Source organism: Crassostrea angulata, chromosome 7 (assembly GCF_025612915.1).
Source record: "Crassostrea angulata isolate pt1a10 chromosome 7, ASM2561291v2, whole genome shotgun sequence".
In the NCBI taxonomy this organism is placed as follows: domain Eukaryota; kingdom Metazoa; phylum Mollusca; class Bivalvia; order Ostreida; family Ostreidae; genus Magallana; species Magallana angulata.
Window position 1 is genome coordinate 18,647,674 of NC_069117.1, and position 121,896 is coordinate 18,769,569.

At 33.4% G+C, this 121,896-nt stretch overlaps 6 protein-coding genes, 1 long non-coding RNA gene and 1 other non-coding gene across 14 annotated transcripts; 5 read left to right on the forward strand and 3 right to left on the reverse strand.

The window, feature by feature from the left end:
* The first annotated feature begins 9,845 nt into the window (after nucleotides 1-9,845).
* Nucleotides 9,846-14,475, forward strand: LOC128156980 (uncharacterized). The gene is made up of 4 exons (XR_008239777.1): nucleotides 9,846-10,007; nucleotides 10,113-10,198; nucleotides 10,521-10,622; nucleotides 13,373-14,475. It is a non-coding gene; the product is annotated as an uncharacterized LOC128156980 (long non-coding RNA).
* Nucleotides 14,476-20,143: 5,668 nt separating this feature from the next.
* Nucleotides 20,144-20,216, reverse strand: Trnar-ucu (transfer RNA arginine (anticodon UCU)). The gene has a single exon. It is a non-coding gene; the product is annotated as a tRNA-Arg (tRNA).
* A 21,262-nt stretch (nucleotides 20,217-41,478) lies between these two features.
* Nucleotides 41,479-60,411, forward strand: LOC128157407 (choline transporter-like protein 2). The gene is made up of 23 exons (XM_052819928.1): nucleotides 41,479-41,769; nucleotides 46,049-46,097; nucleotides 50,870-50,943; nucleotides 51,265-51,346; nucleotides 51,959-52,046; nucleotides 52,285-52,416; nucleotides 52,684-52,747; nucleotides 53,062-53,206; nucleotides 53,374-53,457; nucleotides 53,920-54,032; nucleotides 54,351-54,482; nucleotides 54,585-54,684; nucleotides 55,164-55,256; nucleotides 55,420-55,522; nucleotides 55,636-55,685; nucleotides 55,863-56,039; nucleotides 56,190-56,318; nucleotides 56,449-56,518; nucleotides 56,642-56,715; nucleotides 56,812-56,882; nucleotides 57,065-57,156; nucleotides 57,360-57,444; nucleotides 57,896-60,411. Exons 1-23 carry the CDS (start codon nucleotides 41,703-41,705, stop codon nucleotides 58,021-58,023), a joined length of 2,202 nt encoding a protein of 733 aa, XP_052675888.1. The 5' UTR covers nucleotides 41,479-41,702; the 3' UTR covers nucleotides 58,024-60,411.
* Nucleotides 60,412-62,693: 2,282 nt separating this feature from the next.
* LOC128157405 (choline transporter-like protein 2) lies at nucleotides 62,694-91,473 on the forward strand. Of its 6 annotated transcripts, XM_052819923.1 has the most exons (24): nucleotides 75,740-75,757; nucleotides 79,640-79,781; nucleotides 81,440-81,488; nucleotides 81,612-81,685; nucleotides 82,279-82,357; nucleotides 82,448-82,535; nucleotides 83,677-83,787; nucleotides 83,901-83,961; nucleotides 84,239-84,383; nucleotides 84,479-84,562; nucleotides 84,675-84,787; nucleotides 85,128-85,244; nucleotides 85,861-85,960; nucleotides 86,123-86,215; nucleotides 86,679-86,814; nucleotides 87,393-87,445; nucleotides 87,790-87,966; nucleotides 88,154-88,282; nucleotides 88,402-88,471; nucleotides 88,637-88,710; nucleotides 88,986-89,056; nucleotides 89,380-89,468; nucleotides 89,611-89,695; nucleotides 90,020-91,473. In XM_052819923.1, exons 1-24 carry the CDS (start codon nucleotides 75,755-75,757, stop codon nucleotides 90,136-90,138), a joined length of 2,262 nt encoding a protein of 753 aa, XP_052675883.1. In that variant the 5' UTR covers nucleotides 75,740-75,754; the 3' UTR covers nucleotides 90,139-91,473. The 6 variants fall into 6 exon arrangements, with proteins under 6 accessions (XP_052675885.1, XP_052675887.1, XP_052675884.1 ...); XM_052819925.1 differs by lacking the exons at nucleotides 75,740-75,757; nucleotides 79,640-79,781 and adding an exon at nucleotides 62,694-62,850; XM_052819927.1 differs by lacking the exons at nucleotides 75,740-75,757; nucleotides 79,640-79,781 and adding an exon at nucleotides 63,144-63,594.
* Nucleotides 91,474-91,891: 418 nt separating this feature from the next.
* On the reverse strand, nucleotides 91,892-104,295 carry LOC128192022 (histone-lysine N-methyltransferase SMYD3-like). The gene is made up of 13 exons (XM_052864419.1): nucleotides 104,131-104,295; nucleotides 103,479-103,542; nucleotides 100,593-100,703; nucleotides 100,388-100,457; nucleotides 99,947-100,077; nucleotides 99,535-99,602; nucleotides 99,201-99,309; nucleotides 98,880-98,990; nucleotides 94,643-94,712; nucleotides 94,010-94,144; nucleotides 93,612-93,786; nucleotides 93,241-93,349; nucleotides 91,892-92,586 (listed from the first exon to the last, which is right to left on the reverse strand). The coding sequence occupies exons 1-13, from the start codon at nucleotides 104,226-104,228 to the stop codon at nucleotides 92,470-92,472; spliced, it is 1,368 nt and encodes a 455-aa protein (XP_052720379.1). The 5' UTR covers nucleotides 104,229-104,295; the 3' UTR covers nucleotides 91,892-92,469.
* LOC128192021 (E3 ubiquitin-protein ligase TRIM71-like) lies at nucleotides 94,730-98,644 on the forward strand. The gene has a single exon (XM_052864418.1). The coding sequence runs from the start codon at nucleotides 96,456-96,458 to the stop codon at nucleotides 98,544-98,546; it is 2,091 nt and encodes a 696-aa protein (XP_052720378.1). The 5' UTR covers nucleotides 94,730-96,455; the 3' UTR covers nucleotides 98,547-98,644.
* Nucleotides 104,296-105,003: 708 nt separating the features above from the next.
* Nucleotides 105,004-114,131, reverse strand: LOC128192020 (spermatogenesis-associated protein 20-like). Of its 2 annotated transcripts, none has more exons than XM_052864417.1 (14): nucleotides 113,872-114,131; nucleotides 112,556-112,663; nucleotides 111,669-111,888; nucleotides 111,103-111,249; nucleotides 110,725-110,926; nucleotides 110,423-110,559; nucleotides 110,100-110,204; nucleotides 109,814-109,888; nucleotides 109,483-109,686; nucleotides 108,927-109,119; nucleotides 108,556-108,721; nucleotides 107,536-107,744; nucleotides 106,586-106,785; nucleotides 105,004-105,428 (listed from the first exon to the last, which is right to left on the reverse strand). In XM_052864417.1, exons 1-14 carry the CDS (start codon nucleotides 113,991-113,993, stop codon nucleotides 105,171-105,173), a joined length of 2,346 nt encoding a protein of 781 aa, XP_052720377.1. In that variant the 5' UTR covers nucleotides 113,994-114,131; the 3' UTR covers nucleotides 105,004-105,170. The 2 variants fall into 2 exon arrangements, with proteins under 2 accessions (XP_052720377.1, XP_052720376.1); XM_052864416.1 differs by having other exon boundaries at nucleotides 112,556-112,666.
* Nucleotides 114,132-114,158: 27 nt separating this feature from the next.
* LOC128192026 (caspase-7-like) lies at nucleotides 114,159-121,487 on the forward strand. Its single transcript, XM_052864423.1, has 5 exons — nucleotides 114,159-114,311; nucleotides 116,877-117,076; nucleotides 119,298-119,509; nucleotides 119,825-119,942; nucleotides 120,307-121,487. Exons 1-5 carry the CDS (start codon nucleotides 114,298-114,300, stop codon nucleotides 120,525-120,527), a joined length of 765 nt encoding a protein of 254 aa, XP_052720383.1. The 5' UTR covers nucleotides 114,159-114,297; the 3' UTR covers nucleotides 120,528-121,487.
* The last annotated feature ends 409 nt before the right edge of the window (nucleotides 121,488-121,896 follow it).

Here is a 121,896-nt window from a genome sequence, read left to right on the forward strand (position 1 = left end):
ATAGGTTATACCAAATAGCTGGGTTTTTTTGGCAGGGATATAATTTTGGCCCATTTTTTTTTTTGTAAAATAACCACAATTAAAATAACTATATTTAAGTACATGTACTTTTTTTTTTTTTAGATTTTTATTGACAAATTTGTAGTTTTTGGAGATTAATTTTTCATATATATTTAAAGTCCGTGGGCATAACAAGTATTTCGTGTAGAAACAGTTTGTGTTAAAAACGTATATTTCATTGGCGAATTTAAAGTTTTGTGGGTTTGACCTTTTCAGATTAATATTGAACAGATTTTGAACCCTCTGACTAACATTGTAAATTTTGTATTTCACAAAGTATTTTCCCAGACCGTATGAAAATAGCATAAGTAGTCCCCCTTGACAATAACGAAAAGTAGCTTGAAAGGGGAAATTATATACCTATTAGATCTAGTATCTTACTATCTTTATCAACAAAATTTGAAAGGGTAATTCACAGTCAACTATCAGATTTTTTCAACTACCATTTTAATTATATGTTATCGGCGTTTTGACCAGGTTATGGTTGTCCGAGCGTACTGCTTAATGTTGTCGTAGGTTGAAAGTTAGCTCTTGATCATAAAAAATATATGGCAGCCATTATGATGGACCTTTTAAAAGTCGTTGACTGTATTCCGCATGATATTATTGTAGCAAAATTAAATGCAAATGTTTTACAAATACAGCTACAAGCTTGATAACAAGCTATTTAAGCAACAGAAAACAGTGTATGAAACAGGGAAATGTTTGATTGTAGTGATTTTTTTAGAATTGTACAAAGGTGTTCTACAAGGCTCTATACTTGGTCATGTCATTTTTAACTAAATTAAACCTGTTTAGGAAATTAAGCCACAAGCGCAACAGTTACAACCATCTCCATACCAACTACTTATGTTAAGTTTGAATTGATTAAAAGTAGTAATATGGAAAAAAGGATTTAAAAGCTTTTTCTGACGCAGCGAGTCCTTCTTATATCACCGGGTATTGTTCAAGTACGATCTAAAAATAGATTCACGGTGTTTACAAACTTACATTAAAAAGCTGAATACCATCAAAATTCAAATTTAATTCAGGATGTCAGAATGATTGTGATAATTACTTCTTAAAGCATCCTGGTGGCATGTTTGTAGTTATGATTTTAGTTGTGTGATATTCATATTGTATATTTTATGCTGTATTTTGTAGTCGGAAAATAGCTCATCAGAGCTATAATGTTTATTGTTGTATAACCCGACTTTAAATAAATATTTAAGAAAGGAACTCAATGTCTACCCAAGTTATACTCGTATAACCTGGGTTGGGGCAATTTACGCTTTATAATCCGCGAAGCTGTACTGTACTCATTTTTCTATTTCTACAGTAAGGTGGGAATCTCTGGCAATTGAATACTTTACTAATTTGTTTGAAATTAACAAAATATGCCAAGATGTTATTTACCAATTATAGCATGACTTAAAGCATGAGTTCCCCTGCCAAAATATACTTTTTTTTCGGAATGATCATTTTGTAGGATGGCAAAAAGTCAACTTTTAATGTACTTGAATTAATTTTTCAGTGTTGTAAGCATGGACTATCCCACAAATGGTACATAGGACCCCCCCCCCCCCCCCCCAAAAAAAAAAAAAAAAAAAAAACCAAGGAAAGCTAATAAGAGTGTTGACTCTCTAATGTTAGACATATTTATATATCATGTCCACATATACTTGGCAACTGTCCTTAGAATAGGCTTAAAGACTAAGAAAAAGAATACATTGTATATCCTAACTACTAAAGACTTTCTTCGTTGTGCAAACTTCACATTTTTTTCCACCGGATTACTAAAGTCTTTCTTTATTGTGTCAACTTCACAATTTCATCTTTCTGACAACTAATAAAATATAGTAGTTTTTTTCGTGCTTAATATGTTTGTAAAGTACGGTATTTCAAAACATATATGCGTTCTGAAACCCTTGGCTATAGTCAGTAGAGTACGTTGAATCATAAATAACTTTAATGTAACAAAAAAACGATAGTGGATCTCTCATCTTCCCAAGTCCGGAGCGGATCAGAAACTCTTGACTTGGGAAGATGTGGATTGCTTTGTGTTAAATTTACTTTTCATTATTAGATCTGTTTGCAAGCTCTATCTTAAATGTAACAAAACGACTTTCAGTCGATATTCAACCGAGACTTTGTTTTTTTCTGTCGAACAACAAACTGTTGTTTTTTAATAACCTTTCTTATTTTTCACAAGAAATCCGAAATCAGACATATGTTTTTCCCAACAGAAATACGACTAAATTAAAAATACACACGTCTTAATAAATATCATTTGTTCTTTAAGTTAAGGTCGAACATCGAACTGCAGGCAATTTTATAATCTCCAGAATTAAACTGGGTTCATCGCAGGTCAGAACTGAAATAAGGTTATGTAAAATTAATGTAAAGTGTTCGAACAATTACGTCATGTACCTGTCAGACATCCTCCCACTGTGCACAAATAACTACCTCCTAGAATGTCCTCAAAAGCACACTTAAGAGACATGTCGAAATAGGTTATACGTACCATATAGCTGGGGTTTTTTTTTTGGCAGGGATATAATTTTCCCCCATTTTTTTTTTTTTGGTAAAATAACCACAATTAAAATCACGATTATATTTAAGTACATGTACTTTCTTTTTTAGATTTTTATTGACAAATTTGTAGTTTTTGGAGATTAATTTTCATATATTTTTAAAGTCCGTGGGCATAACAAGTATTTCGCGTAGAAACAGTTTGTGTTAAAAACGTGTATTTCATTGGCGAATTTAAAGTTTTGTGAGTTTGACCTTTTCAGATTAATATTGAACAGATTTTGACCCCTGTGACTAACATTGTAAATTTTGTATTTCACAAAGTATTTTCCCAGACCGTATGAAAATAGCATAAGTTGTCCCTGTTGACAATAAAGAAAAGTAGCTCGAAAAGGGAAATTATAGACCTATTAGTATCTTACTATCTTTATCAAAAAATTTTGAGAGGGTAATTCACAGTCAACTATCAGATTTTTTCAACTACCATTTTAATTATATGTTATTAGCGTTTTGACCAGGTTATGGTTGTCCGAGCGTACTGCTTAATATTGTCGTAGGTTGAAAGTTAGCTCTTGATAATAAAAAAATATATGGCAGCCATTATGATGGACCTTTTAAAAGTGGTTAATTTAAGAAGTATTTTATTCAAGTATATAGATACATTGAAATGGATTGAACAGCAGGCATAATGCCTATTTATGTTCTCTCCTGTAGTCAAGGTATAATATGAGTAATTATTATACATAATTTTATATAAGATATATATACATATATATTGCAACTGAATTTAGTATAATAGATTAATATTATAAATAGCATTGGAAGGAGGTACAATGCAAAAAAATTAAACAAAACAAATAGCTTATGATAGGAAAATGAAAATAAAAAAAAAAATTAAAAAAAATAGAAAAATAATGGCTAATTGTTAAAAGTCGATAACTGTATTCCGCATGATGTTATTGTAGCAAAATTAAATGCAAATGTTTTACAAATACAGCTACAAGCTTGATAACAAGCTATTTAAGCAACAGAAAACAGTGTATGAAACTGGGAAATGTTTGTTTGTAGTGATTTTTTAGAATTATACAAAGGTGTTCTACAAGGCTCTATACTTGGTCATGTCATTTTTTTTAACAAAATTAAATCTGTTTAGGAAATTAAGCCACAAGCGCAACAGTTACAATAGTCTCCATACCAACTACTTATGTTTAGTTTGAATTGATTAAAAGTAGTAATATGGAAAAAAGGATTTAAAAAGCTTTTTTCTGACGCAGCGAGTCCTTCTTATATCACCGGGTATTGTTCAAGTACGATCTAAAAATAGATTCACGGTGTTTACATACTTACAATAATAAGCTGAATATCATCAAAATTCAAATTTAATTCAGTATGTCAGAATGATTGTGGTAATTACTTCTTAATTGTAGTTGTATGATATTCATATTGTATATTTTATGTTGTATTGTGTATTCGGAAAATAGCTCCTCAAAGCTATAATGTTTATTGTTGTATAACCCGACTTTAAATAAATATTATCTTATCTTAACAAATATAATTCAATTCATTTTTTAAACAAACAGACCAAATGTTCTTATTGTAACATAGTTTTTTATTGGTTTTGTTTTGTTGGGTTGTTTTTTTTTTTTTTGGGGGGGGGGGGGGGCAGTTATTTCATAGAACTTGTTGTGTTATGGACAAAACAGTGGTACCTAGCTATAAACTGAATATGTAATTTACATAATCAATAACGTGCGTTGTATTGAACTGTACTCATTTTTCTATTTCTACAGTAAGGTGGGAATCTCTGGCAATTGAATACTTTACTAACTAATTTGTTTGAAATTAACAAAATATGCCAAGATGTTATTTTCCAATTATAGCATGAATTATAGCGTGAGTTCCCCTGCCAAATATACTTTTTTTTTCGGAATGATCATTTTGTAGGATGGCAAAAAGTCAACTTTTAATGTACTTGAATTAATTTTTCAGTGTTGTAAGCATGGACTATCCCACAAATGGTACAAAGGACCCCCCCCCCCCCCAAAAAAAAAACAACCAAGGAAAGCTAATAAGAGTGTTGACTCTCTAATGTTAGACATATTTATATATCATGTCCACATATACTTGGCAACTGTCCTTAGAATAGGCTTAATGATTAAGAAAAAGAATACATTGTATATCCTAACTACTAAAGACTTTCTTCGTTGTGCAAACTTCACATTTTTTTCCACCGGATTACTAAAGTCTTTCTTTATTGTGTCAACTTCACAATTTCATCTTTCTGACAACTAATAAAAATATAGTAGCTTTTTTATTCGTGCCAACGTCGGTTGTAAAGTACGGTATGTCAAAACATACATGCGTTCTGAAACCATTGGTTATAGCCAGTAGAATACGTTAAATCATAAATAACTTAAATGTAACAAACGGAAGTGAATCTCTCATCTTCCCAAGTCAAGAATTTCTCATCCGGGGCGGATCAGAAACTCTTGACTAGGGAAGATGTGGATCGCTTTGTATTAAATTTACTTTTCATAATTAGATCTGTTTGCAAGGTTTATTTTAAATGTAAAAAAAACCCGACTTTCAGTCGATATTCAACAGAGACTTCGTGGGTTTTTTTGTCGAACAACAAACTGTAGTGTTTTAATAACCTTACTTATTTTGTCTACCAAAGCTTCGAACATCGAACTGAAGGCAATTTTATAATCTCCAGAATTAAACTGGGTTCATCGCAGGTCAGAACTGAGATAAGGTTATGTAAAATTAATGTAGAGTTTTCGAACAATGACGTCATGTACCTGTCAGACATCCTCCCACTGTACATAAATACATACCTCCTAGAATGTCCTCAAAAGCACACTTAAGAGACATATTGAAATAGGTTATACCATATAGCTGGGTTTTTTTGGTAGGGATAAACTTTGGCCCTTTTTTTTGGTAAAATAACCACAATTAAAATCACTATATTTAAGTACTTTTTTTTTAGATTTTTATTGACAAATTTGTAGTTTTTGGAGATTAATATCTTTAAAGTCCGCAGGCATAATAAGTATTTCGCGTAAAAAAGAGTTTGTGTTAAAAACGTGTATTTCATTGGCAAATTTAAAATTTTGTGGGTTTGACCTTTTCAGATTAATATTGGTGACCTAATCAGGTAAATAACAATTAATAGCTTTGAGTTGAAGTACCGACATTTTATGCAAAGATATAACGACTTTGTGATGTTCGCGATTTCGTCATCTTGCTAAAGGAGACCCAACGTATGGCAATATTTTCGTTCTGTCTGTCTCTATTTCAGTCTGATGTTTTTTCTTTACATGCTCAATGTCCGCAGTTTTGAGCATGTTCTAAACCTGGAATAGAAATTATTAGACTAAGTTATTTTTATAAAGTACAGTTTAATAGCATTTGCATTTTTCCTGGTATCCATCAGATTTCTGTTTGCTTTGAGTCCGTTTTCTTCTTTTAACCATTCCATGTAGTGTTGTGATATAAGTTTTAAGTGTTTCCATCACCCAAATTTGTTGAAGACACTTTCATGCCAACAAAAACATTGGTATAAAGTTTTATCAATGTTATTCCAAAATTACATAAAATGTTGAGGGTTCCAACCACGCACAAAAAATTACAAAATGCGTTCCGTAACCATTTGTTTTCAAAGTCGGGTGCGACTCGAGCAAAGCTTAAGCTGTTTCAAAAAAGATCATTGTTTAGTATAAGATTAAGCAAGATACATATATGATTCATATGTTTTTATTACATGCCTACAAGTCTTCAAGTGTAAAATCTCTCTATGCATAAATGTTCGCTGATTTATACATGTATTTTGCCCCCCCCCCCCCCAATCGAAGAAGACAGGCCACATTGTATTGCTGCTGTCCGTCTGTCGGTCGCTCCACCAATAGTTTTTTCTTTGCAGAGGCAAATATATATATATATATATATATATATATATATATATATATATTTATATATCTATTGTAACGTAGCAGTACCGGGTGTATTTATAATTGGATTAAATAACGACTAAATAACCCAACCATTCGCAGAATAAGATATAAGTCCTTTGTAAAGTTAAACGAACAATTTTATTAACGATTTCAACAAATGACAATTTATATTGATGAATAAATATGCAGCTTACACTCATCGTACACACATGAATAAATAATGAATAATGATAATAAAAAAATTAATGGAGTCGCTGAATACACTCAAAAAATTCCATAAAACAGACTACGAATTTTGAATAAAAATCCCAACCCGAAAAATACATTATTTTAATCAATGACGCATATTAATAGGGGACAAGTCATAGTTATATATAACTTGAGACTTGTTAAACCTAACAACAAGTTGTGCTGTATGAAATTTACAGGCTTGACTTGTTTAAGAAAAATGCAAAGGGACCGTAAATTTCAGGTATAATTTTAGTACGAATATTACTCTTTAAATTTCAATGAAAAATTTACGTTTAAAAAGCGTTAAAAAAAATCCAAATAATAAATGAGACCTTTCGTTGAATCTCTCAACTATCGGACTCAAAATGAGAGAAAGAGTACAAACTTGTAGCATAGCTACGCTGCTTGTATGAACTAAAAATTAAAATAAAATTGAAGAGAAAATTTAAATAAATATAAAATACAATTAGGGCTATCTAGAGAGAAAAGAACTATAAAGTCTATAGACTAAAGTTCATTCAATATACCGTAAAGGACTATATTTTGTCCTATAAACGGTTAATTCCTATCAAAATAATAAATAAAATATTTTTAAGACTTCAAATAAAAGATAGTGTAAAATAAAATAAAATAAATAAATAAAAAAAAATCGGAAAAAACCCTACGTGACCTACCAGGCCAAAAAGTTGCAGGCGACTCCAGTGAAATCTCAGCGTCTCCGTTTATATATTAACCAATCACAGAAAACAATAGATAATACATGAAAATATCGAATATTAACAGATTGATCAGTAATATAATATTATTGGTTTACATGTAAAATCCTACAATTTCATTGGTTAATTCACACGATCACGCATATTACTTATGACAATAATTATCAATTATTCTAAGACATACAAAAACAATGGAAAACATATGTTTTGAATAACAAACACATACATATAGATATACACTCATAAAATCGATGTAATTAACATTTTTCATTAATTAAAGGTTGCGAGAAATAGTACATATTCATAAATGCGCGCCGCGGAACTTTAACTAAATTTATCGACTATACCGTTTTCATCTTCAACCGGAAATGAACATGCGGGAAGGAAAACAATGTGCTCTTCACATATACAGTGATATACACTCAAAAATAGTGCAATCAATTAATAAGACAACCATGAAAAGAAAATAGGTATGTTCACAAAATGAATTATCACAATGATGCTTGATGACAGTACATGTATGTTATGATACACGTTTATGCATTCAACTCGAATTTTCTCTGCACATTCAACAAAGTATATACTCACATGTATATTACTATACATGTGTACACTCTCATTTAATACAAGTGCACAATACATATTTAACAATCTTCTCTATATTCTGCGAATAGTTTAGTCACAACAATACAAACATTCAACACAAAAATATAATGCAAAGAAAAGGGGGGGGGGGGGTACTCATATACTACACTGCCCCCTCTTTAAATGTTCATGTCCCCATGAACAATATCAATCTAAAAACACAGAAAACATAGACAAGAACATCATATGCATACCATCTTAAACAGTTTTACACCCACACAAAAATATTACACTTAAACTTAAGGTAAAAATATATCATACACACAACTTTCATTCAACTAAATATAAAACCCCATTAATAAAAAAAAATGTAACATCTCACATGTACCATGACAACTTCACAAAATAATAAACAAGACAAGGACAATAAAATGGTGATGCTTGTACTGATTTACATCAAATAAAATGCTCAAAAATTCTGTACCAACAGCAACAAAAGCCATACCCATGGTAACAAAAATACATAACCATGCTAACAAAGGAAATTTCATGTCTCTAGAGAGGTTCTGTATTATGCCAAAGAAAAACTATATACAATAAGCAAAGAACCTTCGGTGATCAATCGTCATTGATAACACCTAAAATTGCGGAGCCAATCGTCACTGTACTACCGACTTAAGTATACCTAATTTTTAAGGACAAAATAGTAAACCTATCATTCGCTACTGAACATCTATATAGCTGAAATATTCTTCTTAATTCAAAATGATTAGACAAATATAAACGAATCAATTAAAATCAATTACTATAGATGTGTCATATTCATAGGTATCTTCTTCAAACATTTCTATCTACTATGAAAGTGATAGACATAATACTATAATATCACTGTACAGGAAAATCTAGCTCACAATGTCAGCTGTAATGTCATACAAGAATAATAAGATACATCTAGTTCTCATTTTAGGAACAACAGAAACTGGCAAGATAATTGGTAATGGCACAAGAACATGATACAATATATATACATAAGTATAAACAATGATATACTGTGCTATCAACAGTCCATCTTTCACTATCAGTGGACAATTTATGGTATATACATACATATTAAAATCCAACCCCCATCCCCAACTACAACCTATACTTTTCCCTTAAATTTCTATATACATACTAAGTACTTTTCTTAACAACTGACTTCATCTTCTTTGGAGGGGGTGATGGGGACCTTGACCGGGACCGGCTTCTTTCTCTCGTGAATAATGTCCTAGATCTTTTCCATCTGTCATCTCTTTGGATATCCCTATTCCTGGGGGGCATTGGTCGGTGGGGTCGTACGACAACTCGTGGGCGGTAGAAATGATTAGTTGGCCTTCGTGGGGATCTCCTCTGGTTTCTGCTGATAACTGGGGTTGGAGGCCTGTCGGGCAAAGGAGTTAACCCGCGCTGTGGACCGCTGTTGTAGAAATACCCTGTAAGTGTCTTGTTGAGCTCTTGAATGGCCTTGGTCTGCTCTTGCAGGGCACGCACCTGTCTCTCTCCCTGTTTCCTGATTTCCTCTTTAATCTGTTCGAATACTGTTGTGGGTGTGTCTTCCTTCTCTGGCTTATCTATTTCTACACTTTCTCCAACTCCTAGAAGATCTGGTAGGATATCCTCAAAGGGTGGTACATCACCAAGAGGTTCCAGTGTCACAATGCCGGTACTCTCTGTTGACTCAATGTTCAGAGTATTGGGAAGACTGGCAGCCACTTCTAATAAATTCTGGAGGCTCTTTTCGTCATTCTTCTTCTGTTGGTTCATCCAGTGTGCTAATGATGAAGGTTGATCCCAACGTTTAAGGTGGTCATCCTTCCATACAAATGGATCAGCGGCTCTGACAATATCTACAGGCAGATCTGTGTTCTTGTGCGGTCCATACCATTTCCCATGGTTTTCAACATCTTTCAAGGTAAGAGAAACATAGTCACATTTACTACATGAAAATGGGACCTGGTGTCTGCTAACATGTGTTTTTAAATAATGTTTTATGGCATATTTCTTGATTTGTTTATAGTCACAAATGCTGCACTGGAAAACCCTTCCTTTCTTCTCTGCCTTGGAAATATCCATGGTTTTCTGTAAATTTTACAGATAGTAAAGGTAAGTATAAATATACTTATATACATAAATATCATAAATCCAGCCCCAATGTTCTTATACACCCATAGTTGTAGTCTGTTTTATGTAACAATATGTCATTGTACATATATAGTATATAATTCATAGAATGTTATACATCATGTACATAATATTTTGTCTGTAAAATTAAAGTTTAAGTAAACTTTTGAAATTTCTTCAAAGCAGTTTTCATCCACGCCAATTCGTTTCCTTGATATGGCTTAATTTTGTCATGGTGAACTATTCTTTGTGTTCCCCTTTCATCTATTTGAACTCTGTATAATATATCATTCAACTTTTGTAGGACGAGGAATGGTCCATGGTATTTCAACAGTAGTTTCCTGCTTTCCATGTCAAGTTGGGGCTGCTCATGTAACATCAAAACAAGATCTCCTGGACTATACAGGTTTAAGGACATTTTTGTATCATACCTATCTTTCTGTACTTTTGCTGCCGTTTGTAGTTTTTTTCTGACAATTATATGGGCTTCATACAAATTATCACGTAAATTGTTGATATACTCTCCGTAAGAAGAGTTATCATCGTCTTCATTTGGACAAAATAAAATCTCCAGAGGTAGTTTTAATTCTCTACCTAACATTATAAAATTTGGGGAAAAATTTGTAGACTCCTGCGGCGTACATCTATAGGCCATAGCTAAGCATCCCAAATTGAGGTCCCAATCGGTCTGTTTCCCTTTGATATAGGATTTAATCATGCTTACTAGTGTTCTGTTAAACCTTTCTACCATCCCATTGGCTTTGGGATTCCTAGGGGTTGTTCTTGTCTTTTTAATTTCTAAAAGTTGACAAAGTTCTTTAAATATTTGACTCTCAAAATTTCTGCCTTGGTCGCTATGTAAACTCAAGGGACATCCGAAACGAGCAATAAACTCATTTAAAATTTTGTCTGCACAGGTAATGGCAGTTTGGTCAGGTACTGCTAAAATTTCAACCCATTTGGTGAAGTAGTCCATAACTACTAGAATGTATTTATTTCCTCGAGGTGTTCTTGGTAATGGTCCCAAAATATCTGTGGCTACTCTATCTAATGGGGCACCCACTCTCATATCTCCCAACGGTGCCTTGGGTGGCTTAACAGGAGGCTTATTCATTTGACAAATTTGGCATTTAGAGACCCATATTTTAATATCTTGTCTCATTTCAAACCAATAGAATTTTCTGCGTACTTTTGCAGTGGTTTTCTTATAACCAAGGTGACCAGAAATGACAGAATCGTGCATTTGGTGTAAAACATCATCTTTTAAAACTCTTGGTAAAAGTATCTGTAGACTCTCAAAAGAACCATCTTTAGATAAGTTTCTCTTTTTTAATATACCATCTTCTAGTACAATAGAATCCCATATACAAAGATAATGCCTAGTAGCAGGACTTAAAGTCTGTATTTGATGAAAATCAGGTTTCTTCTGTTCTCTTTTAGCTTCATGAAGAATTTTCAGATCCGGGTCATCTTTTTGTATCTGTTCCATATTGACGGGTATATAAATATCATTCCAAGTAGTTGCTTCTGCTTTTAGTTGATTTCTGGTGACTGCACGTATTTCTACGGTATTTTTGTTTTCTGGCCATCGTTTTCTCTCTGGAGTTTCTTCCATACGCTTAGTACATTTTTTACATGGTCCACACTTTAATGGTTCTAGGTTATCAAAATTGGAACATTGACAATCTTTAGGATTAGGACATCGAGATAATGCATCCGCATTTCCGTGCTTATTTCCTGGGCGGTATTCTATAGAAAAGTCATAGGACGAGAGTATTTCAATCCACCTTGCAATTCTGCCCTTGGGTTCCTTTATTTTAAATAACCAAACTAATGCCTGATGATCAGTTCGAATTTTAAATCTTCTTCCTAAAAGGTATTGTCGGAAATACTCTACAAAATATCGTACTGCCAGTAACTCTTTATCTGTGACACAGTAATTTATTTCAGCTTTGTTTAATGCTCTGCTAGCATAAGCTATTACTTTTTCTTGACCATCCTGCACTTGGCTTAAAACAGCGCCAATACTATAGTTGCTGGCGTCAGTATCTAGTACAAATTCCCCTTCCATTATAGGAAAGCTCATAATTTCTGGTCCTGTTAGTAGCTCTTTAATTTTTTGAAATGCATCTTGACAATCTGTAGTCCAATTAAAGGTGATGTCTTTCTTTGTCAAATTTACTAAAGGCCTTACAATACTGGCAAAATCTTTTATGAATTTTCTGTAGTATGAAGCCATGCCGATAATCTGTCTCACTTCGGTTGGAGTTTTAGGAATAGGCCAATCTATGATCTTCGCAATGTTGTCAGGGTTTGGTGTAATACCATTTTTGTTAATAACATGTCCCAGGAAAGAGACTTCCTTTTGAAATAATTGACATTTGTTAGGTTTCAGCTTTAGGCCAGCTTTTCTAATTCTTTCCAGTACCTCCTTAACTCTGTTCAAATGTTCTTGAAAATTGGACCCAAATACAATGATATCATCAAGATAAATTAGGCAGGTCTGCCATTGTAGGCTATTTAAAATCATTTGAAGGGTACGTTGAAAAGTTTGTGCACTCCCCTTCATTCCCATGGGCATAGTAAGGAATTCCCACAATCCATATTTTGTAATAAAAGCAGTTTTTGGTATATCAGACTCTCGGACAGGAACTTGGTGGTAACCAGATGTAAGGTCAAATGTAGAAAATATTGTTGCACCAGATACTGCATCTAAACAGTCTTGTATTCTTGGTAGAGGAAAAGCATCATTTATTGTCACATCATTGACTCTTCTGTAGTCTACACATGGTCGGATTTTACCATTTTTCTTGAGTACCAAGTTAAGTGGGGATGCCCAAGGAGAATTAGATTTTCTAATTATTCCTTGTTTTTCCATATCATTGATAGTCTGTAATTCTGCTTCAGCATATGCAATGGGGACTCGTCTTGGAGGAAGTTTTATAGGTTTTGCCTCACCAGTATCTATGATATGCTCACTCACATGAGTTAAACCAAGATCTAGATCATTCTTTGAAAATGCATCTTGATATTCTAATAGCAAGTCAAGAAGCAATTTCTGAGAAGTCTGGTCAAAATTGTTGTCCTTTAATGAATTCTCATACATTTGCACTAAATGTTCAGGTATTTTAATGTTTTCTGTACTCTCTTTTTCAGCAGAACATCTGACTGATATGGGAGGTGTGTCATTCTGACAATCATCATCAAAAACAGTTTCATAAAGAAATTCATCAGCTATTCCAAGGACAGCGTCTTGTCTAATTCGTTTCTCGTCGCAAGTTGGGTTAAGTATTCGTATAGGTATTGATGTACTCTTGGCTGTATCCACTAAAGTACTTGCCATCAATAACTCATATCTTGAACTGAAATTTTCATTCGGTTCTATAATAAACTCTGTAGGTTCAGAGATGACATCCTCTCTCTCAACAAAGGCCTGTATGATTTTTTCACTATAAGGCGGAATAGTATAGTCATCTGCAGCAGTAACTCTTCTACATTTATTATTGGACTCTATTTGAATGCAGGGTATATCTACCCCTTGTAATTTCAAAATTCCTTGACTAAGGATGATATCTGCAGCGACACCTTGTTTATTTTGTAAGACATCCACACCCAAAAGACATTCGTCATCTATATTAGCTACAATAATGTTCTGGCGTATAACAAGATCTCCAAAGGTCAGAGTAAATTCTGCTTCGCCGAAGGAATTCAAATTCATACCGCAAGCATTTATAACACCAGTAGTATGTTCAAGTTCAGGTCTATTCTTCATTTGTTTGTAGATTTTATTAGACATAATACTTCTTGAAGCTCCAGTATCGATTGTAAAAACAACAGAGACATCATCTATTTTGCCTTTGACATAAATTCCAGGACATGTTTCAAAATTTCTTTTAACATCATAAGTATATGTATCTTTACAAATGTCATTTCTTTTCTTTTCAGGTAGGTCTTCTTTTGGAGCTTGTCCTTGGATCGTCTCTTGACCTACAGTTACGATCCCCTGAAGTTTAAATTTCCAGGTTGCTGAGATACCGTTCCAGGCTGAATGTTTGGCTGAGATCTGGACATGTGGGAAGGATTTCTGTAGTACTGTTGAATTTTGGTTGGGCAGTCACGCGCAAAATGTCCAACATTCTTACAGTTGTAACAAATAGTGTTCTGGCTTGGAGTTGACTTGGGCCTCTGTTGAAAACCAGTTGAGGAACATCTACTCATTTCAGCAATCATCTTCTCTAGATTTTGTATTTGTTCTTTCATTTTTAACATGTCATCTTGGAATGTTGACAATGCTGAATCTTGTACATGATAGTCGGATTCTGTGTTATTCTGAGTTTTTTTTGGCTGTAGTTCCTGACTGCCTGATTTTCTTTTCATTTCTGGTTTTGTCTGCTTATCTGTCACTGCTCTAACTGTTCGTTTTTCGGCTCTAGCATTACTTCTTTTGTTGAGATCGCAGAAATTAACAACTTGAAATACAGCGTCATCGATATTGTCTGGTTCCTTTATATATTCAACTTGAAATTGGATTTTCTCATCATTCAGGCCATCGAAAAATTTTCTGAGTAGATCCTCTCTTCTGGTATTTTCATCTCGACTAGGGTATGCTTTTGCATACATCTTCTTCAGGTCTGCTGCATATACTTCAACAGGTTCGTTAGGTTTCTGTCTCCTATTACTAAACTTTGCTTCGAGTGACTTTTTGGTTTCCACTACTCTGTATCTGTTGTCCATCTCTTGAATAACCTTTTTATAGTCGGATCTAATTTCCTTTGGTAGTTGCTCGAAGACAAATTCTCCTGCTCCGCCTTGCATTCTGGGTAACAGTTCATCTAATTTATCATTATCTGTCCAGTTCCCTCTCTCAGCTACTTCTTCAAATCTTCCTTTCCATACAATCCATTTTTCTTTGTCTTGACCCGTAAAGGGAGGCAATTTTTGAGTGAATTTTCTTTGACGTTTATTTTGCGTTACAATTGAAGTAGATATACTTTCTTCATCAGAAGAAGATGAGGTGCTGGTACAGCTAGAGTCATCAGTTAGTGTGAAATCTGTCTCTGCGTGTCTTGCGTGTTTTCGATTTTTCCTTCGCTTTGCTCGTCTACTGCCCTTTTGTCTAAACTGGGTTTTTGGCTGGATGACATCAGTCTGACGTTTTGTAGGATTTCCTGATTTTAGAGACATGTTTGATTGAATTGAGCTCAATACTTTCTTCATATCAGCTAAGACTGTACTTAAGTTTTCATTTGCTAGATGTGGACCTGGATTTGGGAATAAGGGATGTGGTTTTGCTGACTGAATTCTGACATTTCCAGTTCTCCTCATGTCATCATTCTCTGAGCTATCAGTGGAATCATGGATTGGAAGTGAATATTGTTGTTGGGGATTATCTCCCCTACCCAATACGAACATCTGTCCGTTACACCTGTTAGGTGTTTCAACTTGCTCATTTATAGTAAATGATCTTGTATTTTCTGTGTTTTGAGTGTTCATTGGACATGAACTAGACATCAATTCAGATGTTAAATTTGTACATGAAGTACGCATGGTGATTGGAACAGTTAAGTTACTATTCATGACACCTCTGGGTCCCAAAGGATTAATGTCAGATCCAGTTTTTAAACTGATTTCTGAGCCAATTTCCCCTACACTATGTCTATCGTTCTTCTGTGTATCTTTCACACCGTCTGATAAAACATCTGTTTCTACAACAACCAGACCCTTTCTCCCTTTCTTTCCCATTTTATTCAGTAAGAGTACTACTACCTATGAAAATGCACACATCAAAAATTATTGCCAATAAAAATAATCAATTGTCGATAAAAAAATAACCAATCACAAAAATAATCACCCAGCAAAAAGTTCGTATCACAGGATACCCCTAAAAAAATGAGGGTATCCCGCCGTGGATGCCAAAAATGTAACGTAGCAGTACCGGGTGTATTTATAATTGGATTAAATAACGACTAAATAACCCAACCATTCGCAGAATAAGATATAAGTCCTTTGTAAAGTTAAACGAACAATTTTATTAACGATTTCAACAAATGACAATTTATATTGATGAATAAATATGCAGCTTACACTCATCGTACACACATGAATAAATAATGAATAATGATAATAAAAAAATTAATGGAGTCGCTGAATACACTCAAAAAATTCCATAAAACAGACTACGAATTTTGAATAAAAATCCCAACCCGAAAAATACATTATTTTAATCAATGACGCATATTAATAGGGGACAAGTCATAGTTATATATAACTTGAGACTTGTTAAACCTAACAACAAGTTGTGCTGTATGAAATTTACAGGCTTGACTTGTTTAAGAAAAATGCAAAGGGACCGTAAATTTCAGGTATAATTTTAGTACGAATATTACTCTTTAAATTTCAATGAAAAATTTACGTTTAAAAAGCGTTAAAAAAAAATCCAAATAATAAATGAGACCTTTCGTTGAATCTCTCAACTATCGGACTCAAAATGAGAGAAAGAGTACAAACTTGTAGCATAGCTACGCTGCTTGTATGAACTAAAAATTAAAATAAAATTGAAGAGAAAATTTAAATAAATATAAAATACAATTAGGGCTATCTAGAGAGAAAAGAACTATAAAGTCTATAGACTAAAGTTCATTCAATATACCGTAAAGGACTATATTTTGTCCTATAAACGGTTAATTCCTATCAAAATAATAAATAAAATATTTTTAAGACTTCAAATAAAAGATAGTGTAAAATAAAATAAAATAAATAAATAAAAAAAAATCGGAAAAAACCCTACGTGACCTACCAGGCCAAAAAGTTGCAGGCGACTCCAGTGAAATCTCAGCGTCTCCGTTTATATATTAACCAATCACAGAAAACAATAGATAATACATGAAAATATCGAATATTAACAGATTGATCAGTAATATAATATTATTGGTTTACATGTAAAATCCTACAATTTCATTGGTTAATTCACACGATCACGCATATTACTTATGACAATAATTATCAATTATTCTAAGACATACAAAAACAATGGAAAACATATGTTTTGAATAAACCCATTTGGTGAAGTAGTCCATAACTACTAGAATGTATTTATTTCCTCGAGGTGTTCTTGGTAATGGTCCCAAAATATCTGTGGCTACTCTATCTAATGGGGCACCCACTCTCATATCTCCCAACGGTGCCTTGGGTGGCTTAACAGGAGGCTTATTCATTTGACAAATTTGGCATTTAGAGACCCATATTTTAATATCTTGTCTCATTTCAAACCAATAGAATTTTCTGCGTACTTTTGCAGTGGTTTTCTTATAACCAAGGTGACCAGAAATGACAGAATCGTGCATTTGGTGTAAAACATCATCTTTTAAAACTCTTGGTAAAAGTATCTGTAGACTCTCAAAAGAACCATCTTTAGATAAGTTTCTCTTTTTTAATATACCATCTTCTAGTACAATAGAATCCCATATACAAAGATAATGCCTAGTAGCAGGACTTAAAGTCTGTATTTGATGAAAATCAGGTTTCTTCTGTTCTCTTTTAGCTTCATGAAGAATTTTCAGATCCGGGTCATCTTTTTGTATCTGTTCCATATTGACGGGTATATAAATATCATTCCAAGTAGTTGCTTCTGCTTTTAGTTGATTTCTGGTGACTGCACGTATTTCTACGGTATTTTTGTTTTCTGGCCATCGTTTTCTCTCTGGAGTTTCTTCCATACGCTTAGTACATTTTTTACATGGTCCACACTTTAATGGTTCTAGGTTATCAAAATTGGAACATTGACAATCTTTAGGATTAGGACATCGAGATAATGCATCCGCATTTCCGTGCTTATTTCCTGGGCGGTATTCTATAGAAAAGTCATAGGACGAGAGTATTTCAATCCACCTTGCAATTCTGCCCTTGGGTTCCTTTATTTTAAATAACCAAACTAATGCCTGATGATCAGTTCGAATTTTAAATCTTCTTCCTAAAAGGTATTGTCGGAAATACTCTACAAAATATCGTACTGCCAGTAACTCTTTATCTGTGACACAGTAATTTATTTCAGCTTTGTTTAATGCTCTGCTAGCATAAGCTATTACTTTTTCTTGACCATCCTGCACTTGGCTTAAAACAGCGCCAATACTATAGTTGCTGGCGTCAGTATCTAGTACAAATTCCCCTTCCATTATAGGAAAGCTCATAATTTCTGGTCCTGTTAGTAGCTCTTTAATTTTTTGAAATGCATCTTGACAATCTGTAGTCCAATTAAAGGTGATGTCTTTCTTTGTCAAATTTACTAAAGGCCTTACAATACTGGCAAAATCTTTTATGAATTTTCTGTAGTATGAAGCCATGCCGATAATCTGTCTCACTTCGGTTGGAGTTTTAGGAATAGGCCAATCTATGATCTTCGCAATGTTGTCAGGGTTTGGTGTAATACCATTTTTGTTAATAACATGTCCCAGGAAAGAGACTTCCTTTTGAAATAATTGACATTTGTTAGGTTTCAGCTTTAGGCCAGCTTTTCTAATTCTTTCCAGTACCTCCTTAACTCTGTTCAAATGTTCTTGAAAATTGGACCCAAATACAATGATATCATCAAGATAAATTAGGCAGGTCTGCCATTGTAGGCTATTTAAAATCATTTGAAGGGTACGTTGAAAAGTTTGTGCACTCCCCTTCATTCCCATGGGCATAGTAAGGAATTCCCACAATCCATATTTTGTAATAAAAGCAGTTTTTGGTATATCAGACTCTCGGACAGGAACTTGGTGGTAACCAGATGTAAGGTCAAATGTAGAAAATATTGTTGCACCAGATACTGCATCTAAACAGTCTTGTATTCTTGGTAGAGGAAAAGCATCATTTATTGTCACATCATTGACTCTTCTGTAGTCTACACATGGTCGGATTTTACCATTTTTCTTGAGTACCAAGTTAAGTGGGGATGCCCAAGGAGAATTAGATTTTCTAATTATTCCTTGTTTTTCCATATCATTGATAGTCTGTAATTCTGCTTCAGCATATGCAATGGGGACTCGTCTTGGAGGAAGTTTTATAGGTTTTGCCTCACCAGTATCTATGATATGCTCACTCACATGAGTTAAACCAAGATCTAGATCATTCTTTGAAAATGCATCTTGATATTCTAATAGCAAGTCAAGAAGCAATTTCTGAGAAGTCTGGTCAAAATTGTTGTCCTTTAATGAATATTGAATGAACTTTAGTCTATAGACTTTATAGTTCTTTTCTCTCTAGATAGCCCTAATTGTATTTTATATTTATTTAAATTTTCTCTTCAATTTTATTTTAATTTTTAGTTCATACAAGCAGCGTAGCTATGCTACAAGTTTGTACTCTTTCTCTCATTTTGAGTCCGATAGTTGAGAGATTCAACGAAAGGTCTCATTTATTATTTGGATTTTTTTTAACGCTTTTTAAACGTAAATTTTTCATTGAAATTTAAAGAGTAATATTCGTACTAAAATTATACCTGAAATTTACGGTCCCTTTGCATTTTTCTTAAACAAGTCAAGCCTGTAAATTTCATACAGCACAACTTGTTGTTAGGTTTAACAAGTCTCAAGTTATATATAACTATGACTTGTCCCCTATTAATATGCGGCATTGATTAAAATAATGTATTTTTCGGGTTGGGATTTTTATTCAAAATTCGTAGTCTGTTTTATGGAATTTTTTGAGTGTATTCAGCGACTCCATAATTTTTTTATTATCATTATTCATTATTTATTCATGTGTGTACGATGAGTGTAAGCTGCATATTTATTCATCAATATAAATTGTCATTTGTTGAAATCGTTAATAAAATTGTTCGTTTAACTTTACAAAGGACTTATATCTTATTCTGCGAATGGTTGGGTTATTTAGTCGTTATTTAATCCAATTATAAATACACCCGGTACTGCTACGTTACATTTTTGGCATCCACGGCGGGATACGAACCCGCGACCTCTGGATTAGAAATCCAGAGCGCTATCCGCTGCGCTACGCGGACATTCTCCAACTCCTAGAAGATCTGGTAGGATATCCTCAAAGGGTGGTACATCACCAAGAGGTTCCAGTGTCACAATGCCGGTACTCTCTGTTGACTCAATGTTCAGAGTATTGGGAAGACTGGCAGCCACTTCTAATAAATTCTGGAGGCTCTTTTCGTCATTCTTCTTCTGTTGGTTCATCCAGTGTGCTAATGATGAAGGTTGATCCCAACGTTTAAGGTGGTCATCCTTCCATACAAATGGATCAGCGGCTCTGACAATATCTACAGGCAGATCTGTGTTCTTGTGCGGTCCATACCATTTCCCATGGTTTTCAACATCTTTCAAGGTAAGAGAAACATAGTCACATTTACTACATGAAAATGGGACCTGGTGTCTGCTAACATGTGTTTTTAAATAATGTTTTATGGCATATTTCTTGATTTGTTTATAGTCACAAATGCTGCACTGGAAAACCCTTCCTTTCTTCTCTGCCTTGGAAATATCCATGGTTTTCTGTAAATTTTACAGATAGTAAAGGTAAGTATAAATATACTTATATACATAAATATCATAAATCCAGCCCCAATGTTCTTATACACCCATAGTTGTAGTCTGTTTTATGTAACAATATGTCATTGTACATATATAGTATATAATTCATAGAATGTTATACATCATGTACATAATATTTTGTCTGTAAAATTAAAGTTTAAGTAAACTTTTGAAATTTCTTCAAAGCAGTTTTCATCCACGCCAATTCGTTTCCTTGATATGGCTTAATTTTGTCATGGTGAACTATTCTTTGTGTTCCCTTTTCATCTATTTGAACTCTGTATAATATATCATTCAACTTTTGTAGGATGAGGAATGGTCCATGGTATTTCAACAGTAGTTTCCTGCTTTCCATGTCAAGTTGGGGCTGCTCATGTAACATCAAAACAAGATCTCCTGGACTATACAGGTTTAAGGACATTTTTGTATCATATCTATCTTTCTGTACTTTTGCTGCCGTTTGTAGTTTTCTTCTGACAATTATATGGGCTTCATACAAATTATCACGTAAATTGTTGATATACTCTCCGTAAGAAGAGTTATCATCGTCTTCATTTGGACAAAATAAAATCTCCAGAGGTAGTTTTAATTCTCTACCTAACATTATAAAATTTGGGGAAAAATTTGTAGACTCCTGCGGCGTACATCTATAGGCCATAGCTAAGCATCCCAAATTGAGGTCCCAATCGGTCTGTTTCCCTTTGATATAGGATTTAATCATGCTTACTAGTGTTCTGTTAAACCTTTCTACCATCCCATTGGCTTTGGGATTCCTAGGGGTTGTTCTTGTCTTTTTAATTTCTAAAAGTTGACAAAGTTCTTTAAATATTTGACTCTCAAAATTTCTGCCTTGGTCGCTATGTAAACTCAAGGGACATCCGAAACGAGCAATAAACTCATTTAAAATTTTGTCTGCACAGGTAATGGCAGTTTGGTCAGGTACTGCTAAAATTTCAACCCATTTGGTGAAGTAGTCCATAACTACTAGAATGTATTTATTTCCTCGAGGTGTTCTTGGTAATGGTCCCAAAATATCTGTGGCTACTCTATCTAATGGGGCACCCACTCTCATATCTCCCAACGGTGCCTTGGGTGGCTTAACAGGAGGCTTATTCATTTGACAAATTTGGCATTTAGAGACCCATATTTTAATATCTTGTCTCATTTCAAACCAATAGAATTTTCTGCGTACTTTTGCAGTGGTTTTCTTATAACCAAGGTGACCAGAAATGACAGAATCGTGCATTTGGTGTAAAACATCATCTTTTAAAACTCTTGGTAAAAGTATCTGTAGACTCTCAAAAGAACCATCTTTAGATAAGTTTCTCTTTTTTAATATACCATCTTCTAGTACAATAGAATCCCATATACAAAGATAATGTCTCGTAGCAGGACTTAAAGTCTGTATTTGTTGAAAATCAGGTTTCTTCTGTTCTCTTTTAGCTTCATGAAGAATTTTCAGATCCGGGTCATCTTTTTGTATCTGTTCCATATTGACGGGTATATAAATATCATTCCAAGTAGTTGCTTCTGCTTTTAGTTGATTTCTGGTGACTGCACGTATTTCTACGGTATTTTTGTTTTCTGGCCATCGTTTTCTCTCTGGAGTTTCTTCCATACGCTTAGTACATTTTTTACATGGTCCACACTTTAATGGTTCTAGGTTATCAAAATTGGAACATTGACAATCTTTAGGATTAGGACATCGAGATAATGCATCCGCATTTCCGTGCTTATTTCCTGGGCGGTATTCTATAGAAAAGTCATAGGACGAGAGTATTTCAATCCACCTTGCAATTCTGCCCTTGGGTTCCTTTATTTTAAATAACCAAACTAATGCCTGATGATCAGTTCGAATTTTAAATCTTCTTCCTAAAAGGTATTGTCGGAAATACTCTACAAAATATCGTACTGCCAGTAACTCTTTATCTGTGACACAGTAATTTATTTCAGCTTTGTTTAATGCTCTGCTAGCATAAGCTATTACTTTTTCTTGACCATCCTGCACTTGGCTTAAAACAGCGCCAATACTATAGTTGCTGGCGTCAGTATCTAGTACAAATTCCCCTTCCATTATAGGAAAGCTCATAATTTCTGGTCCTGTTAGTAGCTCTTTAATTTTTTGAAATGCATCTTGACAATCTGTAGTCCAATTAAAGGTGATGTCTTTCTTTGTCAAATTTACTAAAGGCCTTACAATACTGGCAAAATCTTTTATGAATTTTCTGTAGTATGAAGCCATGCCGATAATCTGTCTCACTTCGGTTGGAGTTTTAGGAATAGGCCAATCTATGATCTTCGCAATGTTGTCAGGGTTTGGTGTAATACCATTTTTGTTAATAACATGTCCCAGGAAAGAGACTTCCTTTTGAAATAATTGACATTTGTTAGGTTTCAGCTTTAGGCCAGCTTTTCTAATTCTTTCCAGTACCTCCTTAACTCTGTTCAAATGTTCTTGAAAATTGGACCCAAATACAATGATATCATCAAGATAAATTAGGCAGGTCTGCCATTGTAGGCTATTTAAAATCATTTGAAGGGTACGTTGAAAAGTTTGTGCACTCCCCTTCATTCCCATGGGCATAGTAAGGAATTCCCACAATCCATATTTTGTAATAAAAGCAGTTTTTGGTATATCAGACTCTCGGACAGGAACTTGGTGGTAACCAGATGTAAGGTCAAATGTAGAAAATATTGTTGCACCAGATACTGCATCTAAACAGTCTTGTATTCTTGGTAGAGGAAAAGCATCATTTATTGTCACATCATTGACTCTTCTGTAGTCTACACATGGTCGGATTTTACCATTTTTCTTGAGTACCAAGTTAAGTGGGGATGCCCAAGGAGAATTAGATTTTCTAATTATTCCTTGTTTTTCCATATCATTGATAGTCTGTAATTCTGCTTCAGCATATGCAATGGGGACTCGTCTTGGAGGAAGTTTTATAGGTTTTGCCTCACCAGTATCTATGATATGCTCACTCACATGAGTTAAACCAAGATCTAGATCATTCTTTGAAAATGCATCTTGATATTCTAATAGCAAGTCAAGAAGCAATTTCTGAGAAGTCTGGTCAAAATTGTTGTCCTTTAATGAATTCTCATACATTTGCACTAAATGTTCAGGTATTTTAATGTTTTCTGTACTCTCTTTTTCAGCAGAACATCTGACTGATATGGGAGGTGTGTCATTCTGACAATCATCATCAAAAACAGTTTCATAAAGAAATTCATCAGCTATTCCAAGGACAGCGTCTTGTCTAATTCGTTTCTCGTCGCAAGTTGGGTTAAGTATTCGTATAGGTATTGATGTACTCTTGGCTGTATCCACTAAAGTACTTGCCATCAATAACTCATATCTTGAACTGAAATTTTCATTCGGTTCTATAATAAACTCTGTAGGTTCAGAGATGACATCCTCTCTCTCAACAAAGGCCTGTATGATTTTTTCACTATAAGGCGGAATAGTATAGTCATCTGCAGCAGTAACTCTTCTACATTTATTATTGGACTCTATTTGAATGCAGGGTATATCTACCCCTTGTAATTTCAAAATTCCTTGACTAAGGATGATATCTGCAGCGACACCTTGTTTATTTTGTAAGACATCCACACCCAAAAGACATTCGTCATCTATATTAGCTACAATAATGTTCTGGCGTATAACAAGATCTCCAAAGGTCAGAGTAAATTCTGCTTCGCCGAAGGAATTCAAATTCATACCGCAAGCATTTATAACACCAGTAGTATGTTCAAGTTCAGGTCTATTCTTCATTTGTTTGTAGATTTTATTAGACATAATACTTCTTGAAGCTCCAGTATCGATTGTAAAAACAACAGAGACATCATCTATTTTGCCTTTGACATAAATTCCAGGACATGTTTCAAAATTTCTTTTAACATCATAAGTATATGTATCTTTACAAATGTCATTTCTTTTCTTTTCAGGTAGGTCTTCTTTTGGAGCTTGTCCTTGGATCGTCTCTTGACCTACAGTTACGATCCCCTGAAGTTTAAATTTCCAGGTTGCTGAGATACCGTTCCAGGCTGAATGTTTGGCTGAGATCTGGACATGTGGGAAGGATTTCTGTAGTACTGTTGAATTTTGGTTGGGCAGTCACGCGCAAAATGTCCAACATTCTTACAGTTGTAACAAATAGTGTTCTGGCTTGGAGTTGACTTGGGCCTCTGTTGAAAACCAGTTGAGGAACATCTACTCATTTCAGCAATCATCTTCTCTAGATTTTGTATTTGTTCTTTCATTTTTAACATGTCATCTTGGAATGTTGACAATGCTGAATCTTGTACATGATAGTCGGATTCTGTGTTATTCTGAGTTTTTTTTGGCTGTAGTTCCTGACTGCCTGATTTTCTTTTCATTTCTGGTTTTGTCTGCTTATCTGTCACTGCTCTAACTGTTCGTTTTTCGGCTCTAGCATTACTTCTTTTGTTGAGATCGCAGAAATTAACAACTTGAAATACAGCGTCATCGATATTGTCTGGTTCCTTTATATATTCAACTTGAAATTGGATTTTCTCATCATTCAGGCCATCGAAAAATTTTCTGAGTAGATCCTCTCTTCTGGTATTTTCATCTCGACTAGGGTATGCTTTTGCATACATCTTCTTCAGGTCTGCTGCATATACTTCAACAGGTTCGTTAGGTTTCTGTCTCCTATTACTAAACTTTGTTTCGAGTGACTTTTTGGTTTCCACTACTCTGTATCTGTTGTCCATCTCTTGAATAACCTTTTTATAGTCGGATCTAATTTCCTTTGGTAGTTGCTCGAAGACAAATTCTCCTGCTCCGCCTTGCATTCTGGGTAACAGTTCATCTAATTTATCATTATCTGTCCAGTTCCCTCTCTCAGCTACTTCTTCAAATCTTCCTTTCCATACAATCCATTTTTCTTTGTCTTGACCCGTAAAGGGAGGCAATTTTTGAGTGAATTTTCTTTGACGTTTATTTTGCGTTACAATTGAAGTAGATATACTTTCTTCATCAGAAGAAGATGAGGTGCTGGTACAGCTAGAGTCATCAGTTAGTGTGAAATCTGTCTCTGCGTGTCTTGCGTGTTTTCGATTTTTCCTTCGCTTTGCTCGTCTACTGCCCTTTTGTCTAAACTGGGTTTTTGGCTGGATGACATCAGTCTGACGTTTTGTAGGATTTCCTGATTTTAGAGACATGTTTGATTGAATTGAGCTCAATACTTTCTTCATATCAGCTAAGACTGTACTTAAGTTTTCATTTGCTAGATGTGGACCTGGATTTGGGAATAAGGGATGTGGTTTTGCTGACTGAATTCTGACATTTCCAGTTCTCCTCATGTCATCATTCTCTGAGCTATCAGTGGAATCATGGATTGGAAGTGAATATTGTTGTTGGGGATTATCTCCCCTACCCAATACGAACATCTGTCCGTTACACCTGTTAGGTGTTTCAACTTGCTCATTTATAGTAAATGATCTTGTATTTTCTGTGTTTTGAGTGTTCATTGGACATGAACTAGACATCAATTCAGATGTTAAATTTGTACATGAAGTACGCATGGTGATTGGAACAGTTAAGTTACTATTCATGACACCTCTGGGTCCCAAAGGATTAATGTCAGATCCAGTTTTTAAACTGATTTCTGAGCCAATTTCCCCTACACTATGTCTATCGTTCTTCTGTGTATCTTTCACACCGTCTGATAAAACATCTGTTTCTACAACAACCAGACCCTTTCTCCCTTTCTTTCCCATTTTATTCAGTAAGAGTACTACTACCTATGAAAATGCACACATCAAAAATTATTGCCAATAAAAATAATCAATTGTCGATAAAAAAATAACCAATCACAAAAATAATCACCCAGCAAAAAGTTCGTATCACAGGATACCCCTAAAAAAATGAGGGTATCCCGCCGTGGATGCCAAAAATGTAACGTAGCAGTACCGGGTGTATTTATAATTGGATTAAATAACGACTAAATAACCCAACCATTCGCAGAATAAGATATAAGTCCTTTGTAAAGTTAAACGAACAATTTTATTAACGATTTCAACAAATGACAATTTATATTGATGAATAAATATGCAGCTTACACTCATCGTACACACATGAATAAATAATGAATAATGATAATAAAAAAATTAATGGAGTCGCTGAATACACTCAAAAAATTCCATAAAACAGGCTACGAATTTTGAATAAAAATCCCAACCCGAAAAATACATTATTTTAATCAATGACGCATATTAATAGGGGACAAGTCATAGTTATATATAACTTGAGACTTGTTAAACCTAACAACAAGTTGTGCTGTATGAAATTTACAGGCTTGACTTGTTTAAGAAAAATGCAAAGGGACCGTAAATTTCAGGTATAATTTTAGTACGAATATTACTCTTTAAATTTCAATGAAAAATTTACGTTTAAAAAGCGTTAAAAAAATCCAAATAATAAATGAGACCTTTCGTTGAATCTCTCAACTATCGGACTCAAAATGAGAGAAAGAGTACAAACTTGTAGCATAGCTACGCTGCTTGTATGAACTAAAAATTAAAATAAAATTGAAGAGAAAATTTAAATAAATATAAAATACAATTAGGCCTATCTAGAGAGAAAAGAACTATAAAGTCTATAGACTAAAGTTCTTTCAATATACCGTAAAGGACTATATTTTGTCCTATAAACGGTTAATTCCTATCAAAATAATAAATAAAATATTTTAAGACTTCAAATAAAAGATAGTGTAAAATAAAATAAAATTAATAAATAAAAAAATCGGAAAAAAGCCCTACGTGACCTACCAGGCCAAAAAGTTGCAGGCGACTCCGCTGAAATCTCAGCGTCTCCGTTTATATATTAACCAATCACAGAAAACAATAGATAATACATGAAAATATCGAATATTAACAGATTGATCAGTAATATAATATTATTGGTTTACATGTAAAATCCTACAATTTCATTGGTTAATTCACACGATCACGCATATTACTTATGACAATAATTATCAATTATTCTAAGACATACAAAAACAATGGAAAACATATGTTTTGAATAACAAACACATACATATAGATATACACTCATAAAATCGATGTAATTAACATTTTTCATTAATTAAAGGTTGCGAGAAATAGTACATATTCATAAATGCGCGCCGCGGAACTTTAACTAAATTTATCGACTATACCGTTTTCATCTTCAACCGGAAATGAACATGCGGGAAGGAAAACAATGTGCTCTTCACATATACAGTGATATACACTCAAAAATAGTGCAATCAATTAATAAGACAACCATGAAAAGAAAATAGGTATGTTCACAAAATGAATTATCACAATGATGCTTGATGACAGTACATGTATGTTATGATACACGTTTATGCATTCAACTCGAATTTTCTCTGCACATTCAACAAAGTATATACTCACATGTATATTACTATACATGTGTACACTCTCATTTAATACAAGTGCACAATACATATTTAACAATCTTCTCTATATTCTGCGAATAGTTTAGTCACAACAATACAAACATTCAACACAAAAATATAATGCAAAGAAAAGGGGGGGGGGTACTCATATACTACACTGCCCCCTCTTTAAATGTTCATGTCCCCATGAACAATATCAATCTAAAAACACAGAAAACATAGACAAGAACATCATATGCATACCATCTTAAACAGTTTTACACCCACACAAAAATATTACACTTAAACTTAAGGTAAAAATATATCATACACACAACTTTCATTCAACTAAATATAAAACCCCATTAATAAAAAAAAATGTAACATCTCACATGTACCATGACAACTTCACAAAATAATAAACAAGACAAGGACAATAAAATGGTGATGCTTGTACTGATTTACATCAAATAAAATGCTCAAAAATTCTGTACCAACAGCAACAAAAGCCATACCCATGGTAACAAAAATACATAACCATGCTAACAAAGGAAATTTCATGTCTCTAGAGAGGTTCTGTATTATGCCAAAGAAAAACTATATACAATAAGCAAAGAACCTTCGGTGATCAATCGTCATTGATAACACCTAAAATTGCGGAGCCAATCGTCACTGTACTACCGACTTAAGTATACCTAATTTTTAAGGACAAAATAGTAAACCTATCATTCGCTACTGAACATCTATATAGCTGAAATATTCTTCTTAATTCAAAATGATTAGACAAATATAAACGAATCAATTAAAATCAATTACTATAGATGTGTCATATTCATAGGTATCTTCTTCAAACATTTCTATCTACTATCTACTATGGATACGAACATTTAAAGAGGGGGCAGTGTAGTATATGAGTACCCCCCCCCTTTTTCTTTGCATTATATTATTGTGTTGAATGTTTGTATTGTTGTGACTAAACTATTCGCAGAATATAGAGAAGATTGTTAAATATGTATTGTGCACTTGTATTAAATGAGAGTGTACACATGTATAGTAATATACATGTGAGAATATACTTTGTTGAATGTGCAGAGAAAATTCGAGTTGAATGCCTAAACGTGTATCATAACATACATGTACTGTCATCAAGCATCATTGTGACAATTCATTTTGTGAACATACCTATTTTCTTTTCATGGTTGTCTTATTAATTGATTGCACTATTTTTGAGTGTATATCACTGTATATGTGAAGAGCACATTGTTTTCCTTCCCGCATGTTCATTTCCGGTTAAAGATGAAAACGGTATAGTCGATAAATTTAGTTAAAGTTCCGCGGCGCGCATTTATGAATATGTACTATTTCTCGCAACCTTTATTAATGAAAAATGTTAATTACATCGATTTTATGAGTGTATATCTATATGTATGTGTTTGTTATTCAAAACATGTGTTTTCCATTGTTTTTGTATGTCTCAGAATAATTGATAATTATTGTCATAAGTAATATGCGTGATCGTGTGAATTAACCAATGAAATTGTAGGATTTTACATGTAAACCAATAATATTATATTACTGATCAATCTGTTAATATTCGATATTTTCATGTATTATCTGTTGTTTTCTGTGATTGGTTAATATATAAACGGAGACGCTGAGATTTCAGCGGAGTCGCCTGCAACTTTTTGGCCTGGTAGGTCACGTAGGGTTTTTTCCGATTTTTTTTTATTTATTTATTTTATTTTATTTTACACTATCTTTTATTTGAAGTCTTAAAAATATTTTATTTATTATTTTGATAGGAATTAACCGTTTATAGGACAAAATATAGTCCTTTACGGTATATTGAAAGAACTTTAGTCTATAGACTTTATAGTTCTTTTCTCTCTAGATAGGCCTAATTGTATTTTATATTTATTTAAATTTTCTCTTCAATTTTATTTTAATTTTTAGTTCATACAAGCAGCGTAGCTATGCTACAAGTTTGTACTCTTTCTCTCATTTTGAGTCCGATAGTTGAGAGATTCAACGAAAGGTCTCATTTATTATTTGGATTTTTTTTAACGCTTTTTAAACGTAAATTTTTCATTGAAATTTAAAGAGTAATACTCGTACCTAAAATAATTCGGAATTTGTTAATTCGTACTTGAAGACATTCGGGACATTTTTTATTAAGTCGTTCTAGAAATTGTAAAGGTTTTTGTTAATTCGTTCTTGAGATCATTCAGACATTGTTAAGTCGTACTAAGAATTATTCGATTTTTTAAGAATATTTTTTTTATTTTCTTTGTAGTTGGTTTTAAAACTCTGCTTCTTACAGGAACTTCTATCTTTACTCTCGACACCACCGGAAGACCCACTCGTTGCTTTGCAACGAGCTTTGCTCTAGTTATTCTTCGGTTTCTTTCTATTATTATACTTTTTCTTTTTTTTTCTGACTTCTTTTCGGCTTCATAACTCAAAAAGTTTTTGACCGATTTTTATGAAACTTTCAGAGATAATGTGAAATTATAATGGCTCAAAGATGTTAAAGTTTCTATAGCAAGGTCACTTCCGTTTTTACGTTACGTCATTTTTAAAAATTTCAAAAAGTCATTTTGTCCGCGGCTTTTTTCAAAAACGATTCAAGATAGAATGTTGAAATTTTTCGAGCTTATATATTGATCGTTTTGCCTCTGTAATAAGGCTGGAAATGAAAATCCGTCACTTCCGGTCGAAACCGGAAGTAAATCAAATTTTTCGAAAATTTGAATTTTTTGATCAAATAAAAAACGTATATGTATTTTGTAGAGCTTAGTGAGCTGAATATAACACTGAAAACCGTTTTTTAATCGGATGATTTATAACAGAGATATTGGGGTTTAAAAATTGATTTTTCCGGAAATTTTGATTCCACGTTCTTGGTTTAAAAAATAGCATAAAGTTAAAAGTTAAATTAACTCGTACCAAAAATAATTGTTAAGTCGTACTAGAACACATTCGGATTTTTTTTGTAAAGTCGTTTTTGAAATCGAAAAGGTTTTTGTTAATTCGTACTTAATATCATTCGGGTTTTGTTAAGTCGTACCAGGAATAATTCGATTTTTTTCATCTTTTTATTTAATTTACTCTTGTTATTGGTTTAAGAGCTCTGCTTCATACAGGAACTTCAAGCTTTGCTTCCTACATTAACGGAAGACCCACTCGTTGCTTTGCAACGAGCTTTGCTCTAGTTTTTTTATTATCATTATTCATTATTTATTCATGTGTGTACGATGAGTGTAAGCTGCATATTTATTCATCAATATAAATTGTCATTTGTTGAAATCGTTAATAAAATTGTTCGTTTAACTTTACAAAGGACTTATATCTTATTCTGCGAATGGTTGGGTTATTTAGTCGTTATTTAATCCAATTATAAATACACCCGGTACTGCTACGTTACATTTTTGGCATTTGATCAAATAAAAAACGTATATGTATTTTGTAGAGCTTAGTAAGCTGAATATAACACTGAAAACCGTTTTTTAATCGGATGATTTATAACAGAGATATTGGGGTTTAAAAATTGATTTTTCCGGAAATTTTGATTCCACGTTCTTGGTTTAAAAAATAGCATAAAGTTAAAAGTTAAATTAACTCGTACCAAAAATAATTGTTAAGTCGTACTAGAACACATTCGGATTTTTTTTGTAAAGTCGTTTTTGAAATCGAAAAGGTTTTTGTTAATTCGTACTTAATATCATTCGGGTTTTGTTAAGTCGTACCAGGAATAATTCGATTTTTTTCATCTTTTTATTTAATTTACTCTTGTTATTGGTTTAAGAGCTCTGCTTCATACAGGAACTTCAAGCTTTGCTTCCTACATTAACGGAAGACCCACTCGTTGCTTTGCAACGAGCTTTGCTCTAGTTTTTTTATTATCATTATTCATTATTTATTCATGTGTGTACGATGAGTGTAAGCTGCATATTTATTCATCAATATAAATTGTCATTTGTTGAAATCGTTAATAAAATTGTTCGTTTAACTTTACAAAGGACTTATATCTTATTCTGCGAATGGTTGGGTTATTTAGTCGTTATTTAATCCAATTATAAATACACCCGGTACTGCTACGTTACATTTTTGGCATCCACGGCATTATCCCTATTCCTGGGGGGCATTGGTCGGTGGGGTCGTACGACAACTCGTGGGCGGTAGAAATGATTAGTTGGCCTTCGTGGGGATCTCCTCTGGTTTCTGCTGATAACTGGGGTTGGAGGCCTGTCGGGCAAAGGAGTTAACCCGCGCTGTGGACCGCTGTTGTAGAAATACCCTGTAAGTGTCTTGTTGAGCTCTTGAATGGCCTTGGTCTGCTCTTGCAGGGCACGCACCTGTCTCTCTCCCTGTTTCCTGATTTCCTCTTTAATCTGTTCGAATACTGTTGTGGGTGTGTCTTCCTTCTCTGGCTTATCTATTTCTACACTTTCTCCAACTCCTAGAAGATCTGGTAGGATATCCTCAAAGGGTGGTACATCACCAAGAGGTTCCGGTGTCACAATGCCGGTACTCTCTGTTGACTCAATGTTCAGAGTATTGGGAAGACTGGCAGCCACTTCTAATAAATTCTGGAGGCTCTTTTCGTCATTCTTCTTCTGTTGGTTCATCCAGTGTGCTAATGATGAAGGTTGATCCCAACGTTTAAGGTGGTCATCCTTCCATACAAATGGATCAGCGGCTCTGACAATATCTACAGGCAGATCTGTGTTCTTGTGCGGTCCATACCATTTCCCATGGTTTTCAACATCTTTCAAGGTAAGAGAAACATAGTCACATTTACTACATGAAAATGGGACCTGGTGTCTGCTAACATGTGTTTTTAAATAATGTTTTATGGCATATTTCTTGATTTGTTTATAGTCACAAATGCTGCACTGGAAAACCCTTCCTTTCTTCTCTGCCTTGGAAATATCCATGGTTTTCTGTAAATTTTACAGATAGTAAAGGTAAGTATAAATATACTTATATACATAAATATCATAAATCCAGCCCCAATGTTCTTATACGCCCATAGTTGTAGTCTGTTTTATGTAACAATATGTCATTGTACATATATAGTATATAATTCATAGAATGTTATACATCATGTACATAATATTTTGTCTGTAAAATTAAGTTTAAGTAAACTTCTGAAATTTCTTCAAAGCAGTTTTCATCCACGCCAATTCGTTTCCTTGATATGGCTTAATTTTGTCATGGTGAACTATTCTTTGTGTTCCCTTTTCATCTATTTGAACTCTGTATAATATATCATTCAACTTTTGTAGGATGAGGAATGGTCCATGGTATTTCAACAGTAGTTTCCTGCTTTCCATGTCAAGTTGGGGCTGCTCATGTAACATCAAAACAAGATCTCCTGGACTATACAGGTTTAAGGACATTTTTGTATCATATCTATCTTTCTGTACTTTTGCTGCCGTTTGTAGTTTTCTTCTGACAATTATATGGGCTTCATACAAATTATCACGTAAATTGTTGATATACTCTCCGTAAGAAGAGTTATCATCGTCTTCATTTGGACAAAATAAAATCTCCAGAGGTAGTTTTAATTCTCTACCTAACATTATAAAATTTGGGGAAAAATTTGTAGACTCCTGCGGCGTACATCTATAGGCCATAGCTAAGCATCCCAAATTGAGGTCCCAATCGGTCTGTTTCCCTTTGATATAGGATTTAATCATGCTTACTAGTGTTCTGTTAAACCTTTCTACCATCCCATTGGCTTTGGGATTCCTAGGGGTTGTTCTTGTCTTTTTAATTTCTAAAAGTTGACAAAGTTCTTTAAATATTTGACTCTCAAAATTTCTGCCTTGGTCGCTATGTAAACTCAAGGGACATCCGAAACGAGCAATAAACTCATTTAAAATTTTGTCTGCACAGGTAATGGCAGTTTGGTCAGGTACTGCTAAAATTTCAACCCATTTGGTGAAGTAGTCCATAACTACTAGAATGTATTTATTTCCTCGAGGTGTTCTTGGTAATGGTCCCAAAATATCTGTGGCTACTCTATCTAATGGGGCACCCACTCTCATATCTCCCAACGGTGCCTTGGGTGGCTTAACAGGAGGCTTATTCATTTGACAAATTTGGCATTTAGAGACCCATATTTTAATATCTTGTCTCATTTCAAACCAATAGAATTTTCTGCGTACTTTTGCAGTGGTTTTCTTATAACCAAGGTGACCAGAAATGACAGAATCGTGCATTTGGTGTAAAACATCATCTTTTAAAACTCTTGGTAAAAGTATCTGTAGACTCTCAAAAGAACCATCTTTAGATAAGTTTCTCTTTTTTAATATACCATCTTCTAGTACAATAGAATCCCATATACAAAGATAATGCCTAGTAGCAGGACTTAAAGTCTGTATTTGATGAAAATCAGGTTTCTTCTGTTCTCTTTTAGCTTCATGAAGAATTTTCAGATCCGGGTCATCTTTTTGTATCTGTTCCATATTGACGGGTATATAAATATCATTCCAAGTAGTTGCTTCTGCTTTTAGTTGATTTCTGGTGACTGCACGTATTTCTACGGTATTTTTGTTTTCTGGCCATCGTTTTCTCTCTGGAGTTTCTTCCATACGCTTAGTACATTTTTTACATGGTCCACACTTTAATGGTTCTAGGTTATCAAAATTGGAACATTGACAATCTTTAGGATTAGGACATCGAGATAATGCATCCGCATTTCCGTGCTTATTTCCTGGGCGGTATTCTATAGAAAAGTCATAGGACGAGAGTATTTCAATCCACCTTGCAATTCTGCCCTTGGGTTCCTTTATTTTAAATAACCAAACTAATGCCTGATGATCAGTTCGAATTTTAAATCTTCTTCCTAAAAGGTATTGTCGGAAATACTCTACAAAATATCGTACTGCCAGTAACTCTTTGTCTGTGACACAGTAATTTATTTCAGCTTTGTTTAATGCTCTGCTAGCATAAGCTATTACTTTTTCTTGACCATCCTGCACTTGGCTTAAAACAGCGCCAATACTATAGTTGCTGGCGTCAGTATCTAGTACAAATTCCCCTTCCATTATAGGAAAGCTCATAATTTCTGGTCCTGTTAGTAGCTCTTTAATTTTTTGAAATGCATCTTGACAATCTGTAGTCCAATTAAAGGTGATGTCTTTCTTTGTCAAATTTACTAAAGGCCTTACAATACTGGCAAAATCTTTTATGAATTTTCTGTAGTATGAAGCCATGCCGATAATCTGTCTCACTTCGGTTGGAGTTTTAGGAATAGGCCAATCTATGATCTTCGCAATGTTGTCAGGGTTTGGTGTAATACCATTTTTGTTAATGACATGTCCCAGGAAAGAGACTTCCTTTTGAAATAATTGCCATTTGTTAGGTTTCAGCTTTAGGCCAGCTTTTCTAATTCTTTCCAGTACTTCCTTAACTCTGTTCAAATGTTCTTGAAAATTGGACCCAAATACAATGATATCATCAAGATAAATTAGGCAGGTCTGCCATTGTAGGCCATTTAAAATCATTTGAAGGGTACGTTGAAAAGTTTGTGCACTCCCCTTCATTCCCATGGGCATAGTAAGGAATTCCCACAATCCATATTTTGTAATAAAAGCAGTTTTTGGTATATCAGACTCTCGAACAGGAACTTGGTGGTAACCAGATGTAAGGTCAAATGTAGAAAATATTGTTGCACCAGATACTGCATCTAAACAGTCTTGTATTCTTGGTAGAGGAAAAGCATCATTTATTGTCACATCATTGACTCTTCTGTAGTCTACACATGGTCGGATTTTACCATTTTTCTTGAGTACCAAGTTAAGTGGGGATGCCCAAGGAGAATTAGATTTTCTAATTATTCCTTGTTTTTCCATATCATTGATAGTCTGTAATTCTGCTTCAGCATATGCAATGGGGACTCGTCTTGGAGGAAGTTTTATAGGTTTTGCCTCACCAGTATCTATGATATGCTCACTCACATGAGTTAAACCAAGATCTAGATCATTCTTTGAAAATGCATCTTGATATTCTAATAGCAAGTCAAGAAGCAATTTCTGAGAAGTCTGGTCAAAATTGTTGTCCTTTAATGAATTCTCATACATTTGCACTAAATGTTCAGGTATTTTAATGTTTTCTGTACTCTCTTTTTCAGCAGAACATCTGACTGATATGGGAGGTGTGTCATTCTGACAATCATCATCAAAAACAGTTTCATAAAGAAATTCATCAGCTATTCCAAGGACAGCGTCTTGTCTAATTCGTTTCTCGTCGCAAGTTGGGTTAAGTATTCGTATAGGTATTGATGTACTCTTGGCTGTATCCACTAAAGTACTTGCCATCAATAACTCATATCTTGAACTGAAATTTTCATTCGGTTCTATAATAAACTCTGTAGGTTCAGAGATGACATCCTCTCTCTCAACAAAGGCCTGTATGATTTTTTCACTATAAGGCGGAATAGTATAGTCATCTGCAGCAGTAACTCTTCTACATTTATTATTGGACTCTATTTGAATGCAGGGTATATCTACCCCTTGTAATTTCAAAATTCCTTGACTAAGGATGATATCTGCAGCGACACCTTGTTTATTTTGTAAGACATCCACACCCAAAAGACATTCGTCATCTATATTAGCTACAATAATGTTCTGGCGTATAACAAGATCTCCAAAGGTCAGAGTAAATTCTGCTTCGCCGAAGGAATTCAAATTCATACCGCAAGCATTTATAACACCAGTAGTATGTTCAAGTTCAGGTCTATTCTTCATTTGTTTGTAGATTTTATTAGACATAATACTTCTTGAAGCTCCAGTATCGATTGTAAAAACAACAGAGACATCATCTATTTTGCCTTTGACATAAATTCCAGGACATGTTTCAAAATTTCTTTTAACATCATAAGTATATGTATCTTTACAAATGTCATTTCTTTTCTTTTCAGGTAGGTCTTCTTTTGGAGCTTGTCCTTGGATCGTCTCTTGACCTACAGTTACGATCCCCTGAAGTTTAAATTTCCAGGTTGCTGAGATACCGTTCCAGCGTTCCAGGCTGAATGTTTGGCTGTACATTCAACAACAATACATTCAACACAAAAATATAATGCAAAGAAAAGGGGGGGGGGGGGGGGGGTACTCATATACTACATCTATATATATATATACACACACAATTGATTTACAACTATTTTGATTCCTGTAATTATATCTTACAGACATTTAATTGAAATATTGATTAGTTGTGAATTAATAAGCATTTATTAGTTCGTAAGTCGTACAAGTTTTTTTGTGAAACGTCCCCCATGGTTATCATAAGAATATCTAGGTCAAGTTTTATTTTGCATACAATCAATTTTTGACAGAGTTGTGCCCCTTGGACTTAGAAAAAATTCCAATTAGTTGTAGTTTCCGTTCATTCTCTAAGCAGAGGTTGCGCATATTGAAATGAAATTTGCTATACAGATTTACCAAAAGAATATCTAGGTCAAGTTCGATTTTGGATCAATTTTTGACAGAATTATGTCCCTTGAACTTAGAAAACACAACAAAACTTCTTCGCAGAGGTTGCACTTGCTGAAATGAAATTTGCCATACAGATTTTTTTATAAATATATCTAGGTCTGTTCAATTCCTTCGTAGAGGTCTTGAAAGGGGCATAAGTGTTTTACACCTCTTCTTTCAAATATTTCAGTAACTGACATACCGATGGTTGAATAATAAGCCGCTGTGCATGGAGGTAGACATATTAACCAAATAAAAGAAGCAAATTGAAAGTGGGGGGGGGGGGGGGGGGGCTAAACTAATCATCAAAAATCTTGACAAGAAAAAAAACCATTATTGCCAAAATCATGAAAATCCTAATCTGTGATTGGGGGGGGGGGGGGGGGGGGGGGATACCTATGACTCCAAAATTCCAATCTTACCTGCCAAAAATTTTCCCAATTTTTCCCAAATCATGAAATTTCTAATCCGTGTGGGAGTGGGGGGGGGGGGGGGGAGGGGTTGCTAGTATACCTATGACTCCAGTTAAATCACTATTAATTTTTCAATCCTTTTAAGTTAAATTGTAAATTTAGGAACAATTTTGTTTCCTGCGAGAAAGTGGGGGGGGGGTGCCCTTCCTGATGCTATGTTCCTAATGGTTAGGCTTAACTTTGCAAAAAGGTAAGCCCCCCCCCCCCCCCCCCCCCGGTTAAATTAAAATGTTTACTTGGTTATGGCAATATAAACTTTAATTACCTGCTGAGATAAACAGAGATAAATGTTATAATATGATAATATTTTAGATCAGTACGCAAATGAACTTTTTACTAGTTACTTACTGGAGAGAGTTCGCGTACTATGACGTCATACTGCCTCCCACTGAATACTTTGAATAAAAGTTTACAATCGTAAAATGTCCTGGGGGTATCTGACATTGAATTATCAGCGAATGGGTCACAATTAACATTTACAATTATTATGATGAATATTAGATATTATATATATATATATATATATATATATATATATATATATATATATATATATATATATATATATATATATATATATATATATATTTATTTATTTATGGGCTGTAGCATGTTCAGATATTTTATGTGACTTCCATGATATACTTTCAAAGCATTTGATGACTTTTGCAAGAGAGTTATATATAATATTGCAGGATTTAAAAAAATGGATTTTAAAGATTATAAATTTTATTTTGATGCATTAACTTTCTTTAGACAACTAACAGTATAACTACTTTAATATAAATGCATAATTATTTTATAATGTTATAAAGAAATTGACAGAGGTCATGACCCTAAATAATCTACTAGAGGTCAGAGTGGAAAAAACCATCCTCTCATGTTCCAACATCATTACAGCCTTGGTTAGTTAGGCACGTAGCATCGTTTTTTGAAAGTGGGGGGGGGGGGGGAGGGGGGCAGACTCAAACAAAAATTCTTGACAGGCAAAAAAAAAGGGAAAATCCTGAAGTTCATAATGCGTGGGTGGGGGTATACTTTTAACTTCAATTCAATTTTTTACATGGTCCCATAAAGTGCGGGGGGGGGGGACCAGCTTCGTGTTATTCAATTTTTTGTATGTTAATTTAAGAAAAATCTGTTGTGCCCAAAAAAGTGGGGGAGGGGGGTGCCCCCCTGCCCCCCCCCCCCCACAATGCTACGTACCTGTTAGTAAAGTTATAACAGATTGTGGAGCAAAGAATTATATGAAACAGAGATTTTCCAATGCATACCAACAGGTTTAAACCAAATGAAACCTGCAATCTACCTATCCTTTTGTATGGATCAGACTGCTGGAGAATGGCAGAGATTTAAGCAAGCATACAAAGTCTCATCTTCGATTTTTTAAGAAGGGTCCTAAGAACATTTTGGCCCCGTACCATTTTTCAGCAAGTGCCAGCACATGGCCCAGTCATCATCAGGAGATTTTGGAAGAAGGAAAACGGAAGATGGGAATTAAGGTCCAAAGTCCCGGCGGATAGTGGAAGTCACAATAACAGAAATTGGGACACACTCCAAGAGCTGGCCTTTTATAGATAGAGAGAACCTTCTTTAATGCCCTATATAAACAGTAAGTAAATAAGTGACTTATAGACAATTACACACCAGTATTTTCAATGTGTGATTATTTTTAACAAATATTCCCCAAATTCTAGAGTTATCGAACCGTGCTGAGGAACGCACAATGTATGTCAGCGGGTTAATAATTTTGCTCTATCATATATTCCCAAGTCAAGGATTTCTGATCCGCTCCGCTTCTCACTTTTGATAGTGATTTTAAATAGCCAGACGTAATGTTTACGAAAAAATCCTTTCTATATTGAACTAAATTTATAAGCGATATTGCGTATTACTTCTATACAGAAAGTGCGCTATACTTATAATCGATAGAAATTTACAAATTATAGAAGCATTTTTATATAGTTTACTTTTCCAAACTCATTTTATTTTTTTAAAGAAACATTAATCTTATTAAAACCATAGAAATGCATAAAATAAGTTTATATAACTAAGAATATATGTTTAACCTTAGCTTTAGGCCTACATTGTAGAAGTGCCTTGAATCATGAAAATTTCCTCTACAACCCGTTTCCAAGTAATCTACAATGTAACTCTTTACTTGCGGGCTTCGTGCTTCCTGCATCGTATTATTTTTCTGTCGTCATCAAAAAAATTATATTAATAATTTTTAAAGTAAATAAGTAATCGATGCATTTGCCAAAAGTGAGCGACTTTTTACTATATTACACAAATGACTACTATACCTGTAAAATAGAATACGAGTCCAGTAGTTGAATGTCAGTGCTTGCTGGCGTCGATAGATGCATTTATGCAACTCCAGAACGTTTATAGGATGTGTATATTGTATAAACAGTGACAGAAGTATAGGAGGTCAATATACGACATTTATACGATGCATTCTACAATATTATTGTAGGCTAATCTGCGGACATATTAAATAACTTTTAGCCTTTATGCAGACTTTCATGCATAAAGCCCATCAAGCTAACTTTTATAAGGTAAAAACATTAATTTATCTCGAATAAACGCGAAACTTTTGCTAAAAATCACCCGACTTTCGCGATAAAACAAGACTCTCGCAAAAATAAAAAGCGTAACTTTCGCGATAAATTCCTCACTTTCGCGATATAATGCGAATATTTTGCAATATAACGCGAAATATTCGCGAATAAATACTTTTGCAAAAAAATGCAAAACTTTCGCGAATAAAAAACGCGTTAATTCCGTGAATAAATGCGTTAATTTCGCGAAAGGGAGATTTTCCTTTCGAGGATTTTTGTAACCTTAGCCAAAAGGTTCGAGACTTACTGTGAATAAACGGGTTTATGACTATAGGTGTTTTTAATTTTACAACAAAAACTATATTTCATTTTCATAGATGATATCATTGATATAACATTAAACAAAGTAATGGAAAATGTCTTATTTAACATCATGGCTCTAAACGTTCGTGTGTTTAGACTAAATTAATACAAGGAATCTTTCACTTTTAATTTTATTCAATTGATTCATGTAAATTCATTCAATTGTTACAATAGATATTAAATAAATAAACACAGAGGTGACGCTCAGACAATTGTCAGTAAAGATGCGTAGATAATAAATAAATCTCACGGATTTTATATGTACATCACTGCTACTTACATATCCTGTATGCAATTTGTATTTCCGCACACATAATGCCTGTACGTACTTTGAAGCAGTATAATGTTAATTGTATGTATATGCTGGATAGCACATCCACAGACTTAAGCTATTAATAATTAGATCTTTTGTCTGTGTAAAAATACATTTAAAAACCCCGCAGGTGAAATTATCATGGATCTACCCAATTCGTGACAAGTCCAGTCTTTGTTGATATCGTTGCCAGTGAATGCGGAACTCACGTGACCCGTTTAGGCCGTTTAGGCCAGTAGGTACAATATCGACGTTTTCAGTTAAAAGAGGATTAAGGATCCCACCTTTATACCTGGGTGGTAAACAAGAGGAAGAAACTCTACAAATTCATATTTTGGGGAATTATGTCGAAAGTATCAGACGAAAAGACGGAAGAAAAAGCTTCAGAGGAGAAGAAGGCCGAATATAAAGGTATGAAGAATTTATGGTCGGTTGTTTCAAATCGATCTAAAAGATTAAAACTTTTTCACTTTGGCACAATGGATTTTAAATTACAAAATCTCTCTCAGAGAATAAAGGTAAGCGCTTCTCAAGACTCGTTGAGAGTAAGGAAGCATTTATGGTTGATTGGAATGGACGTTGATAAGTTCACCTGTAAATCAATGATATTTTTACTAAAATATCAATGTAATATGTCGCCTGTGTTCCGGTCGAATGACGACTGAACAGAAACCGACAAAAACCGGGTAAATCTTTTGTCAACTTGTGCATTATATCAGAATAGCAATGACAACCAGGAACACAGTGTATCTCATCTGCTCACTGTGCAAACAACGATTAAGCTCAATACTATGCAAAAGCCACATCCATTCAGTCATCCTAACTCAACAGACAGTGTTTGTTGATAGCTGATCAATCCCTTTTCAGTTGTTTGATACCTTTCAGTTGCGTATAACTATTTCTCTCTACCACTCCCATCCTACCTTAGATTGTCAGCATTTCGAGTTCAGCTTTTCAAAATTAAAGCTGAACACCGCTCGTAAATAGGTACCGTCACACAGATACCCGGTATATAAACCCTTCGATTTCGTTACACCCGATTGCACACCTGAACCTCGTGGCCAACATGTAGTATTCCTTTCGTGGTCTTTAGATTTTATGCATTTTTTTCTTATCTTATGTTCATTTGCTGTTCGTAAATAATGCATTGACCAATTTATTTGATGTTAGTATTCTCCTGGCTTCAAAAAGTGCGTAAATTTGATAATTTCATCGCGACCGGGTAACACGGCGAGGCAAAATGTACGTCCATACAGGTGAAACCTCTACAGCGAAGTACTTTGAACTGTTTAGAGGTCTGTCCCTTATATACTGTAAATTCCTTATTAAACGCGAGGAATTAATATCCGCGCAAAACCGCGAGAAGCATCCTTCGCGGATTTCAAAATCTCGCCATTATTTTCTGAGAGTTGAAAAATATAAGAAATAAGGGGAAGAGTTCCATGTTCGCGATTTTATATTCTCGCAATTTGATACAAACCAGCGGGATCGCGGAATTAAGTACTCGCGTAATATAAGGAATTTACAGTAAGGGTTGTAGGGACAGCAGTGATTAAAGAGAAATATGGCGGACAGTGCCTATTTACGAGCGGTGTTCAGCTTTAAGGTCTAGACACAAACTATCCCATATTTTGAAATGAGATAAACTGATTGAAACAGACAGATATGATTCGGGTAATAATAAATACATTGATTCAGAATGATAGGATACACTGGTAATTTTGAAAAAGGTGGATGTGCAAGTATTAACATGTACATACATAGATATACATGTAGTTTCAAGTTATATGCATCCTTGTAATAATTAAAGTACAATGTGCCATAATTATACTAGGACTAAACTAGCCCTCCCCCTCCCCTTGCTCTTTAATTGTGGTCATTAATTCCAGCATGAATTCCAGTCATTATATGTCATTTCTCTATATGGGAACTCCATGTTTCTTTTGTTTAAAATGTCCTCTTTTTCTCTTATAAGGCAATTAGATAACCCACATGGCATCAACTAAATAACATGTATATCATAACATGCACACACTGAGCTGGCTCTCCTTCAGCGTATGTCTATTGGAGTCTACATGTATTTCTCACACAAACCAACAGATGTATACATGTAGTAACATGCAACAACAATGTTGAAGGTCTGACCATGCTGATGCAGACTGGTGGAATTTACTTCCTTATTTAGATTGACTGTACATGTACCTGTAGTTTAAAGGCATCACTTGTTGTTGATTATGCATATAGTAAAACACGCTTATAAACAAAATGCTGAGCGGGGTTGATATTTCTTTCCCAAACTTATTCTTTTTATTCTGCCAGCTTCTCTATATGTTTAAAAGCCACGGGGAATGGAAATCACTTCACTATAAGCATCAGTTCATTGTAAGCGTGTTCGCTATAAGTGTATTTTACTGTATTCTATTTCTTCAGCCATTCTTGATGGTATGTTCTGTCTAATGACTTGACCTGAAACTTTCTTATCCTTGAACCTGGTTCAGTGTTTTGAGAATGTCTGTGTACTGTGTCTTATTATTAACACAATAATGGATTTAATCCATGTAGAAGACTTCAAATGTCACGTCTGAACTATTTATTCACTTAGAAACTCAATTTAAAAGTTTTATTCATGTTCCAATAAATGCTACATACATGAATATCATTTTCTGTTGATTTGGTTTGCAGTTAAGTCTTTCTTTTCTTGCAATGATGTCTTTATTGGTACCACCTATGGTGTTATCAGTGCTTCAATTCAGAAGGCAATGGACTTTTTGTTTTGTTTATTCTTGTTTTGTAAACTTGCTTTGTCTGTCTAATTGAAGGTTTTGCCCCAAGATTTGGTCTCATATTGGGAATTATATAAGTACAAGCACTTGTTTCACAGTTGTTTCAAGCTTATCATCTGTATTAATGTTAAGTAGTGATGTGTCATACTGATTTATTGTATCCTCTTGAGATAATTGCATGTGGGATAGACTACCAGGGTATTATATAACCAATCAAGTATATTTATAAGTTTTAAAACAGTAGGGGACAAGAGTGTTCATATCTTTGGTACCAGTATATTTCAGCTATAAATAAAAATGCAAGTCAAAACCCCGGCATTATATATACCTGGTCTTTGAAGACCAGATTTTGATAATATGTATAAACATAAGTAAACATTTGATGGAATCTTAACATGAAGAGTATATATACATATTAATGCAATCATTAACAATCAAATCCTCCATATTTATGTGGTTGATCAGCTAAAAACAAGAAAAACTTCACTGTGACGTGGATTTGAATGATATATATCGAGTGTGATTCTGTCTGTGATTCTTATTAATTGGAATATATATGTAATCTGTTAGGGTTTGGAGCTGCAATTTTCGATCTTCATGCAGCTGAGCTGCATATGTTTATATCGATCCTCAAATATTTGCCCTTTGAAATCTAGGAAGTAAGAATTAACCAATCAGAGGTTCTTGTGATATATCAAAGTGAGGTTAATCTTGTGAGTTTTCATTTATTAAACTGTGATTTATCAAACCACTGAAAACAATAACAGCTGTCACATATACTAGTAGTCTAGCCAATCTTATGTCCTAAATATCTAAAGAAATGAAAATTTCATAAAAGGAGAAGAGGTTAAGCTTGAGGAGATGGGGAGAGACACACCTGATGATGAACAGGAGACTGGAAAATCTGATGCCAAAATTTGTACATGCAATGACGGCAAAAAGACGTCAGAAAACATGGGTATCTCAGAATAATACTGTTTTCTGTTGTAAAGTTTTCTGTAATAACCAGTAACTTTACTCTGTTTTAAGTGTGTGTAAGCTGTGTAAATTGAAATATATTGACATAACCTGGAATGCATGGTGGCGTTCAATATAATTATGCAGACAGTGTTTGCATTTGATGATGTAAAAAATATTGAATCTCAAGTGTTATGCATTGTTCAGTGTAAAAATCTTTCCCTTTAAATTAAAAATTGCCCATTTAAATCATACATTTATCATCATAGACATCCTACATCTCTTCTGTACAGCATTATCACTCAAATTATTAAATATACTCTTCTTTACTAATGCTGCAGTATTGGGTTTAAGTGTACATGGATAGATATAACTATTGTTAAGCAAACAAAGGATGAGGGATGATCAATCCGAGTTTCTCCCTTCTTTGTTTATCCAGACATGGAGGCCACTGGCAGAGATGAACATATCTACATACAAGTGCAGCTGGTGGCCTCCTTGTAATGTGATATAGTCCTGCAGGTCGTTTTAAAAACAAAGAGTAAACAGTGTTTCATTATATATATACATAAAGAAATTGCCAAGAATATACATATACATTATATATAGTACTTTACATGTATCGGTATATGTTGGAGTGATATTCCAATGCATGCTAGCTAGTATAATTTAATTATTGAATCCTAGTGTGATGGTAGATATATTTAACCTTAAATAGGCTTTTTTATAAAGCATATTGAAGATATTTGTTTTTCATTTGAAGACTTGAAGATTATTGTATAACGTTACCTTTTTGGGATTTAGAAGCTAATAAGCTGATTAGACAATCTTTTGTAGTAAATGTTTATACTGCATCCATAAAAATTTCATTTTCTTTCATTTTCTCTTTTTAAAATTGTTAAATTCATTTGAGAGTGAGGATTGAATAATTGATCTTTTGTTTTTTTCAGGGGAAGTTCGAAAATATGATCCAACCTTCAATGGTCCTATTAAAAACAGGTAGGTCAGAAAATGTATAAGTCACTGGGCAGAGGTCACAGCAAGGTTATATACCCCACCCCAGTACATTTCATTTTGTTATACTTTCATGTTAAATACTGAAATCTGATTGATTTAGACACAGTTGGTAATCCGTTCTATTACCCTCAGCGTTAGCAACACACTTGGCAACGGGTAACACAACGATTTGTTACATGCGCGTAAATTATGCGCGTACGGTTTGCCGTAGAATTCACTTCATTTCTATATAAAAGCAGTAAAATTTTCTTCAAAAATAAGACATTCAGTATACTGTGGTTTCATCAATAATTAATTGAATACCAATTTTCGTGGATTTCGTTGTTAAGTTGATCCATGAAATTAAATGTTCATTCAAACGCAATTTCTATTAACATTCTGTACTGAACGGGTCATTGGCCACGAATTTACATATCCTTGAAACTGTGATTTTCACTTTATCCATGAAAATTGATACCCTTGAATATTAATGAAACCACAGTAATAAAATAAATAGTGCCTGTTTGGGAGGGTAACTGTTGAAATTGACACTCCTCGAAAATCATTGTCAACCTCTGCTTCGCATCGGTTAACAATGGTTTTCTCGGGGTGTCAGTTTCAACAGTTACCCTCCCAAACAGGCACTATTTATATAGTGGTTACTGTACATGTAGCCTGCAGACAGCTGTTGGGGTAAAAGGTGCTGATTATTGTTTTAATTAATTTAACATGGATTTGTAGGATGTATGATATTTTCTTACTGATTATGGTTGTGTGGTTGCTAAACAACTGGGTTTGTTGTTCATTTTTTTTGGGAGGGTGGGGTAAAAAATATATGCCCTAAAACTTTTAGAGAATGTGAGCCTTTCATATGATATAATTTCTGATGTTGGAAAATATTGATTTTGGTGATTTAGGAGGATAAACATTATACCTGGATATTTGTAAGGAGGAATTTTATGGCTTTGACTTGTGTACCCGGTACTTTAAAATGAGAAAGGTGTGTCATAAATACAGTGTACATGTCATAAAATCTCTGTATACTGAGTACACAATGACAATACCTAGGGAACTTGAGCATGTGCATGACTGTTGCATAGTCAAGCTAACTCTGTTTATTCAAAAATTGTAAATACAGTGTATACCGTATATATGATAATTTAAGGTAAACGACATAAAGGAGACTTATTTATACACAATCAAGAAATATGAGAGTTTGAGAGTTCAGTGCTTGTTTCCTTAATCCTTATCACCCTACACTGTATACACTATTGTTGTTTGTGCTTTTAAGGTGCAGTATCCTTATAAATATGTTTAAGGATAATATTGTTGAATAATACAAGTTGATACTAAATATTGACAAATTTTCTAATATCTTCATATTTTGATTCATTCAACCAATATATCTCCGTATCATTTGCGATATTTGTACTGCATATCATCTTGACCTGTTTTAGCTCTCCGACTTTTTAAATGTTGATACATGGTAGCTTCATTCCATCTCGTTACCGTGAGATAGATGTTAAGTACAATGTAGTTAGATTCTGTACATCCAGGAGCTAGTTCAAGTCCTCGATATTGATGAAAACTGCTGAAGCAGTTAGTGGAAATAAATGCAGGTGAAAAGGTCAGCTTTTATCCATTTTGGAGCAGGGGTCCATATTATCAGTACATGTAGGAGGGAAAACAAAAATCATGTAACTATACACATACTCTGGTCCTCCCAGCACAATCATATATTAAGGAAATTAAACAAAATACATAAATGGAGAATAAAAGGAATTATACATGTATTCATATCTGATTTCATGACCTTATAATCGTGATCATTGTTGCAGAAATATATTTTCTTTAAAAATGATCAGATTTTTTATTGACCTCTGTTTCATATACCACTGTGACAAACAATAAATGATGACTGCATGATATTCATGTTTTATATTCTTAAAGATAGATTAAACCACTCCTCCACAAAAATGTGGTAAAATTTTCTCTCAACAAAAATTTTAATTACTTTTAATTTCCAACATAGCATTGGCCTAGTACATGAACTGGAATGGAGGTATTCTCTATCATATGGTAAAATTTAGAATGTTGCGAAATGAACGTTGACTTGTGTTTTTAATTATAAGTAAATGGCCACATGCCATGGTCGTGTACTTTAAAAGGATTTATGGCTGAAAGAATTTTTTACAGGTCCAAATCTGAATGTCAGTAGAGGTTCAAATTGCAGGATTTAAATTAGGCATTGATATTGAGGCCATTGAATAGAAAAGGAAACTTAATCTGTCTTCAAAATTAATTCTATGAAGCACCTAAAATTCAAAACCTATGAAATGAAACAATAGTTTTTTTAAATCAAAGAAGTAATTTAGTTAAAGAGAGACTATATTATTTTATCAAAGAGTGTTTTAGAATATAAAATTTGACTCTTAGAGTTCAGCAGAATTGGTAATGTCCCTATAGCTAAATATGTATATATCTGTAGCCACATATTTTCTTCTAATTTCGAATGGAGAGCAGATTTCAGTTGCCAAAAGGAAAATTAATAAAGCAGGAGCAGATAATTTGGAGGATTTGAAAAAAAAATGGAGATTCGTCTGAAACCAACTGGTAATTGTGTGGGTGACAAAGGAGACAAAATGACCTTCGCTCATTCTTGCACTGGAATATTAATTCAAGTTCTATCTAGCATTGAATTTCCTTTACAATTTGAAAAAAGTGACATATCACATTCAGAAGAGATATTTAATATTTGTTTGAGACTCATAACGGCTTCTGTTAGACATACACTGATCAACAAAACTTCTAAGTGTTCACTCTGATAATTTGTAACATACGAAATAAAATATGAAATTTTCAACATTTTGTAACTGATATATATCTTTTCATCAATAGCACAGATAAAATAATACAACAGCTACAGTACTAATATATTATCCATGACGAAACATCAAAATGTTTGTGATACAAGTATTCATATATAAGGTCTCTGGTGGCCACCAGAGGTCAAGGTCAAAGCATCGTTTTTTTAAAGTGTTTAAAAGTTAAGCAGAAATTAGTAACCCCGGCAACAAGACAAATAAATTTGCTTATTTCATATAGGTAATATATTAAAATGGGTGAACACTTCTTAGAGTGTATATATGACAATACACCAGACATACATATATATAGCCTGCTTAGTTGGTGATCAATAAGATAAACTAATTTTCTGTAATCAAAATTTTACTCAAAGCTGTCACAGCTGGGGTGTCAAGTTGTGTTTTGTTGAAAAATAAACTGTGAAGCTAGCTACCAGGGGTGGTACTACTTGATGATAGTAAAATAACTAAATATTGAACTTAGATATATTAGTAGATGTGAAATAAGTATCCTCTCTCTCTCTCTCTTGCTCTCTCTCTCTCTGTATTCCATACTTGTACTATAAAAGATTACAGAAAATTAAAACACTGCTTTAGATCGGGAGGCACAAGTAGTTTTTCAATGGCACCATCTCTCTGAAGTAATACCATGATAGATGCAGATGTATCTGTCCACCAGAATTCAAATACATGGAATCAAAAGGTCATGAATACATTTAGAATACACATCAAATATAAAAACATTTTAGAATTTTTCATCCACTGGAATGAAGTTTTCATAATCAAGCAGCTAATGATTTAGAGGAAATTTCTGATATGAAAATGGCTGGATTCATTTGTTGTTATATAATACCTCTCAAAAAGACATTGGGTAAAGTAGATATTTGTCCATATCATGAATTCTGCTAAATTAATTGTTTTAACTCTGTAAAACAACTTTGGATACCTTTTTGTAAATTATTTTAAAAGTCTTTATTGAATTCAATTTACAAAAGAATTAAGAGCAGACTGCTGATTACCACGTACTCCTTGGAATTTAATAATATTGATGTTGGGAACTGGAAAACACAATTCGTATTGGATATCTTGGTGTTTTCATTCAAGCCTATAAAGTGGCCGACTTGTTTCATGGATTTGATTACTAGTCATTAGCGCAGTGAATAATAATTTCAGTTTATGCATTCTGAATATCTTCTATGTTTTTATGAACCTTAGCTGGTTGGTCCATACCGTAACCCATTGATACTAAATAGAGTACCACATTGGAGAGTGAACACTGTGGAATCATTAGAATTCATGGTGGCTCAATTTTTGTGGAAAGCGTGGGTACCTTAAATTCATTCACGAATTAATAATTATAGTTATGAAGTCATAATTGCTTTTGTTAGTTTAAGAGAATACATGAAATTACGTCCCCAGGAACCTGTAAAATTTGAGGAATCTACAAAAATTGACTCCCACAAATTTTAATGATTCCACAGAAGATGAGTGGTTTCCCAGTAACTATTTTCTTAGACAGTATGGTTTCTTAGTTATTGTGTTCCTTATTTACTCTGGTCAACGGTTGAAGTATGGTAACTATCAAATTTCTGTCATTGCTTTAAATTAAGCTTCTCTGTTATATTTGTTATTATGACCACTCGAGAGATTATTATGGAGAATAAATGTGGCCAACAAGCCCACTTTGATTTGATTAGGTATTATTTGTCATAATAAGATTTGAAATGACATCAAAGGAGGTAAGATTGAATATTTTAGATGTGAAGTTATCAGCCTTATATTTAAATGCCCAACACTGCTCTTTCAAAAGGGGAGTAACTCTTAAAATCTCATGACAGGAACTTACCATAAATTATTTTGAGACGTTTTTTAATTTAATTACCGGTATTTTGTTATTTTCTCTTTAATCAGATCCTGCACAGATGTTATCTGTTGCTTGTTATTCCTCGTCTTCCTCCTGGGAATGGCTGCCTGCTCTATCATAGGTAAGTAAAGGAGCACAATTCATTGGTCAGTTCTTGACGACTTGTTAATTTGAAAGTTTAGTTTAAGGAGGAAATACGCCTCCAAGTGTTAATCAAACTTTGAGCAACGTGACAGGACTACATGCTTATTTCAATGACATGTCGTGAAAATTACAGACTGTAGACTTTGCAAATGATTTAGATATGTCAGACTCCTATATTTTACTTAAATATATTGTATTTATCTTAGAAAATATGCAAATGCAAGGTTTTTAAACACCAACTATAAACCCCATAAAATGTATGAATGTCAGATGAGAGGTTTCTATGTGATTGTTGTAGGGTACGCCCGAGGAAACCCTTACAAACTTCTTTATCCCACAGACTCCAGTGGAAACATTTGTGGATATGATACTGGTTATACGTAAGTAAATTGATTGATATCTCCAGGATATGTCATCATGTCTCATTCTCTTATTGGATGTAAATTGGTTGCTTAAAATTGCGTGGTTTGACAATAATGAGTGTATCCACTCAGAGCAATTTGGCATTTTAAAGAATTTTTGAAGAATATATTAATATCTGTTTGGAAATGACTTATTTCCCACACAAGAACAAGTGATTGTACAAAATATACTGTATACACAATAAAAATGGTATCCAAACTCCCCCCCCCCCAAATTTTGACAATGCTTAAGCATTTTAAATGATATCTTAAGAAGCAAACTTGAATAAGCTAAATTCTGTTGATTTGTTCACTAAGTGTTAAAGAGTTAATATTAAAACTTAAAAAGTTTTTTTTCAAATGCATGCACATTTTTACATAATTGTAGCAGTGTGTAAGAAGCATGAATTTTTTGTTCACACTTGCATACAAAATTGTATTGGGTTACCATTTTAAAGTCATATTTTGCACATGCCTAATGCACTTAAAAATCATAAAAATTCATATCTTAATTAAGATGACCTTTGTGTGTCCCCAAAAATTAAGTTTTATAGTATGTACTTTAAAACTATTTTATTATCTTGTTTTTAGGGGGAAGCCATATTTGGTATATTTTGACATGTTACAGTGTGCTAAAACAGGTACAGCGGTCATCATCACAGGTTGCCCCACCCCACAGGTACGGGTCACTGAAGTCGTAATATTTGCATCAAAATCTTACTTGTTGATTCCTTTTGATTATGTCCAGTAACTGAAAGCCATATTCAATCTTCATCAAATATTATTCAATATATCTCTATCTATAAATGCTAAAAATGAGAATGTATATTATGTAAATATAAAATATGACACTTTATAGAAAGGATATACATGGATATATAAATATGATATTTCTAATGTAACATATTGTATTACAGATTTGTGTGGATAGCTGTCCAACAACGTACTGGCATTATCGATATCAAGAAGCCCTGGAAACACTTACAACTAAGAATACAGCTGACAGGGCTACAGACATGATTTGTAAACCAGGAACAGACACCTCTGTTGTGAGTTTATGTACATGTATCATGCCATAATTTAGAAAACTCTTTTTAGATGGAATTTGAAACCAAGAGAATGATGATTTTTGGCTTTTTGTATGCATACATAGTACATATTAATCACTGTATGATCAATTAAAATGTACTGTTAGTTTATCAGTACTGAATCTCTTTTTTTGTGTGTGTTGCAAATTTTGCATAAATGAAGGAAATCTGGTTTTTTTGTGATTTATTTATTTTATTAGATTTTTACTTTAAAATTTTGATTTTCAGGGCTCTATTCAGAACTTGGTTGACACAGATGCTTGTGCTACTTACTATGTGAAATCAACACCAGGTAAATTGACTAGTATCCAAAAGTGTTAGGCTCTGATGAAGTTACACTGAATTATTATGCATTACTGTTGATTTTTTGCATCTGAAAAGCTACACACGTTTTAAATATGAATTAATACATAGACACAAAAAGTGGTCAAACATATTATACAAAGAATTTCTCCTACTTTAGCAATTGTTATGGATTATGATTTTAATCAAACTCAAATCATCATAAATCACAATTAATTCAATATTTACTGTCATCTTTTACTTTAGAAATTCACAGTTAATTGATTCAACCCTTTCCATGATTCTATTTGACCTACTTTGCAGTGGTTGGTCGATGTATACCCTCGTTTTTCCTTGAGATCACTGACATGGCTCAGAATCTGTATGTCACAGCATCCGGCACGGACTACAACCTGACCAACTCTGCCGGGGAGGGGATTACGGGAACAGCCATGAATGAGGCTAGCTAGTAAGTATATAAGGATGCATACCCTCCATGTGTTTAGCAGATTCCAAATAACTGTGCACCCAATTCAAGCTGTAAAATTCATACATTGCTTTGCTTATATTGTTGAAGTACCTCCATTTGCTTGCTTTTTTTTTTACTTCATTGCAACCTATATTTTTTCCCTCCAGTTGGTTGGCTAAATTTATGTCCGTCACTCAAGTCATAGAGATGATATATAAGGATGTCATTGCTTCTTGGTGGCTAATTCTAGCGTAAGTATTTGAGACTGAAATGTTGTGTTAAACCTGCATTTATATTTTAAGATAAAAAAGGTATGGGTATGCCAATGCCATATTGTATGTACTGCATGTGCCTCATGAAAGTCCATTCATATGAACTGCTTAGAACCTTACAGACTTGTCTATAGCTAGTGGTCAAATTTAATACAGTGTAAAGATTTATCCATGACATCCTTTTTACATATTGTGAAATCATTTAGCTATGCAGCAAAGTGCTCAAAAATACATAAATTGTTGTTGTTTTCTAGATTAACACCTCAATACATGTTTTTGTTACTATATCTTTATAAACAAGCCTTCAAATTGATAATGTATAGTGAATTTGACCATTCAAAGACTGCACAATTTTAATGTACATTAATGAAGGGGTCATGAAAAAATGCTAAAAACAAATAAACATTGGCATTTAACATTACTGATTGTTTCTCCCTGTAGGTTTCTGGGTATAGCTATGGTCGTCTGCTTCATCTGGATTGTGCTGATGAGATGGCTGACAGGAATTATTGTTTGGTTCAGTATCTTTGCTGTTTTGGGCGTTATTTCTTATGGTGAGCTATTTTTCAAAAATCACATTCAAGCAATAAATGTTTGTTGGCTGTTACCAGTAGTTTAGTATTGGTGTTTTGAATGTCAGACTTTTTAAAATTAAGTTTATCCTTAATATTATGTATAAAAAAATTTCTACTTATCTTTAAAAAAATTAAGAGGAAGTACATGTACATTGTTGAAGAAATGTTTTCTTATGTCAGTAGAATAATTAATTTATGAAACTCTATTAGCTTGTCACTCTGTAAACAATTGCTTGTTTGTTGGAAGTGTTTTACTCTTGGTTGAATATTGATGACGATGTGTTTCTGTGTTTTTAGCCTGCTACTACAGCTATGTACAGTACTATGATCTGAAGTCGACAAACGTCACAGGAACATGGGGCTACTCTGAAGCATTTGCATTGAACTTCAGCTACTACCTTAAACTCAAAGAAACCTGGCTTGCCTTTGGTACATAAAGAAATAACATTTATTTGTTCTGAAAATTCAAGATGCCTTAAAAACAGTTCTATGGAAATAAATAAATTTTTCCTTCTTTTCTGATTATAACAGGCTGCGGAACTGCAACATTTTTAGCCATATTTGTCCTACTGTTGATTTTCCTTCTGGACAGAATCTGTATCGCCATCGAGTTGATCAAGGAATCCAGCAGGTTAGTTGTTCAGTTTGGTTAAACAGTTATGCATTGTCATGTGTTTCTGTATCCTTTTGATTCCTAATTATCTGCAAGGAATTATTATCAAAGTAAACTCGCGAGAAGCACTGCTTACAGATTTTAAAATTCTTGCTTTTATTTTTTCACAGTTGTGAACTACATAAAATTTAAACAAAGTTCAGTGCTTGCTAATTTATTTTCGCAATTTGAAATGAAACAGCGGAATCCTTGAATTAGGGACTTGTGTAAAAAAGAAATCAACAGTACTCTTCACTAAGATAAAACAAGTTGCACTATGATTGCTCCTTTCGTTGTCTCCAAGTACATTTGTAAATATTTAATGTTGGAAAATACAGACAAAGAAAGACAATTAGAATCATAAAATCATTTAAAATCATGACAAGTTGTTCAATAAGAAATAAAGAGTTTTCTTTCCTATTTTATGACATTCAAATAATTGTTTGTTTATTTTATAGAGCCATCGGGAACATGATTTTCACCTTATTCTGGCCCATCATCCCGTTTTTCATTCAGCTTGCCATTGTGGGATACTTTGGCTTTAGCTCAGTGTATCCTTATAATTAGTTTCAATGTACAGTATAGCTTAAGCTATATCCACATTTGATTTGTGTTTTTACCTGCTATGCCATCAGTTTGTCAGGTAAATTCTCGTCCGAACATTAATGTTTAGCTTTAATAAACAATCGAAAGTTTCTCTTAACTCCACCAAAGATATATAGCATCTATTGGTGACCAGAAGTATTACACAAATGGTACCAACACAACTGATGATGGTATCAACTACTATCTCTCCAGGATCCCTTGTACCCCGGATGTAAGTGTCTGTCTGTCTGTCTATCTCTCTTTCCTACCTCTCTCTCTCTCTCTCTCTCTCTCTCTCTCTCTCTCTCTCTGTAATGAGTACATTGTCTTTGTAATTTGTTTCAGGATTCAACCCAGGGCTCGTACTGTGATTTCGTGAAATACGGAGGAACAGAGTAAGAACAAATTTCTCACCTTAATACAAAGCCTTCATATCTGTATTACTTGGAAATTATTTTAGTGGTAGATGCATTTATGCACACCAAAATCATGTGATGAGAAATTAAATTGTTCCAGAATCTAAACATTTATTTCTTGTGCTTGAAAACTACAATGTGCTCTCTTCCTTATAGGTATATTGTAGTGATGCAGGTCTTCATGCTGTTTATGTTTTTCTGGACCATGAATTTTGTGGTTGCCATGGGACAGATGGTGTTGGCAGGGGCATTTGCCTCATATTACTGGGCATTTGAAAAGCCAAAAGACATCCCAGCATTCCCTCTCTCAGCTTCACTGTACAGAACATTTAGGTCAGGGTCATACTTATGATATTTTGTGATACCTTTTACATTGTTTAGCTGCTTGTGAAGAAGCAAGTCCATTGCTGTCCAATACCAAATAAATCAAGGAATCAAAAAGTGACCTCTTAATTTGATGAACTTTATTTTAAATTTTTTCAGATACCACTTTGGATCATTGGCGTTTGGATCTTTGATCATAGCCATAATCCAGATGATAAGAGTTGCTCTGGAATATCTGGACCATAAGCTGAAAGGCTCCGAAAACAGATTAGCCAAGTTCTTCCTCAAGTATATGACATTCTTGGATTTACTCTGATATAAGTGTTTGCAGGAGTTATTCTCCTTTGGTCCTCTTTTGTACTGGCTTAAATGTACCAGTGTATGCATCTTCTGACTGTAATTTTTCTATTTTTTCCAGATGCCTGAAATGTTGTTTCTGGTGTTTAGAGAAGTTCATGAAATTTTTGAACAGAAATGCATACATTCTGGTAAGTATTGTAACAGGGAAGAATATACACTATTGAATGATTACTAGCTCACATATATGTTTGCATTGATATGGCACCATCAAACAAAAATATTGACACAAATTTGTTTCTTTTCTAATTTAGATTGCAGTGTATGGTAAAAATTTTTGTACATCAGCCAAAGACGCTTTCTTCCTTATATTACGGAATATTGTCAGGTAATCTATATATACTTGTGCTGAATTTAGATATACATTGACACCAGTATGATTGTTATACGTTCATTACTTTATTGATGGGTTTCTTCATTTCAGAGTGGTGGTACTGGACAAAATCACAGACTATGTCCTGTTTCTCAGTAAACTTTTGGTCACAGCATCTGTTGGTAAGTTCATGCAGCAATGTGACCTTTCACCGAAATGTATCAACAGTGTGTTTCTATATTGAGTAATATTCCAACTTAAAAATAATTTCAGTTAGTTGGAGGGAAAGCATTTTAAGATAACAAAGATCAAGATCAATGGCAAAATTCTACGTGTCCTTACTATTTTCTGACATTTTCTTCAGGTGTTGCTGCATACTTTTGGTTCCAAGGAAAGGTCACCTATTTTTCGAACTATGTGCCCACCAATCTAAACTACTACATCACCCCTGTTATTGTAAGTATTCTGTCTTCCATTCCTTGACAATTTTGTTATCCCATTTTATTGTTTATCAAATTGTCTTATCATCATTACTTATCATTTTACATTTCCCTTTACAATCATCATCATCATCATCATCATCATCATCATCATCAATCATGTTGTCATCTTACAATTGATCTATTTGATACTTGAATATTGACTGATTTACTTTCCAGCTGGTCATCATTGGAACCTTCCTTATCTGCACCTGTTTCTTCAGCGTCTATGCAATGGCTGTGGACACTCTTTTCCTCTGTTTCTGTAAGTAAATTGAGGTAGATGATTGAATGTACCTCATAGATGATTGGATGTACCCCATTTCTGTTACTAAATTTAGGTAAAAATTGACTGTACCTCATTGTAAAGACTGATACAAGATGGTCTGTCTTAGAAGTCCTAATGAAAGAAAAATATGAGTGGATCAGACAAATAAAACAAGAAAAATAAGTAAGGAAGGTCTTTCGGCAATGTCTTGGTCATATTTGCATATAAACTCCTTGTGTATACAAACATACTTACTCCTTCAGTATGTACAAAGATTAGGGAGACTCAAATTTAGTTGTGTAATAAGTTGTTAAATCTGATTTTTTTGTGTAGGGTAGTAAATTGAGGTTCAGATGCAGTAAATGCTTTTAAAAACCTTGCATACACTTCCAACTATGAAAGCCTCTGATAGCCTATTGTTCATGTTTTTATCCCTGTTTATTTACAGTGGAGGATCTTGAGATGAATGACGGATCAGCAGAGAAACCCTACTTCATGAGTAAAGGTCTGATGAGCATTCTGGGAAAGAAAAATCTCAAGCCCGGTGAGAAAAAGAAATGCTGCGGCTGCTGTTAAAACTAAAACTTATCTGCAAAAACTTCAATAATGCAAATGTATTTGATATGCAACCTTGACTTATTTAGTAACAGGAAGTACAGATGTACTTAAGTGTGAGGGGTCCAGGGGATGTCTCTCTTGTTATTGTTGGTTAATTGAGATTATAAAATATACGAGAATGTATGAGTTTTCTGTTTGTAATTGGAGTATATGTCAGGATTTATTAATGACAATCGATCTTAAGCAAATTAAATCATCAAATTTTTTTTGTAATAATATATCATTGTTACTATGAACAATTTTATTGTAATTCCTCTTAAATATAATCAAAAAATAAATCAGGGAGTTTTAACATTGTTGAAGCTGAAATTGATCATCCTCACAGTGTCCAAATTTTCATATCAAAGTGTGTGTAAAAACTGAATTGAAAACTAAACAAAATTTATATGAATGTGTATCTACATTTATTTTCTTGATTTTCATATCATCATTTGATTAATTTCTTAGAGATACTCAAAAGTTTGTCTATAAATCCATGCTCATTTGCAATCTCAAACATTGATTTTATTTATTTTGTTTTTTGTATGATTTTCTTACTATTTATACAACTCCTTGTTTTATGATATTAGACATAGGGAACTTTGTGAAAGACACTATAAGTGTACAGTTTAAAAAAGTGAATGAAATCCAGTTGTTAGTATTATTCCTGTATTACAATGGTTACATCCTTTAAAGTTTTGTTAATAATGTGGAGAAGAAATTGAAAATGTTAGAATAAGAAAATTGTGACAAGATCTAGTCATTTAGTTCTAGCTTGTAAAAGTAATTATCTTATGATGGTAATATCAGCTCTTTAAAAGCACTGGTGATATAAAGAGTGCATACTGAGCTCGTAAGTTTGAGGAACAATTTTAAAACAAAGCAACATCTGATTTTTGTCAAGTGCCTTATCCATGTCAAATATGTTTTAACATGTGCTTAAAATCATTGGATTTTTAAGCTGCAATCTGAAAATTTATATGGAAGCAAATGTAAATAGAAGTCTGTCTATATCATTTTATTATATGATTTTTATTAGGATTTCTAGAAATTATTAGATGTCTGGTGTATATACATGTGTAATGATCTTCTATTTTTGTATAACTTTTTATAGATGTTTTTATTTTGACCTCTTGGCTGGTCCAGGATTACCACTCCCCCTTTCCCAATCATCAATGTACCCTTTATTTTAATTAGTTATCATTTTCATTTTGTTAAAATCATATAGTCAGATTTATGTTCACCTTTATATTATTATTAATGCTTTTTCAATCTTCAATAGGTATGGCATGCTTTCAATGTCATATCTTTGTCTTGTAATAAATTTTACATAATATGGCATAATATATGTGTCTGTATATTTGTAAGACAAAAGAAGTAAGATTAGACTATACTATAGAAATCAATGTTGATCGAGTGGATGTTTTGATTGGGGGTCTACATTATTAGGATTGGATCGTTATAGCAACTGATTGATAGTGATGTTAAAGGATTATCCACTCCTGGTTTGATAAAATATAAAACCTTGGTGTGAATTGAAAATGTCTCAAATAGGAGTTGTGAAAATATACATAAGATAATTGTGCATATACAATGTACTAGCTTGCATCCCAGGGCTGCATTTACCAACCAGCTTACGACAAAGTAGACCGATCTTCTTGGTCTGATTGAAAGATCCTCAAAGTGCAAAATCTGTGTACATGTATTCCAAACTATATCAGTAGCAACATGAATAAGTAACTGTTATTTTTTTGACAATTTTTGTGGGTGATGAATAATTAACATATATAAAATTGGTCGTAAGTTGTGAAGTTCTTTTGTAAAATGCAGCCCAGCTATAAAATGGTGCACTTATTTTGAATGACGTTTTTGACAGTGGATTCTAGTATATAATTATGTTCTGATTTTGCTATAATTATCTGTGATAATCTGACCTAGCTGTCCAAAACTGATGCTTTACATACAAGTACAGCTGTACTGATAATTACAGTACACTGAAACAAGGTCCCTCAAATGTTGATTTACTGCTTTATTTCATGCATATTTGTTTTTCAATGTAAAGTTCATTATAAGAATCAACTTTGGTATGTGCATGTATGAATAAAAAATTATGGCAATTTAATGTAATGATATTTTACCAGATAATTTTATAACCTTGCACATTACACTACAGTGTTGTACTTGTAATATACATGAAATATACATTGTATGTGTTGATATTGACACAATGAAATTTTTGTACAGTGTCAAGGAAGGAGTTGTTATAACTTTACTCTACTAATGTATCTTTTTTAATTTATGATCTGCAACCTATTATGTTGATTTATTAAATATAAGTCATGCAAAATATAAATCATGCAAAATGTCTCAATGTTCTTTCTTTTTGTTAAATTTGGTCACTGGTTTTGTATGCAAGTTTTGAGGCCATTTTGAGCCATTTAAAAGTTAAAAAAAAAATACACATGCATATGGATATTCATCTTCACAACGTCAAGGTTTTGTGATTACGGAACTCCACGCAAACGTTTGTGTGGAGTTCCGTAATCACAAAACCTTGACGTTGTGAAGATGATGGATATGTCTTTTGACTAAAAGGGAATCTGTCGTTTTATGTAAATATATCGTAACCTTATAGTATGATTTTTCCATAAAGTTACAATTTCTTTTTCTCTTAAAGTTGTAAGGTTCTGTGATCTTGTCCCCCAAGTTTTAAATTCTGCTTATCTCAAAAAAAAAAAAGAAAGATATTTTTTGTTAATACTTAAGCCGAGATGTGTGCGAAATATTCCAGACTTGTAAATCAAATTTCGAACACAAAGGAGCCAACAATATATACAATTTATTATTTTTTGCAAAGAAAATGGTTGTCTTTATTTATGTTGCAAAACCAATTGGCATTCAACTGGAAATGAGACGTGTATGCATTTTGTTATGCACAGCAATCGCATTTACAAAGTATTTAAAAAGCACATTTTCTCTATGAACTGCATGATATCACGATACTGGCAATACCATGCCGGCCTCTCTAGTAAAGCGTAAGAAGTCATAATTATTTAAAGTTATTCTCCGTCACTAGTTATAAATTGAGATGAGTCAGTCTAATTAAAATTAGCTCCTTTTTTTGTTACAGTTTTTTTTGCATGGTTATGCCGTATTAAAATTAGCCATTACGTCTTACTGTTTGTTATTCCGTAGGCATAACAAACTAAAAAAAATGCTCGGCTGATTTAATTAGAATTGAGATAAGTTAAATTTACTATCGAAAGAGACACACATTTATAAAGTTTTCCGTACAGATTTTCAAGAAAACCTCTAACAACTGACTGATCCAGAAATTATACTTGTACACAAATCTACTCCAACCTTCTTAATTCGTTGATTTAGTTATTACAGATATGCTACAGTACTTTTGTCATAAGGGGTAGATGGTAGAATAAATTATCAAATGAACTTAGTATATAGATAAATGTTCGGAACCCAATGAATCAAATGTACTAAGTATATAGATAAATGTCAGGAACCCGTCGAATGTATTTTAAAGGAATTTTCGCGTATTATCTGGAATTAGAAAGAAAATCTTCAATGTAAAGTCGTTTATCGACTTGTTTACTTATGCAGATGCACATATCGACAGATATATCTAGTCTGCCTACAGTGTAAATAAAACGTTTTAAAATGTATACTTAATGCAAAATTCGCTATCTGTATATACACATATACATGCCCGTGGGCCCCGTCGCTAGATACTGATAACATACAAAGTAAAAATATAATACGCTTTCGGGATTCGTCATTTAATTTTATGAGTTAATCTGGTGTAAAGAAAATCATCGTGAGTTTGCTACTGTAAATAAGTTTTGCCATGCATTTGTGCCAGGTTGATTTTCCAATGTTAATGAAAATCAATTAACGATTATCTTCTTCATGAATTACGCGTCGTATAAATATATGAATATATGATTTAATTTGAAGTGCCTTTCAAATTCAATTTATTTTACTCATACCATCAACATGACGGTAAATGAGGTACATATTGTAGAACTGAATTTCCAATTGTTGGCATAATGACAACATATCAGAGGTATAGCATAAATTATGGAAAATAAGCGAAAAATAAGTAAATGAGACCCAGGGAGACATAGAGCGTGATTCAGACATTTGAATTATAAACGTACAGATTTGCAACATTTAAATCTCATCGTATTTCATCAAAGGAGTTGGTTGTTTTTTTTAAAACATGTTTTCAAATGTATTTACTTTAGTTTGCATTGTTTCCGTTGAGGATGTCCGAGATGTGTACATGCTCATCCTCTAGGCTACTGTATTTTTTTCCCTTGTTCTTTTTTTTTTTTTTACAACAAAAATATCAAATCAAAAGATTCAGATGTTTTTCGTTGGGTACATGCAAGAAAATATAAATACACAAAATATAGTTTGATATTTAAAGCAACTAAGCGAAATAATAGGAGTCAAACGAAATAATTAGCATTCCAAAGAAAAAGTAGCTGTGTTTGGTATCCTGTTTCTAGTTCTACCCAACAGAAATCGGCAACCAATTAATGACAATTACCATTTACGTCATAAACGTTCCGCTTCATTGGACACAAAGAGACAACGGGAGTCGAGAGATTCTGAATGCTGATTAATTAATATTTAAAAGACTATTGAATTGTTTGGCACGTCTATTTTGTCACACGTTCAAAACTATGTTGGATGGGTAAGGGTTGACTGCGATGGGCTCGGGAAAGTCAAAAGTAGAAGATCTTGACACCGCCAAAGAGAAAAAGTCCGAAAAGGAGCAAGGAGGTGAGTAGTTTTTCAATATGTATACTTTTGGGTTCGAAAATCGGTAATGTTCGCGTCCAACATCGGATGGCAACAAGTTAAAAGGTCTTAAAACACAATAATTGGGTTCCTTTAACATCAAGGAGTAAAATAAAATATCTGAATAGCTTTGCATAATTTCCCATCCGAACAACAATCGATAGAGAAAATTGCGGAGAATCACACACGTGATCGATCTACAGGTGGCACTCAGGTGAGACGATCAAGTTATACGGATGCAGCGTTGGACATGTAGGTAGTCTTAGTTTTAGATTGTTGGATGGCCAACCGATAGGTAATGAATTAGCATCGAACTAAATGCGATAAAAACCCAATTACACGGATACGCCGGAATTTTAGATAGGACATGTGCTCCTGACATATCTGGTGTTTATCCTAACAAGTGATACGGATATTGTTTACACAGGTTGCCTTGGTAATTTTCATGCACATGAGGACCATAACCTGTAAATGATACACCTGTGCCCGGCCTAAACAATGACAACTACCGGGTACACGGGGGTATCTGTGATGTAATGTCTCCATACCATTTGTTTTTTTTTTCTGTCTGAGAATCTGAGTTTTTACGACCACGTTTAAATATTGAACAATGGACGGGCTGATTCGACACTTGAAGTAGATCATAAACATGACTTATCAGTGACACAGTGGAAAATAGGAAAATGAGTAACAAAGTGGGAGATATTGATGAGGAAAAACCTTATGGTGAGAATAATACATTTATTGAAACCCCTCTCTTTCCCTCCTCCCCCAGTCTCTCTCTCTCTCTCTCTCTCTCTCTCTCTCTCTCTCTCTCTGAGAGAAAGTATCTTGGTCAGTTTGCCTGTCTTCATCGTTCTGGTGCCAATACTGAGCAGGAGAAGATTGATTTCTTCAAAGTTTTAAAGTTACTAGGATCTTAAGCTCCAATTGTTCTACCATGTTTGTTAAAGTGCAGTATATTTGTCCAGAAAACAATGAACTAAAGTTAATGTAATGAGTCTAAAAATACAAATGATGCATTATTATACTAATAGAATAAACAACAGAAACTGTGAAGAGACAAAACATATCAGTGATCAATATCTTCAAACCACTTCTTTAACTTCTTGATTGGAATATTCCTCCCTTCACTAACTGACTTTTTGCCAGCGTTGCTTAATTATCCCCCTTTAATAATAAAAAAGGAGTCAATATTTTTTGTTATTCTAGCAAAATTCCTGCATCTCATATATATACATGTATTTCAAAGAATCACTTTCAAAATAATATATTTTGCTATATTATAAAACATTGAACTGACACATAAGTCTGTTAAATTATATGTAAGAAAATCACACATTAGGAGAAATATCCATGAATATGATTGCATGTGTTAAGTTACAGAGAATCATCAAACTCTTATTTGTTGCTTAAAAACCTATAATGGATTAGCATGCATGTCAATTTGTTCAAATCAAAATCTGTTTTGTTCAGTGTACAAAAGACAGATGAATGGCATGGTTAATTTGTTGAAAAGACGACTCCTCTATTTGTAAGTTTCAGGGTTAGTATTAAGGAAAGTCTAGAGGGAGAGGAGGTTTCACAAGGAACTCATTGTGAGAATTAAATGTATAATGTTACAGGAATGACAATTAATTTACATTGTATATGTATATAAAATATTACACGTAAATTCAATATCTATGTCTTTCCTCTCCATCAGGACAGAACTACTGGGTTGTAATTTGTAATTGAATAGAAGATACATCAAAAACATTAACAATTAAAACATATTTCAATACTTGGAAGAAAGATTTTAAGAAAAAATCAGAAACAAAATTTAACTTTGGGAACAGAAAATTCAAAGAAGTATAAGGGTTTTAGGATAATTTAAATGTGATGAAGACTTAATGTCTTACTTTATAAACTATCATAATTGTTCATTGTCATTCATTTCATATTTAAGAAAAATGAAATACAAATAAAAAGGAAACAGAGAACAAGGAAGCGATATTAAATTATCAGGGTAAAAACCCCAGCTTGATAAATGTAAAAGGTTACACACAAAGAACTTTTTATAAATGAACCATTGGTTTTGTTGTTAATTAAAGTCGATCTCTGAGATAATTTTTCATGCATGGTGGAAGTTAACTCGTTCAGTATAAAAATTAATGTTGACAATTGATGGCATTGATTTCCTAATGTCCCAATTAAGCACTTTTTTCTTTTCTGTGATTACAGTCATGCATTCCCTCATTTTAGTAACCAGTGTAAACTATTTTGATCAAAGATGATAACTTCTATAGCAGTAACTATACTTCATGCAATAGGAGAATCAGCTGGCAACATCTGTTTAGTTTATAATTTCTAGGTGTGCATGAACATGAATACTGTAGTTACATGTAAACAACTGTTTAACTATTTATTCATTTTACCTGGGAGTTCTGTTCATATACCAGGTAACATGAACAACTGCACATGTTGGCTTCAGATGAAATTTTATATAAGTAGAATTTATAACTGCTAACTATGTACATTTCTGTGTCTGACCAATGTTACTTTTGTGAATCAATTTGATTTGCAATATGTATTTTCTATACCCTGGACTTCTTCTGTTTCAAACTTGACCCAATGTCTTTGGATGAAAGCTAGGTGTGTAGTGACCTAAAACACTCTTTTAGATCACATTTCTGTGTAAAATTTTTGATGGCTGCATAATTTCTATTCTCTTGATCCTCTGGCTCACATTTCACCCATGGAATGCTTGTGGGAACAGGGTGACTTTTAACCAAGTTTCAAGGTCAGAGGTCAAGGTCAAAGCAGATTTAAACATAAAATCCTTGTCCAAAGCACTAGCCCAACCCAGCTCATTATTCATCCAAGCAGTGAATATTGGTCTCAGAAGGTCAAAGTTGAAACAGATCTCTCTCTTTCTCTCTCTCTCTGTTAGTCAGCCTTTGTGGGAACATGTATTTTTTTTATACCTTTAATGGTACAGTTTACTTCAAGCAAAGAGTGGTAGTGACAAAAGTATGTACACGTACAGCGACCTCGAAGTAAGTTTCTAAGTCAAAGGTTAAGGTAAAAAACAAACCTTAACAAGTTCCTTTCACTCAGATGTCCTAGAAGTGAGGGCCTTTTAAAATATGGTCAGTTTGGTCACCAAACCAATGAAATAAAGTTCTACATATTGTATGCGTCATATATTCTAATGATGGGTGGAAGCCTCTGCTCTCAACATTACTGGTATTCTCTTAGTCAAGTGGCTCTGTTTATGTTATACTGAAAAATATGTATTAATTAGTAATAGGTACATGTACTTTAAAAGAAACTGATGTGTAGTTATTCTACATGACCTATAAAACATAGTAAAACATACAAGAAAAGCAGATAGCAGATAGTTGCTTGTAATGAGCAGCTGTTTGTTAAGTCTATTGTGTAAACAAGTCAGCCCAAAATAAAGAGTGTGTGTAAACTAGACTTTACATAGAAACCTTTGAGATGGCAGTTATACATACTGCTTCACTATTGCTGCTCTAGTAGCTACATCTCTTTGATAAATAATTACTCTCAGAGAGAGAGAGAGAGAGAGAGAGAGAGAGAGAGAGAGAGAGAGAGAGAGAGGTTACAGTGAATAAAACAATGCACTTGGTATTTTAAACTACTGTGACCCTTAATTTAAGCATTATAAATTTAGAATAAACTATAATTCACATGCATCAAAAACAAAGTTTTGTCTCAATGAAAGGCATATATATATATACCATCATTTCCAATCAAATTAACCAAATTTAGCACTTTCCCTGGCTTTTTTACTGTAGAAAAGAAATACTGCTCACACAATAAGATACGTGCAGCCGCAAATACTTGGGCTCATTATGGTTGACATTGTTTTCTAGTAAAAAAAAAACCTATGTTCACTTGATTTGTTGACAATATTTGGAAAAGTGTAAAACCAGATGTACCTTTACTGGTAGGTATTTTGGAGACATCATATTTCTAAAAATGATTATTGAAGCTTTGGTTTCCTATTCTTGTGTCTGTAGATTCAACACTGAATTTCAGAGAAATCAAATCTATGGTAAAAATGAGGCCTACATGTACCATACATTGTCCATTAAATTCCGTTTAAACTTTGAAAATGTCAAAAATGAATTTGATACTGGAAAGTACATTCAGAATTTATAAAATCGCTATGAAAGAGTAAACCCAAACAATATTAAATATTCAGGAAATTGAGTTAAAAATTCATTAGAGTGGAAGGAAAATCTTTAAAATCAATTTTTTCCCATTTGATGTATTTGTTTTCATCATTACAATGATACAACTTGCAAGTAAAGCTTGATAATTGCTTACAATTTTTTGCTGTATGTATATCATTTTGTTATAAATAGAATGATTAACATTTAGTTCTTTTCACACCATGTACCTGTCAATAAAAACTTCCTATCAGTAGAAAAGTGGTAAAATAATGTTCTCTGTGGGATATTACTGGTGCAAGATATATGCCATCAGAATTCGAAGTTTACATAGTAGCGTAACTAGGATTGAGAGATTATGTGTGTATCTGCGTTATATGGCTCAAGATTCTGTCTTGTCATTCTATTGATCAAAAGATAAATGTCTGATCAGAAATATATCCAAACTGTTTTGGAAGGTAAATGTATCAAAAGAAATAGAAAATCTAGCATGTTTTATCTATGAAAGGACTCGGTAGGTGCATTGTGGGATATCTTACCAGGAGATTACTGTGTACTCAGGATCAACAGTTTTTTTTTTAGCAAATTTAATGTATAAATCCATTATATTATCGTGAGGAACTTTAATGTATCGATTTCAAATATAACTTTGAATGATGAATGATAAAAATGCATAATTAATTAAAAATTTTAAGTTGATTAATTTTGTTGCTTCTTAACCTAGATTGATATGAGGTTTTCTTCGATAAAATTGTGATGTTGTAATTCACGTTATGTGAACACCATAAGCACCTTTTGTAATGATTACCAGTGATAACCACTTGCTCCCCCCCCCCCCCACACACACACACTCACACTCTCACACATACATTATTTGATATAATTTTTTTTTTTTATAAAAGTATTCCTATATGATAAATTTTACTTCCTTTATTGGCATATATGGTACTTGCTAGGCTTCTTCCGCACTGTTAGGAGGGTGTTCATAACATCATTGGGATCTTATGTGATTAGCTTCTAGTTCAAAGGTTTTAGAATATTGAGGGTATTTCATTCATCTACTTTTTCATCTAGTAACTTGTCTAGCTGTTTAGTCTGATGCATGAGGCTTAATAAATACTGTTTTGTATAACACTGCTGTTGTATTCACAATTACTTTGAAGACACTGAGACAGCATCTAATAGAATTGAAATCTTTCATTATGCCCAACTGTATTTTTTTGGCCATTTTTACATATGAATATATAATAGCTTTTTTAACAATATTTATTTAGTAATTAGCATCATACATATTACAATAACAGCTAGTACATAAAAGATTGAGAAACAAGCCAAAAAGTCTTACGTTAATCTCGCTCTTTTTAGCTTTTAAAAAGAGTACAATCAACTGATTAGAAATTGCTAAACAATCAATTCCTTGTAAGAATAGAAATTTTAGAGAAATTGGCTTGTCAGCTACCATTAACTTAATGTACTGAAAAAGAGTTTGTCAAAATGAATTGCTTGTGTGCAGTGGATATCAATCTTCTTGAAACTGCACAAATATCAAACAACTAAGGTTTACTTTTAAAGTTCATTTTTATTGGTGTCAATCTTGCCGGGCAATTTAAATGTTGTGAAACTTAATTCCTTTTTAAAGTTCCATCAAATCATATACCGGTAAGTAATTATATACATGTTATACTGCAAAGATATGCATATTGTAAATTTGATCATTACGAAAAGAACTATTAAAGAATGTTTCAAAGTTGTAGTACGTAACTTTTAAAAGGCCTGGAAGGCTTTTGTATTCTTATCATGATTTTTAAAAAACTGCTTGATTGATACCTTCTGGACTATAGACTGCAAGGATCGAGTGTATGCGGATAAAGAACCCTGATAGCAGTGTTTACACAATTACTATGGCGATTACTGAAACAACAGCATTAGTTTAGGCATACAATACAGGGAGTGATTATGGTCATGAATATTTCATTGTTTACCCGATCAGGAAGTTATTGTTCAATCATGGACACATATAGTAGTTGAGGTGTATTGATACGGATACCTGGACAGGCTGGCACTGGCCAATAAAGCGGAATTTATGCATGAAAGAACTAAAAGTATATTGGAAAAAAGTTATTCCTTCTTAAAAGGAAGGAAATAATCAAACAGTTCTGTTCATTGTTTACAATGGCTCTGCTTTCAGCTGTCTGTTTTTTGATATCCACTTACATTCAATTTCTGCAGAATAAAAATCAATAGGATATAAATTTTAACAGCCTTTGTTGATGTATGAAAGAAATATGCACGTAGCAAATTAACTTCATAAATAATGATAGTGAAGCTCTTTTGGTCCCTTGCAACTTCCTTAAGAATTCTGCTTCCATTTAATATTCATAGATAATAAAGTAAGCAGATGTATGTAAGTTTAAAATTGTTTTTATTGTAATGATATAGAAGTAACAGCCATTAACTGTTCCATATATGTGGTGGTTACTACATGTTCATCTACTGAAAATGAAGTCTGAAGTCACAGCCTTTGCAGTTCGAGGAGATAATTGCATTGTTGGGAGTTGATTTTTAATCAACTCTCCCATGCAGTCACTCTGGCAAACCGAAAGTGAAACAGTGTTTGGACCTAAGCACAAATTATCACTGCTGACAAGATTTAGTTCTTGAAAATAATCGATAAATTCGATGTAATGTATCTTGAAGCATTGGTTTTTAAGAAACTTACTTATGAATTTATACCTTGAAAATAGTCAGATGTTAAATAGTACGAACAATTTAGATATTTTTGCAGTCGTTTGTATTCATACGCCAGAGTTAAATAAAGTCTCGTTCAACCATCGGCTGACTCCGTAAATCTCCGACAAGCAGAGAGTCATTCTATATTTAGAGGTCCACAATCAATCTATCACGTGACCTGGTGTACACATTCTCTTGCTTGTTGGAGATTAACGGAGACAGCAGAGCATCTGGTTGAACGAGACTAGAGTTCATTATTGCTTGCAATTGGATCCATACAATTTTTTGAATATTTCGATTACTTATACATAGTTTGATGGAATCAATTCTATCTTTAATCATCACACAACACGATTCAAACGGTTTTTTTTTCTCTCAAAATTCTTGTCGGAAAAGGTTGAGAATTCATATTACAAAAATGTGTATAATTCAAAGACAGATCATAAACTACTTGCCAAGTGAAGAAACATATCGTTGATTTTGAAATGAATAATAATCGATAAAATCAACTCCCATCAGTACTTCAGTACTTTGATGCTCTCAATGCTGCTAAAGTTTTAATCAATCTCAGAAAAACTCTCAATGCTGCTTAAGTTTTAATCATAATCTTCAAAAAAAATCTACGTAAATTCAGCCTCTGAAGAAAAAAATCTTTGAACGATATGAAAGATACTTGTCTTTAAATTAACATTGACATTTACGGAGTTAAAAAATGCATTTGAAAGCAGTTGTAAAAAGTTAATGATTTATTTGCTAAAAATTTATTCAAATTGATGAGATACTGATTCTGACAGTTTAGTCAGAGGCGTTATGAAACACAATTAGAATTCATAAGAAAAATTGGAGAGAATACTGAACATATGCAGGGCACAGGATGTAATACTTTTCTTGTATCTACACCCCTTTTAGACACCCAGCCAAAAAATTTGTTAGCTGCAGCTGAATTACATAAGTACTACTTATGTACCCCTTCACTGCATGATTACTAGATTTAACTAAAGGATGAATGCATTTGCAGTATAGTCTTTCCAATTCACTCAAATAAAAATTATAGTTTTTCCCATATTGTATTGTGACCGTCAGACTACGTGTAGTTCGAATACTCAACACCAGAGATAGCTTAGTGAGTAAAGCACCTGACTGGAAATTGATGGAGGTCTGGGTTGGAATCCTGGTCTGTTCCATCACTATTTCTCCCATCCCATTACAATATCTTAAGCCCCTTTCACAATTGGCGCACGAGCACTTTACAACACTTTGCGATCAAAATTTTTTGGTTTTGCATGAGCTATTGCATACGTTGCACGAACTCTCACAGTCATTGCATGCGTTTTTGTGGTTGCATCAGGTCTCTAACAAATTGTGGACATGTGCACTATTCAGACGTGACCGAATGCAATCCAAATTATTGCAATGCAGCGCACAAACATTGGTACGAATGTTTTACAATATTTTGTGTGCTCGCAAAAGAGCGATGCACGATTTTTAAAGATAGTAAAATTGGATTGCAGCTGTTTTTGCGTAAGTTGTGCGACCATGAGACTGTTGCTCAACGTGTCTCATGTAACCTTGCAACGTTTTACTATCATTGCAAGATTTATTGGTTTCAGTTTACTTGCTTTGCCACTAAAATATACTGGATACAGGGCTCATGTTATTTTTGCTTCTCCATACGGTTTTGCCTCGTTTTGAATTTGCCCCAATGATATTGTGGTAAAAGAGAGATAATATGAGACTTTGGAATTTGCTAAGTATTAATCTACTTACTGACAAAAAGAGCGAAACGAAATAAAAGAGAGAGAGAGAGAAAGAGAGAGAGAGAGAGAGAGCTGCACCAGATCAGGATTAAGGGACAGTCGTATAAGATAAAAGGAGTGAAAAAGTATCGATGATTTCTTTCAACAATAAGTCAAGTAACATTATTGCACACCAGCAAAAATTTAATGATTTCAAATGGCATATAATCCTACCAATTAGAAAGATTCCATGCTTCAAATGCATACCTGGTTACTAGGTAGAGAGAGGATGTTATACATTTTTACCTGGGGTCCCTTATCAAACCCTCACAAATGACCCGTGTTCGATAAGATAAATAGCTTACGCTGTCTGTATTGTGTTCTGTCCGGTACATATAGCTAGAATTTGCAGTGCAATATGAATTGATGAAATGTAAAAATATACCAAAAAAATGGGTAAAAAGGAGAAAAGGGACCAAAGATACAGGGAATCCATGACCGAATCGGAACCTGTGGTCAAAGAAACAGAATATGGTAAAAGAATTTATTCAGGTTTTCATTTTGATTGGCTGATAGATCGATATGAAATGGCTTCCTGGTGCATACTTTGCAGCCATGTTTATTTTTATCAGTTTTGGTTTTTGGGTGGGCAAACTTTTTTGCTTCTTTTTGTAGTTTTCATGTATCCTAATTTGTGTAAAATGGAGTATAAAATACACTGAAAATTAATTTTTTATTACATTTTTGCGATATGAAATAAATTAAATTGAAGATGATAATTTATATACATGTGTATATCGAAAACTTAATATTTTTGTAGTCAATTTAACTACGCAACATGGAACTTTTTCTTTTTTTCTGATATTGGATGACATTGTATGATTTTATCGATGCAATTCATATATTATACTGCTAAACTATATATTTGATTATAATGATGACTTTTCACAATTTAATTTTTTTCGAAGAATATGAAATTCTTATTGTCAAATGTCATAAACTACAAAATCTATGGCAATCAATAAAGCAAAATATGTTTTACTTTGAAAACGAAATGTTTTATTGATCTGCAACAAGTTATACAAAAGAAAAAGTTCTCGACAACAGGAATAAAATTCTAGCTGTTGTATGGTAGCCAAAAACAGGAAGTGAAATGAAACTGCAAGAACATGTTATTACAAGAATGACCTTTCTCTGCAATACAGCCCATGGTGCAATAATGAGGGAATCTTTTCCTGTAATTTTTTTTTATTTGCAATAAAAAAAAAAAGACCTTATATTGACACAAGTTGCTTCTACCAAAATAATATAATAAAACTAGCTACCACACGGAAGTAAATCAGTATCTCAAAACCAAGCCTTCAATGACTGATATAGCATTGAAAACCACTCTGCACATTATCTATTTAAAGATTTATAAGTCTACAGATAATTTGACCACTGAAGGTCATATAAATTACTTTATGTTTACGTTTTGTGGTCCCTGTTTGATGACCCTTGAATAAAAACTAATTAAGTACTAGTAAGAGTAATTTCAAGTTTGAAGAGGTTTAAATTTTTATCAGACAATATGACAAACATGGGGGGTAGCAGAATCTGACCACTGCATAGATATACTTTACCACTAAAGACCTTTTGTATCATACCTTTGCAATATGGATATCAACTCTATGAGTCACCCATTCTATAAAACGATAAAATCTTTGTGAAACGGAAGTTGAAATGCTTCAAGTGGAATATTTACTATTTGGTACACAATTTGCTCAAACTGGGAAATTTTTCACTAAAAATGTGAACTTTTAGCTTGAGAAAATCAATTTAGCCACAGTTACATTATCAGCATCTCCATAAATCATGCTGGATGTTGTTCTTTGGAATAAGTTAATGCTATAAACAATCTCTGTATATTAATTTTTTCATGACATTTATTTCTCACTGATTATCAAGTATGTATCTTATATTTGCAGCTTTTCTATCAAGCAAACACAATTCGGAACTATATTGTGCAGTGGTGAAGCTGCAACACTTAATTTAAAGGTCTTTTCTTTATCTGATTTTCAGCTGAAAATTTCCCCATTAAACACACGAATAATGCGATAATGATGTTCACTAAGCAACTTGTCACTCAAAATCAAATCAAATAGTACTACATCTTTATACTACAAAGACTAAATATTGCATGACTTTTTTGAGAGAAACAGTCTGCAAAATTTAAGGAAATGCATGCAGATCAAAGTACTAGTTGATAAATTCTCCCCACTGATTTGCTTGCTCCGAAATTTAACTTTTTATCGGTGGTACAATTCTTTTACTTACCATTAATTAAAAATATCTGTAGTCTAATTATTAAAGGGAGGCAGGAATGGAGAGCTGTATTGGTTCGTTGATGCTGAGGCATTTCATTAGTTATCTCGGGTACGATATTATAATACTTTCAGCAAGTTTCCTTGCCTTACAGTACCGATCAGACCCAACCTTTTTCAATTGTTTTGCATCAAATCACAAAAATATTAAATTGCGAACGCTGAATGTTTATCATAGTTCCATTAAGTGTGCATCTGGCTGAAAAATAATAGCTGCATTTTATAATCTGCAAGATATACTTCTTGTGATTTTACACGGATATTAATTCTTCACGTTTTATAAGGAATGTACATTATGTATACTAGAGATTTAAACTTTCTGCCTGTAAATTATATAACTCAGCTTCATCATGGGTAAATCAAACTATTCTTGATAAAGGAAAATTCGGTCTGCCTAATATTTTTGGACTGAGTTTTAATTCTTTTAATTAAGCATAAAACTTGGAAAAGAGGTACCATCTAAGGAGAATATACTGACCAAAAAGAAAATGGTAATAAAACAACCTTGAAGTATATTTTTGATATAAATTAAGCCCCATTTAGTAATCAGAGAATTTCTCAGTTTTTCAAAGTGAAATGTACCTTTTACTGCATGGTAGTAAAATCAACCTTGCTAAACAAAAAAAACAGCTATGCCCCGACAGAGTTGATATCTTATGAAAAAGATGGAGTTATAAATGCCCTTAAAACATTTCTTGTTGGATCGAATCAAAACAAATTAATCCCTTTTTTGTATCCTTTAAGATCACAAGTCCTTTAAAAAATATAAATCTAGCTGTTTTGCTTTTGATCTATTTCATTTATTGTAAGCAGAGGAAAGTACATGTACATCGATCTTTATTGATTTGACACATGAAAAGTTTGTTACTTATTTACATATTTGTGTGAGAGAGTCTGATAGGTGGGAAACATTTGGTACAGGGATTGTAAAGATGAAAAATTCTGTCACATATGGTATCCTGTATATATTGATAAGTTTTGAGGGGCATAGCCCACCATTATGGTTGTGAAAATTTATTTCTATCTTAAAACACACCTGTCACAAGTTTGATTAATGTCAGGAGCTTGATCTGAGGATTATAAAGTCTCCATCATGGAGCAATTGGAAACAGTGGATGAAAGTAAGACTTATTCATGTTCAATTTATCTAATCATATTTCAAGTTAGCATCTCACGCCAGTATGCTCTGCCTGATTTTTGGGGTGTCATATTACAACTACCTCGTACTTTGAAATTTTGCAATAAATAATAAGTAAATGATAAGAAATTTATGCTATAACTCTAAGCCATATAAATGGCCATTGATTTTATGTAGATGTATACTTTTTCCTAATGATAAAAGAGCTGAGATTTTTATATTGAATAAGATTTTTAAAGCACAGTTTAAAATTTTTACCATGGATTTAGTGTTCATATGTAAATCATAGAAAATTCTCTCTCTCTCTCTCTCTCTCTCTCTCTCTCTGTACTGCTGGTGTCAACCAATAAATGTTACAATTCATTTAATGCATTTTGTTTATTCCATTTTTTACACATTGATTTGTCTGGGTGAGAAACTGCAACAGCTTGCCAAGCTTACCAGACAAATACATGTTTTTTACCTAGCATTCACTAAGTAATAGTTGCTTGATCAAATGACTGAACACCTGTCCCAGTGTAGTGGTGTTAAATGTTGTGTAGAGTGAGGTGAGTAGTTCTTACATGGGCTCATCATGATATTGAGCCTTAGGGGTTGTGTACATACATGTATATACACTGATGTCAACAAACTTGCACTTATAGTTATTTTTAAGACCCTTAGAGTCTTTGATGTCTGTCCACCCAGATTCAAAGTATGCTATGACTGCAGAGGAAACATGCCCAGAAAAGGAGAAATATGGTTAATGTTTTCATATATATGAAAAGGGAAGATTTTTAAAAAATAGTTTGATGTCTTAAAAGTTAAAGTCTTGCTCCTTTGTCTCTGAAATTTAATCATCAATGAAACAGCTGAATGTTTGCTATAAAAGCTCCTAGTAAGGGGAGTTAACTTTTAGATTACATTTTATGCTTTTTATTCTGAAAGATGAAAATTGATTATTGTACTTTTCCTGTTTATATCAAATATATTTTACTTGTAAAGTAGCTGCAGGGAAAATCCTAAGCATGTTATCACTGGGCTATCTTAGAACTTTTCAGTGCTGTATGAAATTTACAAGTCAGATATATTCATTCCTGCACTTAAACCTGCATTTATTCATTTTCTTTTATCTATTTTAGTTAAATCCCCATCAAGTCAACTTCAGCTTATGTTTTAAATTGTATGTGAGTTTGTTTTTCGGGGGTGGATGATGACTATACAGAACATCATCCCTTACAATTTGATCTGAAGTGTACACAGTATTTAAAACTACATATTGGTTAATTTTTTGGGGGTGTGGTTATAACTTGGAATAATGAACATTTTTCTTGACAGAAATAGAAATTGATAGCAAGGTCAAAAACATGTAAATATTTCATATAGGTATAATACAGGTATGATACAGGTGTAATATTGATTTTCTTATACCGATACAGAAGAGTGTGTATGATTCTATTTATAGGTTCAATCTCCTGAAGGAAAAAGTCTATAGCCATGCAGAGCAATTTGTCTGTTTATTATGAGTCAGTTAAGATGACTTTAAAGTGAAGGAAATTTTAATGTAAAAAGTCCAGACCAGGATATTTTTTATGATCTACTGATCATCTCTTGTATGTTTGTTTTTAACTCATGATAGACATTTTGTTATTCCAATATATTTACATTTTCAACTGTCATTGTGATAACATTATGAATCAATTTTGAACCCTAAAACCCAATAACTTCATAAAACATGAGTAACACAAAATGAGGGTGTTTTATAGAAAAACCCAAAAGTGGCATTGGCTGTGCAGCATATAGTAGTAATGCATAGCATGTGCTACATTAAAAAAAATAGTCAGATTTTAAAATAATGTTGTTTGAAAGTATACAAATTGGAAATCATATAAATATAAGTTATAAGGAATCATTCTTTGAATATTATGAGGTGATAAATTCGGTCGGAGCATGGTCAAACCTATCATAAAACTTTATTGGATTTGACCACACCCCATACTTGCCAACCTCCAACATGTGAAAATCTGGTCATGACCAGATTTGGAAAGTAAAAAATCTGGTCATAGCGCGTAACGACATTCACGACATATTTACCATGCATTTCATAGGTATATACAATAGAAATATGTGTTAAAAACTTATGTGTAATGCTTTATTGCAAAGAAGCATTTTAACTAACAGTTAACGACATTCACGACATATTTACCATGCATTTCATAGGTATATACAATAGAAATATGTGTTAAAAACTTGTGTAATGCTTTATTGCAAAGAAGCATTTTAACTAACAGTTGCTGATTTTGAATTTTGCAAAGTGATCTGACACAGAAAATGGTAGGTTGTGTTCAGCTAAAAAAAAAATGCAAAAAGAGTTTCTGCTACATTAACCTTGCTTCTGAACTCTGTAAATGATGGCATGAAAGTTGTAAGTGACTTGGAAGAGTTATGTGTATTAAAAAGCATCCTATACATGACTTAGCGTTTTTGAAAGTTTAGTCAGATCATTTTGGGCACAAAATCCAATATTCAAATGTGCGTTATATAGAACATAAAAGCCTCGTTTTGTACTCGATTACTTTGTTTTACTTATGGGAATTCATTTTCCCAGATATGTTGATAGGTACAAAAATATCGTTTTCTTATTGGAAGCCATCACACCTTCGCTTAGTCAAAACAACTCACGATAATAATTACACATAATGTGTCTGTTATAGCCATCGGCATTGTTTACGTGTTACGTAAATCCAAGCTCAGCTTGGGTTCATAACTGGAAGTCAAACGCGCAACGTAATTTACGAACCAAATCCGGAAATCGGGAGATTTTCGGGTTGTTCGACAAAAATCGGGTGAAAAGCATGACCCGCCGGGTCATAAAAAATAATCGGGTGAAGGGTTGAAAAATCGGGTGTGACCCGACGAAATCGGGTCAGTTGGCAAGTATGCCACACCCCAACCGAAATGATCACCTCATAATACTCAAAGAATGATTCCTTATTCCTTAAATCTAACCATCAATTTGAAGGTGTATGTCCTAGTCTTGGGAAATTTATAACAAATAAAGCTGCACTGTGGCATATTATATGTAATTTCATATTAGACATATGAGTAATCCATTTTGAGGTTTAATCTTACTCATCTTGAAGTCTAATATACCTCAGTACATACAGTCATAAAACTATTTATTTTAATGGCTGCTAGAAAACTGCCTTGGTATTAATGATCATGTATGCACTGAAGCATTGAAATCATATCCATCAGATATGTGTTTAATGTACGTATCGGGGACTTAATTAGGTTTATTAGTGATGCAAGTTTTATCTTTAAACAGCTCCAGCAATTGATATGACAGCACTTAGTTATATAGATTAAAAGAAATATGTTAACATATACTTGAAAATTCCAGTTTAAACCCTTGAAAGTAGTTATTCTAATAGGTGATACATTGTGTGGAATAAGTGATTTCAAGCAAATAAGGTCATTTAAAGATGTATTTTTCCTAAATTGGAGCCTCTATTTAGGATGTACATGAGGTGGTTATATATAGGTCATAGGCGTCGGAACCGGGGGGGCTAGGGGGGGCTTAGCCCCCCCACTTTTTTTGCAAAGTTATACCTAACCATTAGAAACATAGCATGATAGAGGGTTCAGCCCCCCCACTTTTTCTCGCAGGAAAGATTATTGTTCCTAAATTTACCTTGAAAGATTGAGAGGTTAGATTCAGAAGCATACTTGCCCCCCCCCCCCCCCCCCCCCCCCCACGGATTAGGAATTTAATGATTTTGGAGAAAAAAAATTTGGGTAAATAACTTTTTATTTGGAAGTATAGGTATACATACTCCCCCCCCCCCCCCCCCCCCCCCCCCCCCCACGGATTAGGATTTCCATGATTTTGGGAATTACTCTTTTCTCAATATTTCTGAGGATTAGTCTAGCCCCCCCACTTTCAATTTGCTTCCGACGCCTATGTAGGTGCTGAAGGAGGATGTGTTTTATTTGCGTGAGCAAAATGTATCAGTTACATTTAGAACAAGCAAGTATCACGGCGTTCACTGGATCATATGTTATGTACCAGAAATCTGAGAAGCAGGCAGTGAAATACTAATATCAATGGTGACAGTAAACGCAGCTTGATTGGAGAAACTGGAGAGTGGAAAAATACTTATATTGCTTTGAGCTGACACTTGATTCCAATAAGTGATTTGTTGAAGACAATATTTGCCATAGCAACTGATTGCTGTTAGTATACGCAGGTGACTGAGATATTAGCCAGCCTTTACAATGCTCATATCTTGGATTGAATTATCAGATCTGAAGACAAACTGGAAATACTTGTGTCATTTTCATTTTCAAAACAAAGCATGATTTGAAAGATGCAATTTTTGCAGCAAGGAGATTGTTACACCTTACACTGGAATGTACTCAATGTCTTCATGTTGCGCGTACGTTCTAAGCTGATTTTCAGATCAAGATAAAATATAAACCATGTAAAGGAAGTGAGTGAGAAAAAAAGTCATGAGCTGTGTCAGTGAATAAGAAATGTGTCATGAAGTGTGAATACAGCTAGTACACGCAAGATGTTTATAGTTTCATAAAGTTAATTTTATATAAGTTGTTTATGTAATTTGCGTTTCAATGGAATCTAAGGACATTGAATTGGAAGTATCACCAGAAGATCAACATGGGTCTTTGCAGGATCCACCCCTAGAGAAAGCTCGCCAGGAGGGGGAGGAGGAAGGAGAGGATGAATTTGATTTCGGTCCAGCAGTTTATGATGAAAATTTATATGGTGGGTTAGGCTTGGATATTTTGTCTTTTCTAATCAATTTTATGAAGATTGATATTTGCATGCAGCTGTGACCATGGTTACGATTTAATAATTTCTTACTTAAAGGTGAGATGTTGTTCATATTTGATTAATAGTGTGAGAAGATTAGAAAAGGGATAATAGATATTTTAACACTGCATCTATTGGTCTTTACATGTATGTGCTTCTTTAAGTATGTGTTGACGTGTGGATCGACCTGCCATACTGCTACACTCGTAACTACCGGTATACAATCCACAAATTGATATTGATCTACTGGTACTAGTATAAGAGGGCGTGGAAGTTATTACTGGCTTGTAAACCCTTGATGTTTCATATACATACAGTTTTACTGGAAAAGGGTTGCCGGAAAAATCTAAATGTCACTGACGCAGGAAGGAACCAACAAGTGGATGTCAAAGACAACTGCTAACCTGTTGACTATATATGTGATGATGGAATTAAGCATATAAACTATTAATTGCATGTGGGCTGAATTTTACACACTTTTATATGCTAAATGATTGATTTAATATAAATTCTCTGAATTCAAATACAAGTTCAATGTATGGATTTAATTGATGAAAAGGTTTTGATGAAGTTAACAGCATCCAACGCCATATACTCGTTAGCATTGTTTGATATTTTTGGGTGTGTACTTTAATTAGTAGTTCTTAATTGTCAGTGCTATTCTAATAAAAACAAAACAAAACAGAATACATTTCAGCCATTAAGTTTCAATCATATGCATGTATATATATTACTCAATCTGAAAGAGTAATAATTGTACTGACTTGAGCAGCACATCAGTCTGCCTAGTGAACAAGTTTATAGTTATAGTAGCAAGGATATTTAACCATGCATGGTCTAATACTCCTAAAGGAGACTGGGATAATCCGACTGGCGGATGGATCAAAGTCTTTCATGGTTCATGCGCACAGAATAGGGAACGAAGTCAAAATCATTGCACTCTGTCGAGTTAATTAGCCATATACCAAGGAGTCAACATTTCATAGCTGAATGATATATGTGATAATTTCATAAATTTGAATTTTAACTGACAAGCCTCACAAAATTTTATGTCTTGGCTTTAAAGATTTGAAATGTAATTTACAAAACATATTTCAGCTAGTGCATTGAAAAAAGTTCTCAGATTCCAAATTCAGGCTTTATTGAAATGTTCAACTTTTGTATTTAAAGGTGTTGTGTAGTATGTACATGTACATGGCTATGCACACTATTTTTGGACAAAGGTTGAATTGGAGATATCCTTTATAAGAGGACATTTCCTGAAAGGGGACAAGTGCAAACATGACATATTGATACGTATGCTCTAATCAAAATCTTAATTATTTTTTATTTCATAATTACTGTACATGAAGTCTTAATGTGTCAGGCCCTCTACTCCTCAAGTACAGTAAAGATAATGTAAATTCTTTAAAAAATGTCCTCAAGCTCTGTTAATTAAATAGAGGTTTTATTTTTTATTCAAGTGCTTACAGCATATTCCAATTACTGGAAGGTACCAATACATTGAAGTGCGGCCCTTGTGCTTACATTACGGAAATAATTCAGTATTTTTTTTCAATTTTTTTTTAACAAACTCTGATTTATTCTATATTTTTGTTGTATTATTTTAGGTAAACCACTGACATATGACAAGAACTTCAAAGGCCCTATCAAGGACAGGTATTAACTACATATATTAGTTAACCATATTTTGGTATAAAAGGTGTAAACCTTTTAAAACCTGAATTTGTATATATATGATGTTTGCAACAAATGTTAGAAGATCTTGCGATTTGTTTTTAGGTCCTGTACAGACATAATATGCTGCCTGTTGTTCCTGATTTTTATCGTCGGACTTGTTGTTGTGGCCTTCTTTGGTGAGTGGACATATCTATATACTGTGGAATCGTCAATGTTCGTGGGAGACCAATGTTTGTGGCTTTCATGGGTAACCCTTGCCCATGCAAATTTTCATCCCCACAAATGCATATACAAGCATTTGTTTAATATTTATTTATGAAGTAGAACTTAGTGCTACCAATGAAATTACATCCTCACGAACCAGGAAATCTTTGGCTATGTGTACCCACAAACATTGACCTCCACAAATAAAAATGATTCCACAGTATCTCTTGGTACATGTGCTACTGGCCCTCAATTTTGAGTATTCTGGAGTAGGGTGCTTTGCTGGTTAAAAGATAAAGAAAAATGGAGGAGAGTAAAATATTGTTTACTTTATACTCGCTACAGGATTGTGTTAACTTACCACAATGACTTTTATTGTACACATTTCATTTGAAAGTACATAATATGTAAATCATCAATGTACATGTACCTGTGCTACTCAAAATGTGCATATACATTTGTTGTTGATTATCAAACATCAATGAATGATATTATAATAAGTTTGCTTTATTTTATTTAAGAAGTCTGTCTGGTGAATATTCTTTAATTTACATTCTATTTTTAGCATTTAAGTATGGGGATCCTCGTCTGTTGGTCTACCCAGTAAACTCCAACAATGAAATCTGTGGATATGGCAAACAACTGTAAGCTAACTGTTCTTAAGCAGAATGTTTTAAATGCACCATGTTTGATTACTGTATTATCTTTAAGAGGACAGTCACTTTTTTTTCCAGGGGAAAGCCATACCTACTGTTCTTTGACCTGGTGGCCTGCGGTCGCATGGGTATGGGAGTCTTTGTCACAGGGTGCCCCACCCCACAGGTAACCCTCTCCCTAAAGTTATATAAATTCTTCATAAATGAATATCATAAATAGATACGTAAAGTTACATAAAGGAGGTTCTTATGCCAAAACTAAATATTTGATCATATAATATGGCTATAGTACTTACATTAATTCAAAGCCGCGTAATTGGTCCAATTTTTTGGCTTATATACAGTAGGTATCAAATAATTATCCATACAAACCAACTACAGTAAAACTTGGTTATAAGCAAATATAGTCCAAGGGACTAATGGATTTACTTGGATTTACTTTGTTATATCCATTATTCGTTTTATCCATAAAACGAATTCCTAATAATAATTACTATAGCAAATTCACTATACACATGGTTTCTTTAACCAGACGAGAATGTTGGCTATTTGAGGCTTAGAATGAAAACTCATTCTTCTGATACCTTTAATTAATCGGATTGTAAATTGAAAAATTTATAACTGCATTATAACTGTAAAATTTTGCAAATATTTGATAAAAATTTTAAAACTAATTAAAACAAACTTTGCTGTATATCTCAGATTTCACCATATCTGTGTTCGTATGAAACGATTTTTTCTGTATCTTAGAAAATTATTGACATAAACATATGTACACCAGGAGAATCTGTGTGTTTTCAAAGATAAATTTAAGAAATATTCAAAGTATCCGTGAAATCTTCAGAATCTACAAAATGATAAAACAATTAACCATACCTGAAACACTTTAAAGAGTGATGGTTTAGTTGTCTAAGTGGCAAATATGCCAAATAAGAACTCAGTTTGTCAGCATTATGATATCAGAGTTCAAGCAGTACTGTAGATTCCTAATTAAATGCGAGGAATTAATATCCGCGAAATTGCTGATTTTAAAATGCTTCCATTATTTCATGATTAAGAGTTGAGAATTATAAGGAATAAGGAGAAAAGTTCCGCGTCTGCGATTTTATATTCTCGCGATTTGATGCAAAACAGCAGTATCACGGAAATAAGTACTGGTGTAATATAAGGAATTTACAGTATGTCAAATTGAATGTAAACCTTCACGACTATACTGGTATAGGTAATAAAATGAGAACTTTTTTAATGCGTTCAGCTCTGGTTAATACTAACTTTGATTTTACTTTTTACCCTTATCTTTATTACAGATATGTGTTGCCGCCTGTCCAACTGAAAACAAAGTGATAGTATCATTAACCGACACTGTAAACGATCTTAAGTACTGCAAAGATGATTTTGATGCAGCCTCAAGTTCAAAGGTATTCATGCAAGGAAGATGCACATGATGTTTGTTTTTATCAGTTTAATAGAATCTTAAGAATTATCGGACAGAAATTAATGGAATTAATCATAAATATGGGTATTTTTTCAGTCAGTGGAAAATATTCTGAAAGATGAGGATTGTGCTGCCTACTGGTTTAAGAGTCAACCATGTAAGATTTAATTTGATCAGTCTCAAGAAATTAAAATACCATTTTCCCCCCTGCAAAATATGGCCCTTTTGAACTTAAAATTTTGTATTATTGATGGGAAAAGTAAAGATGTGCATTGTTGGAGAAACTTTTGATGTGATGATTTTTTAGTAGTTATGTCCCTTTTTTATTTTTTGTGTGCATTAATGCATACTCTGCCATTATGTGTTGTAACTTAATGTCAAGTAAAGTGGAAGTGAGAGGAATGTGAGCTTGCTGACCTATTCTTCTGTTGTAGTGATTAATCGCTGTGTCCCTTCATTTCTGATTGATGTCTTGGAGAAAGGTAAAAATTTAGCAACAGAAATTAGCAACTCAAATGCCAATGCCACAGATGCTAATGGAAACCCTTATAACAGTGCAGTGATGGAAGGCGGCCTTAGGTGAATATGGATTAATTGATGTTATAAAATGTTGATGTTGACATTATTCAACATTTTAAAATCAAATTGTTACACTGGAATTTTCTCATTTAAAGTGTGTATGGAACCTTCCTGAAAGCCAAAGAATATGGGGAGAAAATCATTGAGGATGTTGTCACAGCCTGGTGGATGATTCTGATGTAAGACCCCTTAGATTAATTTAGGTTCATTTTATTAGTTCACCTCAGCTGAAAGCTATAATATTGCTATTTTATTTGAATTCATTATTTGTCACCTTTATGGAATTAACAGAGGCCTGATCCTGGCGATGATCTTTGCCCTGATTTGGATCATCATCATGCGATGGATCGCTGGATTCATGGTCTGGTTCACCATCCTCGCCTTCATCAGCCTGTTTGGATTCTGTGAGTTAATTGTGCAGAACTCTCATCTGCATTGATATTTACAATTTAACTTATTGTAAATCTGAGAGTAATGTGCTGTATGCAGAGTCATTTATGCCCCATGTTATTTTCTCCATTTTACAGTTGCTAATGGCTTTGTCCCATAGTGGTTAAATTCACTCAGACTGGATCATTTGTGTTAAAAGAAAATGACTTGAGAAATGGAATTCGCCCAGTCTTAAATTTGCTCGCTGATGACTCAGGTTGAAAATAAAATGGGGGCCAATATTTTATTATGTACACAGTATATACCGGGTATATAAATAATGTAATTATCATCCCTCATCCCTTTCTATTTTAGCGACCGGCTGGACTTTGTACCAGTACTACCAACTAAAGGACACTGACCAAAGCTTTCATATACAGTTTTCCGTCATCCAGATGACCATGTCCAAACCCAAGCTATTCCTGGCTTTTGGTATGCATGCATGATATACATTATGCAATACTGTGGAATCATTAGAATTCGTGGTGGCTCAATTTTCGTGGTATATTTCGAGGGTAGCCCTCGCCCATGAATTTACATCCTAACTAAAACTAATTATTAAAGATTTAGTTTACATACTGAAACTGAAAACTGATGCATCCACGAAATTACACCCCCACGAATCAGCAAAAGACCCACAATCCATGAAAATTGGCCCCCATGAAATTAAATGATTCCACAGTATGTATTTCAAATTATATTAGCATTGATTATGATTTCAAAGTTCTTTGAATTTTACATGTTTGTCTTTTAATAAAAAGTTATGTTTGAAATTGCTAAAAGACTTTTAATTAATTAAAGTTAAAATTTGAGAGTGATATCACTGCAGAATATGCATGCATTCATGGAAATAGATGAAGTACGTACGAATACTAGTACTGTACATGCTGCTCTGTTTTAATTTTGTGAAATTTAAATTTGTCTCAGCCAATTTTGTTACTGGTAGATTACCAATTTTCACCGACATTTTGACATTCATAGGGCTATTAATTCTTGGATTCATTTCTATGAATAATAAAGATCAAAGGCCAATGCTCTCTTTTTCTAGGCATCATATCAGGAATAATCCTACTTATTGCAGTCCTAATCCTACTGTTTCTGTGCTCAAGGATCAGAATTGCTGTCTCACTCATCAAAGAAGGAAGCAGGTACTAAGAAAATCTTGAAATCATCTTTTAATCCAACTTCCAAATCAGCAATCTTCTTAATATTTTTATGTCAAAAATTAGAAATATGAAATTGCCGTTTCATGAACAAGTTTGAGATTAACATGAATTTCACATAATGAACCTAACAAACTGTTTTTTCAGAGCTGTGGGGACGATGATGTTTACCCTTATTTGTCCCATATTCCCGTTCTTCCTACAGATAGTGGTGATTGGGTTCTGGTTGACTGTAGCTGTGTATCCTTCTTCATCAGTTTGTGCTTAACATACGTGTGTTAGTTTATTCTAAAACTTCAACTAGATAGCTACTAAACGTTAGCAACTACATGTACTAACAATAGTCAAATTATTTAAAATTAGATTCAAAATGCTTTTTATTTATACTATCTCTTAAATGAAGAAATTAAAAGCAATCACTTACTCAATGAAGGCTGTCCATGGAGTTAAAAAACAGAAATCTAAACATGCTACTGTGTCCAATAGAGAATACCTAATAATTAAGATGACTGTGTAGAACCTGCTGGGCCACTGATGTATATGGTATATCATATAATAAAACGCTATGCGGTGATGTCTTTATATAGAGATTACTTACAAGGGTATCAAACATTGTATTTAAATACTTATATAGGCCTCAATCAGATTGTGTTTAGAACTTATAGTGTACTGTCACACAAGCTTTCCTTTACAAGCTTTCTAGATTTCTGGCATCCACTGGAAGAAACCAAAGTTTTGAATTCAACAACAGCTCTAATTATAAATATCCCAATGGTACCTACGACTATGATAAGATAAAGGGCGCCACATCTCAGTTTTTTGGACAAGCTTGTGACAATGTGAGTTAATCAACTCAAAGAAAAGGGATGATCAATGCATCCATTTCAGATTCAGAAAATGTTGAAAGTTTGAAAAACAATGCAAGTAAATAATTAGCTTAAATTTGTATTAAAGCGATATATATCACTTCAGTCATTCAGCGCAGATTACCTGAAAGCCTCAATAAGAACGAAAAAATGCACTTTAAACCAACTTTTATTTGTGACGATTTTATTTCACAATTTACTTCTGATAAATTGGTTTGCAACGACTTATGTTTGCGATTAAGCCTTATCCAGACCCGAGTTGTTTTAATAACCATATGACAAGGACTGGTTCGCGGTAAAAAATATTCGTGACAACGAAGCTCTCGCAAACCTCTTGAAATTTTCTTGTGTGAGAATAAAGGTTGGTTTACAGTATATATACATGTACGCATACATGAATGTGCTTGTCCATTTCAATAAGGATAATTTTTAATGATAAATTAGGTGTACATGGATGTACAGGTACATGCATTTGTGAATGAGTTTTCTTGATTGACCCTTTTGTGCCATGAATTCATTGATATCAATAGTTTTGTTATTTTAATTTTCAGACTTCATTATCGGCCTCCGAGTTTTGTTCCTTTTTAAAGAACCAGGAAGAAAAGTAAGTGCTATCCGACATCAAATTCACCAAGAATTGCACGATTCTTATATTTATCAATAAATACATTAAATATAAAAGAAAATGGAGTTAAAAAGGGTTTTTATCAAGGGAAATTTTATATCACAAATGAGGATAAAATAAAGTTTACAGCACAATGTTGTTCGGGAGGACGGTTATGGCTATGTCCAACTTTGCAAAAAAAGCATGGAGACTCAGCTGAGCCCCCCAACCCTCACAAACTCACAGAACCTTGCATAGTGGTTACATACATATATAACTATTGTTAGATATAATGAAGCACATGTACACATAAATGTATATTAAAGTGTTTTTTTGTTGTTTAGTTTTGTCCTCTACTCCCAAATCTTCAACCTCTTCATGATGTTCTGGTTGGTGAACTTTGTGGTTGCTCTGGGACAGATGACTTTGGCTGGAGCCTTCGCTTCTTACTACTGGGCATTCGAGAAGCCGAAAGACATCCCAGCATTCCCAATTCTGAGTTCGCTCTGGCGATGTTTTAGGTAAACATTAATTTTAATGAAATTAGTAATCTGAAAAGAATAATACATAATATAGAGTATACAAGCTGTATAACTGAAGAAAGTGAAGACCTAATAGTATGTCTGTCTTATATTCTGATTAAAATAACCAGTAGTACATTATAATCATCATTAGTTACAATGATTTAGGCTGGTTTCTCTTTGCTAGGTATCACTTGGGGTCCCTGGCTTTTGGGGCTTTAATCATAGCCATAGTACAGATGATCCGCCTTCTTCTTGAGTATGTGGATGCAAAACTAAAGGGAAAGGAAAACCCCGTCGCAAAATTTTTTGTCAAGTGAGTGCAATTAAAACTCATTGTATAGATCATTTTCATATTGCTGATTTTGAAAAAACAACTTGCAAAAGGACAGCAATAACAGCAATAATATTTGTGCACATTTTATTTTCCTGTAGGTGTCTCAAATGCTGCTTCTGGTGCCTTGAAAAATTCCTGAAATTCCTGAACAAAAATGCATACATTCTTGTAAGTGTATCTTTCAAAAAAGCTAAATACTCATGTATTTATGCAATGTACTTGTTGAAGGAAAGATTCTTTATCTAATTCATTATCAGTCATTAATTGTTAAAGGAATTTTTAGAGTATTGAATTACAGATGATTTAGTCCTTTTGTTTCTTTCTATTCTACAGATTGCAGCACATGGTAAAAACTTTTGTACTTCAGCAAAGAATGCTTTTATGCTCATCATGAGGAACATTGTCAGGTGAGACAACTTAGGCTTTGGGTGTGCATTATTAGCTACATGTACATCACTGAACTGCCCCAAATCTTAACTTAATTGGTACAGTCATCTGTTCTCAATTCTGGTACAGGATCTCTCTCTCTCTCTCTCTCTCTCTCTCTCTCCTGAAATTGATACTACAACAGTTTTTCCTTAGTTCTCATGCATTTACATTGTATTTTTCACTACTAAATATTCTCAATTCTAAAGCTGCTGCATATACGACTGTATTGTATGTGACACTGTTATTTTGACAGAGTGGTGGTGATAGACAAAGTGACAGACTTCCTGCTGTTAATCAGTAAACTGGTGGTGGTGGCATTCGCAGGTAAATATCAGGGAGTCCATTACTCCCAGATGTTTGTCACTAATTAGAATGAATTTGATTACTGTAGATTTCTAACGCTAGGAATAATTATCTGCATAAAATGGCAAAAAGCACCCTTCGAAAATTTTAAAATCTCGCAATTATTTTCGTAGAGTTAAGAACTTAAGAACTTAAAGAAATAAAGAGAAAAATTCCACGTTCGCTATTTATTATCATTGCGATTTGATACGATGCAGCAAGATCGCAGAATTAAGTACTTACGTAACATAAGGAATTTACTGTATTCTATTTTCCTTGCTAACTTTTTTCATTCTCTATTACAGCTGCCTCCTCCTACTTCTTTTTTGATGGCAGGATAGAATTCTTGGCTTCCTTCACTCCGTCCCTCAACTTCTACGTAGTCCCCATTGTGGTGAGTAATTTTTGCTTGAAGTATTTTTTTTTTGAGCAATATTGCTTTTATTGCTTAACCCTGTACATAAACTTAAGACTTTACTGGTAAGTCATTACAGTTCAATAACTTATGGATTCATGGTTTCTTTGTATATTTTCAGCTGGTCACACTGGGCTCCTATGTCATAGCTAGCTGTTTCTTCAGTGTATATGAGATGGCTGTGGATACACTGTTCCTCTGCTTCTGTAAGTTTATACTTGAAAAACCATATTAATAGCATTCAAAATACACCCTCCCAATCAACTTAGTATACAGCAGATGGAAAGCACATCTATCATCTTGCCAACTTGGCAAGAGTCCATTTACCATTTAGCTCATCTGAGCTAATCTAGCTGGGTAGTCAGATTTTGTAAGCAAGTAAGCAATACTGCCCATAGACCTCAAAGGAATTATTAATATTTTGTTTGCTTAGTCTATGCACAAAAAATGTTTGAGATATGGCCTTAGTTACACATTGGTAGGAGAAAGTGTAACTGTCCCTCATAATCATTCAATGTTCTTACTTGTAGTGGAAGATTTGGAGAGAAATGATGGTTCTGCTGAGAAACCTTACTTCATGAGCAAAGACCTACGCAAAATCCTGGGGAAGAAAAATGTCATTTCACCCAGTGATAAGAAAGAATTCTAATGAAGTCTGTGATAATTAGGCTTGTCCTCATCAAGAAATTCTAATGACTTTATTTTTTTTGTGATATGCAATTTCTTATTGTTATTTGTTAAAATTAATAGTTGAGTTTCTGTGCTTATAAATATATAACTTTTTGTTAAAAAAGAAAAGTTAACACGCATTTCCAACCGATCATTTGTATATACACTGATGATTTCTCATGCAATTGTAATAGATTCTAGGTTGCATGTCCCTCAGGTATCAATATATGCATATCAAAGAGAAAATCATTATCACTAAGGCATTAGCGCTTCACCATCGATTTGCATTTGCTCTGTGATTTTGAAAAATCAGCCACACTTTTGATATTTTAATATGAATCAACAAATTATGACAAAGTGTCAAATTTACCGAGGGGTTGACATTTACAAATGTAGATATCAGCTAAAGCTTTAAACTTACTGATTTAGTACTGTAGTACGTAACATCAGATCTTTGTCAGAATGGTGAACAACAGCATCATTAAGATCAGTCAGTGGGTGTTTGTGATGAATAAGACAGCTTGGTTATTTTTGCTTAATATTTAATGTTGTCAATGCAATATGTTATGAATTCCTTTGTTTTACTATTATATTTGGTATATATATTTGTACACACATGTACTAAAGAGACCATATTAGTATTACATCTATGTATTAATTGCCAAATGGGTTTAGATTTGCTAACTTTATGATAGATGGGAATAGACTTGGCTAATAGATTTTAATTTAGACTCCCTATATGTTATTATTTTTTTTCCTTTTTCCATTCCTTTAAAAAGATCACCTAGTTCCCAATGCAAGAGATCTTGCCAATAACTGTAATTTAAGGGGGCTTGATGGCTGTGGCTACTTTAGACTGTACTGATCTTCTTAAGAAGAAGAACTCTATATAAAAATATTGGAAAATACCCAATTTTCATAGGTAAAATTTATTAAATTTTTCTTTACTAAACAATAATTTATCTATCAATCATATCTTGAAATTTTTGGTAGATCTGATGGTAAGTCTGTTGACCATCCAGCCTCCTTTAAGTATTACAAGAATGCACACTGAAATGCAAGAAAAACAAACTATATTATACTCCAAAGTTAACTTGAAATACCTTGAAACTTGCCATTAGTATTGAAGTCTAGCTTCCATGTCATTTTATGAAGACTAATGAGTATAAATTCCTCATTCCCTATTTTATTTTTGTAATTTGAAACTTTTTTGTACTGTAGAAGTTATTTTTACTGTTGTTTTAATTAATTGGTAATGTTTCTGTTGCTATGTCACAATCAGAGATCGGTTTGAAATAAAATAATAATTGCTGATCTAAGTTGTTCTTGAAATCAATTTTACTACAATCTTTGCTAACCAAGGGTTTTCAGTCCACTCTGCACCTCATAAATAGAGTGGACCAAAAACCCTTGGCTAGGGAAGATGAATTGATACCGGTAATAAAACTGTAGGTTTTGAGAGTAGTGATTAAAAAAACTCCAATGCATACGTTTCTGCTTTCCCAATGTACATGCAAGCAAATTGTAAATCCTCTAACTTTGTTGATGCGTTGTTGACCAATTACAAGGCTTGTGAATTCTATAAAACATTTTGGGAATTTTGGCTAGAAAAATTAATTCATAGTTTCTGGGGCCAAAAAAAATTTGAAATATAATGCGGCAGACAAGATATTAAAGCAGTATTTATTGCAAGATTTTCAAAGTGGAATTTTCATATTTAAAAAATGAAGTTGTTCCCCTTTTCAATATAGCAATAAAATGAATTGAAGCAGCAGTCTTGCCAGTGTCGAAATCATTTTGGCCAAAATATTTAATTCAGTATTAAGTTCATTCATCATCTTAAATGGTGCAAGAGGATTAATTATAAAATAACCTATGCAGTACTGTAAATGTATTACATTTTGCTGTGTATTCTATTAAGCTTCTGCTAAATCAATTTATTGCTAAAGTCTTGCATACATGAATAAGAATTATAGTTACTTTCAAAAATATGCTACATTAACTTGTTGAAAAATCAATTTCCACAAAATATCGTACAGGCAAAATATAATTTGTTTTCAATAAGTTTTTAGTAAATTAATAAGTAAAAAAAAAACCCAATCAACTACATTGTTTTTTTATATAAATCTTTAATAGCAGTCATAGTCCTCGTAGTAATTGATGTTTTTTATATATATGTTCAAAGTTCTTTGTGAACAATTGCTGTATGTGTGGCCTAGCTATCCTTATGATGGTCACTCAATTGTTGTGTAGCTACGGCTTACTAGAATCCTTAAACATGATCACAGTTTCAACGTCCAATCACGAAATATCAGCTGTCAAACTCCAGCTCCGTTCTCATTTCTTCCTGTGTCTGGTCTAACAGCTCCAGAAGTTGGGAATAAAGCACATGATCTCGTCCATGTGTGACCAACAGAATATCTCTGGCCTGGAAGTGAAAGTACAATAAATATTCTGGTCAAATTAAGTGCAATAATAATTAATACAGTAAAACACAGTTATAGCGAACACGCTTAAAATGAATTGATGCTTAGAGCAAAGTGATTTTCATTCCCCGTGATATGTTGTAAACTTGATGGAAATAACAAATTACACTTAGAACGAAGCAATATCGTCTGTCCCTAGCACTTTGTTATAAGTATGTTTTACTGTATATGGAATAAAATATATTACATTAATACACATAGGTCATCTTTAAAGCAAAATCAAGAAATAGTTGTGTCAGTATGAATGGTCTTAATAAATGCCTTGTTTGAAAATCCAATATCCAAGGGGGATAACTTTGGTAAAATATGTCAATCAATGTGAAAATTAAATGCAATCAAGATATAAATAAGAATATCTCATTTTAAAATGCTGCAAAATATTTAGGAAAATACCTATTAAGAGATTGATTAATGGATGAGAAGTGGTATACATGTACCGGTAAGTGACACAACCATTTCAGGGTATGAACATACAAGGTCCGAACTTTTCAACAACACTGCCATTAACTTTCCATCTAATTAGAAATAAATTATCAAATTTAAAATTATGTTATCTTGGAAAAAAAAAGTAATTCAATTGACAAAAGTTTTCAAACCTGTTGTAAGAGCTTGAGAGCTTCTTTTAAGTTGTGTATATAGAGGTGGATTTTCCCGAGTTTTAAAAGCTGAATTCCTAGATTTGGACTGTTTGGGGGATAATACTTCCTGGGTAAAAAAAACAAAAACTGAAAAAATATATCTTTCAAAAAGCTGAATGACCAAAATAAATAAAAACAAATTCAGCAGATCTGATGTATTTGGCTTATGTATCCTCCAAACACTGTCTTTATCTGCAGTCACTATTGTAATAATATCTGATGAAGCAACCATTATTATAATTAAACATAGACGAAATATATTTACATATTTTGATGAAATTTAATTACTATAATAAAAGGCAACTACATTAGTAATGGTACATAAATACCTGTATGCAGGCAGAGTTTCACTTCCATACATTAAAGCTTTGTCCCATAACTGGAGATCCACTGAGGCATCCAATAAACAGTCTAAAATCTTTACACAGCTCAGATTCAGGGGATGTAAAATGTCTTTGTTCTGATTTAAGCAGCTCTCACACATATTTAAAATTCTTTCTGGATCTAAAAGGAAATATGCAACAATAAGATAAGAGATTTTAAAGAAAAATTACATGCATTAATTAATTGATCAAAAATTTAAAAAAAAATTGAAAGGATGAAGACACAAGTAATTATTGATAGTATGAATATTTGATCCCATATAGAAAGAGTACCAATACATGTGCATCTTTTTCATACATTTCAGAAACAGCACCATTTACAACATTTTATAACACAGACTTGCCATTTAACTGCTTGGCTTTTTTGGCTTCCTCCAGACATCCTCGGCATTCTTCTTCCAATTCTAAGGCCGTCTGAATAAACTTGTGGTCACTGACTGACTGACCACAGACAAAGCAGGAAGTTAACATTGCACCATCTGAAAAGATTTCTTTTTTTACTTAGATCACTAACTATCATCAGCTGAAACCCTAGATTGATTCTGCTCCAAAGAAAAAATAGAAATAAGAATGTAGCAGAAACTACCCTGGGTTTCCAATGATGTCTTATATTCTCGCTTCTTGAAAAATAAACAACAGAAACATGCGTTAATGCTATCTACATACCGGTACTATTAATTACATATTTGAATAACCTTTAAGACTGAAAAGTCACTCCTATTAGCTTGCTCTAGTATACTGTAGGTTCCATATTTTACGCAAGGATTAAACTGGTTTGCAACAAATCATGAAAATATAAAATTGCGAATGCCAAATTGTTATCATACCGGTACTTTCATTTAGTTTATATATGTCAGAAAATTAAAGCTAGATTTTAAAACTCGCAAGATGTGCTTCTCGCGATTTTATGCAGATATAATTTCCTCGCGTTTAATTAGGAATCTACAGTACACGTCTATGGGGAACAAACTACTCACCATCAGTCAGTGAGATAAACCCCTCCACACAGGCCTTGTCTGGGCATTTTATTGCATGCATAGAAATCTCCTAAAGACAAAAAATCACCTAAAGTGAATTGGTATGATTAAATTATTCCATGATGATCATGCAGTCTTCATATATGTACATGTATCTGTATAGACACTATATAGTATTCTGCACTATAAAAGTTATTTTTTAGTTAATTTATTATTATATGATTTCATTCAATGCAAAGTACCTGTAAATATGGCTTGTACTAAATGATGATTAGGAAACATGTCTTTAGCTCAATCTTGTTATTCATCATCTACATCACCTATCATTTATATAGATTGAAGGGTCATCAGAAAAAATTAACTGCCACTGGCATTACTTGCATCAATCTGTCACTCATGCATGGAAAATCAATAAACTTACAAATGTGTGATCTAGCCATTACATGACCGAATGAATAAAGCCTCTCAACTTACTTCTAATAACTACTTTACTAACTTAAATTTTTTTTTTTTATTGTGTACCTTTCAGATACTTTTTGGCATATATCATACATGATAAAGATTCATACAAATTGTATTGTAAAACAAATTATTCAATATCTGTGTGTAACTGTTATATATTTTGTTAATACTGTATTGATTTATACAAATGAAGATTCAGCATATTATTGATGTCATTCACAGCTGTTTCCTTACACACAGATGTCACCCTCTCCTCTCAATACAAGAATACCAATCAATCAATACACACTTCGTATGTACACACTGAGATGGACACAGATGTACAAAAATTCTTTAACCAATTTAATTTATTACTGATCCAGCTACTAGTATTTCACTCTTGTCATTTGTGCTTGTGTGAATCAAGTCCTATTACCTGATTATTTCAAATCAACTATTTCAATATTTTTTTCTTTTAATTAGATGGAAAATTTTTTAATTGGGATCAAAACGACAAAATGCTACTTAATGGTCTATTACAACTGTAAACAACTTATAGATAAAGATGTGCATACTGGTAATTGATTCTACTGGTACCGTATTTCATTTCTCTAACTCAAACTATGAAAAAGCTCCGAAATGAACAACATCCAAATAAGCACTCAATCTAATTTGGTGCTAAAAGTAAAATCCCAATATACTGGGGCAGTAATCAATCTAATGAAAGAGTCCCTACCGAGTCTATACCCTACAGAACATTAAAACACATGCGAGGCTCATACATCAATATGAGTCCCTCCCCACCCCTACTCCCGTCTCAGCTATTGATTGAGGGTGATTATGAAGTTTGATTAAAACAACATCTGGTCCCTCACAGTACTTGACAGGATCCTGTATGACATGGCCACTACTATCTGACACGTGCACATGATGTACATGTACTAGGTGTAGTACGTCTTCCTAGGTCCTGGAGAGATTCAGTGCCGTTACTATATATGGAGAAACATGGAGCGTGTTCCTTGTTTAAGGATATAGTGCATGTCATGTTGTCTTACGATGGATGCAACAGAGGTATATAAAGATTAAGGAGTTTCACTGTGTCAAACTATGGAGAGGAAACTGAAGAGGAAGATGCATGGAATAAAAGCATATTGAAAATACATGTAAAATTACTAGTGATTGGCATTAGTTACCAAACAAGAAACAGTTTCTATTACTGGTACTGGGACATATATCACCTTTTTAATCTGAGCCAGTTTTTATACTGAACTGTACACAACATTGATGTGAGAAAATACTGGAGACATTACCAAAATAAAATTTCAAACAGCCAAAGAAGAAGGCATTAACGTGAAATAAAAGTTGAACAGCTATGGAGTCGCCTTTGACCTCTGAACTGCTACAGTGTGCTATCTGCCTGGGGGAGCTGGAGGATGCCTTTGCCCTCCCCTGCCTTCACTCCTTCTGTTCCCAGTGTTTACAAGGCCACATCTCCGTGTCCCAGAAAAAGGTCTCCAAAACACTGAAGCTGAAGAGGTTTCCCTGTCCAACCTGCAGAGTATGGATTAACTCCCCTGGTAGTGGGGTCTTGGACTTTACTAAAGATTTTAGGGTCGTCAAATTGAAAGATGCTTTAAAAGAATGGAAGAAAAAAGGCAGCAGTGAAAAAATCCTGACTTGTGGGCTATGTGAGAAAGACTTTAGTAATCCCTTGGACCATTATTGTGCCGACTGTCAAAAGTACCTGTGTTCCACGTGTTGCACATACCACAACTCTCATTCAGTTTTATCAAATCACATCATGTTCCCTGTTCCATCTGGACAAGGAGAAAATGAAAGCATAAAGTGTTCAGTGCATTTGGATGAACAAATGAAATATCACTGTGAAACTTGCAGCTTGGGAATTTGTGTGAAATGCATCATGGACGAGCATGGAAATCACAAAGTCATCAATTATCAATATGGCAACAATCCTCAAAAGGTTGAAATGAGAAACAGTATGTCTCAACTTCAAACCCAGCTTTCCCTCTTAAATGAAGTCATGTTTAATTTGACCAGCATTGAGGGTCACATTAGAAGTCAGCATGAACAGACAAAACTTCAAATTAGGAAACATTCCAACAAGATGATAAATCATGTCTACCAAGAACAGAACAGATTGCTGAAAGAAACAGACGTTGACTACCAACAAAAATATGATGACCTCAGTAGAAGAAAAGAAAATTGTAAGGGATTTATACATCATTTAACAAATCTACAATCTAAACTAGAATCTCTTCTCAGAGTCCCAGATATCAACACAGTTTTAGATAATTTCCAGTCCCTATTGAAAGATACCCAAGATACTGAAACGGTGGAAATTTACACTCAAGAATTAGTCGACATTCCAAAATGTGCTCAATATATGTCTAGCAATGTAGGAAAACTTGGTCACATAATATATGGAGATCAAACAACCTTCAAACCAACATGTACAGACCTCCATAAGAGGCACAGTCATTCAGATGAAATATCTGGTAGGATTTATGAATACAGAGTCAAGGGGAGACAAGATATGAAACTTTTCCATGGAAGGACAAGTCCCATAGCGAATCACCCAGTGGACCACAAGCCTAGCTACCCAGTGGCAAAACTACTGTGTCACATTGGAGGAAAGGGAACAAAACAGTATCAACTAAGTCTTCCATATGGAATAACATTTTCAGCAGATGAAAAGCTAGTAGTTGCAGAAAATGGCAATGGAAGAATTCAAATGTATACCAAAGAAGGAGTTTTTCTCAAAATGGTACCCCTTCCAAGATGTTGTCCACGATCGTTAAGCTTACTTAAGAACCAGAAAGTGGTTTTCACTGACGAAAATGAAAAGTGTCTGAAAATAATTAATTTAGAAACCTTTGAGATATCTTCCATTACCAATCGATACACTGAAAGAACTGTGTCATTTCCTTTCGGAGTTGCTTCCCTTTGTGATGGGAGATTTGTTATCTCAGACATGATTTATGAAACTGTCACACTAACTTCTTCTACTGGTGTTATAGAGAAACAATTAGGAGAGGAGGACCCTAGCAATGTGTATGACAACCCCTCGTACCTTGCTACGGATTCTGAAGACAACATCTTTGTATCCGACTCAGGAAACCATAAAATCAAAGTGTACAACAAATATGGAATGTTTCTCTTCCAGTTTGGCAATGATGGAGTCAAAGAAGGACAACTGAGATATCCGAAAGGAATAGCTGTGGATAATAATGGGCTAATTTATGTAGCAGATGCTGGAAACGACAGAGTCGTAGTCTTCTCCAGGCTTGGATTCTTTCTGTCAGTCTTGGTGGATAGGAAGTATGGGATTGAAAGACCGACGGGCCTGGCCTATAGTCCCACTGGACTCCTTGCTGTCTCCATGCCAGACAAACATGAAATATTTGTGTATCAGCTTGACAATTCAATTCCAAGTCAATTTTAGTCTTGAATATGTTCTTGACACATATTATAATGTTGGCCACACATTTTCATACGTCTTCCCAGCTGTTGAACATTGATTTATGTTAATTTTGGACTTCTGATTTTATATCGTATTTTACCTTTCAAAATGATAGAACTTTATGCATTTTTAAACACAATTTTTAAATTTTTTTTCTTTATAACTAATAAAATTGTATTACCGGGTAACCATGGTAAAATATAGTATTTTATGTGACAAGAAAGGATCATTATAGAATTGATGATATTGATGATGATGCAGAAAATCAAATTTATTAGTATAGAAATTTACCCATGTATAATCCTACAGACTTACCAAATCTTTGTCATGACACCGGGAACAGTCACACTTGAAGTAATACTGCTCCATCAGCATCCTCCTTCTCTCAGCTGTGGAATTCAACTGATCAATGTAACTGATGAACACCTACAGGATACATACACAAGAAATTAGGATCCCTACCTACAAAACTGGCTTGAAAATTTTTTTTGTAGAGGTATAGAGTAATGAAACTATTAGTACCAGTACAAATTGTTTTCTGTAATCCCAAAACTTCTAAATAAAATTTGTGCAGTATATAATAAAGAAAAAAACCCACTTTTTAAGAAAGAACTTAAAAGTTTTAGGAAAACTTACATTGGAAGGGGTAGGATCTGCTATTTGTGCAACTGCTCTCAAGTGTAGAGACTTGCCCTGGAATGTGATGACAGCATTAGGTGTACACCTGTGGTCCAGTAGAGAGGGCCTGAAAGTGGCAGAATTGCTTGTGTGTCAGAAAAATCTATATATCATTAAAACATACACAATGTATTTATAAGGTTACAGATATTAGGGGTGGAAAGTGCAGATTAAGACATTAATTATCACTTTTAAAAACAACTGTTACTGTAGGAGTAAGTGTAACTTTATTACTTTTTATTCTCCCTTCTATACATGTACTGAACATCAAGTACAGTTTTCAAGTACTGACCCTAAATATATCCCCACACCTATAGGCTGCATCTCCTCCCCACAGATGGTGAAACTGTTGGTGGTCATCTGTTATGTAAAGTTGTAATTAGCAGATTATCACTTTAATACTAGCTTATTCATTCTGTTGACTATATTTCCATATATTCATGCACTGTCAAAAATTAAGCGAAAATATGAAAGAAGTCAGAAAAAAAACTAAGATCAACTTTTCAAAGATTTTGCTGATATAGGCAAGGTAAAGAAAATGAAAGTTCATCAATACTGTTACTGTATTAATATGCCAAAATTGAAAACTTAATACCCGGTATCCATCATATTCTTGGGTTCTGATTTTTACTATTTGCATGTGTATAGAATTTTATAAAACCTACTTTCATTATCATAATGACTACAAATAAATATGCATTAACCTTTCCAAAAATCTGTAGAAGGTCATGTGAAGAAGGAAGGTCAAGGACACCAGCAGTGACCTTTTGTAAAGTGAACAAATGCTGGGAGAGCTGATCACATCGGTTTTTATCATTTGTTATTTCTTTTTCATCTACAATTTAAACGTCTTTATCTCATGACTGTGGTTTTTAAATTGTATTGTTTTTCATTATTGCCCCAAAAGTTAAGCAATTACCTTTCTCCAAAAAAAAAGAAAGAAACACATCTTTCAGTACAATTGAAATATTAGTCTTTTGCATTTTTTTTCTCCCTTTTTTAAGTTTTTGAATTGAGAAACTTACAATTAATTTTTTACCTACAGCAAAAACATTTTGTGTAACAATAAAAAACTTTGAATAAAAAAATAATTATGGATAATTTGGGTTTTACAGTTACTATGGATATATATACAGTTAACTTACGTGACATAAGATTTTTGAAAGACCTCCTCAATGCAAGAACTCCTTTTGACTCTTGTACAGTAGAGCTATCCTGCAAACAAAAAACATATCGTATTCTGTACAGTATTTGGATTTCATAACCATACATTTAGCTGCAAAACTAAAGCTCTTTGGGGGAAATTTGAATCTGTCAACTATTATGTTGTTATAAATAAATAGAACCTACATTGAATCTGATGACCAGTCTTAGCAACAGTCTGGTACTATCGGTGGGAATCTTTGGCTGGAATCTCTTCAGACATGGACATTCCTTCTTGTGAATAGACCAGTCAGACTTCTATATTTCAAATAAATAACAGCAGTTATATAACTATAAACATAGGTAATCACAGATTACAAAGCTCACCGAGACGAGACATCACCCTTATGAGACTTCACCTTTATGAGACCACCTTTATCATATTAAATGAAAATCATACTTTATGATCTTGGATATTCATGGATTCTGTTTTGACACAATGTCGTATATCATCTGTTAAAAAATTGTATGATAATCATATGTTCATATGTTAATCAATACAATAATATGAAATTAAATATTGCATCCTATCATATTTACAACATATATGATATAATACAATAAAATATCATAATAAACAATGATGAGATATGATATTGTAACGTATGATATGACATTGTATTGTGTTATACGTTATTTTATTTGATCACATAATACAATATCATAATATATAAAACAATATAGTATTATATTACAATATCATATTACATAAAACATCATAATATTGAAACATATGATATTATATTGTAAAATATAGTATGATATTGTATCATTTTTGATACATAATATGATATTGTATCATATGATACAATATAATTTGATATGTATATCATTGTATAATATCAAATGATACAATAGTATGTGATAAAGTAAAATATTATACAATACAATATTATATTATACATTTTGTATCATATGATACAATAATATATTTTACAATATCATACAATACAATTTTATGTGATGTGATAATATATCATATTATAAACCAATATCATATCATACAATATCGTATGATAAGATATTTTATAATGTAACAGTATCATATTATACAATTTCATGTGATATAGTTCTATATTACAGAAACTAATATCATATTATACAATATCGTATGATACAATATTGTAGAATATGCAATATTGTATCATATGATACAATATTATATTTTGCAATATCTTATGTAATATTATCATGTGATAAAATATTATTATTATTTAATTAATAATACAATATAGTATAATACAATATTGTATCATAATATACAATACTATACATAACGATATCATGATACAATATCATAATATAAATTATCAAAAAAATTGATACAATATCATATCGTATCATATAACTTTTTATAATATTACATATGATGTTATTGTGTATCATATTAAACAATATTGTTTCATACCATACAATACTATATCATAGGAATCATGTTATATCATTTATCAACAAACACATCTATCTATCAAGCAGGTTTAAGTGAGGTAGGAGATTTCTTTAGCATCCTTGATAATGGAGATCAGGCTCTGCATCTGTAGCAACCTCTGCATTTCATTTATAATATAGTTAAATCAACTATGCAAGCTATCATCTATAAAACATATGACCTGTTCCAAAAATACTAAACCTCATCCAGCATCCGAAACCTATGGCTAAGATTCAGCATTCAAGCCTGTCAGGTGCATCAGTATACATAAGACGCATCTCCATGCAAGTTTGGTTAAGTTCAGACCAGTAATAACTAAGATATCATCATCAGAGGGCACTAGCAATTAAAACTTAACCTGCTCCAGCATCTGCAACCTATGGCTCAAATTCAACATCCATGCCTGTCAGGTGCATCTGTATCATAAGACACATCATCCATTCAAGTTTGGTGAAGTTAGGACCTGTAATAACTAAGATATATTTTTTAGCATCCTTGATAATGGAGATCAAGCTCTGCATCTGAAGCTTCCTCTGTGATTCATTCATATTACAGTTTAGTCAACTATGCAAGTTTGAAATAGTATTATTATCTATTAAACATGTGACCTGTTCCAAAAAACTTAACCATATCCAGCATCTGAACCCTATGGCTCAGACTCAGCATTCAAGCCTGTCAGGTGCATCAGTATCATAAGACGCACCATCCATGGAAGTCTGGTGAAGTTAGGACAAGTAGTAACTAAGATATAATCATCAGAGGGCACCTGCAACAAAAACTTTAACCAGCTCTAAAAACCTTAACCTCCTTCAGCATCTGTAACCTAAAGCTCAGATTCAGCATTCAAGCCTGTCTGGTGCATCAGTATCATAAGACGCACCATCCATAGAAGTCTGGTGAAGTTAGGACAAGTAGTAACTAAGATATAATCATCAGAGGGCACCTGCAACAAAAACTTTAACCAGCTCTAAAAACCTTATATAACCTCCTTCAGCATCTGTAACCTAAAGCTCAGATTCAGCACCCAAGCCTGCCTGGTGCATCAGAATCATAAGACACACCATCCATGCAAGTTTGGTGAAGTACGGACCAGCAGTAACTTAGATATTGCTATCAAAGGGCACCTGCACAAAAACTTTAACCTGCTCCAAAAACCTTAACCTCCTCCAGCATCCGAAACCTATAGCTCAGATTCAGCACTCAAGTCTGTTTGGTGCATCAGTATCATAAGACACACCATCCATGCAAGTTTGGTGAAGTACAGACCAGCAGTAACTTAGATATTGCTATCAAAGGGCACCTGCAACAAAAACTTTAACCTGGTCCAACAACCTTAACCTCCTCCAGCATCTGAAATTTAGGACTCAGATTCAGCATCCAAGTCTTTCAAGTCCATAAGTAGGTCCAGATGCATCATCCATGCAAGTTTGGTGAAGATAGAACAAGTAATAGCTTAGATACAGGACCTGCAACAAAAACTTTAACCAGGTCCGGACGCCGACGCCGAGGCCGAGGGTATAGCATAAGCTCCCCCTGACTTCGTCTCGGTGAGCTAAAAAAGCATTAAATATCATTTCATTTTAAATGATTGATTTTATCTTTACCTGACACCTTGTACTACAATATTTCACAGATGCACAGGCACTACATCTTTTCAATTCATCTGCTCTGAAAAAACAAATTTATATATTAAACTGAAAAATTCAACTCATTAAAAATAAGAAGAAAATAAACTTTAATTATAGATGATGGGCTCAGATACATGTACCATCACTTTCTTATCCAAGAATTTTTCTTACATAAAACTGCCTAATTCAATAAATTCACGAAAAAAAGCCTTTTTAAAAGTTTAAAACTCGACACATCTGTATTTTTTCTTCTTCCCTTAATGGAGTGGACTCAGCTTCAGTGTTAACACTCCAATGCTTTGTGTAAATGACAAGAGTTATTTTAAAAACTTCAGAGGCATGTTCAACACTGTATAATTCTTCATTCACAGAATGCATTAGAAAATGCAAGGGTAATAAATAAACCCAACCCAGATCATTTTAATTGTACTTTTGTATATGTAAGGAACTGTATCTCAACGAACTGTTTAGTAATTTTCTCCCAAACGAGTCATTAACATGCTTATCCAATATACGGTCATGTACTAACCCTGAGGGTTGTTACAATTTAGCAAAACGGTCACAGGAACGTGAAAGCATTATATCAATATGACATTCTAACCTAAATTGACTTTAGATTCTCAGTTACCTTTTCATGCAGTTTTCGCATCTATAATCATGTTCTTTATTTGACAAAACGTGAGCGAAAGGCTCAGAAACGCAGAGAATCGTGCCAGGTTCAACCATATTTTTAAACTGGAACCCCACCGAGCTTGCTAAATGAAAAACCAAGATTGCTCAAACTTGTTTTTTCCGGAAAGAGTCAAACTAGTTTTAGGACGTCAGAAAGAAAACAGTTTTAGGATGTGCCTAACAATTTTTATTAAAAAGCACAATAATTAGTCGATTTGAGGTAGAGACTCTGTTCAATTCAATACACACTCACTCACTTCAAAATACACTAATTTATAAACATGGTTTACAATTTTTGGAGACAAAAATCATGACCCTGTCTCTGTCATACCAAGATCCACCATCACTCCAAGTTTGGTGAAGACTGGACAGTAATAATTAATTTAAATATGACCATCACAGTTCACCTACCAATACTCTAAAAACTTGAACATGCTCTTGTCCTAAAAAAAAGGGGGATTTTCTCTAGGGGTATATTCCTTTGCTAGAACTGGTCCAGGATATCTCCAACGTCTATCTGCTACCTAGAAAGTAGATCTACCTGAGATCTCCATACTGCCAACAAGCAAGTTAGGATTACTCCTGCAACTCTCCAATCGACCAAACTATCTACCTAAATTAGTCTTGCATATTACAGCTTCTTAAAAGATGCCAACTTTTGAAGTACCCCGGTACGTGGTAGTTAAAACAATTCTGTGTTTATGTCTTTACAGCAACTTTCAATCCAGCATGAACTTTATGTTTAGAAAATGTCATGACACTTTTGATTTTAAGCTTAAAAATTGATTAGAAATACATTAATGCTCTCATTCAAATCATTCCACTCAGGTATATTTTGGTTTAATAATTCATATATACATGAACAAGTTCAAAACATTTGCTTTTTCTGGTATAATTAGTTTGAAACCATTACACAAACAGTATATCTGTATATATTTTAAAAACACACAACATATGTATAAAATTCATATTGATCAAGTTACTACACAGTAGCACTTAAGGATTGACTTTCAGAACCCTCTCTAAATCAGCGACAGAGGTAACAGGAAGATCACAGGTGTAGTTCTCGCACACATAGGCAGTCGCTTTGCCATCTTTCTTTGTTAATGAGTTCAAAAACTCCAATTTTGCCTTCATGAATTTGTCACTTGTTCCATCACAAGTTATAGTAATTTTGTTTGGCAAATAATGCTTGGCAACACAGTTTTTCAGTGCATTAAGATCATCCGAGTTTGGATTTCCAACCAAAACAATCTGTTAAAAATAAAGAAAAACCATCATAGTTTAATACCTGAATTTAAGTATTTTGTGAGTACTGGTATTATAGAGAAGGATATTGCACTGAAAATTATTATATACCACCCCCTTCCGAAAAGAGGAAATTATGTTCAGCTCAACAGCAGACTTTCATAGTGGGGAGGGGGTAGGTGTCCTTGCTCTCATCATTTTCCTTTTCTATTTTCATCCAGAATGAGATTTTTAATGAAGTATTAACTGATTAAACATTCTTTTAGGATGTTGACTCCTGTTGTGTGAGTTTAAAGAGAATTTTAAATCTACAAGCATAGTGACCCCTTCCCCCTTCTTTTTTACATCTTTTGAGTAGAGTGATGATCATGGAAAAGGAAGATAAATACGGCATTCAAATTATTGAAATTAAGTTTGGATGAGCTGTAAGATGATGGAGAAGCTTTGAAGGGGAAAACTGGCTCAGTGGAAAAGTTCTACTCTAAAGTAAATATCATTTCCTCAGAAACCTGTTGCTAGAATGCAATTTTTGTGGGAGAAATCCTACCCTTGAATTAGCTTTGTAGGGAGGGGGGGGGGGGGATTTTCAGAGGGCAATCCTGCTCTTTTCATATAATATGGCATGCCTATACAAATAGTGTGTTAAAATTTCAAGCATCTGTGATAAATAGTTGCTGAGAAATCTTTGACAGAAATTTGTTTGAAAATTAAGGCTAAAAAAAACAAAGTCGCCATTTAACAGGAAGTTGACGTCCGATTGGTACAAAAATATATCCCACGATATGGCATGCCTAGACAAATAGTGTGTTAAAAATTTCAAGCATCTGCAATAGTTGCTGAGAAAAATGTGACAGAAATTTTTGTTACGGACAGACTGACAGACAGAAGGACAGACAGACACACAAGGGAAAAACAGTATACCCCCTTCTCCTTCGGATCCGTAGTATAATGATTTGACATTCACATATAAAACAGCTTTTAATTTTAAACTTCTTCACAAAGGCTATGGTATAACCTCTGCAAGATTTGTTGAGACTAAAGCATTTTGAAGAACATCTCTTTTCGAAGAGATGTCTGTCAAATGTTTTTAGTCTCAAAGAATCTCATTGAATGTTAATTAACTATGGTACTACTACAGTCAAATCAGAGACAAACAAAATCACCTGTTTGGGAGTGTCCTGTAGAAGAATTAGTCCACACACCATCTCTGGTATAGCAATGGGTATCTTTGTCAGTCTCTCGTAGAACACCTTGAGAATGGTCACAGCTTTCTCGGTGTAATCCTGATTGTTTAATAGAGCTCCAAGCCTGACCAGATTGCTGACGGACACCGAGTTAGGACACGGCTCTGCACCATCCTGATCTACAACGAACAAAGAAAATAAAGCTTGAGGTTTAAAAACCTTAAACATGCAGGAATAAAAATGCATGGTTATAAAAGATAACCATAATACTGCAGATGAATAAGGGTAAAGAATCAAGAACAAGATCAGTGTATCTCAGTAAAAAGAAAACTGGTATAGTCTGTCCCAAGTTATTTTTGCCGCATATTTTCTTAAATTATTCAATAGTTATAAATACCTCTTGATTCAGACAACATTCATTCAATAGTATGAAAAAATCCCAAGATTTCCCTCTAGCTTGTCAGGATTCATTACATGGGTAAAAATAGGAAGTCTATGGGGATTTCGCATTGCATCAGCCATTGTTAAGCCCGGATGATAACGTTGAAAAAGTGTGCGATGTATTCCGAGTGACTCCTGAATGGAGAAAAGATGTCAAAAAAATTTCCCATTATAAATCTCTGTAGGAAATCTGTTTTCGTTCCTGTGAATTTTTCCATGTGAAAAATGATAATGAGTGAATGAAGTTATCTTGGAAATTTTCCCTTTCATTGATTTCAATTGCACTTCTTTCACAGGTATGTATAATTTTTTCAAAAATTGTCCAAATGTGCTGCATAAATATCTTGGGACAGACTATAGTAGTACATGACTGCATTAATTGACAATGTTTCATAGGTGTCATAATAGGTGTCATAAAGAATCCTGGATTTTTGTTTTTTTTTGTTGGGCTTTCAAGGAGCATATGACACAACACTAAAAGTACATACCATCCTTGAGCCTAAGGACAATGGAGGCATCTCTGCCGCTGTTGCTGAAATAAGCCCCGCCCTCGCTGTCCCAGAACAAACCGTTCTGTCGCTCCTGTAATTCCTCGGCCCACTGTACCCATTGCTCATCCTGACAGACCTCGTACAAGTCTAGAAGACCCCGGATAACGTAAGCATAATCATCCACAAAGCCTTCTATTGGAGAGGACCTAAAAATGAATCCCAAGGGTGATAACGAAAACAAATCTGAACACAAACTACCCCGGTAGGTGACGAACATTTGCGCTCCCTCATTATTCTGTATATTTTAAGAATTCTTTTTTGAAAGTCTATCATAATTTGTCATTTTCAACCCGGATTTTCAGAATATTTTTAACATGATAGCAATCCAAACATGGCTTAATCAGACCATCATTAAAAGTGCTTAAACTATGGTTGGGACATGAGTTGTAAGCATTAACATGAGATAGATATCTGAAGGGATATTTTTGTATCAATCGACTTGCTGTAATTGTCCCAACCAACATCCTTGGTGACTTACGACCAAATGCCTTTTACTGTGTTTTTTAGTTAGATGTAGGTCTTTGTCCTGATGTCTCTCAATATGAAGTGTTTGGATGCAATTAACTTATGTTGACTTAAAAGTCTGTTTGACTTTAGTTCAATGTCAACTTATTCAATATGTATTGGTAAATGTAGTAACATTGTGTATACAATATAATTGACTTGAAATCTGTTGATTCAAGCAAATGTCTTAAATTACCCTGGTAGTGTCTATTTGTTTAGATGTCTATTATCTACATCTTTAGGTCTATGGTCTCCAGTCTTTTGATTTAATGTCTACTAACAATTGTCTTTTGACTTTGGTGTCTATTACTTTCTGCCTGCTAACACTAGGTCTGTGAACTCACTGCCTGTTACCAGGTACCAGTAATCAATCAGTTGTGACAGTAACTTCACATCTATTTGTCTCAATGTCTGTTGATTTAATGTTTAGTGAGTTGTAATCTAGTAACTTGCCCCATGGAGATGGAGTCCTTCTCTACATAGCTGGTTCTGTACAGGGTACTGCTGGTCTTGTCATACATGTGGTTCTGGAGGAATGAGGCAGTCTTTACAGCCTGATCTACAAACAGAGACTCCCCTAGGGCTTGCCCCGCCTTGGACAGTCCAGAAATCATCAAACCTGTCAAATATCAATAAACGTATAAAAATTGTAGGACTCCTGTTTACCTGTAAAAAACCTTAATTGTATAACTTGACTAATCCTTATCAATAATAAAATATTTATAACTGCCATTGAACAGTCTTTAGGGAAAAAAGCCATAAATATTAAAGGAAAAATTTCATTTTTTGAGCAAAATGAAGTAATGTTTTATTTTTTAAAATACCATTCCAAGCAGCTACTATCTTATCGTCAAGGTGTGGTCTGGGCCTGTTTTGTCTCTCCTTGTATAGAAGAGTTCTACACTTTTCAAGAACATCTTTTACTTCAACAGGATTCAAAGAGAACTTCTGAGCTGTTTCCTCCACTGAGTCTTTTACAATCAACACATTTTGGTTCAGTAACTCATCATGAGGATCCTGTTTAACAGGGAGAGAATAAATGACAAAACAAGATGCTATAAGTGTTAGCTTCATTATTCAAGATTTGATTCAAGATATATAATGAATTACTGATAAAGTGACACCAATCTTCACTCGTAGGTCCACTGATTATATATCCATGAAAGTGTGATTTTTTTTTTTACTAAAACCATAAAAATATATGTCTGCAAATTCTCTGAAAATGAGGTAGGCCTACACTGATATTGTCTTAGCCATTTTTTTTTCAATAATTATACTCCTCCTGTTCGATTGTTTAACTCCATCAATACTTTAATTATCTAGTCAGTGTGAAAAGGTAGAACACTTAACAAACTACAGTAATAGCATAATTAAATTCACCTGCATCGGATTAACATTTCCTTTTTCTTTGATGTTGAAGTGGTAACAGAAGATCTGGGCCAGAGAGAGGTTGTCCTTGACCTTCTCCTTTAGGATATCCTGTATCTGTTGATAGGTCCAGACACAGAAGGCCCCCTCTTTCTTTTCTGGACTCTCTGCTGTTGGTAAGGAGTCTGCATCCTCAGCACTATAAAACCCTCCACACTGTGGACAGAATCACTTAGATAAGTATTCTCTGATAAAACTCTTGGATATCTATTAACTTTTAAACTAAAATACCTTGTGTCAGTTGTTGATCTATGTGTAAATTAATTGTCTTTAAAAAACTTACTGGATTCAGTAAATCTCTCATGGTGTACTCAGCTATGTCTCGTACTACCTCTGCAAATTCATCTTGTTTTGTGATCTGAAATATAATGCCAATATACATGTAAATACTTGAAGATAATAATGCTGCTTTGCTAAATATCGACACCATAGCCATCAAGCTGGCAAAAAGTAGAACAGAGACAGCAATAACTTTATTTTAAACATCATTCTGTTGAAATATTCTAATCATCGTTGTAGGTAAACAGATTACAGTGGTTGATATGTTAAATGAGTATATATAGACTTGCCTGATACGCTTCAGCATAGCTAAAGAGAAGCTGCCCCTGGTCATACAGCATCTTTTCAAAATGAGGAACATGCCAAACAGCATCTGTAGAATATCTGTGAAAGCCCTAGGGGTAAAATATCATTTCTTTCATTTATAACACTAGTGAAATCATACATGTTTATGCATATTTACATAGAGCAGGAAAATGTTGATAAAATGTTGCAAAGAACTGAACAAGTTAATTTATTTCTATTAATAAGTTTAAACTGAAGTTTTTATCAAGAAATATGTCTTATCAGACAGATAAACCATGCATTAATCAACCAGAAAATTAAGTGATACCTTAGAAATGTGATCAAATATCCCTCCTTTTGCCATTTTGTTGAGTGTAAATGTTGCCATTTCTAGACTGCTGTTTGCCATATCACTGAAGGAATCCTTATATTTGGCATACAAACGGAAAAGGAAATTGAAATTGACTGAAAAAAAAGATTGTTAAATAAATATATGAAGTCTTTGTACATGTATCTGGAATATATTACTGTGTTAGTTAATAATAATCAGTTATTTTTAAAAATTTAAATTACTTAATGCTGATTGTTTCATGCAGATATTGATAAAAAATAGTTGAAAACTCCACAAACCTGGTTGTGGAAATTTGGGTTCTTTTGAAAACCCTCCATCTTCCTGATCAAAGGATCTTTCTAGCTGATAATACAATTTCTCTGTGCAGTCTTTGACGTCAGGGAGGGACTGTCCTGGGGCTTCGGAGGCACTGGTCCCCTCCTGGAGGGTCCGTAGAATGACCGAGGACTGCTCCTTTAAAACAGGTCCCTTTGTCTTCCACTGTAGGAGTTCAATAGATACAGATGTTTTAAGTTCATATCCATTGAAGATATTAAAGTTTTAAAGCTTATTAAGTTAAAGCACATGATTCATAGTACATGCACAAGTTCATTATAATCATAAGAGAAATTCATTTAACTTTTATTCATGCTTTTTGAGAAAAATAAATTTCCTACTTGCTCAGCAAGACTTGTCAAAACTGTTTTAAACCCTGGTCGTCCATAATATCTGTCATCTGGCGGAAAGTAGGTCCCTCCAAATAACGGCTTCAGTTCTGGAGTCAGCCACACACTCATTGGCCACCCTCCCCCGCCTACAGTGGCCTACAACATAAAAATCTGTGTCACTACACAGATACTGTAGAATTTATTGCTATATATGCAGCAAAAATGTTAATTTCCAGACTTTATGACCAAATATTAATATTTGCAACTGAGAGAGTCTTTTTACCTTGCTATTTAAAAAAAAAACACCTCTGCTTTAAATGCTTGACCTCTTTACATCCAACACACCAATGCATTACATGTACTGTATTCAGGGTTATTTTTGCCCTGAGTGATACCAAGCAATAATAAAATAATCCACAGAAAAACAAGATGGTCTTTCTTTAAAAATAGAAAACCCTAATTTTGCAAATAATAAAGAACGTGCATCAGTCTGTTGTTTGTGACATCACATTTCAAAAAGAATACTTTATAAACCCATCAAAAAATATATTTGTGTTCAGTCACCTTAAAATTACCTGAATAAATGTCATGTAGACCCTATCTACATCTGGCCTCTCTTCCCTGTCTACCTTAATGGAGACAAAGTTCTCATTCAATATACGACCAATTTCTTCATTTTCGAATGATTCTCGTTCCATCACATGACACCAGTGACATGTAGAATACCCAACTGACAGGAAAATCAACTTATTTTCCAGCTTTGCTTTATCAAAAGCTTCCTGACCCCATGGATACCTGATAAGGCAAAATAGAACATTTTTTCAAAGCTTTTAAGCAACAAGAGTATAGGGATATTTTATAAAAATTAAAAAATGCATTTTAAAACTTATATGGCTTCATCCAGCATCAAAACCACACCAGCGGTTATGAATTTAAAATCTTTGTAGTGACTTTTTTCCTAATCCTGGCAGGCACATTAAGTACATGATAAGGATGTTCGAAGACTGTCAGCTAGGTGTACAGGCAATTTTTAAATTATTTATACAAATTCCCTATATGACCTAAAATAATGCCCTAACACCAGAAACCATGAACTTCACAAACTTGGTAGAGTCACACTTGTTCATTATAACCATGTAATACTTACTTGTCAAAAATAAGAATACAGATAAGAAGATTTTTTTTTTACATAATTCATTAAAATTCACTATATGACCAACAGAGCCCAGTGAAACCAGAGCCCCTGATGGGGCCATGAATTTGACAATTTGGGTAGAGGCAGTAAGGCTACTTTGCTTTCAATAACTCATGTTCTTAGTTTCGATTGTGCAAATTTTCATTTTCCATTTATTTTGGTGTCTCGCTGTGATTCCATGATTGAGGTTGAGAAAATGGTATATTTTATTTTACATACCACCAGTACATATTATATTTATTTTAAACTGTAAATAAATCATAATACCAGTCAACAGGATTTAATGCATGTTGCAGCAAATATGGAGACAGCTCTTTGGACAGCCGGTTCCTTTTTTCATTGCTCTTGCTTGTTACTCCACCTGATGCCATGGCTCTACTGATGACACATTAAAGAACATCAAAGTCCAACATTGCTTAATGGTTAAATAAATAATTGTACATAACATTAACAATATAACATAGATTAAAATAAAATATAATTTAGAAAATAATTATTTTCTTTTGTGGAAACGCCAATAAGAGATAGGCTGGGCTTAAGGTTTTGTAGGTAAGTCGTGTTCGATATGTATTCATTCTGGCGTTCAAACTTTGCACGGAAAAGTTTAAAGTGTATGGTTGAGGTAATCAGTACTTGATAAGGTTCTTACTGAGTATGCCGGTATTATGGTAATGTGCTCTTGAGCATATATGACAAGCTGCTTGTCAAATGAAAACTTCAGAAGTTTTCATATATGGTTGATGTTGAATATTGCAGAATATTGATGTTGAATATTGCAGATTGTGTGGGAGTGACTTTCTGTAATGCAAGAACGCAAATGCAAAAAATAAATATTGTATTTTGTTTTGGGTGTTAATTGCTCTAGTTAAGTGCACGTACAAATGAATTGTACTTTCTGAGAAAATGAATTATTCTGGCTAATTAAAATCACCAGAAATATACATTTTGACGTTAAAAAAAGATCTGGCCAAAGCAAGGAAACAATATTTAAGAAAAAAAATAATGATTTGATGCAAATATTTAAATATATTAAACTTTCTTCATTGTCTGCAACTTAAAATCTGTTTTATCATATGGGAAAGTTCAAATTATTGAAAGAGTTAATGTAACAGCCACAAGTTTGAATTTTAATTGTGACATTGCACTTTGTTAACTGCATGCGAGTATTCAACATTTGTGACATCAAAATAAGTCTTATGGATTATACAGTTATAACCTTTGAACACCCTTTCTATGTTATGGTGTTATAATTGCAGTAGCTTTCCAGAAATGTGAATTCTCATTATTATTAAATAATGCACGAAAATGTGTTGTATAAATATCTTGGGGGATTGGGACAGTATACTGGTATAATCATCAAACTGACAAGGAAAGAAATAAAACTGCATGACTATATTAAAATTTATATCCTGACTAAGCACTGGGGTAGTTTCTACGCTTTAGTCCAGTTATCCAGGTTACCCATAGAATTCAATCTCACCACATGACTTGAAAATTTTAATTATCTATTACAAATAAATGAACAACAGGCAAAATCCTACCAGCGAGCTTCGAGATTAAATTGCAGATTCATGTTACCTCACCTGCTTAAAAAGAATTGATGCTGTTTAACACCAAATAATGAAGATCCAAAACATTTGACGCCATTTACTCTACGAGATAATACATGGCTCGATAACCATCTTAAATGTTTCAGTCTCTGCATCAGGTAAAGAGTAAACAGAGGAGAGTGTTTTAATTTCCGGTCTGGTAGAAATTTGTCTTATCGTTCATTGTTATTTCGTGTTTTGTCAAGACTGATATATAATAAAAACTATCAGTTTATCGTGTTTTGTACGTTGATTAGGCCCATGCTAAGTTTGTGTCCTTGTCATACATTCGGAACTTCTCGTCACACTGTTGACAATGACGTAAATCCGTGGGGAGCGTAGCCAGCGGAGCTAGCCAAAGGTTGCTAATTGTTCAGAGATCAACGTGAAACCGAAAGTAGAACATTTGTTATTTTGGATATGCCGGGATTAAGGTATGTTAAAATGGCAAAGCGAGTAGATTTTGTTTTATATGTCAGTTAATTTATTAAAGTTATAACAATTGACATCTAAAAAACAATATGAATAGGGCGACACATTCACAAAAATGAGCTAAAAACCAGGGACGTATATACTAAGTATGGGTGATAAACTATACCATGTATACTGGCGTGCGACCAGTTCTGGTTTAGTACCATTTCTCGCCATTGCACTGTTACGTCATTTTATCAACTCAGAAAATCATATATGAAAATGACGGAACAATGCACTTGCTATTCTCTTTTGAGAAGTGGACAGGCATAGTGGATGTAGGCTATGCCTGTCCACTTCTCAAAAGAGAATATGCACTTGCGAGAAATGGTACATGGCGAGAACTGATCGCACGCCATTATATAAAGAGTCTACTCTGTCCCAAGTTTCTGCTTCCATCACATTTTGCTTAATACATGTATCTCGATAATCATAAATACCTTGCACCTAAACTACGGTACATTCATTCACTAAAATGAAAATAGTCCAGATTATCTGTTTTGAAACGCCCCCTCTGCCGCTTCAGGTTTCAATACTCAACCAAATTTAGAATAAGTCTACAGGGATTTGTTTGCAGTGCAAAAGACATGAAGTACCCCAGATGATAAAATTAAAAAATTGTGTGAGGTGTCCTGAGTACTTCTGAATGGAGAAAAGATGTAAGCATGTCCAATTTTGAATCTCTGTACGATGTTTGTTTTCGTTCCTGTGAAATTCTCTGGGTATCAATGAAGAAATCTTAGATTTTTCCCCTTTTATCAATTTGAATTGTAATTCATTGACTGCTGGTTTGTTTATATTTTAATTACAAATCATCAAAAAGTGATGGAAGCAACAACTTGGGACAGACTTATAGGTTTATCAGTTGTGAATTATAGTTAATAATAACGACGTTGATATTTATATTACATCTGTAAACCAATGTTAACACAATAATCTATGTTTTAAAAGTATAAAGTTTAACTATGTTTAACACTGAAAACAATCATTTGTGATTGCAAAACACTGTTATCTGATAAATATACTCTGTATATTAAGTTCACAATTTGTAAAACTATGAATTGTACACTATATAGATTACAGTTGATAAACCTAGTTTATCATATTAAATGGAACTATGTTAAGCTCAATTTTGTGCATTTGGCTAGCCATAAGAATAGGCTCTTTCTTCTATTTAATTTACTGATGTTCATTAACAAAAATTTAGTTACTTTAATACTTACTCTTTATGATTAATTCAATAAATTTTTAAAAGAAAGATGTACATATAAACAATAAAATACTTTCTTTGATTCATGCAGGCTCATGAAGGTAGTGATCATTGCAGAAAAAATTCACACAACCAGCATTAATGGGTTATGTATTTTTACTGCAATGATCACTATTTTCATACCTTCATGATCATCATCACAGTAAGCATTCTATTGTTTAAATGTCAACCAGAGCTCAGTGTAAACTGTTACTTCAAGTCTATGAGCATAAAATGTCAAAAATTGTATCAAATTATGACAGTCATTTGTCTCCAATAGTCAATTTTCCCAAAAATGACATTCTGTTATTGCTTAGGACATGGGACGTATAGAAATTCTTTTTGTCTAATATAACACTGAAGTTATGCTGCATAAAAAAGCTTAAAATCACACAATTACTCAATTTTTACTATCACTTTAATTTACGTCCGTAAAATTACTTTAAATATTAACTATAATAACACAGTATCTTAACTTGCTTATTGTGTGGTAGAACATACTTCAAGATTTGATGAACCATTTTCATGCTAGAATTGTCACGTGACTTTGTAAATTTTTTTTTAAGTTTTGAAGCCTAAGAGCCCTAAGAATTAAGCTTTTTCTGTAATAAAAAGGTACCTAAAAATCATACAAATAATAGTATTGTAAAATGCATCAGTGGTGAATTGTGGTTATGGGGTGAATTACAGTGCATTTAGTATTTGAACAATTCAATATAGAATAAAACCTTCAAAGTCAATGAAACATATTATAGAATAGAAAATAAAAAATGAAAGATATATTCAAAGGGTTATTTCACTTTAATTTATAATAACTAGTTTTGTAAAAATTTGTTGATGATCGAATATCATATATTTTGTAGTATCGGAAACACATGATGCCTTTTTTCACAGGTCAAATGCAGCATCCTGTTTATATAGCTAGAAACTGTATATTATGATGACTACTTTGATTTAGTATTGGCGATATACAAATACTAAGGTTAAAGCTGATAGAGTTTCAAAATTGTAGACTGAGGAGACAATTATTAGGGGAAGCTTTTAGTGTTAGACTATCAGAAACCCATAATGCCTGGAGACTTAAAGGTACATTTAATGTATAGATTAGATATAGAATTATAATTTTGTACCTCAATACATATGTTATATGCTGTAGAATAATATGTTGATGTGATTCAACATTATAGGAACATAAATTAGATTTATTTCATATCATACAATACCTTATGGTACAATTTTGTATTGTAAGATACTATTTTATTTTGTTTGTTTGTTATAGGTATACTCCTAAAAAATACATGGGCAAAGTGCTCATTGTCCAGAATAAGGATTACGCTGGCCTGACTCGAGAAGTTAAAGGAGAGGATGAGAACTTGGTTAAAATGAAGGTAACATTAAACAAGATGGGGTTTACAGATGCATGTATTGAAGTTCACAAAAACCAAACCAAATCACAAATGATCCAATTATTGCAAAATAGTAAGTATATTTAAATCTACAGGTAATTAAGTAATTTTTTTGGAATTGGTACACAAGGCCACAATGAATGCTAAATTGTTACTATAAATTAGTTTTTCATTAACTTATATGGACAATAACTTTAATTGGCCAGAATATTTTGTTGTGCTGTGCATTCTAAATTTCTTTAAATTTTTTTCTTTCATTGATTTTACCTCATCTGAAAACTCAAGTCAGCTTTTCTGTTCACTCTTTGTCAAGTGCCTGTCTCTGTTCATCTGTCTGTCCTGTGTAAACTTTTTACATTTTCGAGTTCTTCTCCAGAACCACTGGGCCAATTTCAACCAAATTGGACACAAATCATAACTGTGTAAAGGGGATTCAAATTTGGTAAAATGAAGGGCCATATCCTGCTTCAAGGGGAGATAATTAATTAAAAAGTATGAAAATTTATTGGTAATTTAAAAAAATCTTCTCTTCAAAATTTCCAGAAAACTTCCAGAAAAGCTAAAACTAATTAGATAAAATTTTTACATATGAATGTGTACATAGAAAAATCTTTAAAAATGGTATCTCTTTTAAAAAAACCATCTGCATAGGTGTAACATTTTCTTAAAAGGATGAAAGCATCCACAGATTGTTTAGATTCAAGTTTATCAAAATCATGATATTTAGGGGTAGGTGGGACACCCCAGCCACCCCAGGGGCTCAACATTTGATGTACCTGGTAGGTTTATGGATACATGAACTCAACAATTGTTTCAGATCTTGAGAACTGCAATACTCAGCGTTTGATTTAAACAATAAAATGCTTTCTTTGGTGATTCATTCGGGATATGAAGGTAGCGACATAGCAGAAAAAATACATAACCCGCTAATGCGGGTTATGTAAATGTTTTTCTGCAATGATTGCTACCTTCATTACCCGAATGAATCATTAAAGAAAGCATTTTATTGTTTATATTAACATCTTCTTTTAGCCAATTAATAAATTGATTATGAAAAGTAAGTAAAATTTACTAAATTACTGTTAATGTACGTAAGTACGTTAACTAAAAGAAACAGCCAAATCATCTCCTGTGAGACTTTGAGTCTGACATCATTATGATTATTTCGTGCAGTCCGTGATTTTTCTCAGGTAGTTGTATAGGTCTTGACCAATCAATAAACTGGGCGTGTCAAGTTGGGTCCTGTCACTTTCTTGTCAGTTTCAGCCGCTGTAGATTTCGACTAATCAATAAACAGGGCATGTAGATTTCAATCTGGCTGTTTCTATAGAGCTATGAATTAACTATAAGTTTCCGTAAGAAATAGAGGGAATAATACTTGGCAGATGTAAATATATGACTATGAATTTATCCTGAAACAAAAGGAGCTCAATGTTTAACAGGAGAATATCTGGAGAAAAACTTGAAAATACACAGGATCTAGCTATTCTTCTACATTTTCCACGTAGTTTGTATATTATGACTCCATAAATCTATTTTCATAATGGATATTGTTGCTTAGGTGGGCGATGTGGCCCATGGGCTTGTTGTTTATAATGCCCCCATGATAAGAAGAAGGGAGGGCATATTACTTTTTTGCTGTCCGTCTGTCAGTCATTTTGTCAGTCCACCAATGATATGGTTTCTGTTCATTTTCTTCGCCGAGTTTGCACATACTAAAATGAAATTTGGTATACATATTTATCATAATAATTTCTAGATTTTTGGTGCAATCGAGCAATTTTTGACAGAGGTATGCCCCTTTGACTTAGAAAAATTCCATTTATTTGCAGTTTCCTTTCATTTTCTTTTCAGGGGTTGCACTTTTGAATCAAATGAAATTTGTTGTTCAGCTTTATCTTAATAATATCTAGGTCAAGTGCAATCGACCAATTTTTGACTGAGTTATGCCCCTTTGACCTAGAAAAATTCCATTTATATGCAGTTTCCTTTCGCTTTCTTTTCAGGGGTTGCACTTTTAAATCAAATGAAATTTGTTGTTCAGCTTTATCTTAATAATATCTAGATCAAGTTCGATTTTTGGTACAATCGAGCAATTTTTGAAAGCTGAGTTATGCCCCTTGGACTTCAAAAAATTTCAATTATTTCATTCCAACAACATTCCATTCATTATTTTCGCAGAAGTCTCCAAGGGAGGGGTCATAAGTGTTTCACAAACATCACTTCTTTAGGAATAGAATTTCATGCTTTTTTTTCAATTCAATGTTGTTGACTTTTATTTCATCTTTATTTAGTGGCTGCTAGAGAGGACTTAGAGGATGATTATTGTTTTATCTGCATGGTCTTGTCTTATGGACAAGATGGCGTAATTACTTGTTATGATGAGACCCAATCACCCAAAAATCCAACAGCAGGTATGCAACTACCTGTCTCTGATCTTCAAGAATGTCTGAAGGGAAACAAATGTAGAGGTCTTCTCTTGAAACCCAAGATATTCATGTTACAGGTACTTATAATGTACATGTACCTTAATTCAGTTAAACTTCCAAAATTTATCATCATCATCATCATCATCATCATCATCATCATATATGAGGATTGTTTGAAAGTTTTTGAGACAACCCAAATGTTTTCCTTTCTAAGTGACAGATTTTAATTAAAATTGGCATGGATACATGTGTAGAACAAACCTTAACAAACAATTAATTTGGCTCTTGCAATTTTATATTCTCATGACTTGATACAATACTGTAGAATCTCAGAATTGAGAATTTGCATGAAATAATGAAACTACAAGATATAATTTGAAAATATTTTACAGTTGGAAGAAGCTCCTGGTGACAAGAAGGACGGTACAAAGGCAGAAACAGAGGCACCACAGCCAAAGAAGATTCCAAAAGAGGCAGACTTTTTGATATATACCTGTGCTAAAGAAATTGGTAATTTAAAAAAAATCACATTTTTCCTCATACATAGACAAATTAATTCACTATTCAAGGTTATATAGATTACGATATTTCCTTTTTTTCTCAAGCAGTATGAACAAAATCAGTACTCTTACTATACATACCAAGTGGATGTAAATAACCATTTTGCGTCTTGTTAAACCATGTTTGACCTCTTAACATGCTTAATACAACTCTATATACATTTTATGAACATGCAATCAACATCTGACTCATAATTATTAGACAATGCAATCTCAGTAAAGAAAAAATAACATTGTCAAACAAATAAGGTCTATGTTGTCTTCAAACTTGAGCATTGAGATATATGTCAGTTTGTTTGGAATGTATTTAACAGCTCTTGACACCTGGATTAAAGGATTTGAACAGTATGTCCTGAAACCTGAACAACCCGGACAACCTGAACATCCCTTAGAGATCCAAAAACTCCTCACACGGATGAACCGTCTATATTGTAAATATTACAGTAATCAAAAAATGACAGTGGATGCACCTTGCGTGACCACTCTTCTTACCAGAGAAGCTTATCTGAAGATAGAGGAGCCAAGCCCAAAGTAACATAGTTTGTTGTCTCTAAGATACATGAACCATTAACTAGTCTTTATGTGTGTGTGATAAATTACTCAAGTAATGATTAAATGACAGTATAATAATGATTTTTTAATATACATGTAATTGCAATAAGCTTGGATAACTTTTTTAAAAAATGTCGCTTACATAAGTTGGATTAAATTTTATAGCATGTATTCATTAGAAAATCAAAGTGTTATTCAATTATTAAAATGATAGAAATGTGAGTTTTCACGCATTCTCCTTTTCGTTAACATTTGGTGTTTTGTTGATGAAGTATCTGTAGGCTTTAATGATATTGATTTATGATAGTTGTATTGTTGAAGACATTATTCTTGTGACATCTAGTCTTTCACTAAAGTGATTTAAAGTAAAATTTCCTGTTATATTTTTATCTAGCTATAAGTGCTATTTATTATTAATGCTATAATATCTGTGCTTGATCATAAAGTTTCTGATCATCAAATTTGTCTCGAGCAAAAATGTTTTTTCAAGAGGATTTGATTTTTATGAAAAAATGTTGTTGTTTTATCATTTTATTGGTCCCAATTTTTCACACATCTAACTTTGCTCAATCATCAAACGGTGATCTCTTTTGAATTTCTATGCAAAGATAATTTTTATAACCAGTGTGAGAAACTGGAACCTCTGACTGCTCAAGAAGGAGATGAATTACTATTATCTGACAATGTGCTATTTATTCTGGTATCATACATGATGTTGACAGTATAATATCCAGTCTGTTGTGATAGATTTCAACATTTATAAAAACAGGGTAAGATATTGAACCTTGTCAATTAAATTACGATATTTTTTATATGCAAGTTGATTTGTGTTACCAAAATTTACTTACACTAATGGGGCATGATGAAAAGTTGTTAAGAATGGTTGTTGTTATATAATTGTAGCTTTTATACATTATAAAAATAAACTTTTACCCATTTCCTATACTTGGTTTGTGTTATTTGTTTATGTGATCATGGCATTCAACACTGTGCAGATAATTTTAATTTTGGGGGCATTGACAAATATTATTAAAATTAGACCTTTCATTTCAACAGTATACATTATATCACTGGCAAACTGTTCATTAAACTTGTAGTTGTGCCTGTTAATTAAATGCAGGTTTAGAAAAGGCACAATAAGAGCTAATTAAAATCAAAAGAAAACCTTGGAATTTGTTTATTTTAAAGTTGGAATTTTAAAGAAATTTTTTTTTACAACGTGGCACTAATACGCTTCCGTAATATATTGATAAGACAGATAAGTGCAGATATAATCTTTTTAGCTCAACTGAGCTGAAAGCTCAAATGAGCAATTCTGATCACATTTTGTCTGTCGTCCATAAACTTTTCCC

Excerpts from the sequence above, each read along its gene's own strand:
- LOC128157407 (XM_052819928.1), top strand. The coding sequence starts at position 41,703 with ATGTCGAAAGTATCAGACGAAAAGACGGAAGAAAAAGCTTCAGAGGAG. Across the intron at positions 54,685-55,163 it reads TTGATCAAGGAATCCAGCAG|AGCCATCGGGAACATGATTT; the intron begins GTTAGTTGTTCA and ends TTTATTTTATAG. Across the intron at positions 56,519-56,641 it reads ACAGAAATGCATACATTCTG|ATTGCAGTGTATGGTAAAAA; the intron begins GTAAGTATTGTA and ends TTTCTAATTTAG.
- LOC128157405 (XM_052819922.1), top strand. The coding sequence starts at position 79,628 with ATGGAATCTAAGGACATTGAATTGGAAGTATCACCAGAAGATCAACAT. Across the intron at positions 79,782-81,439 it reads TTATGATGAAAATTTATATG|GTAAACCACTGACATATGAC; the intron begins GTGGGTTAGGCT and ends GTATTATTTTAG. Across the intron at positions 88,711-88,985 it reads ATCATGAGGAACATTGTCAG|AGTGGTGGTGATAGACAAAG; the intron begins GTGAGACAACTT and ends TTATTTTGACAG.
- LOC128192021 (XM_052864418.1), top strand. The coding sequence starts at position 96,456 with ATGGAGTCGCCTTTGACCTCTGAACTGCTACAGTGTGCTATCTGCCTG.
- LOC128192022 (XM_052864419.1), bottom strand. The coding sequence starts at position 104,228 with ATGGTTGAACCTGGCACGATTCTCTGCGTTTCTGAGCCTTTCGCTCAC. Across the intron at positions 94,713-98,879 it reads GGTGTCATGACAAAGATTTG|GAGATTTCTATGCATGCAAT; the intron begins GTAAGTCTGTAG and ends TTTTGTCTTTAG. Across the intron at positions 93,350-93,611 it reads GAAACTCTGCCTGCATACAG|GAAGTATTATCCCCCAAACA; the intron begins GTATTTATGTAC and ends TTTTTTACCCAG.
- LOC128192020 (XM_052864416.1), bottom strand. The coding sequence starts at position 113,993 with ATGCAGAGACTGAAACATTTAAGATGGTTATCGAGCCATGTATTATCT. Across the intron at positions 110,205-110,422 it reads TATTTGATCACATTTCTAAG|GGCTTTCACAGATATTCTAC; the intron begins GTATCACTTAAT and ends TTTTACCCCTAG. Across the intron at positions 109,687-109,813 it reads TGAGAGATTTACTGAATCCA|TGTGGAGGGTTTTATAGTGC; the intron begins GTAAGTTTTTTA and ends TTCTGTCCACAG.
- LOC128192026 (XM_052864423.1), top strand. Across the intron at positions 117,077-119,297 it reads GATCCAATTATTGCAAAATA|TGGCTGCTAGAGAGGACTTA; the intron begins GTAAGTATATTT and ends ATCTTTATTTAG. Across the intron at positions 119,943-120,306 it reads TACCTGTGCTAAAGAAATTG|CTCTTGACACCTGGATTAAA; the intron begins GTAATTTAAAAA and ends TGTATTTAACAG.